This window comes from Corvus moneduloides, chromosome 12 (genome assembly GCF_009650955.1).
Source record: "Corvus moneduloides isolate bCorMon1 chromosome 12, bCorMon1.pri, whole genome shotgun sequence".
Lineage (NCBI taxonomy): Eukaryota > Metazoa > Chordata > Aves > Passeriformes > Corvidae > Corvus > Corvus moneduloides.
Window position 1 is genome coordinate 4914364 of NC_045487.1, and position 144179 is coordinate 5058542.

Here is a 144179-nt window from a genome sequence, read left to right on the forward strand (position 1 = left end):
TAAAACTGGTGCTGACAATATAATGTCATCACCAGTTCTCTGGAACTCACCACAATGTTGAGTGTTTCTTAAAGTACTGCATTCTAGAAGGCATAAAATTACTAGTGCAGGAAAGAGGCTGGATTCTGTGTGAAAATAAAAGCAAGATTGTATTAAAAGAACACGACATTTACAACAGCAGAGGCTTCTCAGCATTCACCGCTGTAGCCTTTGTTGCCTCTTAGAGAAGTGGATATTTCACACCTGGAAAGTCTGTATCATCCTTCAAGGTTTTTATGATTTTTTTACTGCCAGTGGTTAGCACACATCGATACCTAAAACTGTTCTGAAAATACCCTTTCTTGTTAAAACTGTTCAATCAGGAGAATAACTGCTGATTTAGGTACTTTACATGGGTTTTGGGATACAGGAGCTGCTTTTGTGACAAAGCAGTTTCAGGAAAGTGCCATGCTGTGCCCTGAATTGTGGCTCCAGAACCGCTTGCTTTGTACCTGTGTGAAGTACAGGTAGAATGTCACTAAATTCAAAAGGCTGCTTCCATAGGGACAGATTGAGGTGGGATGAAGGGTCCAGAGCATTGTTTCTTACCTCCACCTCTACTTTGCATTGCCTCTTGGTATGCTCTCCATGGTCACATAAGCAGCTGTGTAATTCCTAGATCCACACTGCAGCTGTTCCTGCCTTTATATCATTTCATCTACTTCAGAGGTTCTTGGGCCATAAAACGAAGCTCATTTTTCTGAGCTACAGGGACAGTTTGCTGACACCAGAAACTTATCTTTGCCAGAGGTTCTGTATTGCAGCAGAAGCCGTGTGAACAATCGCTATGGAATTCTCCCTAGCGGTGTTAATCCACCTTTTCTGGAGGACACAGTCCTGGTGGATATTGATGAAAAGGTAGAGATGGGTGTAGACTTCAGCTGAATCTCGCAAAGATGTCTGTCTGTGGTTTCCAATAGTTTGTGGACAGGTGGCCATCTTCCAGCCCTGCAACCTATTTCTGTCAAATTAGAGACTTCTTCTACAGCTTTTTCTTGTACCTTGTCAGAGTTAGTTGAAACATTTGGGGCAGTGCTTACTAAGCATGTCTGAGGAGATGGTGGCACTGGCATGGTGTTGAAGGATGCAAATTCCTTCTAGACATTTGTGTGTTTACAAGGTTTGTGATGTCAGCCCTGCATATGCAGATGTAGCCTGTGTTGGTTCACACCAACAAAAAATGTAGCCCATAATCCTGGTGAAGCAGGAAAAGCAGATCGCAATGAGGATACAGGCGCTCTCAGTGGTTTTTCTCCTTTGCACCATTTAGGTCAGGCTCTTTCTTCTCTGCTGGTATCTATTGTTGCTGTTCTTTGGGACAGTAATGCAGAGAGTTTTGGTGTTAAAATATAAGGTCAGGACCATCCAGGATATGAAAAAAGATGATGTTATATTCCAGCAATAATAAGGGGGCTGGAAGAGCTAAAGAAATGAAATGCTGTGCCACCTTACCATCTCTCATCTTCCCTCCTCTCAGCTTGAACCGACACTCACAGACATGGTATAAAGGCTCCTGGCCAGGGTTATCCACTGGTAAATGTAAGAAACTGGCTCAGGAGTAAAGAGAAATGTTGTGCAGGGGGTCTCAGTTATGAGGCTTCAATGTTTTGTTTGCCCCAAGACCTAAACTGGCTTGTGGTGGGAGAGCTGAGGTTGAGCTGGAGTTCTGTGCTTTGGGGGGATACAGATCAATACATGAATGTTGGTAACAAAGGAAGAGCTGACTCTTGGCTGTCACTTCCATCTGGCAGCTGAAGGTTAGGGAGGGGTTTCTTGCAGTGGGGGAAGGGACTGGTTCGTTCTGTAGAACCACAGCACAAGGTGCTGCTGGCAGGGGCGTGCGCCTGGGAGCACTGGTGCTGATTTGAACCACTGAACTGTTATCTCTTCACAGCCACTCTGAGTCAGCTTGTCTTCCTTGTTTCCCTTACTGCCTCTGTGTGTTGGTTGGGAGCACTGTAATTGCTTTGAAGAACTCTGGAGTGGAGGAGGAAATGTGCACACGCACATGTAAGCATGCACACACATGAGGAAATTAGGAGGAATCTGCAAAACAAGGAATAGTTAGCAGCCAAAAGTCATAGCAGTGAGGAAAGAGTAGCATCTTGAGGAAGTCTTATTAGGAGTCTTCTTTGAGTCAAATACATGTTTTAGTGATGAACCCAGTGAAAGGTTTACTAATTTTACAACAAAGAAACAGAAAAGGAGAATATTCTAGATGCCACTTTTTTTTTGCCAAACAAACAATATTTGGATGAAGTAGACCTTTATTGTTTTGACAATAAAGTAGTGCTCAAAGCCATATTTGGTTTAGTACTCTTCACTGCAGCATTAAAACACCCCTAGCTTCTGCCCTGAAGAGCTTACAATTAAATAGACTAGGCAGAGGAAGAAGGAAGTGAAACGATGAGAATTTATTGGCATTTCTCAAACACATGGAGTAGGATCAGTAATTTTCAAGACTGTCTATGGTAGCGATTTTTTGGGGGTGAGAGTGTTGTTTAAAGGGGTTACTTCCATCAGGGCCAAAGAGTATGTTGTTCCAGGGCACTATATTTGTGAAGTGCCTCAACTGCCAGAGATACCTGTTGTATCCAGTCTTTGTTGATTGTCAGTGAGCTCAAGCAGTCTGACCCTCAAGCGTCCGTTCTGCTCCTGTCCTCTGGATGTTATTGATCATGCTGCAGTGCTACTTGTACTTGTTCTTTCGAGGTATTGTTTGACTGGCTGAATAATGCATTTCTGGCTTAATACTAATATTTTGGCACTTAAAATATTTTAGCTAGCCAGCTTTCAGGGAAGGAGAATGAGCTGATGTTTCTGGAATGGAATACAAGGAGTTAGGATATATAGTTAAGCTGTTCTGGATATATGTCTCAGGAGGAAAGATTAATGTTGGTGGTGGAATGAGAAGAGCTTGGACTTCAGGTATGGAGGGAGGGAAGGGACTGTCTTGCACTTTAGGTAACCCCCACTGCACGACAGACCTCACACAATGCTTTATTTGCTACTCTAAATCACCTCAGCTGTACCTCAGCTGTATGAGGGGTGACAGGGATGGGCTGTATGGGGGGGTTCACCTCCACCTGCCATTTCAGTGTGGAATGGAGCAGACATCTCTTCTTGGTTCCTATCAGTATTATGTCCAGCCTGGTGGTTTTGCCATCTGTTACAAACATGATTGCTCAGGCTTTACCTTCTGCAAGAAAAGCTCATACTGGAGTGTTCTGTGCAGGGCAGTTTAGTGAATGGGTTAAATTTGTCACTACAAGATTTACCCAGAATGCATTAAAACATGTTAGTTATGTGAAAAAAGACCAACACCACTTGGTGAGGGTTATCTATGCAATGGGCAGGAGAACTGAAAAGTTCAGAAAGTTTTGGTCTCAGCTTGTTACTGTTGTGTTGCAGAAATGCACTTGCTATAGATAAGGTTAGATAGATAATTAGGTAATTAGCTTTTAGGTTAATACTATAAGGCTTTTGAATTACCTTCCCTAAAATACACAGCAGTTCTTCCTTTTTTTTTCCCCCCACAAATTAGACACCGCACATCAAAAAAATGCACTTACATGCAGAACACACATGCACTGTTTTTTCTCTCCTTTTTTTTCCTTTTAACCAAGAAAACACTTGAACACAGACATAAAATTAAATGCAGGACAAATGCTGTAGTTATTATATGCATAAGCAATAAGTATAATTTTGAATATGACAGCATTATCTGTTGTACTCCAAAGCAGAGAAACTACATCTTTTCTGCTCTGACAGAAGCAACAGTAAAAGTTAAAACATCATTTCTCAGGTTCTATAAACCAAACTGACTGATGTGCTGTCTGCTGAAATACACATTGCTTCAAAATTGATGCTGCTGTTATTTTTTATATGTCTAAACTTTTAGTGATTTGTCTTTCTCAAAGACAGAAAAAAGAGGTGGAGGGAAGAGATTCCTAGCATCTGCTCATAATGAAGGATTCTTTTTATTCTGTATTTCAAATCTTTCTTGATCAAACCCATGCAATTCTCTGAACTGCTTCTCAAGAAGGAAATATAGTGTTTAGCCTTAAAGGCAAGAATTAAACAGCTTGCCCTAGAGGGCCCTAAACTAATAGAAAGGGTGAACACACGTAATTATTCATTCTGGTGTTTCAGGTTTGAAAAATGTAAAGTAAACCAATCAGAATAGTCTTTCTAAATGGTTTTTTCTTGTCATGAGAAGGATAGAAGATCTTGATCCTAAAGGAGAGGAAGACTTAGAATAGTTTAGACCTGTCTTGCAGTATACTTAGTTTACTCTTTTCTGGCCCATTCTGTGTTTTATCTGCTAAAGAGGAAACATTATATTTCTCATTAAGTGAAATAAATTAACCTTCCTTCTCCCATTTTGTACTGAAGAAAAAGCCATGGCTTGCTGGTTACTTTAATTCAGGAGACATGAATTCAGGAGACAGGCAATTGAAGAAGGCTTTCCTACTTTCCCCCTTCTTCTGTTTTTTCTCCTGTTCAATAAAAAAATCATTATTTGTCTATTTAGCATCCTGTGATGCCTGAAGGGGTCAGTTAAGTGCTGTTGTTTGCATGAGGGAGAGGATGAGTGCATTGGAGGAGGAAGGGCAGGGGATGTATTGCCAGCTTTCATCAGCTTATTTCTAACAATATTAGGAGGCAGGTCTGTGCTAAACTATTTTGTTTTGGCTAAAGTGGTTTTGGTACTGGTGCAAGTGAACAGCTGGGAGCTGCTCTGAAGTGGCAGAAACCTCTGCAGCTGATGGTGAGGAACTTCTGGGGATAAACCTTTTCCACCGACACAGTCTTCACAAGCTGGGAGTTTGTCCATACCCCGAATTCTTCTCTGCAGAGCTGAAGGAAGAGTCTGGTGAAAGAGATGGCTGCCTGCAAACCCCTTGGGTACTCATTTGGTGTGGAAAGCTCTCCATGTTAATTTCCCATTCTCTCTTATCCTTTCCTGTACAGTATATTAGTTTATTGGAATGCAGTATATTAGTTGGTTGGAATACAGAGCCCAAGGAAGTTTTTCTATGATATGTCTCAGGAAAATACACTTGAATGTACTGTCAGTTAAAGGATTGGCAGAGATCTTACTTCATGGTTGCAAGAAAATGCAACAATATTCTTTTTTTCCCATTAGTTGAATGACATTTCTTCAGGAATTAATAGCCCCATCTTCTCTTCCCATCTCTGGATCAAGGCCACTGGGGATTTATAGTAAGATAAAGCAGGGAAGAGCTGATGGCAGAAGTTGTGGTTTATGGTATTGCCAATCTGGTGACCTTAAGCCTTAACGAGGCATTGATTAAGGACCTGTGGCATTGCTTTAACAGAAAAAAAGAAGTTTTAACAAAGTGTGAACTCTTATTTCTTTTCTCCAGCTCTGTCACCAAAGTTTTGGAGGAAACCTGGCTATGAGTGAGCGTTTGGTCTCACATAGTGTTGAACCTTCCCATCAGAAGCTCAGTGAAGCTACTGCTCGCCTCTGCTCTGGAGCAGCAGTTGTTGGACAGCTTTCAGCTGTCCCCATCAGCACTGGGACACTTTCATGTGTGTCTGCAGAGCAAACCTTTCCGTTCTGTTCTTAAAGATTGGGAGCAATGTCCTTAAACGCCAATAAATGAAACACGTTCCTTTATGTGGCATCTCCTGTGGGTGTATAGTGTGTACTCTTGAACTTTGAGTTCTTGATCCTGTCAGAAGACAAACCAGCAGCCAGTCTGTTATGACTATTCTTATTAAGAAAATAATAAGTAACTAATATGAACTCCTGTCATTGCGGAAGTTCAGTACACACAATATAAAACACATGGCAGGTAAAACAAATAGAAAGATTTTCTTAGGTCATCTTCACCATCGTCTTTGTTGTCCTATTTTTGTTCTTGATTTTCATTTTCGAAAATACTGTAACATGTCAGCAGCACAGAGCTTAGAAATTAAAACTTGGATAAATGATTATCTAGTACACCAGAAACGGATGTATTAAAAATTATGGAAGCAAATACCTTTTACTAAAGCAGAGTCTTTGTGCAGATCATAGCAGCTGAAATTGGTTATTTAGCCTTTCATAGATCTGATTTATATTTTATGATGGGAGATTAGAAGCATTATTGAAGTGTGATAAAAATCAGCTGCATGTTTTGAAATTAGTGACACTATATCATCTGGATGCTTTGTTTTTTGTACGGTTCAATGCCTTTCGTAGTGTTCACTAGAGGACCTTCAAAATGAAAGCATCCTAAATTTGATGTTTGTATCATGACCAAGGGACAAAATATTTTAGTAGATGTGTGAAATGAACAAGATTCTCCATGGATTTAAATTATGATAGCTCTATAGATTTTACTAGATCATGGTATATAATTTACGACTTGGGGATCTTGTTCTGAGGAATTTTCCTTACAATATTTGCTGCCATGAATATTTATGTCTATCTTTCTTGCAGCCATGATAATCTAAATGATTTGCAAATATCTGCATTAAAAAAAATACAAGCAGAAAATGTATTATTTGAGAAGTTTGAGAGAAGGAATAGCCAATCCAAGAACTGCCTTTGAGCTTCATGCTTCATTCAGGCTGTGAAAATGACAAAAGTCTTAGCTGTGATCATGTGTTGGTTTTAAAGCTGAGAAACCAAATTTGAGAAATTGATGTGATTTCAGCTTCCTGCTGTGTTCACTTATACCTATAAAAGGATATTGAGTGTTGGTGTGCTTGAATAGATTAGTGTTGTTTTTGGCAGCTGATACAAACTAGTAAAAATCTGGTATTGTTTCCTACAGATCAATAAGAAACAAGAAATGGGGTTAGAATTTTTTTAATATGATATGCTTTGGCTTTGGCTTTCCTTGTATAAAAATATTATGACAAAGTACTGTGGTTACTCCCAAATCAACCAGCTTCTGCAATGTAATTCTCATTTACCCCACCCCTCAAATTCTGAATTAAAACATAAAGAATGAAATAACTGAAATATGTACAATGAGCTGCATTTGTGATCTTGTAAATGCTGCAGACAGCTCAGAGTCTCCCCAATAGGTCTGTTTGAGTATTGGTGCTTCCCGGTAGATCTGATGAAGTGCAACTGACTGGAACAAGAGGCTTTGGGTTCATTCTAAGCACTGCCAAAGACCACAGGATCAGAAGGCAGGAAGCTTTAGGGCATGTCAGAAAGGGAAAGTAAAAATCTTATATTACATGAGGACTATGGAGGCTGAAAAAAAATCAGTTTAATTTTATCTGTGGTTGTAGGCTTTGCTGCAGTAATCCTTGCACATGAATGCATGCATTCACAGCTGTTTTTTAGCATAATAAGCTGTGCACATACTTTTTCTGTTCCACATTGTGCTTCTTCCTCTTCTTTTCAGCAGTGGTGGAAACTGTTCTTGCAGATGCTGATAATATCCATATACAAAAGACTGTGGTAAGGAAGCTGGGGATTCCAGTAATAAACACATGGTTCTCCAGGAGTGTGTGTGTTTTCTGAAGTACTTACAGTCAGAGTTCAAAAGGAGCAAGTTATTTTTGGAGGTTTTAGTGTTGCCTCATGGTTTTCTTCTCTGTAACAGCAAGAATTCGTCTGTACTTCTTGCTCTGCGTGGAGCAGAGTGAGTGCAATAGTAAAATAGGCTCTGTTAAGAAAAGTGGTGATGTTGAGGAAGATGTGCAGTGCAAGATACTCTGCAGCCTCCTTTGCCATGCTCAGAAAATCAGGGAATTTCAGTATATGTATGCCCCCATCAAAAAACTGAAGCTTTGATTGCTGCTTTCCAGCTCATTGTAGGTTTATATGTCAGCTGAGTTTAATGATGAGTGGTATCCCTTCTGTAAATGTTTTATTCAAAATGGTAAAAGCACTTTCTCAGATTTGCTGGAAAGGTTGTCATTTCAAGAGTGAAATTTGTGAATGAATTCCCTGTACATTAAAATGGACAGCAACTTGGTATTTTGTTCTTTTCTGATTTTTTCAGTTGACCTATGCACAATATTCACACTCAACCATATAGACAAGTAGATTAATTCCTTCAGAGGCTTTCTTGCATGTTTGTTCTTGGATTATCCTTTTATTTCAAAACAGCCTGAGAGATGTGTGTACCACCCCCATTTTACAGGTAATAAACTGTAGCAAAGGAAATGAATAACTGTTTATACTAATTCTGATGGCCTAAATTGTGACACCTAGGACTCAAATTACGTGTTTTCTACTCCCTTGTGGCCCATACACTCCATGATCAGGGAACAGCTTCCAGTGCAGCTGGTCAGTATTCAGAACCATTGTACCCAGTCAGAAGCTCTGAAATTGTGGGACAAGTTTGATTCAAAAGATTTTCCAATGATGAGAAAGTAAATCAGAGATGGGGATGAAATCCCATTCCACTCTGCGATATGCAGGTGTCCAACCATGAGACTTGTTTCTTTTTGCTTGCCTTTCTCTGCCCACTCCCTGCCATTTCAAATATGCTCGTGACCTTCAACAATAACATGGGAGCCTTTTTCTCTGAACAAGCCAAGCTGCATATGTTTCTGTCCTGAGCAATAGGGAGTGTGGAAAAGAATATTATGGAATTACATAATCTAGGGCCATGTGGTACTACATAATGTATGGGATGTTTCTCCAAATACTAGTTCTGCTGGCACCTTGCATAGCACCTCCCAAGTTCTCTCCTTTCCCTTCCCACTGAAAAGCCTTATCCTGCCAAATGTGGTTTAGTTCTCTTCCGTATTTATCTGCTGTTCTCCTCCATCTAGACAGATGACTGGCATGGATGTGTAAAGTCTAGCAAAGGCATTGTGAACTGAAAGAAGAGCTGCTGTGCTGGGCTTTCCCTTGCTGGGGCTGCCAGGCCAGAGTGTTCCTGTAGCTCAGCTGTGGCTTACTGAGTTGCTGCTGTGCAATTCCCAGGCATGGGATTGTGCAAGAGGCTTTATTATTCAGGTCTAATGATTTGTTTACTTAAAGTATAAAGCAAATAATCAGGTTGAGTATCATTCCTAAATGCACTCACAGTCACTTTGTGTAACCTCTTACTACTTTTTGCAATGAAACCTCTTTAATAGACAGGCTTGCTCTGGGAGATGATACCTTGTACCTGGAGCAAGAACATTTAACTGCTTCAGTAAAGGTGCTCTTAGCTTAGAGTGTGAAAGACAAGTTTGATTTTTGTTTCAAGATGTGAAAATTCAGTTTTCCCTGCCTAGTAGGTGTGGTTATGTGTTGTTATGTTATGTTATGTAAAACGTGCTACCATGTTGACCCTGTATTTGTGTATAAATTAAGACAGTTTGGTTTAACCTTTGACTGTATTCATATCCCTCTACTTCCCTCAGTGCATAAGAATAAAAAGGCATCCTAGAATGTTAGTGTTTATCAGCGAGTTCTCTACTGATTTAGAGGTTTTACTGTGGTTATGACTGTAGAAAAAAATACAGTGTATCTGTGGGTATTGTATTGCATTGATTGAGGAGCTGTATTGGAGCCTTAATCAGTGACACAGAAGAGTGAATTTTTCTATACAAATATCCTTTGGCAATTTTTTCTCACAGAGGTAACAATAGAAAATAATTGTATTTTAACAGAAGTTAATATTTCAAATGTATTGAGTATATTTTGGGACTTGTGACTTTCTGCAGTTGTCCACAGAGCATCCCAAAGGCATGTTTAAAGTACTTTAAGCAATTAATTTAGTGTTTATTTTAAAACACTTACGAGAGATACAGCACAATAGAAGAGAACATTGGCCATGATCTGTGGTTTCATTTCCAGTATATTCAATGGAGAGTGTAGTTTGTATTATCCTTTTCTAGAACAAATTGCCTTTACTTGTGCTAAATGTGCAAGTATGTACAGTTGAGCATCTGTAGTCATTATGTTTTAATTTGTGGACATTTTTACTTGTGTGTATAAATTGGGAGCTGCAAACTAGAACTCAGAGATTCACGTGCCCAGTTTTGAGGACATGTATCTCCAGTTTTGGTGGTATGAGTACCTGAACATTTTAAAGATAACAGAGAGAAGAGGGATGATTGCAAGTTGTTGAAATATGTAAGTGGAAGGGTAGAAATGTTGAAGACTGTGAATAGCTTTACTTTCTTTCCCGTGAGTGAATTCTGTAGGTTGTAATAAAAGACCAAGTGTATGTTGGGATGAGTGAGTAATTCAGGGAACTGTCATGTCTCTCTCCCACTCAGCCTGTGGAATCCACACTCAGGGACAGTCAGCTGATCTTGGCTGCAGGGCAGGAGAGGGGAAGTTCCCAGCTAATCTGGTGCACACACAGTTAAAAATGTTTACTTATTGCTTCAAAGGCATCACAGTGAGCTCTCACACTGGGTTCCAGTAGACATCATAAAAAGTTAGTTTGTGAATGTGCAGACACAAAAGGAAAAAGGCTCAGTAAATAAAACACCAGTCTTGCAAGTAATTCTCAATATGGTGTTTGGTTTATGCACTTGATATTTTCAGGTATGTTCTACTCAAGTGTAACTTCCTTTATAGGTAATGCCAAAGCCCCTGAAGCTCTTCAGTTCAAAAGTTAAAATAGCTTGATGCAGCAAGGAAGCAAAGTTTTGACATCTAGAATGACAGCCTGGGTGAAGTAAGTAACTGACCTTCTCTGGATGTGATGTTTTAAAGTGTGCTCGGTAATGACTGCTACAGTTAAATTTAGACTTGCACAGTAAGCCTGCTTTATAAACTAATTTATTTTCAAAGATTTTTTTTCATCCTAGAGAAGATTTTTTGTGATTTTAGATTTTGAGAAAGATTGCAAAATCTTTCTTTTCCTCTCTTATCTCCATGCCTCTTATCCACATTCAGACCAAATAATAATTTATGAATACTTTTAATATTCATCAGGTTCACAATCCAAACCACACTTCTGATTTTTTGGACATTTTGTTCCTCCAAACCTCACCCCCTTTCACTCTTGTGGCCTTTGTCCTTGTCCCTGCTTTCATTGCTCTTTCCCCAGGGAGGCCTCTCTCTGTCTTGGACACATTTCTTCTAAACTGGGAACTGCTATTACCCTTCTGGAAAAGAAAAACTGTGGAGAACTTAGAAATTCCTTAGCTATGTAAAAATTTAAGCCACGGAATAGAATGCCTCCAATGATGTAACTGATGACATCTGAGTCTCTGAAGTCTTCTGACAGGGACAGGGAAATGGAGATTTAGTATGCCAGTAATAAAATAAAATGTTTTAGGAAATTTCAGCTTTCCTGCATGGCTTCTCCCTGCCCCTTCTACTTTTAGAGGCACGTCCAATATTTCTGAGAAATACCAAAGAGCAAAAAGAAACTTATTATTTATGATTCATCCTGAAAAATTATATATCATATTTATAATTCATAATCCCTGAAAGTAGAAATTGCACTCTGTTCATGGAATCAGATTTAATAAGAAGGAAATATGTAGCTTTGTATATCTCAAATGAGCACATAGCTCATATGTTTAGGGTAGCATTTTCAATGTACATGTGTCTATACACTGAAAAAACAAAAAAATAAATTTATTCACTAACATGAGCAATATTTCATGAAGAGAAGTTTGATTAATTTCATACTAATATTTTCTAATTTCCTGCTCTTCTGAGAATACTTTTAAACGGGATATTGATTCTGTTTACAAAAAAGAGCCAGGTTATTATTATAAAATTGGAGCTGAGCCCAGATGGAAATATGTACTCCCTTGCAGCTCTCTGCATTGTATTGGAGCTAAATGCTGAGGTTCACCTATCCACAGTGTCTGTCTTTATAGTAAAGGACTTTTGGGACTTCATTTTCTTTTGAATGTTTCCTTATATCCTTGGTAGATTTCCTGTAGAGAGTACCTGCTTGCTGTCTGCTGAGGGGCTGATCCAGCGCAGGTTAAATGCCTAGGATGTCAGTAGGGGGTCCAAGACTGTCATCCTGACCTATGGAAATTAGCCTGGGCTGTATCACTGATTTCAGTCCTTAGAGAGTTATGCCCTTTCCAAAAGAGATTTGTAGACACCATTAATGTAATACACATAATTTATTTACAAATATACTTGTTCAGTGACTAATTTCTTAGTCACTTTATTTTGCATTTGCTTAACTGTGGAGCTGGAAATTTGAGTTTATCTCATGGATGGATGGATGGTTAATCTGTGTGATGTTTATTTTTCAGAGGAACATTAGTATCTCAGAAAGAGATATTTAACTCAAGTGTAGAGTGGTGTGCATGTGTAGAGCAAAAATATGTCTCCATTCCCCTCTGATATCTGAGCTTTTTTAGAAAGCTTATGGTTTTGCTGTCTCTCTCTTGACTTAAACAGCTGATCACAGTTTTGGAGTTACAATTTGTGATAATTTGAATACAAGGGGAAACAGCACAAGAAAGACGTGGATCTGTAAGAGGTGTCCAGAGGAGGGCATGAAGATACTCAGAGGGGTGGAGCACATCTGCCATGGGGACAGGCTGAGAGCTGGGGCTGTTCATCCTGGAGAAGAGAAGGCTCCAGGGAGACCTCCTTTGTTGCCTTACAGTGCTTTAAAGGGGGCTTATAAAAAGGAGAGGGAGGGACTTCTTATGTGGGCAGATAGTGACAGGACAAGGGGCAATGGTTTTAAACTGAAAGGGCAGGTTTAGACTGAATGATAGGATGAAATTCTTTACTCAGAAATTCTTTACTCAGAAATTCTTTACTGTGCCTGCACTGGCACAGGTTTTCCAGAGAAGCTATGTCTGCCCTATCCCTGGAAATGTTGGATAGGGCCTGGAGCAACCAGGTGTACTGGAAGGTGTCTCTGCCCATGGCAGGGGGTCTGAATGAGATGATCTTTAAGGACCCTTCCAACTGAAATCATTCGATGGCTCTGTGAAACTGATGATGGACTAGAGTCCTTCATTGCTTCAGTCTGGTTTAGGGGGTTTCAGTGAAAAGTGCCTAAATATTTTGCAGACTGATACCAAAAGCAATTCACATGTCACACCACATGTGTGGAGCACCTCATGCTGGAGCAGAGGGTTGAACCTGGGTTTCATAAAGCTAAGCCCACCACCTTAACCTGCTTACTTGTTTTGTCTCTCTAAGCTGGCTGATTCATTTGAATTTATTTTAACTTCATTTGAAGTATTAACTTATTCACTGGAATTATTTGAATGCACTGATTTATTCAAAAATATGACCATGAGAAAAGTAAATAGCAGATTGCAACAAATTTACATTGCAAAGAAAGGGAGAGCAAATTTGATCTGCTGTGGTGAGTCTAACTGTATTGGCTGGAGTTTAATTTGGGGAAAAAAATTATCATAAATATGATAATAGAGCGTCTGATATTTTTCTGGTAAATAACTGGTCATGTAGGAAAACCTCTCAGTCTCCACCCTCACAAATCATTTAAATTCCATCATTCCTTGGGGTTTTAAAATTACTTCCAGTGTGTTTAAAAGGGGCTGTTGACTAGAGATGAGTAAGCAACCCTTCTCTTGAGATAAAATACATTCTTTGGCTGGCAGCCCCCAATTCATTTGTCTTGATATCAGTGGAAGTATCTTTATGTTTTTTGAATCAAATGTTCATAGCAATGAACCCAAAAATCAATCATGTGATACCCAGTAACAGCTCGTTTACTTATTAATGTAATTGTGTACTCTGAGAATGCTCAATATTTAAACTTCTGTGGTTGTTTTAACAATTGTTGCTTCAGACTTCAAAATACAGTGTAAATCAGTAAATGTAAATGCATTACTCTGTCCTTCATGTTCAGGCGAGTCGCTACTTCCCTTCAAATCACTGAAAGCCCTCTTACCCAGTGCCTTTCACTGTGCAGGCTGACAACAAATCCATTGAGTTCCATGCCCTGATTTTGAGAGAAACATTTTATTTCTCCTAAATCTCTTTATAACAGAATGCACTCAACCATCCTCTTTTCTTGGAATAAAGCCCCTTTTTCAACCTCTTCATTCCTTGTGCTTTACCCTGTTAGTTTCCAAGCCCTGTATTCATGAAGATGTTTCACAGTTCTCCTGGAGTTGTAATGATTTGTATCACCTGCTAACCTGTGCTTTTTCCTACTTGTCTTTTGTCTTACTGTCTTTTGAGCCCCAGCTGCAAACCCCATTTTTACATCTCATACAAACCTACTGTGTCTCTTTCTCCTTTGTATTGATCTTAAAGACCTCCCTCTAATGTGATGATTGTAATAAATGAGACTGTGCAAAGGCTAGGTAGAGGCTGATGAGCAAAGCTGGCTCCCATCTCTGAGCTTGATCCATTCAAGTTGGTGAAAAATCTCTTATTGATTTTAGTACAGCAATGTCAATATTAAATTTCCATGTATCTGTATTTATAACCGCATTTCTGATGGTGAATTTTCCTCCTCCTTGGACAGGAACCATCTTTGTCTATGTTACCACAGCATCTTGGCAATGGAGACAAATCTGAGTTTATTCATCTCTATTGTAATAGAATCATAAAATATTTTAGGTTGGAAAAGACCTTTAAGACTATCAAGTCCGACCGTAACACCAAACCTAACATTGCCAAGTCCACCACATAAGTGTGTCCCTTACCACCATGTGTGCCATCATCAAAGACTGGGAAAGAAAAGGGGAAAAGGATTTGGGTGTTACTGATCACCTTGCTGCCACATGTAAGAACCAGTGAATTTTCCCACTGTCTGTTCAGTTTTATAATTCTTAATTCTAGAAGATTGGTAAGAGAGAGCAAACGCAGCATTGGGATTTATGGGTCAGGACACTTACCTGGGAGGGTGGGAATGAAGTTCCTGTTCTGCTTTGTCAGTGTCACTTTGTGGATTATCATATCTGGAAACCAAACTGCTGTACAAGGGGAGTTCTGAAGAGATTGAAGTGGCTGTGTACAAATGGGTTTGAGCAAAAAAAAGGTGCAGAATCGAGCAGCAGTAGATGAAACCTGATCTTTATTTCTTGGCTGGTGCTGCGCAGCAGTTTCCTTGATGACTCAGTTACATGGTGAAATCAGCTTTCTGAATCCAAAGAACAGAAATGCCTTTTATAACAAGGGAAGGTTCTTTCTTGGTAATCTGTTCACAAAGTAGAACATTAACCTGCTGAAAATCTTACTCCCTTAATATAAATGTCATCTTTCTTAATGTTCAAAGCACAGATTTTACACAGGGAAAATTGGGAGGTCTTTCAGAATAGAAATGAGAACATTTTAGAGCATTAGTTGACTTACAGGGTGAGAACCTCACCCCAAGCATGTGGGTTTAGCTTTTTGTACTTGCTTGGTTATAATTCTTTTTATATCAGTTGAAGATGACCTATTTTTCTAGTTGTAAGATTTGAATCTCTAGAAAATGAATCATTCTTGTCAAATGAACAAGACCTTCCTCCTGTTTTAAAGAGATAGTTATTTTCATGCATATAACCTGTGGTCAGTTGCTTTAATTAAAAAAAAAAAAACAGACCAATGATTTAGTGTTTTTGTAGATTGTCTGCAAGTAATACAGAGGCAAAAATAATCCAAATCTCTGCAAATCCAGTATCTCAGCCTACCTCTGTTTTTTGAAAGGTGATATGAAGGTTTGTGATCAAGAAAGAATGATTTTAAGCATATGAACATGTTAAGAATTTGACTGTCTGAAAGGTTCATTACTGAGCACATTCTCACTGGCCATCCTGGAGTCAGGCAGTGCTCACAACAGCAGGCACTTTGGTATTTTAAAAGGGATTATTGGCACAGTTCTAGGTGAACAAAGGCTTTGCCAAAACACTGAAATCTTGCCAGGGCAGACACAAAGAGTGGTTTTTAAAGCAGCATTGTAGATTTGGTGCCTAATTTCCACTGATGCAAATTTTGAAAAAATCATGTAAGGAGATGCCTGGTCTTTGATGTGGAAGGAGCCCCATTGCTGCCATGATGTCAGTCTATGGGTTACCTTAAACACAAGTGCAACTCTGGCCTTGGGAAGTCAGAGGGGTTCAGTGGTGTAGAGATGTACTGTGTTAGTTTGAAAATCATAAAATAATTTAAATTGGAAGGGCCTGCCAAGCTTTAGCTTCTCAGACAGTAAAATTGAAATTTTCAAAATTATTATGTATATTTATAAACTATTTGTCACCATAGTAATTATAAGAATGCTACTTAGATTTGATTGAAGAACAAACAGGACCTTTTCTGGAATAGGGGCCCATGTTTGTGGCAGCCTGTCATTAATTAGTCTAAAATACACCAATGGCTATTATGGAGGAATAGAAAGATTTATAAAGAATATAAAGGTTCTGTAAGCAATTTTGGGACCTACTAGACTGTCAGCTACTTACTGCATTTATACCACAACTTGAGAACTACTGTCATCACAAGAGGAGTTGTTAGAAAATCAGAATATCCCTGTACTTGGTGTTACTGGTTTTTATCTTCTAGAGATAATGGTATAAATTATATCTAAAATATAAACTTTTGTCTCTACAGTATTTTTATGTAGTTTCTGCTATGGTGGCAGTTTTGTGCATCTCAGCTTTACCCACATGCGTTTTTTCCACTGAGCCTTTATCTTCATTGACATATTTTTAAGTTCTAAATATTTGCATTTTCTTTTGGTTGAAGTTCATCCTGGCTGTGCCAAGTTCCTTTTGCCTACTGCACTTTTTGCTTACCCATGAAGAATTATACTTATCTCCCCATACCTTGCTGCAGCAGAACATTTTGGTACATTTTCCACCAAGTTTACTTTTGAGTTGGATGCCGCACCCTTAGATACATCCTGCACAGACAGGTTCCTGCTATGTCCCCCGTGGTGAGGTCTGTGAGTATTATCCTTCCTCACAGGCTCTTGCTTGTTTTCCTGGTGGTTTTTCATCATGACCCTGCAAAAGAGCTGCTGGCCTCACTGCTACTGCATGTTTATTTGTTCCTGTATGTGTTTAGAATATTTTCTTTTAATTTCTGTAGCTTCTGTGAGAGAATCTTAGAGTGTGATTTTAAGTAAGAGGTTCTCCTCTGTGACTGAGAGCGGAAGTTTCAGACCTTGCCTGTGCCCTGGCCACTGTACAGTGGACATTGGAATCCTTTCTGTTTTCAAATGGATTTGCACAGTACATGAAAACTGAATGTGGTCTGTTGCAGAATGATTTTGGCACTCCTTTTTAGTAATTACGTATCATTATACTGCTATTTAAATGCAACCTGCCTAAACATTTTATTAGTACTTTACTACTTAATTAACAACTATTGCTGAAAACAGTCCCCATACTGAGACTTATTCCACTTAAGCATCCATGCTAGTGAAATGTAACTTGCCTTTTGAAGGAATATATGACATTCTGTGGAATGTTTTTTCTTGGTTGGTTCTTGAAAGTGAGCCACTTACTTAGTGCTGAGTATCTGAAATTATTTAAAACAGTATCTGCTAATGCTTTCTACATAAAAATGATAATTATACAAATAAAATTCTCAACAATAATTCACATTCTTGTCTGGGTGAAGAGCCTTCATACAACAAGCCACCAAGCTCTGCTGCTAAATCAACAATTGTGTTAGCCTTGTAGTGTCACTACATGTGTCATTTCCTTTGGTCTCTGACTCTCCTGGTGTGTTCCATACGTTCCAAGCAGTGTAGAATGGAATGACCTGGAGATGTTGTCATTTCCCAGGGATGTACACGCAGAAAACCAAAAAGGTGTTTGGGTTTGGGAGAAAAGATAAAGAATTTCCTATTTTTAAATGAATTTGGTTTTTTAAAGATCATTTTTGATGGAGGGGTGCTGGGTATATAAAATAGTGCTCTAGGGAGTTCTGGAGCTCTGCAGGATTTCTGGGAATTAGTATTGCTATAATGATGGAAGATTACTTAGAGCCTTCTGCATACAAGAAAGATATGTCATGATTTTCTTCCATAAACTGCAAGCTTAATACTGCACACTGCCAATCTTTTACATTCCTCTTTCTTTAGGAATCTCAGATGGAGAAGATGCATGCAGGGGGAATTTGCTTTCAAAACTGGACTTCTGCAGGACTTGGTTCTCTTCTCACAGTTGTGTAGGCCAAGTGCAACCCATGACAGAATCCTTCACAGTGAGTGACATCAGTTCCTCATAAAGTTATTATTTAGTCATAGTTCTGTATTTCCAGTTGGTAAGATCATGGAGGGGAATGTGGTGTTTGAAGAGAAAATCTTCCTGCTGCTGTGTTCTTCTGTGGGACACTGCCATGTTTCAGTTGTCCTAGATTTTAGTCAACCATTTGAGCTCACAGTCAGCTCAAATTTATCTCCTTTGGCTCAGATGTGTCTGTGTAATCTGCAGCCCTTGCTGCAGTTGTTAACAACTGGCAGAAAGACAGGGCTGAAGGACGGGGGGGAAAGTCTTTCTGACCACTCCGGTAGAGTTTGTCAGGCCTTGTCTCTTAATGCCATAGGTGTTGGTTTTGTCTAAACTTTGGGATTAAGGCTTTATTAGGGCCATTAGATGGGAGAAAAGACCTTCATAGATCTGTGAAGGGATGCTTACTGTATTTCCACCCTGGACATATTAGATGTCTGTACAAACTAATTCTTATCTCTGCCATTTCACAGCCCAGGCCTAATCAGGGCAGGACAGACTAACAGTAAATAGATGATACTGGCTGTGAGTTGAGTTTCTGGAGGAGATGGCTCAGGCCATGGAGGTCAGTGGGGCCAGATGTGTAAAAAAACTCCTTTTTGTAGGCTCAAGCAGCATGATGACAGCAAAGCTGGCTGTCCTCAGCCTTTAACTGGAAACGGTATCTGTTCCCTAATGGAGGCAAGTTGTAAATTCACAGATGGTCTATAATTACCCTTAACTAACACTCTGAAGGTAGTAAGTGGAGCCTCACCCCCCTCCCGCTTTCCCCTCCTCCACAGGTGTCCAATGTGGTTATTTACACCTGTGAAGAGTGAGTAAGAAAGTAGGTATAAAATCCTGTCATTCAGGTTTGGCAGTGTTTAACAACCTTGTAAATGAGTATTCAAATCTTCAGGTGGAAGATTGAGTACTCTTTCCAATTTTTTTTTTTTAATCCTCACTTTTTATGCTCTTTTTCCATCCTGAATAGAGTACCTAGAGTGATCATGCACGGTGATGCTTCAGTGGGGAACTTTTTACGAGGGGTTAATTTAAAAATTATTTAGGACATCTTTTGATTTCATCAACCACTCACAAGAACACTGTGTAGCAAAGTAGTGTGCATAGATACTCCTCAGGGAATAGGACAGATGAGTTGAACTGTATTTTCATTAGGAAAACGTACTCCTTTTTATATCTATGCAAGTATTAAATATTATCAATTCTAATGCTCTCGTGAAACCCTTTGGCACTCAGCCTTGCCAGGGTTATCATTGGGATTTTGGTCAAGAGTAAGGATTTTAGGACTGCACTGATATGCGTTCATGAACCTCATTCTTGTCAGTTTACTGTTTGCTATTTTCTTAAGTGTTTGTCCTAATTTAAAATTTGAGAAATTCTGTAAAGTTGGAAGAAAATTGAGAGTTGCCTGTATTAGTGGTTAAAAAATTCCAGTAATTTTTTGCATTTTTATGGTGTGCTTTCATTTTCTTGGTAAGAAAAATGTTCTCTGAGTGAGGGTTAAATGCATTCTTGACACTTGATTCCCTCCCCTGCCTGCTGACTCACCATTTCATTGGCACACAGCCATGGTACAGTTGTGGAGTGTGTTTACCAAGTGCTTGAATCACAAATGGAGAGTTGTTGGATTTTCTCATACTTGAAATGGTTGGGAAAAGTTTTAGCCTTTCAAATCAGCCATATTGCAGACTGTTCCTTTAAAGCTCAGTTTTAATATTTGAATATCTTTTTGGATGAAAAGCATTTATTTAAAAAGCGCCATTTAGAAGGAGACAGTGTCTTTGTGTTCTAACTAGAGACAGCCATGTATGGAAGATGAGTCCTACCAGGTCTAATGTGCTTTGGGTTGTTCCTTTCCAACTGGCATCACATTAGCATCCAGGAAAATAAGTGCTTCATCCTGCTACATGTAAATACATGAAGAATAAAACGTGCTGTTTTTCTGGTCTGATGAAGGCAGGCGCATCCCAGTGCTGGGGATGGGGTGGGTGTTACCAGCACCATGTCTGGGGCTTGCTCTCAGAAATGAAGGGAGGATTCGAGTCAAGCAGTCACCAGCTCTGCACCCCACAGTCCAACCAGAAGGATGCTGCTAATCTGACCTTTGCCCTTGGAGCAAGAGCATCCATTGGCAGTGCAGCCAGCAGGAGTTTGGAGTTGGTGCTCATTTTGAGTCTAATGGGCAAAAAGTAGATTTGAAGGGAATTGTTTGCCAGAGTCTGAGCCCCTGACAAAGTTGCCGCAGATGCATACAAAATAAACAAGTAAGAGGCTAAAATAATGCAGATCTTGAATAATTAGGCATGGGAAGAGTTTAATGTGAATTCCTGTATTCATTTAATGAAAGTGAATACCCCAGAGCCTAGTGGGCATCATAAGGAGAAACCAGGCGTCTGGAAGGACAGCAGTAGGAAATTGCTGATCTTTTTGGAGTAATAGATAGTGTAGTACTTATTTACAGACACATCAGAAACACATTTCTGGATGACTGTGAATAACTTATTTCTAGATGATAGTAATTAACTCAATTCTAACAAGTCAAGATTGCTGCTTAGTGTTTAAATCATTTTTCATTCTAGAAACTCCAATGTTAGATGGCAGCTTTTTATCTCACATCTTAGGAGGCAGCAGCAGTTCAACAGCCCTCGTTTCAAACATGACTCCTGGTTGCAAAGAGCATTTTCACTTTTCTCTTTACAGTTGTTCACCAATATATTTCTGTGTATGACCAATGTATAAAATCAGTTTCACAGATGTGTTATACAGTCATCCAGAATTCAAATTGATAAATGTGACTGAAGGGTTGAGGAACATTAAAACACAGCACGGCATGACTTTCTACTAACAGGAGTCAGCAATAACACTGTAAATGTTGAAATTTATACAAGACTTCATAGACACTGCTGTTAAATTTTGAACTAATGGAACCCTTCCTCCAATGCTAATTATGTGTTTCTCATCAGAGCACTTTATCTTTTGAAGAGATGGCTACAAGATATTCTTGTACTATTACTGTGAAGGAGTTTGCTGTGGTATCTGTCAGCCACTGGGTTTATCTAGAAGCAGGCGAAGTCAAGAGGAGGATCTCCACTGATGCTGGTGGCTCTTGACTTAGAATCATGGGGTTTGTTCAAGTGACACCAGTGTCAGGAAGTGATAAGGAAAGGTGATAGAGTTTAACATAGAATTTTTAAAGTTACTAAAGGTTTCATTTTCTCAAAATGAAAATTGCCTTCTTTCTCCCATAGTACTCTTAACTGTTCCAGATGAAAATTACTGAGTAACACCAGATGGACTTAATAATTGGAATTTAACAAAGTTTTTAACAGTTCTATTTTTATTATATATCTGTAATGAGCAAATTTGTGAAACCAAGGAAAGAGTATAAATTAAAGCAAAGTGGTGCTAACACAGTTCAAATGGTTTGAATTCTACAGGGGGTTTTTAGTCTGGCTTTCTTAGTAATCTGAAACTCGCCATGCTATGACTGGAGATTGGTTTTGAGGTGAAGTCAGAGTTGTGAAGAGATGCATTATGTTTGATTAAATTTTTCTTCTGAGGTGGTTTCATGACAAATAAGACACCCAAGGAGAGGTGAATTCCTGAAGTCAGTATGTCCAGAATCAAACCTGACTTTTTCCTTTGCAAGCAAACTGTCCCCTAGTCCAACTTCTGACAATTGTTTTGCTTTGAAATCCCCCAGTGTTTAAAATTGTCTGCTTTTTTTCCACATGCTTTCATTTGCTTTCAGAACCTCTCCTTGTTCTTGCCATATGCAATATTATTTCTGTTATTCAAAATGAGAAGTGGTACATCTTAGTGTATGTAGAGCTTTGACCTGTTTTTATATCTTAATTGGGATTAATACCTTCCTGCTCTTTTAAAACGTGCAATTAATTCTTTATATCTACTTAACATGTTCCTTTTCCATTTAATTTGTATATTAATGTGCTGTAAAAAGGACTGACATTTGAAAAAGCTTGAACCCTCCCCAAACACTTGGATGAAGTTTTTAATTTTAAAGAATTTTTGCTTTCCTTTAAAAATGAGTTATTTAAAATAAAATTCCCATGTTGACAATCTGTGTCAAAACTAAACCAAACTTATCAATAAAACTGTTAGACAGGAAAGCTATGACACCCTGTTCATCATGTGCACATTGCTCACAGTCCAGTGGAAGCTACAATAAGTTAATTCCTGACAAGAGTCACTGTAATAAATAATTGGATTTGTTGATAGTGAAGTAAGACTAAATTTCTCAGTCCTCTGCTCCAAATAGCTGACCACAGTTTTTACTAACAGTGTCTGTCAGTTTAAAGCCAACCAATATAATTGCTAGAACATAATTGCTTCCTTTGAATGAAGTGTAGGTAATTTTTTCAGACCTTGTTGTATAGCTGGGTTGGCTAACCCTGGCTCTCTGTAAAAATATCCTTCCTTTTCTGCCCCAGGCAGAAGTAATTTACAATTACTCTTCTAACCATGGGAGATATGTGATTGGAAACAGCATTCATGGACGCTACGGGCAAAGGATCCCCTGGTACACAAGAGCCCCTGGCAGAAATGTTGTCTGGAGCCATGGGGGGGGACCACAGGCTGATCCACCTTCTCCTGCACCAGGCTGGGGCTGGGCTGAATCTTGGCCTTCCTGAAAAACACCACTTCAAAATCCAGTTCCCTCATGTGGAGCCAAAATCCTGCATGCAACAGCTGGCTCTGGGCAGGAATATTTTAGGTGATGTGCAATAGCAAATAGTGGAAGCGATAACAGTGGAGAAGGTGTCCTAGAAGTGTGTTTGTGAGACAGTTCTTGGTGGTTTTCTATGATTTGATCAAGAAATGGTAATTGAAATGGATCATAATTGATTTCAGAGAGTTCTTATTGCAGTGTGTCTTAGTGCCCTGGGTTTTGCCATTTAAAAAAAAAATCTCTTTTGAAAAGCCCACTGTATGCCTGGTCTCTTTGGAAAGGCAGGAGCCCATGAATAGCATTATCATATATAATGGCTACCACTTATCACGTTCATTCTGATTATGTAAAACTGAAAATCACTGCATTGAAATGAAGTTTCAATGTTTTTATTCAAAGCAGCTTCTCACAATGTATAAATACTGCATATTAACACACATGAAAAATACAACTTCTAAGGCACCCAGAAATGTGTCCATACACTAGTTACAGGACCATCAACAAATAAATTGTGTACAATTTGATCTAGACAGTCAATATTTGATATATCAGAAGATACAAGTCCCTCAGTACTGTACCAGTTTCAGAAAATATTTACAACACTGTGATATAGGGGTGCCTGTACCCTTATAATATTATAATATGTACTCATCATTACAAATATTAGAAACTGTTTTAGTCTGTTCCATGGCATTCTGACAAAATAACTTAAGGGCCTAATTTGCAAAGTTCTACAATTAATTATTTGTGCAAGTTCTGAAAATAAATTTACATTGACATAACTTGTGAATTTTTGGTTCTTTGCTTCATCTCAGAGGTTTGGTAATAAGCCTTACCAATAGACATGCCATCCCAGCTGAACATCACTCCTTTCCCAATAGCTCAGTGGATACATCTTTTCCCCCTTACACCTGACATGGATGAGAACGCAGTGTTTGAAGCAGAAAGAGACTATTTGATCTTCGGTACAAATGTCAAACTAGTTCACTGGCAAAGGAACTAATGCTTTGTTAGAATAATGCAATTCTTTGGTCTTTTGTTTTTATGGAAGGCATAATATTTTTATTCACTAAAATTCGAAATCCTGTCTGTGAGCAAGCAAGCTAGTGAATGACTTTCAGTGTAGTATTTAAAATAGCAGTAAAGAGATTTAATATGGCTTAAAACATACGGTTAATTGGGCAGACACAGATAACACATCGAGGATACCAAGTACCCAAATGTACTATGATAAGATTGTCTATAAGTCTCTTATGTAAACTTCTTTAGTGTCTCCTAAAGAGTGCTGGCTTTAGCCAGATTTGACTTTTATAGACCCAGCCACACAAAGCCTGAGATTAAACTACCATGGTTGGGAGCACAAATGCACAGTTTATATATAACAAAGCCCATGCTGACAAGTCTACCTATGTTGTTCAAAAGAAACAACCCGTATTATCCTTTTCACAAGAAAAACTTAAGGCCCTGTACTCTGATTTGCTAACTTTCTTACAGCAATTATTTGGGGAAGTCCTTAGTGCTACATAAGCAATTATGCAGCTTTAAAGATTTCTTGTACCTAATGGTAAGGCTTATTCACAAATGCAATACATTTATAAATTATATTTAAAACTGTAAAGGCTGGCAAAATAATTAAAAAACCCAAAACCAAAAATAAAAGAAACCCCAACCAAAATTGTCTGTTCATCCCTAGCATTAAAAGAGCATTTCATTCTAATGAAAAACTATTGGCACAAAACCATTATATTATAGATTAAAAGAACAGTTCATAGTAGTGAAAAAGATTGCCTAAAACGCATACCCTAACCTACCACAGAAATATAAAAGTTTATATTTTGAAAATATATACTGTATTAAAGTTCGTAAGCTTATTTATTTAAACAGAAATGTACTGAAATAGTAAACTAAGCAACACTTATCTACAGCAAAAATATACATGCAGGACAACACAAAATAAATTGCTTACCTTTAATATCTACAAATGCAAAACTGTAGATTTTTAAAGATTGTACAAAACAATTTACACAAGAATAAAATAACATACTCAAACAACAAATTGCATTTTTAATCTTAAATACTGTGAATATTAGTAAAGGTACCCAGACTAATATGTACAGTACATCTAGATATCTGAATACCTAGTAAGGATAGAAACACAAGAGAAAATTCAGATTCTGATATTTAAATACTGGAAAAGAAGCTTTCAACATTGTTATTATTCTTTTTTGAAGGGAAAATAGATTCCATGAAAACTAGATTGTAACTGTATAGATATGAATAATTAAAAATGTTAACTATGGTTAGCGCTTGCTTTAATGGAAAAATAATTATAGAAAATGTATTTCAACCATTCCTTTGTCATAAAAAATGCTAAGATACAGATATCTGAAAATTCAGATGAAATGGTGCAGTTTAAAAGATCCAACAACGTAAGATTCTTCTCTGTTTGCAAATCTCATTCGGAACGCATTCCTTCACATTGCTGAGCAATCTTGCTATATTTATCTACAAAAACTAAGCATAGTATTGAAATAAACTTCTAATATCTTATTAACACATGACTAGGACTTATGGCTCTCTGGACGGGAATAAAGGAAATAAAGGAAATTGAGGAATCGTGGTACTTTCCATTGCCTTTTTTCTCTTTTTCTGAAGGTATATGCTGGAGGCCTGATTGTGCAAACGTGTGTGTGTGTGAGAGTGGTTTTCACTTGGGTGATCCCTCTTTTTCCAGGTGACTCCGTGTGCACCTGCCATGCCGGGGCCCGAGGCCTTGATCCAACGCACCCTGCGGCACTGCTGGCAGGTTGTAGACAAAAGCAAGTGTTGGTATAAAACAAGTGGTGCATCCATCACTTCAAATAGTTATTGAAAGAGCTCTCTTTCAGTCATTTTCAAATAAGCTAATGGTTTTGATAAGTTTTTTTTAAAAAACATTTTAAACCGGCTACTTAGAAGCCAGATTCTGTCTTTTTAATGAAGAATTTCCATGAGAACTTCTGCATTTAGGGTAATGATTTCCTTAAAATTCAGTGGTACAATTAGGGCATAAAAACAGCACTTCTAATTATTTGTGGAAAATGAAATGTTACGTGAATGTGTTGAAGGCTACTGTTTACTGTAATCACCTGTTCGTTAACTTTACAAAGGCTTTGTTGAAACTCTTTATGGAAATACTAAGAGGGAGAAAGCTGAGCAGCCTCATTTGCAGAGGTTTAAACCATAATAAGTCACTGAGCTCAAGGATGAAGAGCAAGTGCACAAATTACAAAGCAAACAAATGTGCAAAGCTTCTGCTTCAAGAGGTTTCAATTTGGGCGTACTATAATGGCAGGTGAAGTCTCAGAGCATGCTCCTTTCCTTTCCACATGAACTGCCCATAGCAGGAAAGAACTGAGAGAGATCCAGTGTTCAGAAGTCAGTCAGTGTCACTGAACAGTACTAGGATCACATTCGAAAAGAGCAGATTGGATTTTTCTTGTTTATTGTGGACTGCTTTTATGGATAGCCATAAGTTCTTGTAACAGGTGGTGGGGTGGCCAGATGTGGAGAGCTGGGAAAAGCAAAACAAAACCTCTGCCCCCACTTAGTTCAAATGCCTAGCACCTTGTATAAACTGCTGGCCCACACCCAAAGGCCTCCAGAGCAGAAATTATCTCACACCTGAGGAATCAGGCAACTAGACTAAGGCTCATAAGGATTTGCTTTTAGACTTCAGACCAAAAGGGGTGTTTAAACCTGAAAAACAGTACGATGCCACGGAACGGCACCACTCACCCTGTTACTGATATCCGGCTAACAGGAATATAGTAAACTTAAATAAAGCATCTGGTTGGCGAGCCCTTCAGTGCTCCTCAAGAAGGCAGAAAGTGAAGAGAGACTTAAGGGGGACTCACTGTGTCAGAATCCACTTTTTTTCTCTTAACCCTGGCAAATGAATCTGTTTCATACATCTTTTGGACAATTTCACACATAGAGGAGCATGCACGTGGCTGTTTCGTTTGCTGCCCACAACATTCTGTGGGTTTTCTGTATATTCTTTATTTTTCTACTCAGTTTGCTGCTAAAATTGTGTTTGCATTCTCATGTGATGCTACTAATTCATTCAAGGGAAATATGAAAATAAGATCTGTGATCAATAAACAGCTGAATATGAACACAAAATAAATAAGTTAAATAAATTCAACAAAGAAAAAAATTCTAGTTGTTTTTGTAAACTAACTTTACATATTATACATATAAATTATCAGATTTTTCCATTAAACTATTAGAACTTAGAAAAAATAATTAACATATTTCTAATGTATGGTTTTTGGGTCTACAAAAGGTCGTGCTGACCCGGATTTTAGACTGAGCCCTCTGTGTCAGCCCAGATGTGCTGCAACAGCAAGAATAAGTTAAGAAGGACAGAAAAAATAAACCCTTACAGGTGGGTGAGCCTTGCTGGGCCTCAGTGGTGCTTCTCAGCACATGGAATGTAGAGTTGGATGTGGATGAGCAATGTGAAAGATGCAGCCTCTGCACAGGTTATGTGCACTGAATGCCTGCCCACGTCTTGGTTACACAAAATCAAACCGGCTGCAAGCAGCTGTGTAGCTCACAAGGAAATCCACACAGCCACAGGCATTGGGATCACTGTCACAAATTCCTCACTGATGCATTGCCTCTGCTTCTCAAACACAGTCATGTCTGACTCTGGTCACAACTGGAGCAATCTCTCTTTAAGTTAGGCCAAGACATCAGACTTCATAAATTTTGTCTTGCAAGTAGCTGAATAATGAATCCAGTCCTTTGGAAGAACTCCACAGCTGTTTTAACATCTGACACTCTTTCTCGTTCACATCTTCAAGTCCAGATTTCAGGAAGCTCCGCACGAGACATTTGGACTCTTCCAATACCTAAAGTCAAAATACGACTCAGTATTTTATTTTGAATCTGAGAAAATTGCTATGGATAATGGCGTGAACAGCATTTTTAGACTACTGACTCTGTTTTACAATCTAAATAACTTCTTTGGGCCCAGAAATTACAATTGATTTATAGCCACAACTCCACTTGCTGATAGTCAGCATCTTTAAGAATTGAGGTTGATGGGTTAGTGCCAGGTTTTTAAAGAATGAGGGATTCTGAAGTACTTTAGATTAATTGAAGGTCTGCCATGAAGCACAAGAAGGAGCTGACCTCCCTCACATTGAAATGAAAATGTGTGAGGCACAATATACTGGCTACCTGTTTTCTGGAAGGGGGCCTTTAAGGTTAGACATGTTGGAAACCCAAATGTGGATGTCCATCATCTTTAACAATTTTCCCTCATGTATTATTTCCTTATCAAAACAGAAAATAAGAAAGGGCCTTTACTGCAAAACCCTGTTAAAGCCTATTTACTTACATTTTTATGAAAGTGAAATATTTTATAAAAGAATGGTGCTGAGCAAAAGAAGCACCCTCTGACTGTGTTCTGGAGTTAGATTTACTTGGCAGATACAACAAATCACCAGAGATCTTTGCAAGAGAATGTGCAATCTCAAGCCCTTAGTAATTGTAGCAAGTTCTACAAGGCATGAACTGCAGGTCCATGGTTGCTCCCATAGTGCAGCTCATTTTTCCGAGACCCATGTTTAAACACATTGAGGTTGATTCCTTTAAAATTAATTTTGAAATATACAACACCAGTATGTATCTCACAAGGAACTCAACTAGTCAGACAAACCCATTAATAATTCCTACATTACTGATTTTCTGAGGACAGAAGATTTAATATAACTAATACAGTGCTCTGTGGGAAGGGAGGTGCAGTCTTTTCACTCAGCTTTCTCAACATCTTCATGTTAAGCCCAGTTCCTCCCTGTTGCAGGTTTCAACACTGCTATTGCAAAGTAGTATTTGTCTTTAACTCAAGTAAATGGCGTTCATTGCAAATCAAGGGGCCTGTGTATTTTTTGTGGTTTGTTTGTGAACAAGTCTTTGGAGGTTTATCTTTGTCCACAAGTCAGCACCAGTTTTCCTAAAGGGTCTTGAGAAAATTTCATGGGCAGCCAATAGCAGTGAGGGAAGGAAGATTTCACAGTAAGGCCCAGAGGTTTTCCCAACTCAAATAATACATGTTATATCAGCATCATCAAATAAAATTCTGCTACATTTCCAGAGAGTTTCATTCTCAATGTCTTCTCTGAGATCTAATCTACACTTCGTTTAATTAAAAATCTCTTGTGTCTCTACCTCCTTTTACAGCAGATCTTTTAAATGAAACTGAGGGATGCCGAGACAGTTTCAGGCATAGGAAATATAGCAAGAAACGATAACAATTTTCACTTTAATTACTGCAGTTTTATTGCAGCCAGTATCACTTTCTTCACTGCATGTTTTTTAAACAAGGATATGCCCAGAATAGGAGTATATCTGCCTGAGGGGAAAAACCCCTAGGAAGTAAAGATAGGAAAGGATTTTCTTTCAACTGTTGTGTACACAAAAGGAAAGTTATAATACACTGTGACCAGACTGTGTTCAAATCCCTCTTGTCTGGATCTCACCTCTCCTTCACAGCAGAGCTTAGCTGGCACTATCCTACCCTTCTGGGGTGCTGTGTAGAACATTCTGCAGCAGCAGGAACTGTGCAGGTGCAGAAAAGAAGGCAGACTCAGCTGAAACATGGTAGGCCAGGACAAACTGAAAGGCAAATCTGTTTTCTTACGGGCCCTACAGAGGTTTCCCAGTACAGTTGTATAGTTCCAGACTGTTACACCTTCATGAAGGAAACCTGTCCCAAAAGCCCCTTTCAAAATCTAGGGCAAGGAGGTGCCACTCACATTGAATAAATGTAAAGATGGGAAAAGGAAATAACCCACCCTGCACCTGAAAAATGAGGAACCACACAACCTCACCGATCCCTATCCAGGTTTCCTGATGTCAGCCTTCTTTCACAGGTGTGGTTGTGGAAACTAAGGGCCCACATGTGACGAGCCTTGGGAGTGCACCTTACCTCTGTGAAATGCCATTTAATGAAGGAGTTTGATTTCTTACCACTGCACTGCAGGATGCCATCTCTTTCACTCGTAGCATCACTTCTTGGCTAAATGTTGTTGGCCAAAATACTTGTGACACCAGTCCTCTGCTGCAGGCTTCCTGTGCTGTCAGCTTTCTCCCACAGAACAACATTTCATTTGCCTGTGGAACCAAAAGATTCTGGTAATCTTGGGTTGTAATTCCCTTAAAATTTTTCTCATACTTGCCTGCTGTTTTTATGATTAAATTACAAATGTTCTTCTGTATCTTTCCATACTGCAAAATACTTTAAAAGGAGTTTCAGTAGCTATTTAAGGATTGTGCAGGTGGCCAGAGCACAGCATGGGTTTCATTTAAAAGAAATGTGCTGGCATGCATGGTGAATCTCTATTGCTGATCTTACAGGAGTAACTGTCAGTGATACTGTGTCGAGAGCCATGGAATCCAGTAGGAAATATTTGTGGGGCAAATTCTGATTTATTATACTGGTAAAAGCTAAACAGTCTTACTGGAATCATTGTGGATTATCTTTAAAGAGCAGAGAGCTGCATCTGGCTGTATTTCTGCCCACCCCTAACACAATGCAGACAACTACTCTGCAAGGTTATTCTGCTAATGTATTTCTTCACTTTTCTACCATGATGTTGACGATCTTTGCTTTTTTAACCTGTGTCCAATCTTTCTTGTGTACAGCAGGTGTCGTACATTGAATTCTGAGGTTATTTTGTGATAAGAAGTTGGTAGTGATTAGATGAACTTTCCACAGATTTCCATTAAAGACAATTAAGAAAATTGTTTACTTTTTAAAGCGAGAAAGAAGAACAGGAATTTATTAAAGGTTCTTCAGCAGTTTGAGGTAGGAAACCTTACCAGTGCAACACCCAGAATTTGTGGGAATGTGTATGATGAGCAGCCAGCTGGAGTGAGTCGGATTGTTGCATATGGTGTCTGAAACCAAGCCTTCTCACTTGCCCAAACGATATCACAGAGTGGTAAAATAGAAGCTCCTAACCCCAGAGCAGGGCCGTTGATAGCAACCACAATTGGCTTCTTAAACTGAATAAAAGCTTTTACAAAATCCCTAAAATAAAAAATAAAAGAAAGGTCTTGAATACAGAAGTAACACATAAATACCCAAGTTTAAAGTACTTAATCTGAAAACAAATTAGAACCACAGAAGAACACAACAAATGCCCAGTTTTATGAGGTCAGAACTGCAAGATACTTCCTAGTTTGCACATGGAAAAGTTTGCTTATTTTTAGTTATTTAATCTTTCTGAGTACCTGGGCTATTGTATAGTTTTGTGTATGTTGTATATGACCTGATTAAGTGGATTGCACTGAGTGTTGTACTTTTTGCAGAAAGGTTTGATTGGGTTTAGTTTTACTTCTGGACCAGTAGCTCCTGAGTTTGTACACATGACACTTCTTGGTTTGCTCCACAGTTGGCTGGGATGGACCCAGTTTGGCTACTGATGAAATATTACAGTGTGAAAGACAGGACACTCATAGGTGGATCACTGAATATTTATTTTTTTCAAAAAGTTCTCTTAAGATTCTGTGTCAAAGGTTACTGCAAGTCCCATCAGAGGACTGGGAGATTGTCAATGTTTATGGCACACCAGCAGAAAGAACAAGATGTGCAAAGGGGAGTCACAGAGAGAAATGTCTGAACAGGGCAAGTGATCTGTTGGGTCTTCATTGCAAAAATCTTCAGCAAAGCCATTACAAAGCAGATGCCCTTGCCTGACTACCCCAGTAAATGTGATGAGAAATAACAGGGAAGTTAAATGCCATCAGATTTATCTGGATGAACGAACTGGAATATGTTAAATTCTGTGCAATGAGGAGATCTTTTAAATAAGTTACCTACCAGCAACTGTGGAAAGACATCTGTTGAATGGAACAGCCTTTACTCCAATTAGAAAAAAAGCAAGAGTGTAATTGTGGGCAAATTATGGGCTCCAGCAGCTCAGTGCACAGCAGGTATATGGAGGAAAATGAGATGCTCAGTTACTTTAGAAAAAATACATGGATAAATCAAATTCCAAGCAAAAGAGGAGATTCTGTCCCTGCACTGGGTATTTATTAGATCCAGAGTGCATCTTTGCTGACAGATTTTAGGAAAGAAAATTTTGTCAAATGTGGCCTTTGATGAGTTGCTGCTCTTCCACTGAGGCCAAAAGGATCCACGCCTCTGTACCTGAGCACAGGTGGGCCCTGCAGGTTAGAGAGCCCATGTGGCAGGTGGGCAGAAGTGCAGGGGCACTGGCTGTATTTTAAATGAGGACAAAGAGTCTGAGATGACCCAGCATTAAATTTTCAATTAATACAGTCTGGTTTTCAAGTCCTCTAGTAAGGAGTTAATTTTTGACCATGGGAAAATAGAGAATTGATGCAGCTCTGTTCACAGTAATAAACCAGGAGATCACTGTCAAGACAAAGGGAGTGAAATAAGGAACATTGTTTTTGTCTGTTCAGGCCTATTTCTGTCTAGAGGAGAGCAGAGTTAAGGAGAGTTGTGGTTTATTTTCATTGCAGAAACAATGCTGTTCCCTTATCTCATTATTTCTTTGGTAGTTTATGACTGAGTTGTGACTGGATCATTGCACCTCACTAATTCCAGAATTTTGAGAACCTCAGTAGTTACGTAAGCCTTCCAGGTAGGACCACAGTTAGGAACAGGGATGTGATGAATGATAGGTAAAAAGAAAGCAAACGAAGGATAAATGGTGGCAGTAAATCTGAGGACTATGTGGAGGCAGATAAAAACAGTGTTGTGGAGAAAAGCAGGAATCATGGTGATAAACAGGACTGGAAGTGAATATGGAAAAGCAATTAGGGATGTGGAGAGGAAACAGATAATGTGGAGGAAGAACAAAGCAGAACACGTTAATGGAGGGGAAAGGTTGAAAGAAGTCTTATATGAGTGAGCAAGGAAGGGAGGACCTGGAGATGGGGAGAGAGTGGAAGATAACATTGAGAGGGTACAGCAAGCCTCTGTCATGAGGGAAGAATGGGGAGCACAGATGATGGTAAAACAGATGGGTGTGCAACATGCTACGTATAGGATGGAGTGGAAGGCTACAATATTGGGAGATTATGAGGGGAGCAAATGCCTGCCTTTGGTCTCCAGAAGCCGCAGTGACCAGCACTACATTTATCTTTGTTTCCTCTTTGGTGCGTTGTTTCAGTGGGTCACCTCTCTACCCTGAACCTGGCACGTTTCCAGGTCTCCAAACTGTAAGTTCACACATGGAGTTTCTGGGCTACAAGATAATTGTTTCAATTCAAAGCAGTCTTTGAAAAGGATTTCAGATTGCAGCTGTTGTTGCACAGTAGATCCAGATGCTTAAAGATAGGAAAATGTGTCTGCAGAAGGCTGCTGGTTTGGCTAGAGGATATCTGGGAAGCTGACCATCGAATACACACTGGGATGCTCAGACACCTCTGTACCGTTTCAGGCTCTTGCTGCTGGTCAGTGCTTTTAAGTACATCCAGGGCTGTAAAGAAGCTGAACAAGTAAATTTGTCCTTGTCTGTTTTCTTCTGAGCACACCCAGAGTGGTGAGGCTCGGGTGCCACAACGCTGCCCAGATGATGGTGTGAGCTCGGTGCTGGGAATGCCTTCCAGGGAGTGTGCTGATCCCAGGGCTCTGCAGGCCACACTGTGCAGCCTGTCTGCCTTTTCCCTGCTCTGGGAGGGAGTGTGGATGGTGGCAGCTCAGGCTGGTGGGTCTGTCATGGATCGGTGATGGATCTGTGATGGATCTGTGACCAGTGCCTGCAGAGGAGCTGCAGTGCCACACATCTGTTTATTGCAAACCCCGCTGGCAGTGGCCGAGGACACAGCACCACCAATGAATAAACCCTGCATGGGAGAGGAGACTTGATGGGGATTGAAACTCCAGCTGTAACTTGTGACCGGTATAGGAGAGCCACGCTTTGGCAAGTGGAAACACATGGTAACCAAGAGTTCCATTTCGTTTTGATACACGTCTACCTTGATGTAAAGCAGTGGAGGCAGAGATCCGTGGATGTGTTTTAGGACATCTAAACCACTGAAAAAGCAATGCACACTTTTTCTTCTCTTATTACAGTGTATTTTCCATGAGTTGAGTCCTTTGTTCACAGAAAGCACAGAGAGTGCTAAATGGAAAACATAGGGTATTGTTTCCAGAAGTACAATAAAAATCTATTTTCAGTGGGCCTGAAGCCGACATTCTTGACAAGGAGCAGTACATTGTACCAGTATTTCAAGAGTGTTCTGTAAGTCCAAGGGTGGAAAAACTGACTATCACAGTCTGGCTTGTATTAATTTAAATGTTGAATTGGTAAGTATACCTGTATATTAGATGTGTGCAAATAAATGTAAGCATATATAATAATACCTAACTGCACAATTTTTACAAGAATAATATTAAATTTGTATCTTTAGTGGACTGTGAGTGTGCCTGTGTTTTCAAACAAGAACAGTGATTTTCTTCCCTCACTTTTTTTTTGGTTCCACATCGTTAAAAACCCCCTCACATTTAAAAAATAAAATGAGGATGTGTCCTTCAAAAGGTTTCACTTTTAAAAAATATCACTCATGATATTCAAGCACAGCTAGGATCTTATAAACAGATTGTAACTTATTACATTTAAGAAGTATCTTTTAAATTCTTTCAAAATAATTGCTACCTTGAGAATTTCAAAAGTTTTAAACCAAGAATCCAAACTGATCTGCAGTGGTTGTAACCAAGATAATTGGTGGTTAATGTATGTTGTGTAATAACTAAACCTGATCTTATGTTATACGAATAAATCCAAAGTAGAGATATCTTGTAAAAAAAAATCTTTACTATTCCTTCATAGAATTGTTGCATAAAGTTTTAAAGCTCTCAGAAGAATAATAATTATTTGTAGGAAATGGGGGACAAAAAAAAGGGACCAAATCCTCTCCTGATACAGACTGGTGAAATACCACTGGCTTTAGTGGAATAATGTTGATTTATACTGGAAAAATCTACCTTGTGGATAAGGGAATATTTGGTGATGTGTTATGCAGATTGATTTGCAGACTGCATGGCATAAACCCTGGAATTCTATTCAGGTGATGTGATATATATATAAGGAAAGTCACATTTTAGTTACAAAAATAAAACTACATTTACATATATATTAAGTAATTTAAATTTAAGAAGAAGAGTGGAGACCCTTCGAGTAAGGCTCTGAAATACAGAGGCAGAGTGCTATTTCAACAGAATATGAGTAAGCCATGGATTCCCATTTGGGCTGAAATTCATGAAAATGATGAGCATTAAAACAAGTAAAAGATCTGCCTTTCAGGAACCACTTTAGAACATGAAGCAATACTGAATTTGAAAAAACAACAACGAAGCTGTATTTGAATTTGAGGAACGCTTTGAAATATTAAATACCGAGAATTGGAATAAAAGAAATCCCTGTGGATATTAGCACTGGAATAAATGTGCTTTCTTATCTAATATGGAAAGGTCCAAGTTTCTTTTTACTAAACAAATTTGCAGGACTATAATTAGAATGCAATCAACATTTAAATATACAACACTTTTGGACCTGAAAAATATCTTCATAATCACACACTGCATTTCATAATTTAGAGATCATAGGTAAGCTTGGGTCACCTTATAGCTTCTGCAATCCTAGTGCTTTCCTTTCTTCTGTCATTGGATAACCTGCCAATTAAATATGAGTAATCTAGGCCACTACAGAATACACTTCCCACTGCGCTGAGAAGTAAGAGTTTACTGTCATCAGCTGATGCATTGCACAATGCTCTCCGAACTTCCTTCATGATCTGTGGATAAAGAAAAGTAAACAATTCGACAAGCATGCCGTGGCAATATCATTTCCCTATTTTTACAAACCTTATTGATTTTGAGAGACTTAAATTTTGGGCACTATTAATACTTACATCAATTATATATAATTTTAATATAGAATGATATTAGAATCATTAGAATGGTAACACTGAGAGTTTGCAAAATGTTTTATATTTGGCAGTGCTTTGTTGATGCTTTATTAACTCAAGGACGTTTTAGGACTTGGCTGTTCTTTTTTGTATGGGAAATTCTACCCAGTTTATGCTACTTGATTGCAATTTAATAATTCCAAATATCACTTTTTTGTTTTCACTGTGTACATTCAGTGTTCACCACTGTATCATCGGGAACATGTTTATCACAGCAAAAGCCTATTATTAACCTCAATAGCTTGTAAGCAAAATCAGTTTTCAGTTCTTTAACTACTTTGGTTTTTATGACTTCAACCAGAGCAAAGCAGGACAAGAGGACATCATATACATCAACATGACAAATATATTATTCATTTTTCTGTGGTCAGTGACATTTTTACAGTTTACAAAAGTTAAAGCAAAAAAGTCTCTTGAAAAAGAGACATTTTGACTCTGTTTTACAAATGGATCAAGCTATTAATTGCACCATAAGTCAAACCTTATAAAAATCTGTATAGAACTGAGCTGCTGGTATTGTACAAAAATGGCCTTTCACCTGAGCAGAGAATTGTTTTATAATGATTTTTAAAAGGAAATATTATTTCATAAACTTCTGATGGGTAACTTCTTGTTTGGTCACAATTGGGTGTGGTTTGTGAGCTGTAACTCATTTCAGCCCCCTTTTCTCTGTAACGATTTTCTCCTCACTGCAGGGGCCATGACTCCATCTAGTGTGACACCCCCTATCCTTAATCATACCCATATGTCAAAGTATTTCCTATAGACAGGGTCCTGCTGACTCAAATTTTTCTCCTTTGCACCAAAAGATTTGCTGCTGGTGTAAATTTAGGTAAGAGAGAGCTAAATGTGGCTGGGGATTTAAATAGAGTTTCCATGTGAGAGAAACCCAAGAATTTTAGCCTGTGATTATTTCTGTTCACTACTTTCTGTTTCCAAAACTTCTTTAGATCTCTAAAGTGCCTTGTTTAAGAAATGTCCCTAAACACTGAAGTTTTCTTGATGCCACCCTAGGTAGCCTTTTAATAGAAATCCTGTGGATTGTGCTGCTTTCCCTAGGGGTTTGTGTAAAGATGATTATTACTGGCTGCTGGGACTGGGCATGAGAGAGCAGGTGGTGAACTTTTAGATGCTTCACTTCTGCAAGAGCACTTCAGAATGCCTGTAATACTGAGTGTGTGACAGTGGGTGGAAGTGAAGTAATTAAAAGCTGCAGAATTTGGAAGTGTATTTGAAATTCTTATGCAGGTACAAAAATGTCATCAGCAATTTTAGGAGCACTGTTCATTCTGAGAGTCTCAGAGGCTGTCTCAGCCCTCAGCTGGAAGAAACACAACAATACTCCACATATAATGGGGAAACAAAGGGGATAAACCCCTAAAACCTCTGTTCAATGTTAAAAGAGAAACTTTAGAATGTGGTAGATAGTCAAATAAAAAAAGATATGTATTTTGGTTTTCCTAGTTCCATGTGAATGCAATGTTGTCCTCTTAATTCACTTTAGAAGATCTCAGAATCTGCTCTTTCTTAGGGTGAATGTATAAATAACATTAGGGAATACCAGTCAAACATTTTCTATCCAGTGAGGAATGTTGCATTAAATATGATGCCATGATACTCCATTCAGCAAGTTTATTATTCCCCTTCCTCCAGTGGTATTTGCCTATGTGCCACCTCCTTGCTGTTAGCAGTGCTCTCCTTCATACACATCATTACTGTTACAAACTTGCCTCTTTTTTATCTCACCCCTCACTGATCTGGATGACTAAAGCCATCTAAAAGCCATCCAAATTTTTGAGCAGAGGTTACACTTATTATGGGAAAAAACCAAATATTCTGCCATCACTGTTTTTCAGTGTTCTGGAGAGGATGACATTGAAAGTCTGTTATTGAGTCAATTTCTGATATGGTTGAAAGTGGGAAGGCTTTGGTTACTATTTTTGAGCAGGAGGGGAAATTTAGTTCAACTGCTCCACTTGTTTCTATCAAAAGAAACCAGGAAACCATTATGTATCAGCATTTTCAGACTCCCAAATGTATGTTTTCTTCTAAGCAGCTCAAAGTTTTTCATTAACTTTATCATCCAAAGGCGCTTGGAGGCTCATTGGAATCCAGCAATGACAGCCAAGTCAATTCTCACTCCCTTGGTCTATGCCATGGTTCCTTTGCTGGTGCAGTGCAAAATTCCCCGGCTCCCCTTGTCACTCAGCCTGGTTACAGCAACTGCTGTTCACTGCTGCTTCTGGGAGCCTTGGCTTTCCCCATGGGTTATGGGTTATGTGGGGATGGGTACTTCTCTCTGCTATTTCTAGGATTACAGGGAAGCTACAAACAGGAAAATAATGATAAAAGAGCTGGTTTGTCTGCCGGGTTGCCAAAGTGTGTTTTAAATTGAAGTACTGTAAAGTAATTATAATTTTAGTTCAGAACTGCTCTGTTTTTAAGGACAAATTTCTATTTACTGTGGTGACGAATTCAGTTCTCAAATACAGAGATACAACCTGTCTTTAGTTACATTCCTTTGTCAGTTCCATATTCTTTTTCTTTCTTCCATAGTCCTTAAACCTTTCCCCATTTTGCTATAACTATGGCATTTGTCCAATTAAATTTTATTTTCTCTAGTGGACCAGATCTAATACTACTATTTCCAGAGCTCCTTAGCAATATTCTCCAGGTCCATGCTTTTATTAATTAGCTTTTTTATGGCCTTTTAGGTAATTTTCAGTTGTGGGGACAGTATTTCTATTTGAATGCATTTGATGAAAATTTCTGAGGAAGTATTTACAGAACAGTATGGGCCAGTTATTTAGATTATGATAGTTGATTGGACTGTAAATTTAGAACAGGCCTACTGCTTCACTTACTGTTTTATTGAAACATAAATATATAATAAAATTATCACGTTCTCAGAAGTTGCTTATATTTTTAATCCTCTCAAGAAAATAATCTGGTTCATTTTTGAACAGGACATCTTGTTTTGCAAAATAAACATGAATCAGTTAAAAACTTCATTAAACTTCTAAGAGCTTATTTTAGGGCCCTTTGCTGGACGAAGGAAATTTCCAAAGGCATTTGGTGCCCTTTGCTTTCCATCTTGTTACATTCTGGGAAAATCAAAGAGCTGGGAATTTATACATAAATAATTACACAAAGTATCCTGAACAGAAGTCTCTTATTCACACAAATAGAAGCACTAGTTAAAAAATTTAACTTCTCTGAGTCTCTGAGGACTCACCTTCTTAAAGGTAATTATTCTGTAAATATTACCATAAATCCAAATTTTAAAGCCATTCCATTGTTCTTAGAACCTCTTCCCCACTTGTGCCTTTTTACATAAATAAACTGTGTTACTGCCTGTGCAAACAGATTCCAAGTCCATTCTGTCCAGCACCTAAAGGACTTGGGAACCTCTAGAGCTGAAGGCACAAGCACTGGCCCAAACCCACAATTTACTGTTGTATGACAGCAGAACCAGAGAGAACAGTAAACTTGTACCTGCCTCTTTTTTATTATTTCTAAGTTAGGAAAAGTGAAGCAAACCACTGCTCCAAAATGCACCTGGCAGAACTTTAAACCCTGTAATTCACATGGCCAGAAATTTGAAACCTGATTCTTGTGTATGAGAAAGTACTTGAGGTACTTTTGTCACTCCTCGATGGAAACTCTGGCTTTTTAGGGAATGTTTTGCTTTTAATTCAGGGGAATATTAACTCCTAGCTCTGTTAGTACTGTTAAATAAAAACAGCAGATGGGTCCATTTAGTTTGAAACAGAATTTGGATCCTTGAGATGTGCTGAGTTAAAACAGCAGCAGCATCACTGGAGAAAGAGCTTCAGAAGCAGCAAAAGTCCCGCAAGAAGAAATGCCTTAATGGATTTTATAATGGTGAAATATTTCACAAATATATTTAAAAAACAAATTTTAAAAGTAGCAAGCCTAAGATACTGAAATAAGTATAAGCTGTACTGTTTCATGACACTGTCTTGGAAGTTTTATAAGCTCTTGTAAAAAATAAGAAAGAATTTCTATAGTGCCCTGAACATTTTTGTAGAAAAAACTCAATTACTGAAGAGGCACTGAGCCAACTTCAATAAGTTCAAAGGCTGCTGGAAAGAGCATTGGCACATTTCATGCTAAAATCACCTGCAAAAATGGGGTTACCAACAACACAGGATGAAGAGTCAGGTAGACTTCTCTAGACTTTCATATTTTTTTTGGCATAAATAAGTTCTTTGTCATTTTAATCAAATTGGCATAAATATCAGAGGCCAATGGTTGAACACAACTAATAAATTTCATCTGAAGAGTCTGATAAAGCACAAAGGGAAACAGAGCTGTTGAGGGGTGAGAGGAATTTTGTATAAGCTTAAGTTTAAAAGTTTAAAATGATTGTTTGCAGTGCACACCTTTTCTTTTCTTAATGTAGATGGCTGGGTATAACCAGGCCACTATTTAGCCACTTCAAGTAGACCTGCTCTGAATAAATGATTCATTTGCTATTTGGCAAACATAATTTACTGAATGTTTAATAAAGCTTGAAGTTAGCATTTCTTTACACAAAATGAAACACACTTTCTTCATTTTGTAGGAATTGTGTGTTTCTATTCACTGGGAATAAAAGGCATCAAAACTGAAAATGTTCTAAACCTCCCTAAAACACTTTATCAGTTTGTCTCACCTATGGCTAGGGGTGACAAACTGCAGGGACAAGTCATTCAACACATTCCTCCTTTCAGTTCCTGGGGTTTTTGCTGTAATTGCCAGCAAGAATGTGAAATTGCCAATCCTGGAGGTGCTGGATTTTGTGGTGTGAATGATCATGGGCAGCAGCCTGGACTGAGGCCAAAGAAGCCGTTTCACGTTTGCAGCCATGAATCTTCCAAGGGCAAGAGCCTGTGATTGCTCTTGGCCTGGATGAGGTTTAAACAGACAATCTCCATGAGGAGAACTCATTACCTGATTAATTCCTGACCATCCTGGTCAGTAAAGTGGTTTTCTAAAATGTATTTCCTGGTTTTCAAGTGAGCTTCAATAAAGGTTCTAGAAATAGTCTACACTGGTGATGCAGGGAGAGGACTATTACATGCTTATCACTTATTCTTCCACAGAGGTGGGTTCCTGACATATTGAAAACTTTCAAAGGATGAAATTGATTGGTTTGGCAGATCCAAAGAGCCTGAATTAATCCCCTGGTTAGAGCACCTGAACACCACTGATGTGGAACAGTACAGCCAGAAATGCAAATGTATGTCTGTTCTGACTGAACACAGTAAGTCCATGATTTCACATTTTTTCAGGCCCTTGAGCTCCTTCACTTAAATTACCTGCAGTGTCAATTAGTGGTAATTAAGACAGAGATGGAATGATGGATTTGATGCAATCTAATGCATTTTAAGGAATTAGTGTTAAAAGTGAGTGTTTGGTGTTCTGTGGTAATTACCAAGATAGTCCTTCTAAATATTCGGTAGTTTAAAAACCAGGAGTGATAAATGTTATGTACCATCAGTGTTAGCCATTTAATATCGCTCAGTGTATTACTGCCCACGTGTACGTGTGCATTTGGGAAGGGGACTCATCATACCTGCCAGTTGTAAGTAATTAACTTCAAAGTTACTCATTTTCTTATTGAATAAAATGATTCCTCAAAGCTACAATCTACTCTTCCCTCAGGTGGTGCTCAAACTGGTATTTCACACAGTCTTGAAGTTACTGTGTAGGACGGAGCTGTGCTGGAGTGTCTGGGGGCAGAAAAGGCCAAGATCTCCTCAGTGAGGGCAGCCCTTGGAGGAACTCTGCCTGCAGGCTGCTCAGACAGGCCAGACTGGTGCTGGGAGGCAGCTCCTGCTGTTCCCTCTGTGATCTGAGGCAGCCCTGTCCATCAGGCCATTACTGCCCACGTGGAACGGGGCTCAGGCATGCTTTCTTCTCTCCAGGACATCCACCCTGATGCAAGCACTTATGGACACCCCTTTTCTTCTAACATGGGAATGGTATAAGAAGGCATTGCAGCCCCAGGGAATGGAAGGAAAAGCTCCTCAACCCTTCCAGTGATCCATGTATGTACTGGGGAAGTACAAGCTGCAAGTCTGAGTCTGCCTTTATGTTTGGAACAAGGGAATTCATTAATATCTTTTATATGTGGTATGATTTTATGCAATTCAGCTGAGGATAGAGCCCCTAATTGATTAGGATTTCAAAAATAAGGACTCATACAGTGATTCAGAGAAAAAGTAATTAGAGATCAAGATAGAATTTAGAATGGCTGTCTCAGGACATAAACTGAAATTCTCTGTATACAACTGGAGCACTATTTAAATTAGTAAAAGCAGAAAGACCAGATTTCTCCTAAGGATAGTAAATATCAGTAACTTCAACATGTGAAAAGCTGCTTCACACAACTCCATGCTGGAAATACTGATTCTGCCATTTCTTTCGTTAATTTTTTTTTTTCAGATGTGAATTAAAATTTAATTTCCATTGCATTCTTTTGGATAGGAATTCCAAGTGTAAAAAAGTTAGATATGTCTGTACTCTAGATTTATTTTCTAAAATCATAAATTAGGAAAAAAAATACATAAAATTGAATTCAAGTGCAGTGTTTGCAAGATTACCCACACATTAGGATGGCTTTCTTTGGCTTTTAGGGCTAAATACTTACCTCTGGGGTCAGTGCATTGTTCTCTGAAGTCTGACTTGACAGCAAAATATGTGTGAAACCATCTTCTTTCCGGACTACAATGTCCCTGAAGCGGCAGTTACTTTCGTTTTGTCGCACACTGTATCTCAGTCTCTTATCGAAGACATAATCTTTCTCTCCATCAAGTTTCCTTTTCACAGTGCTGTGTAGATTCAAGCTTCCATTGGCCAGAGAAGAACCTTGCAGATGGAAAGAATCGAAGCATAATTACCTCTATACCATCAAAGAAGTGGAGCGATACTCTCTATTAGTTTCAACAACAACAACAATAAAATACAGTGAGATAAATAAAAAATGTGTCTGGCTAGTCAAATGTGGCCTCAAGCCATTGTTCTTATTCTGTACTCCAACGTGCAGAACTTTTTGTTCTCTGATCAGACAACCTCTAGACCCAAGGAACTGATGCCATTTTGGAGAGTATCCAGCAGTAGGGAAAGAGAAGAACTATGAGAAAGATGTAATTCCTCCTTAAAAACAAGTGAGAGTAATAGTAAGTCAGTTTTAAAAGACAGTTTATTCTGACTTATACTGTGTATGAACTGCAAACCATTCCTTTGCTGATGGTTACAGTGTTTCTGTAATAGGCAATAGGGGATGATTGGTAACAGTGCTGAGCAGGGGAGTTGAAGGAGCTTTACAAGATTTGTATGCAATAATCCTTTTCTAATTACAGATGTTTCACACCATCGCCATTAAAAATAAAGCAGAGACAGGTTGTTGAGGGACAGAGATTAAAGTCACTGGTTTGTGTTTAAATAGACACCAGCCCACAATGCACCATTTTTAAGAAAGGCCAAGAGAGAGCTGAATGAAAACACCTTTGTTTGTTCTGTTCTTTACTCCTGCCAAAGCTGACCTGTTCCAGCTCCTGGTTTCAAATAGCCAGGAATTTTTAAAGGGCAGATGACATGAATATTAGAACACAGATTTAAATTTTATAGTTTAAGTGCCCACCATTCAATTAGAAATGCTCTGTTGGAATAGAATTGAACAGTGAATTCATGACAGATGACTCTAAACCAAAATCACTTACCCTCATTTTGGATTAGCTATGTTTCAGCTCGATGCTTACGTAGGTAACTGATCTGTCTGACACCTCACAGTTGGCAGTGGCCTGTGGAATTGTTCACAGTGTGTGAAATCCTGTATGTGCACTGCAGTTAGGAGATGGGATGTGAAAATACAGCCAGCGCTCAGCAGTGTGTGACTGGGTCTCATGTGGTGTGTGCATGTGGGTACTCACACATCTACACACAGGGATCCACCTTTGCCCAGGAGTCTGTTCAGTCAATCAGAAAACTCTTTTTTGTTGTTGAATTAAGAGATACCATCTAAAGCATTGCCTGGGTTATACTGAACAGAGGATTTACCTGGTGCAATGCAAACATCGGCAAATTCCATTAGATCATCACTTTAAAAAAAGTAATTTGAAACCAGGAGAGTTGGAAATTTGTTTTCTTGACAAAAAGTGTCTACAAGGGTAGAAGTTACCATGTGCCTGAAATTTAAATGTTATGAATAATTTCCTATGGCATGTTTCTTCTTTTTCCTAAGATTTTGCTACTGCGTCTATTTTGACATGTATACTTACAAACAGAAATCAACTTGTGAAATTACTAATGGAACACCAGTGTCATTAGGAATAATGTGCTGAAACAAATTAACTATTTGACTGAGGCAGGCTATTAAATATTGCATTTTTATCTATTCAGTGCTTAACCAGCAATAAGCTACTGAATTGTGGTGATTTCAAACTCCCAAAAAAGTGTGAAGAACTTATAAAATCAGAGGCACAAATGCCCATTGAGTGCAAGGTGTGTCAGACTAACTGTACTGATTATCTACCTAGAGTGGAAGATTATGCCACATCTATTTTAAATACAGATGGTATAGAGAATAGTAGAAGATTAATTCACTCATATAATCCAGCTCAACAAAAAGCCTCACAGTAATTTTTTTGGTTTGTTTTATTCTTCTTTATGTATTCAGTTTGTAAATGAATATATGATCTTAAAATCTATAGAGTTTATCACAGTATTTTAAGTATCTAGAAGCCAGCTGAAAGAAATTTAACCAGAGGAAAGATCTAAATTAAATATGAGAGAAACATAAATGAAAAAGTGCCATTTCCAAAAGTGGATCATTAACAGAACAATATATAGTGAATAGCTTGTTGTTTCCGTGTCTCCAGTGCATCCCTGTAATCTTGTTTAATCCGATAAACTGGAGAAAATGATCAGCACACTCCAAAGACAACACTGATGTGGAACCAGGCCAATTCTGATGCATGGAGGTGGTGGAGCTTCTGAAGGTTTGCTCTGGAGCCACTGGAGCCACTGGGATTGTCCCTGCATGAGGGTCAATAGTCAGCACCTGCTCAATGCACACAAGGGGAGCAGCACCTGAGTATGTCAAGGTGAAAAATAACTGTGACAGGCAAAAAGAGACATTCGAAGACTCAAAGCAATTTATACTCCACATGAAACAAATTAAAGATGCCACAAATTAACTAAGGAAGCTTTAGCTACATCTAAGTGTGGTTTACTGTCTTAATAGTAAGTAAGTGTTTGATGCTTAGTCTAAGTACAAAAAGAAAACAGAATGGGAGAAAATACTCTTTCCTTTACTGGGAATTTAATTATTACTTTGTGTTTAATCAGCAGTAGAACTTGTGGAATACCTAAACTAACATTTATATTTATAAGAAGCTTCAATTTTTTTTAAGGGGATCTAAGATACTCCCAGGCCACTGCTGCATGCAGTAATCCTTCTCCAAGAATGGCAGTAAAGGATGCTATTTAAGGAGAAAATGTGAGCTTGGTTGCTTTCTGCAGGCCTTTCCCACAGTATCACCCCTAAGTGTTGTATAGAAATACGAGAGGGCTCATCCCTCCTGTTTCCTTCGGTGTTTGCTTGTGGACCTTTTCATGGATTTCTCTAATCCCCTTCTGAGCCTGTTGATACTGTCTGTCTCCACAGCTTCCTGTGGTATAAGTTTGAGAAGTTGGGTAGCCACTACACAGAGAAGAATTTTCTTTCATCTGTGCTTTTATCTGATGTTCCACCAGTTTCAGTGAGTGGTCCCTAGTTCTGCTATCAAGGGATTTCAGGAGCAACAGTTCTGCATTTAGTATAGCTGAGGCCTTGATGATTTTGTAAACTTTGATCATGCTCCCCCCTCAGCCACCCCCTCTCCTAACTGAAGCCTCTTTTATTCCTCTTCATTTTAGCTGCCCACCCCTGCATCTTCTACATTACTCCACCAGTGCCAAAGGGTCTGAGACTGGGGCTCCATTCTACCAAGCATTGCAGAAAACTCATAGAAAATTGTATTCTAAAATCTGAGGCAGACAAATAGCGGGAAAGGAAAGAGAGGAAAGATGGGACTGACCCTCAGTGCTTTGGGGGACTCGGAGCTCCACATCTCCTTCCACTGCTTCTGCCCACTGGTAGAGGACACCTCAAGCTACTGTTATTTCCAGATACATCTTTTCTGAGTGTTCCAACAGAACCAGTTTAATGGTGCAGTCCCTTTGCCACCACCCTCCACAGCAAACCCAGTACTGGTATGAGCAGCCACACCATGAATTGGCCTGGTGATCTGCTCTGGCTGAAAACTCACCCTGCAAAACTGGTTAATTTTCAAACAGATCAGGTTCACCTTGTAGCCTCGAGTACTAAAACTGGTGCAGAGGGAGGGATGGGAATACCGATTAGGGTGTCATGGGAAGGAGAGCTGGACTGCTGCTTTTATTAGCAGTATGCATTTATGCTGAATGGAAAGGATGATGGAGCTGAGGCTTTAATTTTTCTAGGTGAAATAAGCCATGCTCCCTCACTCTCCCTGGTAAAGCAGCTTGGCATTCCTCAGTCTTCCCCATAGCCTTTAACTGCCTCTTTTCTGTCTTTCTTGTGGGTAGTGGTTAATACTGTACATACTTAAAAGCTGTGTTCTGTTGATAATTTACTAATAATTTCAGACTTCTCCAACTAAGGGAGCATCTGTAAGATATCTAAAAGCAATGAGTTTTTATCCAAACTGAGAGAGCAAGCATGTTTGCTTGTCTTTTACTGCCAGTATTCTTTCAGAATAAATAAAACAGAATAAGCTAAAAAACCAAGAGGAAGCAGTGACTAAGTCACAGAGAGTATTTAAATCAAGGACACCATGAGACTACAAAGATTTTCATAATGGAGAAAAACAGTGGTTAGTGATACATGACAGGCAGAAGTTCTTCAGCAGATGGTACAGAAATAGAGCGATGTAGAAAAAGGAAAGAGAAGATTAAAAGGGGATGTTTTTTGATTCTGTCAAGAAACTTGACAAAACAATCACTCTCAATTACAGTATCTGGAGAGAAACAGAAATGTAATAACAGAAGACAACAAATATAATCAGAAAGAACAGTATTGTTAGCTTCTGGGAGCATCAATGGATGTTCTTCACAGAGTTTTTCAATATTTTCCAATTTGCAGACCCCTAAATAACTGTCAGTAAAGATGATTCTGATCTCCTTATGGCAGGACATATAGAAGGTAGAAGACAGTTTTTGGTATTAAAGATCTGTCCCAACTTTCACAAGGTCCCAGGCCTCCAGTGGGGTGCACTGATCATTTTGTGCACACACCTGTAGGTACACACTCATCCTTCTGGCGTAAAGAGCTTCCTGGTGGGATTTTTGTCTAGAGGTTGAAGAAACACTTGTACCCAAGTGGATTTATATACAAAACCAAACAGACTGGTGGAAATTCATTCAAGGAGTCATCAAAAGCTGGTTTTCAAATAGCTGTTATTTGTTTGAACAGAACTGCCATGGACAGACAAACAAAATAACTATTATTTGATTACTTCTAGTTTAAACATTACTATCTATATTGCTTGGTTCAATGCACTGGTGGTTAAACATTATTATAATATGAAACAATACTGGTTCAGGTTGGTGGGTTTTGGAGACCTTCAAGCATAGGCCCACACTGGTAGCAGAGCTGGGCCTACAGCTGGGTTTTCAAATGGTATGGAATTTGTGACTTTTCCAAATCTAGGCTTCATCTCAAGACAAACCTAAAATTTCTATATTTTCTGTGCAGTCTTACACTTAGCTGTGAAATGAGTCTGACATTCATTTGGGTTCCATACAGGCAATCTCAAAGCTGACATAAATGTCTGCTTCCTCAGATTCTGAACAGGGCCGCTCAGGAGCCACAGCTTCTGGGAGCCAAACCAGGTCCTCCAAGCTCCCTCTTTGTTCCACATCTAGTGCCTGCGAGCCCTGCAAGTGCTGATGGGGCATGCCAGACTTTCAACTTCCAGACTCAGTGGCAGACTGCCTGAAACCTCTGGCATAGCTAGCTGCCTCCAAGCTAAACGTGGGAGTCCTGCCAAGCAGACTGCCACACTGCTCCCAGTCCCCAGGGACACAGCCTTAGGACCTTGGCTCAGATTTGGAGAAAGTTTTGAAACCCAAAATGTTTGGAACAAAATTTCTGTTATTCAACAAATTGGACATTTTTCTCTGAAACTTTCTTCATTTGTAATTTGTAAAATTTCAGCCTGGTTTTAGTGTGGCATTGATCCCAATTAGAGTGGGTTTCTGTGATAATAATGGGACACAGGGCAGAATCACACTGGCATCCTCTATGCGAGTGTGAATACTGAGCGAGTTAAGGAAATTGTTGGACTTGGTGAAGAGTAGTGCAAGTTTCTTCCACTTGACATTTCAGACCCCTGTATCAGAAATGTGGCTTCTCTCAAGCTTTCAGGGCAATATTAAGAAAAAACCTAGTCATTTCATTTTGACCCTTCTTCACCAGTTTGTTTTCTCTTACTCTGGCAGTCTCATCTCTCCTCTTTGTAGTTTTCTCCACTCTGCATGTGCTGGGTATCACACAGCAGGACTCGAGGGATTTCTGACCTTGGCAGTGCTGCTGAGTATGGGCTTTTCAGAAAAGAACCAGGCAGAGATTTAAAGATCTCTTACTTTTGCCCACAGAATGCAAGGGGAGCAAAATACAGAACACAAGTGATGGATTTGGAGAATGCCAAAGCCATCATAAAGAACTGTTTGAAAGGAGCTGCAGAGATCAGCTCTTGGGCCAGGAGAGAACACCTGGCTGCTCAGGCAAAGAAGCTTTCCACGGAACTAGAGCTCTCTGACAGGGATTATTTAATCAGGAGTGCTGGAGGCCATTCCTTAGCTCTTGTGGGGACAAAGGAAAGGCTCATTTGACCTTACAGTTCTTTGTGACCCTTTAGCTCTTCATTAAACAAAATATTCTAGAATATGGGAATTGATGCATTTCAAAGATACATTTTGTATCAGAACTTCCCTACAAATAATGTAGAATTAATAATTTTAAAAACTTCATTAGAAACAGTAAAAAAGACCCCAAAACTTTATACACATCTGTAATTAGATATGTAAGTTGTCTTAAAGAAGCAGGTAACTTTTTAGGCATTCTTACATGAACTCAAACTCCACAAAATTCAAAAGCCAAAATACACTTTTAAGTGCTTTCACTTTAAATATCATTGACATCATCAGGAGTACTAATGCATTTAAATCTGACCATGTATTTTGCTGGTTTGGGAGTTTTTAATAGTATATTTGATGCCTGGTTTGAAAGATCCCAGTAGCTATCACATATAGCCAGTAAGACTGGGCAAGGTCAGTTCTCCTTCCCAAATCAAGGAGCATTTGCCAGGTTGCCAGTAGGGTGGAAAATGGAAAGCGGGGTGATATAATTTATGTTGACTTCTGAAAAGTTTTTGGCAGGGCAATTCACCAGAAGCTGTTAAGGAAATGAGTACTATCATGGGCTATAGAAAGTAGCTAATAAAAATAAATAATTGGAACAAATGGTTACTTTTCATCATGTCAAGTTGGCTGTCCCAAGGACCTGCAGAAGGATTAGTTTATTTAATGTATGTATTAATGAACTGGGAAGAGAAATATGAGAGGAAAATTTGAAAGCAATACAAAATAAGTAGAGTGAAAACTAGGAAAGATTTTGAAGAGCTTCACTGAATCAAAAGGTGAATTGGCAACTGTAAAGCAGATTAAATGCATAGTGAAAGGGATCATACATAAAGCTGTGTTCTAAATTAACTGGAACAAGGAAGGAAAAAAAACCCAAGAGCAACTGTGGATCAGTCAATGAAAACCTTTATGCAGTGTGTAAGAGCAGAAAAAGTAATTCTCCAAAGTTCTATCGTCACTGTATCAGTAAGCAGTCGGAAATCATTTGGAACAGCTCCTGCCGTTTTTAAAAGGTATTAAAACCACCCCCCCACAGCAATGGCACAAGAGGATACTCAAAACTCTCAGGAACCAGTAAAGTCTTCCATGTGGTAGGAAATCTGAAAAGGGTGGGACTGCCTACTGAGTGACACGGCATCCTCCACTTCATCCCTTCATAGAGGGATGGGAGGCTATTCAGTGACAGTAAAGGTCAACTCCCCCCCAACAAAATCCCAAAACCTGATCAAATAAAATGTGCATCTTATTGTTAACTCCTGGAAATTACTGTCACAAAACACCATTGAGGCTGTTTCTTATGGATGGTTTATTATCCCCTACCATTTTTGGGAGTTTTGATCTGTTTTGTTTTGTTTGTGCCTGGAGTGGCTGCTGTTCCTGCCCCACCCGCCATCCTCCCTGGCTCTAGGGCTATCTCGATGAATGGGAGCCAGGCCGGGGTTTCCAGAGGGAGCTGGCGGCAGGGTGAGAGGTGGCCCCTTTCTTTTTGGTGCAGGCTGTTCGACTGTGTCTGGTATCTCTGACCAGGGATCCTGCTGTTTCTGCGCATTTTGCTTTCTTCTTTTTTATTTTTTTTTGCTTTGACACTGTGACTGAGCTTCTTGGCTTGGCTTCTTTTGCTGCTCTGCTGTCAGGAAGCTCAAAGCCAGTGCATGCCCGCCAGGACCCAGGAACACCCCTGTTTTCTCACCAGGGGGCTGCCCCCCCACCCTCCACACAGCCTGCCCCTGTGAGAAATCCCAGGGAGCCTCTTCCCTACTGTGTTCGGGAGCCAGGCTGCTGCTGCCCAACCCCTGACATACCACTGCCATCGCTTTGGGTTTGTGCTAGACTCTAGCTTTCACCCCCTGCCTGCCAGGAGGTCCTGCTGCTCCAGCTTGCTTCTCCTGAGGTCCCTGCTACAGCTCCTGTTGCTGTCCAGAGGGGGCACCAGGATCGGCTGCCCCTGGGGGCTCATAAAGGAAGCCTTTTCTCCATCCCATCTGCCAGCTGTGCCACGTGGAGAGAGACGGCCGCACTCACGCCACATCGCCCCCTGCAGCCGAGGGGGAGTCATCGCACCCGCCCTGCCCAGCCGGGAGCCACCAGCGCCCCTGCCGGCTGCGACTGTAACTACACAAAGGGGAAAGTACCTGCAGGCAAGAGAAGACTGTTACTGGGTTTCTGGGGGGGGGGGAGGGGGGAAGGGGGAAGGTTCCTCAATTTCAATATCTAGCATTTATTCAATTTTTTTAGTTAATAAACAGGTTTTTTTTTTTCATGTTCACCCCCCGGTATCCATTTCTCTCATTGGCAGTAGAAAAGGGAGTTATTTAAGCCCTTTCTCCGTAGTGGAAATGCTCATTCCAGGGCGTTTTCTCCTGAAATTTGTCTTGAAACCGAGACAGGCTATAAATTTGGTAGGATTAAAAACAAACAAACCAAAAAGATTGGACATATATAGATAATGAGAAGCTATTTAATTTCCATTAAGCTGAATAGTTTTTATAGAGAATATAAACCTTATTCTTTGAGAACTAAGCCAGTGAGTAACTATGAGGATTAGAGAGAAATTTCTCCTATATCTTCTTGTTCACTTCAAGACTGTTTGTACCTTCCTCTAAAGGTCTTACGACTTTTGATGTGTCCAGTCACTGTCAGAGACAAGGAACTGGCTGTTCTGAGTGTTCCTGACTATGACAAGCATTGATACTGAGAACTTGAATCTTATTCAGCCATACTTACCGGGGCACTTTAGCAAGAGTGGTATTAATTCTAAAATAATTCTGGTTTCTCTAGACCACTGCGTTTGAGCACACCTAACCGAGTAGTGATTTGTTATGTGGTGATACACAAACCCAGAGCTGCAGCCTTATACATACCTACTGTATGTATAAGTTGTCATTCCTACTCCCTGCCCTATCCTCATTTCCCATAGGGATGTACACTGCAAAGGCACGTGACAGACCCCACACTGCTTCGTGTCACTCTATGGGAAAAGGAAAGAGAGAAGCCAAATGATAAAAAAAGTCTATAATATATGGAGAAAGTGTGGAATTTGTTTGTGTGCTTCTCACCATATCACTTGTGTGACAACAATTTTTCCAAATTTTCCATTTTGGGCCATACTTGCAGTTGCTGCAATTAACACCCCCCTCCCGCAAAGAAGAGTTGTTTAAATCACATACCAATTCCATTCACAACAGGGGAATCGCTACTGACTTCCAACACACTGGGCAAGTTTTGTTCTCCTTCGTGATCATTTAAATCCATGTTTTGCTGCTGTGAGCCATTCCCAAAATGTCTAGAATCTTTTTCATGGCTGCCATCTCCATTCTGCAGACCATTATGTGGCTTTTTCAGTGGCATGATCTGTAAACCGCTGGGAGTAGTTCGGTAAGTAACAGTTTTAGCAGCCCTGTCATTTGCAGATCCTGGCTTTGCTGCATATCCTCGTTTCTGTTTTTGATGAGATGGATTAATTCTCTTCCTTTTGTGTGTTGATCCTTTAGACTTCCCAGATTCAGAAGGTCTATGTGATATTTTCTCAACAGATGACCCTCGGCTTTCCCGCAATAATTTTGGTGCACTGGCCTGTTTCCCATGCCTGGATCGCTTTTCTCTGGTAACATGTAGTCTATTGAACTCATCAATAAATTCCTCACAATGGAGTAGGTGATGTTCAGGTTCCCAGGTGTCTTCATTGCTCCCGTAGCCTTTCCACCTGATAAGATACTCCCATTTGCCCTTCTTGTTCTTCCTTTTGTCTACAATCCTCTCTACCTAAAAGGAAAAACCAAAACTGTATTAGAAAGAATGCCCATGAACAGACCTGGCAGTACAGGAGCGAAATGCAGAGCCCCAGTAGTATTTTGACAGCAAGGCCACTGCCCCTTCTGAAAACATTAAAAGAGATGTAAACACATCCTCAAATCTGATCTGGACACTTGCAGTAGCTCCAATGTGAAGAAACAAGAGAGAGTCTGAGATCATCAATAAAAGCACAATTTCTTTGAAAATCTGGTTGCAAAATGAGACTATTACTGTTATATTCCTTAGCTATGTCTTGTTTCAAAGAGCCAAAGAAAGGTTTTTTTGCTGCTTTGTTAGTTACTGATCATTCTCCTGAATCCACACGTATTATGTCCCTATAAGCTTCCCCAGTCCTCTTTGTATCTTGAAACTACCTTGAACAGAGAACTGATGACGACAAATTGCAGTATTTTACAGCAAAGATCTTGTTTGCAGTAGTGTACATCCACTTTGCTGTTTCCAACTTATAAAAATTTGTATTTTTAGGAACACAGTATTTGAGTAAATACACAAAATTTTTGAATGCACCAATTAAAAAATAAAAAAGCAAACAAAGGGTATAAAGGCAGGGTTCTTACATGGAAGGAATGAATTTTATCAGCCTGTTCTGGAGAATGCCAGTGTAAGGAACATTTCTACAGCAAAAGCTAAGGGACTGTATTGGGACTGCACCCTGAATGTGAATTAACAGCATCATGATGCTGTGGAACCTGGATGCTGGTCAAGTCTGAGGTAGAGGGAGAATGCAGAGGAAAATCCAAACACAACTAGTGGACAGCAAGTCGGGGTTAAACTGCACCAAGTGAAATTCAGATCAAGTCATTAGGAAAAATGTTGTAATGGCAGTAGGAATTAAGTATTAGAATAGTATTTGGTAATGTGTGGAAGGTAGGGAGGGTTTTTAGAACAAACAGTTTTTGTTACATATGTCTGCCATGAAAAGTCAATGCTGGAAGATCAGTTATGATAAGGAAACCTTCAAAGACTCTCCCAGGTTTTATTTTTTCATTCTTTAATTTTTATATTTTGTTTTTAATATGTGGTTTATGAAGGATAAAGATGCCACTAATGAAAAAAAAGTCATTATCATTAACCCAAAGCAGTATTGTTAATTTAGAAGAATAAATAAGTGGAGAGATCATGTAATAGCTTTCACTGCTCTTCAAAGAAAAATCATCTCATGTGAAGAGCAATAGTGGAATCTTTATGGAGAATTTAACCTTGAAGAAGGGCAATCGCAGCAGTGTAAGTAATTGTTCATTTTAGGTCCCTTGTTAGAGCAAACCAATGGATTAATTCTGTCTGTTCACTGGCTGGAACTGTACATTCATAGAAATCTTGGTGGGTTCCCCAAAGGAGTCTAAATGTAATTAGCAACTAAACATTATACTTCTATCTCAGTTCATTTACATGGGAACTGTGCTAAGATGTCTCTGAGTTGTAGTGGACACCTTCCTCCATCTCCAGGGCTCCCACTGCAGCATCCCAAACAGCTCTGGTGCTCTGGTTTATCAAATATCTACACAGAACCACCTCAGAGGCAAAGCAAGGCATCCTCTTTACTCTAAATTTAGCACAGTCCCCTTCAGGATTGCTCAGAGAGGCAAAACAATTAACTGAAGCTCAGCCTGGGCAAGTTTGAGATCATTTGTCTGAAAAGAGGGAAAAGGCTTCACAAAATAAATGAACTGGCTTTTTTTTTTGTCCTCATGTGGGATGTGTGGCTTTCAGTTGTCAAACTAATAGTATACTTATTATGATCTTGTTGACTTTATAGAGAGCAGCTGTCCAAATTATCCTTGGCTTTAAAATACTTTCATGTTCCTATCACAGACTAGCCAGAAAAACTGTACATTGAACCGTGGAACTCTGTGTGGGCTGCCTGTGGATTTGTTACCTTAATTACTGCAGCTTGCTATACCAAGGAGCAAAACACATATATGTATGTCCTGGGGAAAAAATTAAATTGCTTCTAAACTCGGTAGACCACAGCTATCAGTACTGGAGAGTCTGGGTTACTGCTTTTCTGTCTGTACCAGATAAACAACACATGCATTCCCCTCCCTTTTAATTCAGGACTTTGGACTTGGAACACAAACTCCATGGCAGGTTGGTGCTACTTGGGAGATACTTGTCTTTGTTTTGCGAGATTGCACCAGCTTGGTTCCCCAACTTGCTCACTGGAGGAAGAGCCTCAGAGAAGATGGACAAATACCTCACCTTTTCTTGGATCACATACAAAAACCATCTCTTCACCCTCACCTTTTTTTCACCTTTTTTTAACTACACAGATTTCTTATTTTCACGTTGTTGCTCCATGTGAAGAGGTTTTGTGGAGGGCGTTTTTTAATATGGAAAACACTCAAGTATTTTGGTGATGAGGCAGCCTGCATTTCGATTAAGAGGATAAAAAGAGAAAATATGAGTAGTCTTTGTTCCTGGGAAACAAAATAATGGCAATGGAGAATGTGATTAACCAGTTAAACACATCATGAAGGGAGAATAAAAGTATTTATGAAATTGGGTCAAATTTAATGAATAGTTGCTGAAAAAACATTCAGAAAACAAATATATTTGGGAAAGACTAACCATTTCATTACAGCATTTTCAGAACAAAACTATCAATGTTCAAATTTAACTAACTGAAATAAAGAAGGACTAAATAAACTGAAGACAAAATATTTTGTTTCTGTTTAACCCTCTTTTCAGTTTATTGTTTTGTTGGGCAGAAAATGAAAATAATCTAGTTTAATCCAAAATTAGTTTGTTTTCCTTGATTTTTTTAGTTCAACCATAATACCCACTGGCTTGACTAATGATGCATAAAAAGTCTGAGTAGATATTTTCCTGTCCTCATTACTGCCTCGTTGTTCACTGAATGCATCTGAGGGTAGCATCAAACATACTTGACCTCTCAACATGGTCCCTTTTCTAGTGCAGGGCTTTAAGTTCTTCAGTAATATTTATCCCCTTTAGAGTGCCACTGGGAAGCGCTTCAGTGGAGGCATAAATATCAGGGTTTTAGCCACACCTGCTACTGTCTGTCCCATTTTCCTTCTATCCACAATCCACAGAAACAACAAACATCACTACTTTGTTTTTATAATGATGTGTATTTGTTTTAACAGGTACTATGTAAAATAATACTCTTTCTGTATTTACTTAAGGTTGCACAAATCATATCAGTTCTCTTAATGAGAAATAACTCTGTGACAGCTAGTGATTAATAGAAACAATACTTTAAATCCTCCCCTAGAATAAGCAATACATGGTTCTGAGAATATGCAGAAAATATCTAGGGCTTCAGTGTCTGATTTTCCATTTTCCCCCTCAGTTCCATCTTTAATCAGAACTGAGTAACGTTCCCAAAAGTGACCTTGGTAGTTACAGTTTCCAAATCCACGATTTCACTTTATTTGGTTTGGAAAATGAAGGAGTTAAATTTAATAAAAGTGCTATGACTACAAACAAACTTTGTAGAGGTATCACAATTAAAAGATTGCTAGAAATCGGTACCATCACTTCCCTGGATTCTCTCTCTCTCTGCCCCTGCTGGCTAATTCTGGATGAACTGAGGTTCTGATATGTTACCATATAAATACATTTAAAGAGAACAAATAGAGTGAGAACATGGCATCTGTGCAAATGCATTTGCAACACAATTTTAAGCTTCCAAGTAGCCTTAAACCGAGCTCTATACACAGCCGCACAAACTAAGATGAAAATCATAAATAAAAAGCCTTTAAAAATATATCTGCATTCTAAAGTTCATGTGAAATAAAAAATATACATCAGTGAATTACAGCACAAATATCTATAGCTTCATAAATTTAAGTGTTGTGCTTACATATGCAGAATACAACAACCCCCTCACTCTTCCTTCAAAGAAAATTCTGGGTCAAAATCATTTAACTGCACAATGTTTTTGTTTGGTTATCAAAAAAATTACATCTAGGCTAAGTTAAAAAAGGGTAATTCCTATGCAATTATTTCTACAGCTGTAACTATAACGTCAAAGCACAGCATACTCATCTCAGTTCACAGCTCTGAAGGGTAGAGATAAAAATCCTTGTGCTCCCAGAAAACACCTTCTGGGAGATGAGTAAACTTCTAGAAAGGTTTGGAAGGTTGCATATCTACTTAGTGATTTCCAAAATAAATACATGTCATCTTCTCTTCTTGCCATGCACATCCATATAAAAAATTTAAACTGTAATCGGTGGTGTTCAGATGGTCTCTGTTAGTGAACTCTTCAGAGCATCAGAGCGACTGCATGACAGACACCCGAAAAACTGCCTTTCATTGCTATGATTACAGGACTTGTACTGGTTTATGTGGGTTTTTTCATTGGAGGTCTTTGTCCCATGTTGTGCCTCAGGGTGTTGGAAGGGTATTTGAAGAAAGTGCCAAGGAAGGAAAGGCAGTAAGATTTCTGAGAGAGATAAAGGCCATCTGATTCTACATGTGTCTCTTTTAAAAATTCGGTATTGCCCTAACCTCCCCCCTTTTTGTTACCTTTGCTTTGAGAAATACTGTATCTCATTAGCGGTAAATCTCGTCTTCTTGTCTTTGTAACTTATTTTTATTTCTCTTGTATTTGATTTCACAAAATCTGGTAATTGGAGAATTTGTTCCAGATGTACAAAATTATGGCAATATATCTTCTGAAGCAGCCAGTATTCATGTTAGGAAAATAACAGTGGAATAGCTGCTGGGATTCTCTTCAGAATCTGACCCACACATTAGGTCCAGCTATGAAACCCCCTCAGTACTAAATTTGTGTTGTTAGCTGGAAGATCAAAATGAAAGTGAAAGGGCTAGATAGTCTTAAAAATGAAAGGGAAGCCATTCCTCATCTGAATTACTCACAGGCAAAACATCAAATGACATCTTCCCAGGAAAACCAGTGAACAGCCCATTAACATCAAAAGACACTGCTTTTTATTCAGCTCCTTTTTTCTCTTTTTAATTTTCTATTTTCCAAGTTTCTTAGAATTAGAAGAGGTGTTAAACTTTCTAGGGAAATCCTGGAACTTCTACATTTTCACTGGGAAAAGCCTATCAGCCTGGTATTACAACTCCATTAGTTGTATGTGTCCTTCAACACAGACCTAGGAAGACTTAAAACAAATAAATGCTGTAAGATCTCCTGTTGCTCCCTGTCCTGCACCTTTGATCTTCCCCTCCTGAGAGATGAAGCCCCTGCCGAGGCTTCCTGCTATGAGATTCCATGGTTGGGGTTTAGATGGAAAACCATCAGTGGCATTTACAGAAGTGGTGCAGCCATTAGAAGTTACTGCTCAAAGTGGTGTTTTCGCATTCCTAACTTTTCTGGCCCAACATTTTGTCTGCGTAAGTACACTTTGTTAGTTACCTTCCCCAAGCAACATTTGTGTAAGGGGCCTTCTGGCAGAGGGAGTTTCCCTTCATTAGCAGTGGAGATCCAATGAAACCCTGGCTGAGGGCCTGAACCAACCACAGCTTCCATGAACACTCATATCTTCAGTGACCTTATGCCAGTTTTCTCAGAAGTCCCACCTTTCTGTGAAATTCAGTCTCTTAGAAACTGAAATTCTGGTCAGGTCTCTCAGTTGTTCCTTTCTGACTCTCCAAACCTGTCCTGGTGCTGCATCTCCAGTCCCACACTGGGGCCCTGGTTCCCCCTTGGTCCCATCTGTCCCTGCTGCTGACTCTACTAACAGGACCTATTTTCATAACCCTGTCCTCTCTTGTTTTGTTTCCAAAAGCTTTTTCCTGGTCAGAACTTAAGAGTGCTCAAATCTGTTATGCTGTTAAATGCTTAAGTCTGTTAAAGCCATTTCCCTCTCCCGCTATACATTTAAGGATGTAATGTACATCACTTTCTTTTCATAGGATTGAAGTGTACGTGTATCAACTATACCTGTGGTGGAAGTGCCACATTCATTGTGGGTTTTGGAGCAAACAGGAGTAAGACTATACACATTAATCTTGCACCGGAGGGAGGGTGTTTTTGTACAAGCTGATAGTGTCCCCTAGAACAGGAAACTTGACAGATGAGACAGGGATCAGGAAAAGACTTTTTGGTCAACCTGTGTAGTCCCTGTCATTGTAGGCAATTACATCATACAAACCCTTTCATATTGGACATGTTCATGATACAGAACGTATTTCTGTCCAGGGTTATTGCTCATAGGTTGCACAGCAAACAGCTGTTCCTTCCTAAATGCATTAATTTTGTTAAAAATGTTTTAGGCTTTCATTTGGAAAGTGAGAGTTTTCAAAGTTGCAAGAAAAGTGCATGAAAAAGTCCTTTATAGCAGCAGGTTACGGTAATCTTGAGAATATTCTTTATATGGAGGAAGAGCAGGAATTTTTCCTTTGCCATCCAAGAGTGCATCCATGTCATAAAAAACTGTTATGCAATGTGGGAGAGACTTCTTTAGATCTCTTCCTCCATAAATGGTTTAAATCCCTTTGACTTACAGACATTAATCATCACCTACAACATACTTGGAAATCCAAAGAACATGAGGGTTTCTGTTTATTTTAAAGCACAGTGACACATTTTATTTATCAAATCCCTGTTTTCTTTTGTACAATAAATCAGTTCATTATTGTATTTCAGTGTTAATAGTTGAAAAGAAAGCAAGAAGCAGGACATTCAAAATTCTTGGTGTCCTTTATGCTAAAAAGTGGTCGGTTCTGAACACAGCCACAACAATGAGTTGCTGGCACAACTCATTTCTGCAAAATTCAATGGGATTTTACAGTTTTCTACCATCCGAGAGTCTGTGTGTGGGAAATGTGTGTGTTTATAAGCAAAGAAGGGTTCAGCACAACCTAGTATGGTTCTGATTCTCCCTATACTTCCTTTACAATACTACAAGTCAGCACAGTTATTCCTTATTAACTTACATGCAAGTAAAATCTAAGTAGGAATCCCTGGGATTTAAACCATGAACTTTTTGGCTTTTAGTTTAAAAGCAGTTTATAGGAATAGGAGAACAACTTGAAGAGATTTCTAAGCAAAGCAGTGTTTATATGAACAAGTCACAGTTCTCTCAATAGAACTGTCTGGAATTTGTTAAAAATACTCATGTTTCCAAACAGATTTTGAAATGTATAAGTAATAGTTAAAAAATAAAAACATGACTATCACTAAAGGTGCTCTTCAACATTAAAGCAACTCCAGAAATGCAGGAAGCAATAATTAATTTGCATAAAAACTTAACTTGAAATCATTAGAAAAAAAATTAATGCTGTTTTTTTATATTCATTGGCAGATTTTTCTCCTCTACCTTGTTCAGTTATGGCTTTTTTTGGTGCTTTTTTGTACAGTTTACCCAGTATTTTTCTTCACTATATGGGCTTCGTTCAGATTCAGCTCAAGGCCAGGACTTCAGTTCAACACTTCTACATCCATCCCAAAGCTTAGTCAGAAGTGAAGATTTCACATTAAAAAAATACAAAGGTTTAGCTATAATACAGCATAAACAAATATTTGAACTATTTGCTGTACTACCACTCAGTGAGTCATTGCTTTACAAATGCTACTGGTACGACTGTCATAAAACAAACCACATGTTCTTGTGGGATAGGTAGAAAAATATTTTCTTAGACCTTTTACAGCAAAGTGGTAAACTTGAGCACAGGGATGTGAAAGCCTTGGTTTTGGGGAGCCCTTCATCACTAGATGTGTCCATAGGTGCTGAGGATTTGGGATTTCAGATGTTCAGAGAGGCTTTACCAGCTGAGGAGGGAAGCTTGCTGGCTCTGCAAAGGTGATATGGCAAGGAGGAGATGAGGGACAAGAGGGGGCTACAAGGGGACACTGGTCAGTCCAAGTGGCCATTGTATTAAAGGGCTTGAAGTGGATTTTACAGCAATGTCTAAGGCAGGATAAGGCAACAGTTTTGCAGAGATTTTGAAGGATTGAAATGACAGCTTGGTACAAATGAAGGCTCTGGGTTGGAAAACAAGACAAATGGACGAATAGATGTAGTTACTCCAAGATCTGGGATATGAAACAGCCGTTTTTGTGTAAAGAATCTCCCGTGGCGGTATGCGTTTTGTAGCTCTAGCACACAGGGAGATACAACTATTTTTTAAATGATTGTCATGGCTTAGAAATTATATTCTCCAATTTAGTACTCACACTAAAACCACCCTCTGCTCCCCCTCCCCCTCCAATTGGAGGCACAAGAGGCAAAGACCATGGGTTGAGATACGAACAATTTACTGGAAACAGCAATGAGATGAGAAAAATTAATAGTAACAGCAACAAGAGGTATAAGAAAATAAATAATTCACACAGAAAAACTCCCTGTAAATAAACAATACTAGACAGCTCCCTCTGCCACATTTTCTTGACTGGAAGAAGTCCCTTCCTCCTGGAAGAGAGTCCCCTTCCCTGCCCCTAGCAATGATGATGTGAGGTGGCATAGAACAACATCAGGGTCCTGGCCATGCCTCTCCTGGCTACTGCAAAAAATTCATCCTGTCCTGGCCACAACCAGGACAACAATAATACATATCTGACAAAGAAGCAAATCAAAAATAATCCCCAGATGACGGGCCTGAATGTGAAGGAGTACAGTAATCTCTCCCCATCACTAACACAGAAGGGAGAAGAAAATGCAGAACCTTGTCCACGTTATATGAGTGACTGGACAGGGATAAGGTGATATGAGAAGGCTAAATCATATATCCCCTTCATACTTTCTATCCAGACTAGAAAAGAGGGCAATTGGTTTGGAACATCCATATAGCAAAAGTAGTAAGTCAAATTTGTGAATAATGCCATGCAGGGATAGATTTTAAAGGGAAGGGGCTAAAAATAGATGACTTTGTACAATACAGAAGGTGGAGGGGTGATCCTTTGAGTGAAAAGCTGAAGTAGCAGTTTGTAAAGTGTACAATAATAAGAGAAGAAAACTCATGAAACACAAAGCTTTCTTTCAGAATTCAGTAGAATTCTTCATTTTCTTGGTTACACAAATGAAGTTAATGTGGTGGCAGAATACAGGAAGGTGCCAAAAAGAAAGGTAGAGCAGAAAAGGGAATAAAGAAACATGCTTTAGGCAACTATAATGGCATGACAGGAGCAAAGAATATTACAACTAAGTATCCAGGATACCAGAGCAACATCACAGAAAAATGGCACAGAAAATTTCAAAAATTATCTGTGAAGGAGTAATTGTCAAAAAGGAAGAAGAATACATCATTATACCCTCAGAAATAGCATTCAGATGAGCAGGGTCAGTAGGCCAAGTTTTGGCCTCAATTATTGCATTGGTTTTCACTGCAGATTTAATTTGTGTTTGAGATTTGAATTCTGCCCAGTGCAAAACCAACTTCCTACTGGTGCTTGGAAGGAACAAACTATCTTATGGACAGCAGTAAAGGCAGTTATGAAAGCTGTCAATGTTCATCAGACAGCTGCATCTTAAATTATCTTAGAGTGCAGCTAATGAGAAACCTGCATTTAAAACATGGGGACAGTGCTTTAAACACAGAGATGCAGGGTGTGAAAGCATATCCATTGATTTAACATAAGTGTGCTTTGGAGCAATTAGCTGGGCTCTGAGGCGGCCATTTGCTGCCAGGGTGGGTGAAAGGCACTGACACATCTGTGCTTGTCCCAGGGTCTGCAGTGAGTCAGGCTGATCACACCACACTGTGTGGCATGCTCTGGCCACATGCTGCCCTGAAACTCCTCTGGCATTGCAGAGTCCCTGGGAGCTGCCATCACTGATGGTGCTGCCGAGGAGACAACCACAGGTTACCCTCCTGCTGTCCTCAGACCCCACATCTCTTGAAAGCTGCCTTTGGTAACAGATGAGCACCCTTCCTTGATCTCAGCAAGTCCTGTGTCAGCTCTGGTAATTCACTCAAGCCAAGGACTTGTTAACTGATGAGTGCTGAGTTCTTTAAAATGATCATGATTCCTGGTGATAAGGTTTCAGCCAAGTGTTGGCAGCACTTCCAGCCATAGGCGTTGCTATAAACTGGAATCCATTACTCCTTTCAGGAAGGTCCTCAGGAACAACACTGGGGTTTCTCTGGTGGAGAGGTACAGACCTTGCCATCCTGCTCCAAACATGTGCCAGATGACTCCAAGTGTTCCTGTGGAGGCATGTGCACATCTCCATGCTGCAGCTACCTTCTGTCTCTGTTCAGAGATGGTGCAGACCCATCAAGCATCAGGGTGAGACTGGAACTCCGATGAAGCTGAGGAACCATTTAGAAATGTCTGTGCTCGAAGCAGTATTGAATATGTAAGTAGTGAATATATTACTGAGGAAATTTTCCACGTATTTGTTAGTCAGATTCCTAACTTGGCGGTTGTGTGAATACCTCAGCTGCTCCTGGATGCATTTGCAGCAATGATGTGGCAAAGGGCTTTGTTCCATGTCCCTCCATAGAATAGGGCAATTACAGAATTATATTTTTATAAATGTAGGTTTTTCTGAGATTTATTCCCTACATTTGTCTCACTGGGACTGGGCTAGTGTATGTTCTTTCCGTGGCACTATGCCAGTCACAAACTGGAGCTGGGGAAGGCTGCAGCTGTCTGCTTGTTATTAATTGAGGGTTAGTGCAGAGACCAATGCACATTGGTGCTCCAACACCCAAACTGTTTTCCAGATACTTCATGAATGGAAGCTTAAATTCCCACTTTAGTACAGCAAACATTTAATACTAAGATCCCACTTGCAAATGGTTTATGAGCTTACAAAAGGGAGTTTTAACTTTTAGGACTCTTATGAATTGCACAGCTAATTAATCTGATTCTAATGAGTCAATAATAATCTTCTGCTGTCCTCACTGTCATGCCCAGCACAAACCATGTAAGTGGTCAAATACTGGGACAGATGTCCAGAGAGGCTGTGGAATATCCACCCTTAGAGATACTCAGAACCTGACTGAGCATGACCCTGAGTAACCTAATTAAGTTGGTGCTGCCTTAAGCAAGAAGTTGGATCAGATGATCTCCAAAAGTCCCTTCCAACCTAAATTCCTATGGTTCTATAATACATTTTGCCTAAAATATTTGCTAATAATTTAATAATTCTTCATTTATTCTTTTCCACTTGGAAAAGCATCTCCATTTGGAAAACTGAGTTCTGTGCAATCTGTGGAAGTGTGTATGTGTGAATTGACTCAATTAATCTGGGTTTAGATTCACCAGGCAACTGGAAGGGAGCTTCACACAAGCAGCTCTGAACTTCCAACTTTCTTTGACCTGGTACCATCAGGGTTGTTGGCCTTCAGTCATACAGCAAGAGCCATCTACTCTTTGAGATGTACAAAGGAAAGATGGGTTGGAAGACAAAGGTCAGCTGCTCACAAGGTTAAAAAGATTTTCTTAGTCATTAAGTGGATGTTTTTTAATACTGAGATACATTGTGAAGTCATTCCTCAGTGCCTTTTCAGTGTTTGAATGAACATTCAGTATTCATGGTATAAGCAGAACAAGGAATGTGCTAAGCTGGGGTGTGAACATACAACATGCTCCATGGCAACAGCTGTATATTTGCTTTTCATCCAATATGATGGAATTAAAGACAGGGATAAGAGGGATAAGTTGCCAAACCTTTACCACAAAGGTAAGAGGAAATATGCAAATCGAAATATTTTTGTGTTTCCTGTACCTGTCCTGGAGGTTTGTGCTGAGGTAGTAACAGAGTGTTGTGCACGATAGGACGCTTAGATGGGGCTTCAAGGTCAGAGTTTGTGTTTCTACTCCTTGTCACCATCTCAACTATTCTCTTTGTTTTTATGTGCCTCATCCAAAAAGAACACCCACTCTATGAAGTGATTTCAGACCTGGTGTTGAAAATGGGAAAGGTGCACTGAAATAATTTGTATGTAGAGCAATGTACAAAATGAAAATTTTAGTGAAGCAGATCTGTTTTGAAGCCTAGTGAGAAATAAAAAATGGTAAAAAATACCAAGATTAACTTGTGCTGTATATGTGCATTTTGTACTGGTGCCCTTTGCATCTCACATTTGGGAGCAGATTATGCAGTATAATGGCCTGACAAAACCAAAAGGTTCCTGGCATATTTGGGAGGGGTAAGAAATTCACAAGATAAATACATGGGAAAAGGACTACATGTGGATTATACGGCTCTGGAATAACATATGGAATTTCTGATCACACTTCAACCATTGTTTCTCTCCAAAGAAAGTTGTGTACAAAGGCATACATAGAAAGACTATCACAGAAATAAACAATAACACCCACAATGGAGAGGTGCGATACTCTTAGTACTTCAGCAGAAATATTGATAAATACTGGGAAAAGTTTTACTTTTATTATGCTTATCAGCTGTAGTCCAATGAGGGAACATAAACCTCCTCCTTTTGGAATATTTTTAGGGCTAATAACTAATATAAGGTATCTAGAATAACTAAACTTTCCTTCTAGATAATAAGAAAGTATTTTATGTTTCGAAGATTTCAAGATGATGTGCACGTTTAAATTTTTTATTTTAATTCCAAGGAAACAAGAAACTTTTGTGGTCATGCAAGAAGGATTTATACAAACCAAGTTTGTCTTTAGATAATCAGAGGATTTCCCTAGAGAGTGTGTATTTTCCCAATTACCACTCTGAAATGTTATTTTCATTGTTACAAAGCACCATGTAAACCTATCCTACTACAGGGATACTAATGATCATTGCTAGTATTTAGCAGCATTAGAGATGGAGCTTAGAGCAGTGAGCATTTTAATACATAGTGTGCCGTAACGTTTGACTTGTTCTTGAAATTAAATGGTCAGAATATGTTAATCACAAAATCTAGTACAGAGTGTCTGTCAGAAAAGTGCTAATGATTGCCTAGTGCCCCAAAGTCAGAGATGTTAGTTTTGCTGTGCAGAAATTCAGTGTTATTCTGGAAAAGACCTTGCCCTTGGCTGCTGAATGTCACATGGACTGTGCAGTACAGGGCAAAGGCAGCACAGGCAGCACCATATGCTCCAGGATCTTTACAGTTCTTGCCTTGCTGATTCCATTAATGCAACAATCATAAATAGTGCAGGTTTTAAAAGGCAAGTTTGCACCTGTGAATTACTTCTAGAGGTAACCAGAGATATTTTACGACACAAGTAAGGATAAATACTGGTTAGATGACTCTGGGGAAAAATGGATGGAATAGTCTCCAGTTTCTCTCTAAATGGCTGGAAAGAGTCTTCCAAAGGTGGCAGTAAGGGAGGAAAAAGTGTCTGAATCACCTGTACATCTCCTATATTTTGTTGGAAACGTTCCTTACTCAAGTGAGCACTCTGGGATGTTTAATAAATTCCTCTGATGGCTATAGAATATCAAATAATTTTTATTCAAGATAATCAGAATGTCTGAAATCTTTCTACGTTCAGTTTTTTGGTGATGTACTAGCTCATTTTTTATACTCTTCATAATACCATACATATCAAAATGGACAGTCCTGTCCAAGTTAATCAATAAGCCACTTCAATTTTTTGTAAGGGTCAGAAGTACAATTTATCTTCAACAAAAAAAATCTATTTGGCCTCAAATTTTTTTAATGGCATTTTAAAAAATATGATTAAAAAATGAGATATTTAAGGAGTAAAGATATTTTTCAAGCTCTCTTTACCCCAGAATCTGCATTTTATGATTTTGGTTCTTTCTCTTTTCTAGTGCCCATCCAGTCACAGACTCATAAGTCAGCGACATTAAATCTAATTATGTAAGTAATTGTGGGCATTGTTCAATGAAGGGCATCCATTCATAATCTAACTATGCTGTGTGTACAGTGAAAAAAAAAGTATAATTCTAAAAAATTAGAGTCTGAAATCACTTGTTATTTGAAACAGCATGAAGTGCTGGAAGTTTCTGCTCCATTAGAGCGATCTGCACTTTATTCACACACTAGAACTCATTCTCCAACAGCTGGTCACCATGCCTTTCTTAAAACTATAGATTTTTAACCACTGTTTAACATAAAAGCTAATAATATCCTGTTCATTAAATGATCTAAAAATAATGGTGAGACAGACTCTGCATATTTGAGCTTGAGATTTCTAGCATTTTAGGTGTTTAGTGTATAGTATAATCTAAAATGAAAACCACAAAACTATTAAAATAATAGTGACCTTCTGGAGTAGATGACAAATGATATCACAAAATTTTTTTCAATGTCACCAAAGTTTTCCTTTTTTGACAAATGTTTATTCTGTGGCTATAAACCTTTGGGGATGTAGTGTCTTGATAACACTAAAAACCCAAGTAAACATAGATTAAAACTCAAATACAGATCTAGAATAAGTTTGCATACCTGGGCACCAAAGAAGTCCCAGAGCCACTCTGTTAAGAGGAACCCATGGTCCTTTTCAGTATGAGGGCCCAGATTTGCTTATTTGTGTGCCATGACATTATTTACAGGCTCACAGTCACAGATTTGAAGGCCAAAAGGGACAATTGTACCCACTGAACCCATCTTGGGTTGCACAGGAACATTCTTCATCCATGTTCTGCATGAGGTCCCAAATTCTGGTTTACTTAAACCATGATATTACAACATCATCATGTCTTAATTTGAAGTGATTCACAGAAAGTACACCATTGCTGGTAGTGAATCAAAGTCCCATAAATAAATGCTATCACTTTAATGTTAAAAGGTGTGTCTCAACTCTAATTTTGAAGGGCAAACTTCCAGCCACTGGCACTTTTTATATCTCTTAGTTAATTTAATTTTCCAAACATTAAATCCTGCAAAGTGGTTTGCAACTTACTGACCAGATGGTCTACGTGTTTCTTTACATTTTGTAAAATTTGGGAGCGAATGTGATGGCTCTGTCTAAAATTTTGTAGCTGCTTTAGAGTCATATTCTAAAACTTCATCCTAAAGGTTAGGGTTCATCACTTGTGTTTAAAGTTCAAATTCATGTTATTTTGTGTAATATTGGGGGAGAGCACTTTTATGAAGTGTGGGACTATAATAACTGCATTCACCAGATCAATATAAGTAACTTCTTTTCTTTGTTTTATTGCTTAGAAAAACAATGCACCTCCTCTTAAAACAGCACAATTTTGACTAACAAAAATGGACAAATTAAATGCAAGGAAAACATGCTGAGTTCTGTGCTCCAGTTTTACTTCTGCTATGCAAAAAATTTATTACTTATTGTCTTAAATCTGTACCCATGTGCTCAGTCACATGGCCAAAGAGATGTTTTCACTGTGCTATATGGGATCACTGGAAACAACTATATAATTGCCCACATCTGTCTACAAACTGCTTTACATCTGCATAGATCTGCACTCTGTTGAAAACAGGACAACAACAGCCTTGCTCATTTGCAAAAAGTTCAAGTGCTAAATATGTATTCCAATTTATTTAGTTATAATACTACCTAAGTGAGAAAGCTTAAAAAGAAGTCATCTATGAAAGATGCAGATCTATAAAAATTAAAATGTTTACCTTAAAAAATTTTTTTTCAGTGTTTGGGTTTTTAAAACCCTATGCCATGAATTCAAAAATCCCGATTAAACAAATTGAAACACAACACTCTAAGAGTGTTCTGAAAGCAGACAGACGAAACATTAATAGAGTGTAAGGAGTTAAATAATTTGAGTTAGTGTCTCATATATGTGTTTTACCATAGTAAAGTACACTCACATTTTTTATCCAAAGAATAAGTGTCTTTTGGATATATGTGCCCAAAAATAAGAAAGGGGTTGGTTTTGCTGACCTGACAGACCATTCACTAGGCACAAGTGATTCACCATCAGCTGCATTTGGGAAATGAAGATGTAACAGCGTTTTCTTCTCAATCTCAAACTGACTAAATAGTTTGCTGAGCCTGTTGGGGTATGTAAAAGAACTGCTGTCACTTTAGAGCAGACAGTGAACCAAAAATTACATGATTTTCTCAAATGAAATTCATGACTAGTGAATCAATTTCCACAAATAACCCAGTTCTGCATCATCAGGGAACTCCACGGGGTAAATTCAGTGAGTGTTTGCATTAGTGGCACATGAACTCCCTGGTCCAGGGCAGCCAAGTGTGAGGGAGACTGAGGGAGATACGTAAGTGACACTTCCCTGTCCCTGCAGCACTTTTGTAGCCTACATGACGTTCAAAAATACTAAACTGAGTTTAGTTTTGAGGCCAAGTTCTCTGTGGAGTCAGCTGTGGACAGCCTGTCTTATTCTCCAGGCTTTCCTGTGCATGGAAGCAGTAGAGAGAGGCAGTGAGATTCCAGAGAGCTGGACATGGGCAGGGCTGCCAGGTGACTTCCCAAAGACAAGGCCAGCAACATCCAGGGAAATGCCACTGGCAGCACAAAGGGAAGGGATGGGAAGAGCAGGGGGCAGGGATGAATAAAGAAGAAGTTCCTTGTAGAGCTTTCAGAATAGAACAAGTGGTTTGGGATTAGGAATGCTCTTGAAATGGCTGTGTGTATTGCCCAAATTGTACATCCCTGCTGGTGAAGCGACTGCCGTATCCATATACCACATGGGAGAGTTACTGCTTCTTTGAGCTACACTCACACAAAAATGAGCAGCACACATCTACCAAAAGGAAGGATGCAGCAATCCTGTTCTGTTCTAGGATGCCATCCTTTTCCTGGAAGAGAGACACAACCTTTTGCACCAGGAGCATTCTGGAAAATTGAGAATATTTTCACTTAAGGGCCAAACCCTCAGGTATCTTTTGGTTTTAGATACCTGAAAAACTTTTCACTGGCATGTTGGACATTTCCCTAATCATCTGAATCAAAAGCTGTAGATTTAGTGTTAGTAGAAGTCACAACCTTACACCACTGGCAGATTCTGATAAGTTATTCAAACAGTGCTATACTCGTAGCTTTGCACAACCAAAGCTCTCCAGCACTGTAACAACCAAGGTCAACTTGGTTGGTTGAAGTCCTGTTTTTAAAGTTACTTTTATAAAAATACTTAGCCCTAGGGCTTTTAATTTTCTTAGTATATCTACCATATTTCTCAGCATTTGGTATTAAAGCACACTGAAATAATTTTATAAAAGCAATTTTTTAGTTTGACTGTTCCAGAGTAGACTGTCCAAGGATAGATAACTTACAATACACATCCATTAATAAAATTGTAACATAGCCAGAAAACAGCTGTGATAGTACTTTTAAAAAAAATTGTACCAGTTCATCACCCTGCTTTGCCAAAAGTGAGATAAATGCTGCTGCAATGAATTTTTCCCTTTGAAGGTCAGTGTCCATACTGTAGATGGAATGAATCTTTGCCATTCATGCTTTACAAGAACAGTATTAACATTCATGAACGTTTCAGCTTTAATCATGCGATGAGTTTGGTTAACAAAATTCCAACTCCGTGTCTTCTGTGGGTACCTCTTTCACAAAGCAAATAATTTTTTTTCTACATGAGTGTGGACCTCCTGGACTTCAGTGTCTGTGACCACGGTGAGCCGTGCCAGTGGAAACCCTTTGCAGTACAATGTCTGATCAACTCGATGCTGAGAACAGCTGCTGAAGCGGGTGAGCTACTTACACTGGGGTTGCTGATGTTGCTGAAATTGGTGCAGCATAGAACTGGTGCAGTTTTTCAGAGCTCTGCAGTGTACAAGGCTCAAAGGTCAGACTGAGAACGCTGGTTTGCAGGACTGAGAACTCCAAAGAAACTTTCAGTCCCGTATAGGATTTATTAAGCTCATTAAAATAACACCCAGTCCTAAATGAGCCACAGCTTTACTTACTCTCTGTTGTGGCTCTTGAAACTCAGAGTGTGATTCCCTCACACAATAGCAGTGAGAAGCCACAGATCGAAAGCAGCTGCCACCATGTTTGCAGAGGGGAACGTGCTCTGAACAGTCGGCAGTTTCTGTCCCAGAAGTGCTGCAGCTACCGGCTTACCCCGTACAGAGATGTCTCTGTTTGAGTCACAGGTTCAAGTAACCTTCTCAGAAATGGAGCTACAGACTAGTCACTTCAAAAGAAAAAAAAGAGCCTCAAAACTGACTGTAAACCAGCCTTGGTTCATCCTCTGTCTCCCTCAGTTAGGCTGTATCTGTCTCTGCAAAGCCGTATTGCACTACCATATAATCAGAGGAGGAATGAAAAGGTAGGTCTTGCTATCAGTTCTTCTGTGAGATCTAAGGCTTATCACACAGCTCCTCTGCTAACCCTGAGGCTTACTTCTCAAGTACTTTCCAAATCTTGAATAAGTGATGTATCAACTACTAAATACCTGTAGGCAATCCCCAGATATCCCCTCAATGCCTGTGAAAGTGTACGTATTTAAATGCACATCCAAAACATACCTGGGTGATTTCTCACTACTAAACAACATCCCTGGTGTCTAACCCAGAACTTGGAAAGACCAATTGCCATTACACTGCAACTTTTAAGATGCTTATTATCGTGGAATGGCTGCTTTTTGGTGGTAGCAGGAGCAACAGCAGCTGCACATGAAGTAAGAAAGATGTTTAGGAAAAGTTCTGTTAAATCTGTTCTGAGCTCCACAAATTCCTAGAATTAATAAGGGAATCCGGACATCTTACAGAAGTGTTACATTAAAGCAGAATTTATTTCAGTTAAGTAAAGGAATTCTGCCTTGTGGCTTGGGGATTAAAAAAAACCATTAAAAAATATTGTCCTTGGTTTATCAACTGTCCTTTGGACACGTATCTTCAAATGGACTGTAGAAAATCAAGGGTTGTGTAACCTAAGATATACCAGCAATGCAAACTGCATAGCCAAAATAAAAACTATAAGTAAACTACATATCTTATTGATCAATAAGCAAGACCTTCTTTTCCCTGTAAACTAAATAGGCTACAAGATCAGCAGTTAATAGCAGGGGAGGAAATTGCATCATTCATGGTACAAATAGAAGGTTCAGTTCATGTTAAAAGGAGACTTGCCTTTCTCCTAAACAGAGCAGGTTGTCAGTGGTGTTTGACATGAGTGGATGAAGCACAAAAACTAACAGCAGCACAGTTGCAGAACAATTCAAATCACAGCCCACAGCAGCTTGTCAGTAAGTGGTCACCCTGTGCCACTGCAATATCTGATACCGCTTCTGAGAGGCACTCACTAGAAATACTGAAAGTGATGTCATGTCAGAAAGCCAAAGCACAGGAGGGTCAAACAATGCAGGAAAAAGATCTGTCATCCTTTGTGGTGCCCAGGACAAAGCTGGGGAGATGCTATTCAGCTGGGAGAAAGAACAGTCTTCCATCAATTCTGGCAATTTCTTAATGCTTCCTGAGGCAGCAAGAGGCAGCTCATACGAGGTTATGGACTACAACTGCTAGTCCACATGTTGAGCCATGCTGCTCTTCAATGAAAGCACATTCTCAGTTTAACAAAAGACTGATGAGAATAATAATGCAAAGCTTGTGATGTGTACAAAAAAAAAAGGGTGTCTTCCTTGGAGCTTGTAATTTTTATTATCTTGATCCATTTGATAAATGCCATACAACAGACTGTTCGCATAGACCTTAGTCAGCAGGAAGAGATGACAAGGCCACCTTGGCACTCCTGCTTTAACCCATCACCTGATGCAAGTGCATGGGAAGGGCACTGGAAGTCATTTGCTGCTGGTGAAAAGGCAGTGGATGAGTCTCCTTCCAATGGCCTCCAAATGCTGAGTGAGGACATGGGAGGAGCAGAGCTCCCCGATGCTCCTTTGTTCCTTTAGGCCACACAGGCAGCCTGCTTGGTCTGTGACCAAATGGATATAACACTGTCAAGTTCTTCCTCATTTCTACCATCTCCTTTTCTGACTGCTGTAGTACATTGGTTCTGACTTGTCAGCACAGTAGAAAAGGATGAACCAGTGCTAATATTTACTGAACACAATAGTGGAAGTTTTTTTCTCAACTTTCCAAATTTTCAGGTTGTGAAAAGCTTGAGTTTATGTGCCTGGACTCTATTACAGACTCTTACTGCCAGTTACTGTAGACAAATCATACAGTTCTACTTGCCCCTCCTCAGCCAGTATTTATCATTCCTTTAAGCACTTCCAGGTTATTTCCACTGGAATCATGTGAAATCATTTTGGTACATAAATGTAGTTTTCCCTCTAATTCCTAGTACTTAATTTGGGACCCAAAGCTTCCCTCCTCCTCCCTGTATAGATTTTGATATGTGAGTCATATTCCTATTTAATTTCAAATAGGAATTTGAAATATTTCATTTGAAATTTCATAGCTTTACTGCTGTGTTGCACCATTGCTGAACCTAGAAGTTTGCTACCTCCTCTGCATATGTAGAGATAAATTCAGTCACTTCACATCAATGAAGGCCTTCCCATGCTGTGCCATCCTAAATTCATGCATTCCCATTTGCACTGCAGTCTGCTACTCCTCCCTTACATTAATCACCAAAACACTTTGTGATCAACATCTTTGCAGTTTCTCTCAGAACCCATTTACAAGCCCTGTAAGCATTACTGTGGCTTTTCCTTCCATGTGAGCCCTACTTCTCAACATTTTTCCAGCACCTTTCCTGTCAGATTTCCTGTGCTAAAACACCTGAAACCTATCACAAAAGATTTCTGGAAGACAAATTCATTAGGTGTATTAATGTCATTTCATATTTTGCAAAACTGTCCCTTCCCCAAAAACCAAAAAAATATGAGAGCAAATTTCAACTGCATAACATTTAAAGGCAAGTTCATTAGCAGAGTAAAACAAATTTTACAAAGTAGTCTTTTAAAAAACTGTGCAATGTCACACTTTAAGATCTCTCGTACTACTAAGAATAATAAGATACATGAGCAAGGCTCTCTCCTTTGTTGCAGTAACTGCCAAGTGATGTCACAAAAAAGTTCATTGTGTATGTGTGAAAGAATTTGACAGGTCAGGCTGGTCAGTTAGAAATTAGACTGTTTATATATCAGTATATTAGTAATCACCATTTCTGGAAAAAAACCCCAAACAACAAAATAACCACTTGATGGGCTTGTTAAAAGTTAGTGGCTTTTTGATGTATATTCAGGTAAGGCAGATACTGTATAGACAATTCTGTACAGTATTAAGGAAGCCTATGAATACTATCCAAAATCATAAATGTGGGAAAGCTGTGGATAAACCCTTTTAGATGCTGAAATGCTTTTCTCGTAGGAGAAACCTGGTTTTGTTCATCAGAAACGTATTATTCCATTAATGTAACTTTCCAGTAACATTGACTCAATCATTTGCCTCATGCCATGCATTTACTGGAATGTTTTCTAGTTTATCTTTAACCCTTTATCCCCAGTTATTAAGTAGAGCTACAACAAGGAGATAAAACTTCATTTTTATTACATATGTTTGATTCAGTGTTCAGTTCACCTCCTCTCTTCTACTCTTTTGTTTGCTTCTACCACACACTGCAACTTGTTAGAAGTCTGGAATAGGCTGTCCTGGGCAGTGGTGGAATCACCATCCTTGAAGTCTTCAAAAGGCATGTGGATATGGCACCTGGGGACGTGGTTAACAGTGAACACGGTGGTGCTGGGTTAATGGTTGGACTCAATGGTCTTAGAAGACTTTTCCAACCTTAATGATTCTTTGATTCTAAATCTAGACTGTGAGGGCTCTAAACCAGAAACTGAACTCACTATTCTGATTTGTCCTTTGCTTTGAAAAGATATTAATTGACAAGGGTTAGGAATTAGAATACTAGGATACAGCTTGTAAGGCAAGTGTGTTTGTGATCTCTGCAGACTGTATCAACACCTTAGTCAATAACCATGTTTGTTTAATGACTGTAGTAAGTACAAAACTAAGAACTGCCATACGAGGTCAGACTAAAGGTCCACTTAGCTCAACGTGTTGTATATTCAAATAGAAATTAGTACTGGATGCTTAGGAAACAGCATCTATAGAGTAAGTGCTGCCCTTGCTCTGCCCTCACAGCTACTCATGATTAGCAGTTTAAAGATTGGTTTGTGCTGAAAAGCATAAAGGGATCAATCCGCCAAGAACCTGTTTTACCATTCTTTGAAACCATTTACAATTCTGATTTCCGCAACATCCCATGGCAAAGACTTCCAAGATTTAAATACTGTGAAGTACTTCCCTTGTCTCCACCACTTGCCTAATTATTTCCTTTGCTGCATATCTTTTCTTGTGCAATGAGAAATAGCATTCATCTCTGACTTAACTAAACATCCCCATCTGTCTTTTCCATACCATTCAATCACTTCTTTACCCAGCCAGAAAGTTGTCATAAGGTGTCATTTCCCTGACAGCCACTCCATCCCCTGCAACACCCTGATGGCCCTTCTCTGCATTACTTCTAGTTCTGCGTCTCCTGGCAGCGGGTGCAGTACTGCAGAGGTGGAAGCACCATGTTTCCCAGGGACACAAGGACGATAAGCTTCTCTTTCATTCTCAATTGCTTTTTTAGTCATGCAAACTTCTGTTCATGAGAAGTCTGGTCCCATGGACTGGACACCCATTAGGAGCTGAAACACATTTTCTGGTTTGGTTTCTTCGGAAGGGAGTGTGGTCACTGCTCTCCAAGACAATGCCGTGATGCAAACAGAGGTGTGGCAACTGGGGCTCACGGGGAGATTCACTTCAAAAGCATGCACCTGATCCAAATTAAAATATTAACATGGACACACCCAGAAAACTTCCACAATGATTCCAAGATTTCTCCAGAATAGTAACAGCTTCTTCAGGGCTCATTTTTATGCATGTATAGTGAGGATTATTTTTCCTTTGATCATAAGCTTGCATTTGTAAACACTGAATTTCAGTTGCTGTCATTCTGCTCTTCACTGTCAACCTTTGTCTTGACAATTATAATAATAATAATCTAGAAATTACCAAGAGTAAATGTGATTATTTTCAAGTAGTTGATGACTCTGTTGTACAACACAGGTCCCAATACCAGTGTTTGAAACCTCTGTTCATAGACACCTCTCTGTAAACGAGATAGTCTAAGAGATGACCAATCCTTCCGGACCATAGCTTGGTTTTGTTATGTTATCAGCTGCTCTTGTGGGGTCTTACAAAAAGGTTTTTTGAAAAACCATTTACACCAGCCAGAGTCATTCTTCTGTACATATTGACTAAGAGATCTGTGAGATGTCCTATAAAAATGTTAACTGTTGTCCAAACCAAGACATGTTCACATGTATCTGCTAATTCTATTTATTTTGACAGGTGCTACTAATCTGCATGCAATGGAACTCAGACTTAGCGCTGCATAGTCCCTCATATTCCTTCTTAATCCATTGGGTATGAGGCACACAGAAGTAATTAATATAAGATGATTTCATGAAACACCAACAAAATCTAAATAAATGCAGTGAAGAGCCTGAAGGAAGAAAATATCCTCATCATTTCTGGTTTGCTGCTCTGAAGGAATGGGGTGCAAATTTTGGGGGTATTCTGTGAGACATCTAGGAAAGCCCAAGTAGGGGAACTGCTATTTTCAGACAGAAGTGTCTTTCTGACAGACGTTTTAAATGCTGGTTTTGTTTTAGTGTTTTGTTGTAGTCTTCTGCTCATACTGCTACCCTTTACCATTTTGTAAGAGTCAATCTAATTCCTCTTTTTGGTGAGGCATGAGAAGAATCATTCTTGTCTACACAGGTCAATCATATCAATTTCTTTTGAAAGCCTTTAGAGACCTAATAGATTTGCAGCAATGTTTTATATCAGGACTCATAATGAGATAGTATTGAAATAGTACTGTGATCTACATTTGCTCTGTGTAATAGAAGAAAACAGACTGAAGTGTATTTCCTTTTAGTATTGCAATACTACCAATGTAAAGTTTTAATAATAAACGAAGAGTGGGATATTGTAATTCAACAGGCAGAAAGGATGAATTTCCTTTTGTCAAAACCAAAATATTTGTATTTGCATGAATGTATGTTACAAACATTTGACTTTAATTATATTGTTCTAATAGTTTGAATGCAAGGAACAGCAAACTATTTATTAATATTTTTTTACCAGTGTCAAGATGCCAGTGCCATAAATGTGCTGCAAAAACTATCTGAAAATTATATGGATAAGAAGGAACAACAAAAAGGGATTGCACTGATGAAAATGTACAGAGCCAAGAAACTGTACTAATGCTAAAAGTCAAAAGAATGGACAAAGAAATGCTATTTACAACATAGCTGGCCAGTACAATCACTCCATTGATAAAAAAAAAAATAACTAGCCCATTTCTTTCAATATTAAACCACATTTAAATTTTGCCATTATTTGAGCTATCTCTCTCTAAATATTTTAACTTTCAGAAGCAATTACTAAACCATGAGTTTATTGCTGGATTTTAATATTCAATCAAAGACCAGCCCAAAATAAAGCACTGTATTTTTCATTAAGGAAGTATTAGAAAAAATGACGCAATTTTAATCTTTTGATCGTTATGGGCAGTGAACCTGGACACTGAAGGGAAGGAAGCCTGTTCAGTTCAGTAGCTTTGGTGGTATCTTCACTTCAAATGTTCTGGCTTTTAAGAGTGACAAGGGTGTATTTCAGTGTCCCTCCCAAGCAGGAGCACACTTAAGACTTGTACCTTGAAGCAAGCTACACTTGAGCCAGATAAAACACTTTATCAAGATTGTAACAAAGAATCAATTGGTTTTTGGTGTCCCAAAATACGCTCAGCAGTTTACAAGGTAAAGGAAGTTAGGCTTGTGGTAACAGTGACGCTGTAGGTAAACAAGACAGTCATTATGGGCATTGAAATGTTCCATATGCAGATCTACACTGGAATTTCTTAGTAAGACAATGAATACTGCCAGAGTTATCCAGGTCCACTTTTGAACCTCACTCAGTAACTTTAATTTAGAGAAGTCCCAAGACCTGGCCAGAAGGGACCTCTGGTTAATTCTTTGTTACTGTCTTTATACCCAAATTTGTACTTCAGATAATTGCCCAGTTTAGGATTGAAGAATACAGTCTGCACTGCAAATCACACCACGTTTGGAACAGAGTCCTGAGAATTTTCATCAGGCAACAAAATTTCTGGATTTCTACAGACTAAAGGTAATACTGCTTGGAAGTTACTTGATTTTGAGGACAGTTGTCTTCTAAACACTGATTTTGAGAATAGATCAATGATAATGTATTGATAAATAGCTGATTCTTCAAAATAGTTGTTAGTAAAGCTTTTCCACTAAAAAAAATGGAAAGGCGTTACTTACAGATGACCAAATCTCAGAGCTTGTGAGTGCCAGCTCAGTATTACTGAAATCAATGTTGCATACACAGTTTGCCAGTGTACAGAAGGAGTAGGTGCTTAAATGTTCTATATTCCCCAAATCCTACTTCAAGCCACTGTTTTCTGCTTGTGAAGTCAGTGCTACTCCTTCACCACAGATCAGTTGTATCAATACAGAGGCTGATTTGACAAATAATAACCTTTACTAAAACACACCATCTTCTTCCAAGTCACCTCTGTCTTAGAAAATACACATGAAATAATTAAAAAATAGATTTCTGCTTTTCAGTTCAATAAGCAGATTTTAAGTATGTATCTCTGCTAAAAAGTGACTCCATTGAAAGAGATGCAAGATGGAAAGCACAACGCTCAAAAACTTGCATTTCCTTGTAAAGCAAAGATGATTTTCTAAACCCTACATCTCAAGCCAAACCTTGCACTCAGAAGTTCAACCCTGTTCTCTCCCATCTGCATGTCTCCACATGTCATAGAGATTCAGCAGCCCAAACAGTGCCATTATTATCTTCAAGTTTTGACTTTGCTGGTACCTGAGTGCAGGTATAAATGGGAAATACTGCAATTATCTGGAAGTACATTATCTTTCTGGTGGATCACGTGAGCTGAAATAAACTGCAGCTCGTTCTTACACTGCAGCATAAACAGACTAAGATTGAATTGAAACGTGTCATTGTGGTGGACATGCTCCTGTCCATGGGCATTGCATCATTTCAGTAAGAAGATGCCATTTTAAAAAATATCACTTTTCCCCTTTAATGCAATAACTATTGAGCTTTAAAGACCTGTTTTATTTTTGTGATCCAGAAATGCATACATGTTAAGACCCCTTCAGAGATTTGGCTGTAATCTTTAGATCATTTACCAAAGGTGTTGTAATACAATCTGACACAATGGTAAAATACCACTTTAGATTTCAACGTCATCACCCCTGAAGGTCTAATAGTGTTCATTGCATACAACCCCCCAAAATGTTAAAAAAAAAAAAGCATCGAGATGAGCTTAAAAAGCATCTCTGTGATACTGATAACCACATATTCATCAATAAAGGGGTTTTTATTGCAGTAAACAGGATGCTCTGGGCTAGGAAAAAAGTTAGGAGCACTGTTCATATGGAATTTTTCCCCTCTAAAGCCATTTCAGACTTAAAATACCAGAGTCTGTGAGATAACTGTCTGGATTCAGATAATGTAACCAATTGTACATGGAAAATGAAAAACGTTACTTCAAGTTACTGACAACTTTAATGTGAATCAACAAACTTGGTATTTAAGAGTAAGTACATTTCCCTTTCTGTCTGTTCCCCAAAAGAACGACCATTTCCTGTCAGTGCATCCAACAGTGTATGATGAAACACAAGGCAAACCAGTGCTGCCTTACTTGAAGGCTACTCTGAAGACCCTTTTTTGTCAGTCCTTTATTTTCAGATTATTATTTCTAAGGAAACATGCACCATAGGTCTTTAATATTTAACAGGTCTCCTCTTAGGAGGAAAAGCAAGATAAAAAAAAAGGAATATTCCATGACACTTTCACCCACTCACAAAAGCTTGAAATCATAAGCACGTGGAACTCAAGCAAAGCCAAACCATTATTTCATATAGCCTGAGAATTACACTAAAACACACACAACACTCTTAACTGGTAAAGGAAAAAAAAATGCACTTAAAAACTTCAAAACTAACACCTACATTTTACCATATAATGGAATAATTAGCTGTAAAATGTCTTGGTTCTAACACACAGGTCTAGAACTGACTACCAGTAAACACAGAACTCCTAATGGGTGTTCTTTTGCTTCTAGAATAAATTAGTACCTGTTTTACAGTCCTAACCCAAATGTTATAGGTGGTATTTCAGATGATTAAAAGCCATTTCTAACTAGAAAAAGGCACCTACCTAGCCAAACACGGAGGTTATTTTGTCTGTGATCTTATTTTGCTTCAATATAAAGACAGTAATTGAATTTATCTTTAAGTTTAAAAGGTTGAAAAGCCTTTTAAAATAACACGACAGTAGAAAATGAATGAACTGACAGGAAAAATATGCACACCTATTTCCAAAACTTCAAAATTTCTAGAAGTTTCTTGGGTGTCACCAAAGTATGATGAGTTCATATAGGCAATATATACACTGTACTTTTTCCATGTGCTCTATCAGGACTTCTATATTGTGATTGGCTTTATAAATAATTTTGCAGCCAGTACTAAATTCTCCAAATTGCAGAGTTAGTTATTGGTCTTATTTGATGAAGTTCAGTAAGAATCCTTAAAGGATTTGGATATTACTAAGGAGTCAAAGAGGAATCAGGAGTGCACCATACCTTTGGAATGTCACCATAAGACCCAAGTTGTTTATTTACACCCACAGCCTCAAATTATTTCAAGGTAAAGTCCTGAAACTGTTTAATGGTCATCCTGTGATCCACCCAGTGTTTTACTAGTTCAAGACCTTGGACTGCTCTGAGGGCACAAAGCACTTCATCTCATGTGCAAACTGGTGTGGGACATCCCAGAGCTAAGAGCTTCTTTTTAATAAATTCCCTTGATGCAGTTGGTTTTTTGGGAAGGGGGAAAAGCAGGGAAGCAAAACTGATTCATTTTTTAAATGAGGCCAGTACCATCTACACAATTGCTACCTATTAGACATACAAACTCTTCAGCTTTCTAGACATTTCTTCTGACCTCTGTCAAGTAGAACTTCCCAGTGAAGATGCAAAATGCAGATAGATTGATAACTGAAGCCCTGCATGTACTTTTTGCCTCATGTCCAACATGAAGATGAAGATTTTACACCATGACCAGTTAAGGTCATTTTCCAAACACCTCACACAACGAGAAAGGAACAGCCACACCTCTTCCACCTACCTGATCTGGTGGAGACAATTCTTCCATATTGTACAATGATAAGCAAAAGTATTTCAAATGGAGTAACAAAGAAAGGAAGTGATTCAGAGGCTTTGAACCACAGTACCAAAAATTCACATTCATCCTGTGTGCAAATGCCTGCAAAGAGACTGGGCCTAACTGTACCTGCAAACTGGGCTGTGATTCTGCTCTCTCGCAGAACACACCAGGTGACTACTCGAGCAACCTCACTTGGATGTCACACAGTGACACAGCCCACATCCAACTACCAAACGTCATCGTTTTACAACACAAAGATCATAAAACAGCAGAATTTTTTAACGATGAGTCAGAGCTAAACCAGCATGGCTACCATTAGCCTAAGACATACTAGCTTTATTTCTTTCTATAACTAATCCAAACATCCAAATATAATTCAGACTACATGAGGCAAAGATCTTCTATGCAACCCAGAAACTACTAATACTAAAATTGTATTGCTAACATTTTGGGTCAAAGTTGGTCTTCACAGAACTCCCATTGGCTATTCTAGAGTCACAACAGCAATACAGCTGACATACAATATCCTTAAAATTACAAAGTTAAATGACAGATACTGCAAAATGGGGGGGAAAGGTCAATGACACTATTCAGATCATCATGTACTTCCGATAATTTAACACCACGTAGGAGAGTTTAAGTACTTCAGAGGAGGTCTGTGTCACACACAGTAAAATACCATCCTAATAGAGCAGTGTCATCCCTTAGCGATGACCTCGCTAAAGACTTTGAAAGACAATGACAAAGTGAAAACTGTCTACGTGAAACCTGTCAGATACTGCACTTCTTGCACTTGAGACCCTACAGCTGATCATCAAGATCATCAAATGGAGAATAAATCCAACCATGTCCAACCAACCACAGAAGCAGTTCCACACCCAAGCACACCCTGATGGTTGGCACACAGCTCCAGCTGGAAGGTGATGGTTTCTGTGCTAGCCCTTACACTATGCACTCCAGAGAGCCTCAATACAAATGGCCATTTCACCAGGAAACGTGGAGCCTGAGGAGGTGCTCCAGACCAAGAAGTGTAGGACATCCAGTCATGTTTGGTGTTTTTACCCCTTCCACCCTGGTTCCACTTACTGGCACTGAATATTTCAAACACCCATGTCCAGTCTGTCTTATTTTTCATTTCAGCTTTCTCCCTTCTTCTTCTCTGGCGTGGCAAGAGTGGCTACACTCGTTCTCGGTTGGGGCATTACAACTGGGTGCCGGAGGTCAAAATTCGGCTGGGTCTCGCCCACTGCCCGCCGGCTCCTTTTTCCCTGCCTGCCCCCGACCCGACGGCCGTCGCCCGATGCTGCCCCGCCGCTGTCGCCGCCGCCGCGGCCGGGGGGCAGCGCACGCCGGGCTGCGGGGCCGGGGGCCGCCGCCCGCCCCACCTCGCACCCCGGGCCGCCCGGAGCGGGGCCCCCGCCAAACTTTGCGGCCCGCGGGGAGCCGGGGCCCGGCCCGGCCGCCGCCCCCGCCACCCCCGCAGCACCCCGGGCAGGAGGTGAAGCAACCTGGCGCCGGCTCCTGCACTTTGCACAGCGGGCGCAGAGCCGCCTCCATCCCTGCGCCTCCCGGCAGCGCTAAGGCGCATTTTTTCGCACTAATCTGCACATTCAGCACGTCCAGAGCGCCTATGACTTTACCTGGACTTTCTCCACTCTCCGGGCTCATCACACCGCGATCGCCTCCCCATCCTACCGCTAACTCTCGCTCTCCTTCACTCCTTCCTCCTTCCCTCTTGCAAGGCCTGCTAAGATCAAGCCCGATGGAAAGTAGAGAGAGAAAGAGAAAGAGAGAGGCAGCGGGAAGGGAGGGGAGCCGCTCCATCCCTCCCTGCCCCCCCCCGGGCACACACGCCAGCCCTTTTCCCCCCACCCCAGCCCTTCCCTCGGCGATTTCCTCCGCTCTTCGGCAACTACGAGGGCTCGGCGGAGCGGCTCCGAATGCGCCCCCGCTGCCCTCGGCGGCGCCCCGGCCGGCGCCCCCCCCGCCGCCCGCCCGCCCCGCGGCCCCCGGTACCTCGTAAAGGTCCCCCGAAGCCATGCTGGGGTGCGGGACTGGGATCCTCCGCGCCGTCTCCCTCTCTCCACCTCTCCCGCTCCCCCACTCGCTCTCTCTGTTGAGTAAACTGTGTTTTGCAGAATGACAGGCTTTGGGGCTGGCTGTGCGCAGAATCAGAGGCGAGGAGAGCGGAGAGGCAGGCGGCGGGGCTGGCGTAACCAGCAGCAGCAGCAGCTCGGGCGCACAGCGCCGGGAGCCGCGTCTCCCCCGCGGCGGCGGGGCCGGCGCCCCCCGCCCTCCGCTCACACCCCGCCCGCCGCCGCCGCCTCCCTCCCCGGGCGGGGACCGGGACCGGGACCGGGACGGGTCTCCCCCGCGCCCTCCCTCCGGGAAAGTCCCCGGGCCGCTCTGACGGCGGCCTCCTCTCCCTCCTCCTCCTCCTCCCTCCGCCCCCCCCCCCCGCCTCAAACTCTTTCCGCGGCCAAAATAAATAAATAAATAAAAAAAAAATTAAAAAAAAAATAAAAATAGAGGGGCGGGTGGGAGGGGTGGGTGCCGGAGCGGGCGCTCGGCGGGAGGGCCGCGCCGCCCGCCCAAGGTCACCACGGGGAAAGGCGGGCGCGGGGCCTCGGGCGGCCCTGCCGGCACCTTCCCGTCCCCCCGGCGCCGCGTGGCCGCCCCGCCGCCCATGGCCATCGCCGAGGGAACCGCGGTGGCCGGAGCGCCCGAGGAGCGGCGGCCCGGGCAGCGCGGCGGAGCTCAGGGACACCTCTCGCCCCCGCTCCCCGCCGGGCACGGCGATGTCTCTCCCGCTGCCCCTCAGCCATTTTTCAGGTTCGCCAGCCCGCTCGGGGATATGAAAACCAGCGGCCTCCCGCCACCTGCCCTTCACGTGGAGGCGGTGGCCGGAATTTTGGAGCGGCTGGGGGACGCGCGGCGACACGAAGCCATCGGCCATCGCCACTTTAGAGCTGTCCGTGTCGTTTCTCGGGAGGAAAAATGCCGCCCCATGGCCGCTGGCGTCCCCGCGGTGCTTACCTGAGAGACGGGGAACGTACGAAGGTGATGCCGAGTGAACCGGGCTGCACCTTTACCGACCACCGGCCTTCGCCGGCCATCACTGCAGAGCTCCTCCTGCGCGCAGAGCCCCAGGCTGAGGAGCTTCTCTCACAGCAACCCGGCCGTGAGCGACCTGAGCCCGGACATATTCAAGAACGGTCTGGGCGCAATCCCGTGCCATGTGCTCTAGGATGACCTTAGAGCAGAGTGGTCGGACCAGATGACCCACTAGCATGACTGATGCTGTGAATTGCTGTGAAGAGGAATGAGCTCATGGTGACAGGAAGCCCCACTTTGCACCAGTGACGGACTCTAGAGGAGGCAGGAGCCGGGGTGTGGCAAAGAACCCGGAGTAGGATGCCGTGGCCACCGTAAAGGTAAGGGCTGCTCCCTGTGGACGCTGATGAGCCCCGCGTTGTGTTCCTGAAGCTTCACGCTGTGGAGGATGTGCTTCTACAGGTAAGGTGTTGAACGTTCTCTAGGTATTTTATTTATTGATAGGGAAGAGCACCGTGGGAGTGTTCTCTGACCAGCTCTCCACACCTTGGCTCCGTAGTCAGCCACCTCTAGTTGTTACTGGATTTCAGACTCACTGTTCTCACCTCACAGCAGACCTGTGGCAGCCATTCCCTGTAACCTGGGATCAGTGGTGGATGTTGCATGGTCTGGCTTTGCCATGGTTGTGGCTTTTGTTTGTCTTCTTGTGTTTGTTATTTTTCCCCTCTTGATTTTCCATGTGAATGTGAGAATTGGCACTGCCCAGACTGTTACCTGAGCGCAGGTTGGAGAGGTTTATTGAATGTGATAATGGTTAATAAATGTCGCTAGTATTGAGTGCTGAATTATTTCCAAAATTTCATTAATGACCAAAAATCTTGGTGCAGTTCAAGTAGTGTGAAGCCAAAGACTTTTCTGGCTGAGAGGATTCCTTTTTAAAATATCAATATTGGGTGTTTTGAACATTGTCACTTTTTATCATGAAAGTAGAAAATCACACATGCACATCCAGCTCTTGCTTGACCCCTTCTCCTGAACTGTGAATATTACCTCTGGTGATTATGAACTTGCCAGCTAACCAGTTTAGTATTGACTTAGAATTCAATAAAAACTATCTAATGGTAGTTTGGAGCTCAAAGACATTTATGGTTTGTGTGGTCTACAGGGGCGTGTGATGATGTCGGACTCCTAAGGACAAGACACTGCTTACATAAAACGTAACTATTTTTTTGTCTTGACTGTAGAAGAGTTGTCCTCTGCTTTCCAATTTGCCAGCAATATTTCGATTGTTGGGATTTGATATTTAAAATGTAAAATGTTGAAAAGATTAGGAAATATTGTAAACTACCCATGCCTAGTAATTTCAATAATTAATGCAGCAAATACTTCTTAATTGCCAAACAACGCATTAATTAATAATCACACCCCATGGTTTCTTCTTAAATCAATTATTTTGTCTTATTGAAAGTGATATTTATTGTTTACAGTAACAAGTCAGCTCATTGAGCCGAATATAAGAATATATCTATCGATAAGTAGGTGTTTAAATACATCTCTTCAATGTCTGCTTTATTACAACTACATTTTGCAGCTTTCCACAGCAGTAAACAAAATGGCAGTCAGACCCAGTGAGTCATTTTTCAGATGCATACTAAAATATTAGTTCTCTGAAAGTGTTGGCTTCCTTCATAGTATCAACTCTTTCCAAAGGTGTCTTTGGAATTAATTAAAAAAAGTCCCTTCCCAAGCTGTAGAAGAGTATAAGTCTTTCATTTTGAGACAGGTCTAATAATCAAACTATTCTTTCTGGGCTTTGCTGTTCCTGTGTTCCCGACAGTTGAAATGAGACCACCTCACCCTGTGCCATATCAGAAGAAATCTCCATGACCTGGTCTATATTTTAGACAATTTCATTGACATTGTACAGTGTTTACGGTGACATTGTCAATATTGTTGCTGCAAGATTTACAACCCAAACAAATAGTAGTTTGGAAGTTTTGAAAGGATGAATGCTTTAGTGAATACTTTGAAGAGGGGAAACATCTTTTTCCTGATTACTCACTCCTGGTTTCAGAGTGCACAGTCCCTTGGGATGTGGTGGTTTGTGAGTCAAGAATGAGGAGTATAAAGAGGACTTTTGCAATTGTCAAACCCAGGAAAAGTTGATTATGGTTTTGGTGTATTTCCCTGTGATTTAGCAGAAGACAATGTTTTAAGTTTTAAAAAATTCAAGTGACCTTCATTTGCCCAGCAGGTCTTTATTGTAACTAGACAGGGCAGGCGGTGTTCCTCTGAGTCTTGTGTAAAAGCTAGAAATGCTTAAATTTATGATAATTTTTTTAGGGTTTCTGATAATAGATTTTCTGGGAATACGTCTTTTCCAATTTTATTTGCCTTTCAGTGGTAATATCTATGAAATGAAATTGCAGCAAAATCCAGACTGTTGTACAAATTTCAAACTCTAAACTTAATGGTTTTGCTAAGTATGTGATTATTCATTACTCTTATTGTTTCGCTGCCTTCTCCTATTTCCCATCACAAGAGAGTAATGCAGGCAAGGGAGGCATTCCAAGCACAATACGTCACATTTGAACACTTCTTTGGATTTGATGGATGCTCTGGTTTCCACTACTTTATTTGAAGGAATTACCTCTCAGTCTGAATAAACTTAAAAGCAAAACTATTCTATTCCAGAAAGAAAAAATACTGCTGTCATATCTGGGCCATTGATTTGTTATTGACTGTTTAGTCAATCAGTCCAAGGCTATACAAATACGTGGGGACTGTACAGTCACTGACACAGTTCCCCCAAGGAGTGCAGATGAGTACTTGAAAACAGCTTGCGTGAAAAATTGCTATGAGGGGCTGGTTTGGCTCTTGACGAGGAACCAGAATGATGGACAATAATAATTAATAAACAGAGAAATTGAGAGAATTCCTGTGCTAAGGTATGAAAATTATATGAGAGAAGGGGGGAAAACAAGGCATGAGTGAAGAACAAGGAACCAAAGGCAAACGAAAGGAGAAGGCTGTGCAAAGCCTTGGTTGTGTGAAAAAATGGGGGAGGCAAAGGAATATTTTAGCAGCAGCAACTGAAGCAAAAGCAGGAAACAAGGTAGCGAATGTCTATCGCCAACCTAAGAAGGGAGGATTATCAGAACATGGAAAATGTCAGTGAGTGAAAATGAAAAAAAAATGTTTTAGTGGGTTATTCATAGAGTAGCAGAGGACAGGAAATGGTCAGTAGCTACAGCAGGGAAAGGAGAATCTCTTATGGCACCATTGCTCTGGCTGGGTGATTGGCAGGATCAGGGATTTCCCAGGGCTTGGGACTGTGATGGCTCCATTGTCGCAGTGACCGCTGCTGCCCACTGCCCAGGCTGGCTCCGGCGGTGTGCGGCAGGAGTGGGGAGCAGCCGGAGGCACGGAGCTTTAACGCTGCTCCTCTGAAACCTCTGCTCTACCCAGGGGAGCGAAGGCTCCAGGCACTGTGGCAGTCAGCAGCCCTCGAGGAACGGAAAGATAAAAAAAAAAAGTAACAGGGAGGCTTGCCACTGGGAGACAATCCAAGTTTATTGAAGGGGCTCCACGGCGAACAAACAGTAGTTCCACTGTCGCTCCACCTTATAAAGGGGTGTTGAACGGGGGCGTAACCCAACTAGGGACCAATAGGCGGATGAGGAGGGAGGGACGCTGGACGGAAGGACTCACATCTGGTCCAATGGTCTTGGTGGGTGGAGGGAGAGGGGTCACATGCCCCAATGGAGCATCGAGGTTCAGGGGATTTCCAAGAGGGGAGGTATCCGAGGGGGCAGGGTCTCGAGGGACTGACGGGGACCATATAAGGGTAATTAGGGTGGGCTTGGGTGACAGACACAGAACAGTCCAGAACTCCGGGAGGGGTTTGGGTGATTGATAGGGAAGGTGCCAGAACAAGGGGAGGGGATAACCATTTTGGGAGTACCAGGGCTTGGGTCTGGGACAGACCAACTGGGAATAGAAGTGGGGAAGGTAGGGAGGAACCATTAGGGTACAAAGAACATACAAAAATACAATAAAAACATCGCACCACTACACTCCATGCTCACCTGTTAGGTCTGAGGAAGCGCTAGGATATGCCAGGAAGCTTATCACAAAAATTATCCAAGACATGAAATCAAAAAGGGACTGCAAAACAAGAGGAGAGTGTCCTTTACATGCATAGATCATCTAAAAATTAGAAATTAGAGGAACGTGAGAAAAATTAGGAAAGCAGCATGTTTTTTAAATAATTGATTTATATTATTTTGTGACAAGAAGTAGGCTTGGGAAAAGCCTGATGTACTTCGCCCTGTACCATGCTGTCTCTGGAAGCAAACAAGTAGTTGTGATCGTTTGATTCTGATGCTAAATTGATGTCTTCCTCCAGACCCTTCTTTGGATCTTATAACATGCAATAACTTATCATCAAGAGGAAGCATTTGAAATAGAAGCTGCAATACCACAGTATAATGAAACAAATAGTAATATATGGAAAATAAAGTAATGTTTGTTGCAGTACATCATACGCTGTGGAACAGAACTTTTCTGTGGTCGACAGTACATTTTAATGGCTGCAGTTCTGAAAAGTGACTTTACTTCTTACAACTTTATGAGTCTATTCTGTTCTATTTAGCATGGCCAATACCATTTTGCCTTAATTGGGGAAAAGGAAAAAAGAAACTTTGACCAAGGATAAAATTTTGTCTTTCCCTGAACATATTGAGTACCTCGCAATATAGCACCAAAAATAGCATCTTTCCACATTCTACTCCCTCTTGTTTGCAAATGCCTTTTTTCCCACTTGACATGTTTTCAGAGATAATAGGAAGGTGCCAAAACATTCCTGTTGGGCAATTTGCTGACTTTTCAACTAAGGCAAAAAAAAAGACAAAGTGTAGATCATGTATGTAGAAGTCAGTCTCATTTGGGAACTCCTGTGTGCACAGAGCCTTCAAAATTGCTGGCTCAGCAGTTGAATTTCAACTGATTTAGGAAATCATGATGTGCATCAAGCAGGAGCAAATGGCACACATTGTTTTCCCTATATTCCTATACATCCTGAACATCAGGAAAGAGTCCAGTATTAGAGATTTTGGGTTATGGCCTTATTTTTTATGTGGGTTGAAACTGAAGTGTGAAGTGGAGCTCCAGTGGTTTCTTCTGTTAAGCAACAAATAACGATGTGTGAACACCTAAGAATGTTTTAAGTGTTAGTAGAATATGGGATTTGAAACTTGCCCACTTAAGTGTGCCAGTTAAAGGTTGGGATATGGTTTATTAGTACTATCTGGGCAAGATGTATTAGAACCATTATAAAGAACCCATAAATAGCAAGACTATAAGGAACACAGATTAATCTGAGTGATTCTTTTAAGGGAAGACATCTGACATGTTCAGTTTGGTTTACACATAGAGTGCATGTGATATTCAGAGTGATCACAGTGTATTGCAGCACATTAGGAAGCTAATTTTTTTTAAGCTGATTTTTCTCCCTGAATCTTTGCTTTATAAAAATTGCACTGAACTAACAATATCCAGCATAAAAATATGCAGGGTTTTAAGATCTAGGTGTATAAATTGTATATGTTAAGCAATACTGTGTTTTGTGACTTTTAATCATGGACTCACCTTGTACCTCTCACAAACCTTCGGTGTATAGTAGGCTGCTCGTGACGGTTGCCCAAGAAAAGGAAAATCACTGCATGATTTTAATAATAACTCTGAAAGTATGCAAGGACACCTAACATCTCAGAAAACAAAAAGAATTATTCCTTACTAATGAGAAAAAGTGTGGAGCTGGACTCATCCATGAAAAGGATTACATAATGTCATTGTGAGGATGGAGAGCCTGAAGCCACAAGGTGCCTTCAAGTCTGTTTTTCTGGGTTTACAAGCAAAAACTCCATGATACACTGAAAGTGTTTAAAAATACATACTATTATAAGAAAATATAGAATAGTGGTGGCTGGAGACAATCTCTGTTGTTTGTCTTCTCCAACCCTGCAGCTCAGTCCTGAGTCATCTAGAGCACATTCGCTCATGACTGTCTCCAGTTGGGTTTTGAGTATAGTTGCATAGTCAGGGAAGAAATCCATATCCTGACTCTGAGGCCCTTTCTTCATCAATTAATTGGCATATCTGTGGCATTGTTTCTGATGACATTCTTTAAGGAGAGACTTCTTTTTTCGTACTTTCAGAATTCTTGGGCCTTTGTACATTACGTTAGATTTCACTCAGGAAAATGAATATATGTTGTATTCGAATATCATAGCACAGCCTAAAATATTATTATGAGCTACTCATAAGTATTAGATACTCTTTGCCTGGAAAGTTAAAATAAGAGCTTTTTGATCTCTGCAAAATGGGAGAAACTGAATGTAGTCCAGGGAGAAGCAGCATTCATTTTGTCTGCTGGTCATTCAGAAATTCTTTCTGTGCCAAGTTAGCTAGAGTTCCTTATGGCACACTTTTTTGAAAGATGTATGTATTCACAGGAGGTTTTTTTTAGGAGGATGTAAGCTAAATTTTAAAGGAATATTTTTCTTTTTTGTTTATTTTGCTAAGATGTTTTATGTTTCAAAATAATATATGTTTAATGGTGCCTTATCATACAATGTGCACTTTAAAAATGTGTAAATATATCGCACATGTTAATTATTTTTTATTATAGATGCCTTTAAATATAAGCTAGTGGTAGTCTCCATTTACATACAAGGGCTGCAGCTGGTTTGGTAGTGTCTCTAAGAAGAGAATTATACCCACTGTGAATGAATATGCAACAGGCTCTGCATTACACTACATACTTAGCTATGCTAATCATTAGCACTGCTTTTTAGGGTAAAGGCTATAAACTTGGTCTTATGGGACTCAGTATTTGCATTACATTTATTTGCAGGAAAAGTACCCTTCCAAAGTGTTACTCACACAATTTTTCATAAAGAACTTGGAAACCAGTAATATTTTGTCCTTATACTTTATTCTAAGTTTTTATATTCTCTTTTTTATTTTTAGACATTAAATAGTCTCAACTTCAGAATTGTCAAGAATTTAACTCTTTTTAGTTGTTGCATTAGAGTGATTTTTAAAAATTGTAAATCCATTTGCAATACTGATTTCCAAATAATGAACCATTTAACTTTTCTTTAGTGCCTCTACCAGAGTGTATCAGTACAGATGAGATGGCAGCCCTCCCACTTGTGGGAGGCATGAACTGGTCCACAGCCTCCATAATAGGCTTTCTTAAAGAAAGATGGACTGTCTTAAAGTGAGAGGTAAAAGAGCTCAATGAAAAAAGCCTAGTTTTAATTTGAAATACTAATTAATTTATCAGTGTGAATAGAGAGTAATTCTTGGAAAATCAGGGAACATAAAACCTGAGGAGAGATGAGGGTCAGGTCTGTACCTCTGCACTCAACCCCAAATTTCCTAAACAGTCTGGTTGGATCAAAGCAGGTTGGAGAGTATTAAAAACCAAAACCTGAAAGCTGAACTTTCAGTGAATGTAAAGTAATGATGTCAACATAGCAACAGCAATTCACCTTCCCTGAAATTCTGACCTGGACTCTTTAACTGGAGATGCATCCCATGTTGGTAGGAGCCGAGGATTACTCCCAACCTACCCCTCACCACTTAGTCTTACTCGGTGTTCTTCTAGTTCCATAATGCGTTAATTTTGCTTCTTCTTCTGCTCTCTTGGCAACTTGTTACTTCTTACTTCTGGTTCAGAGTTCCCTGAAAGCAGAAGTTGTGACTATGTTTCAGCCTGGCATTCTGGTCACTTGCAGTTGTACTTCTCACTGACTTGTATTCCTGTGTCCTCCCTCTGTTAACCAGTTACACCAAATCAAATCAGCCTGTCTAAACTTACTGTGTGGAAATGGCAGCTGAGTTTTGTTTATTTGTGAGTTCATGCAACTTATTGTATATGATACAGATAATTTTTCATTCAAGACAGCGCAGAATATTGGTGCTGATATCATCAGATGACAGCCTTGGTTTGTTTTTTGTTGTCTTGAACATCCTCTCAGTTACACTCTTTTTGTGCACAAACCAGTCCATTCTCATTCTAATTCTGGGTAATGAAACATATAATTTTCTGTTCTAGTTTTAATAACACAATTTCAGAGCATGTGTCAACTAAGTATCCCTGTGAAAATGGCTACTCAATTCCTCACTGCTGTTTTTGATTGGTTTTGCTCTTTAATGCAGAAATCTTTGACACATGTTCTCCACCCTGTTCATCCCCTGAACTGAGTTTGATTTCTGATGTGGCAGTAAATGCAGAGGTCTCAGGTGAGCACCTGGCTTCACTTGAAATTTTAAATTGATGTGGAGGCTGGGACCACACACCTGGTGTCACTGTCCTGGATAGGGACAGTTTTCAACCCTCCCAGCCTTGTTGGTGCAGAGCAGGGAGGGCTGTGCTGAGGGCTGCAGTGTGGGAGCAGTCAGGTCATTAAAGTGGCTGGGGGGGTCTAAGAAACTCATAGAAGAAGGGGCTGAGGGGCAAAGGTTTGTTTAGTCCAGAGAAGAGAAGCTAAGGTGGATCTAATAGTGGTCCTAAGGGGTGGTAATAGGGAGGATGTACCAGATTTTCTGAGTGATGCATAGCAAAAGGACATGGGGCAATGGTCACAAGTTGCAAGAGGGAAAAATATGACTGGACAGAAGGAAAAAAATTATAATGAGGGAGATTAAGTGCTGGAACAGATGTCCAGAGAGTTTGTGGGTTCTCCATCGTCAGAGACTTTCAAGACTCAACTGGCCAAGCCCTAAGATTGCCTTATCTAGCTTTGAAATTAACGCTTTGAAAAAAGAAGGTGGACTGGATGACCTCCAGAGGTCCTTTCCATGCTCAGCTATTTTGTAATTTTATGAACCCAGAGGGAGAGATCTGAGATTTTTCTCCTTGATCTGTAACTGCAGTTCTAAGGATTTTACTCCTTGAAATTGCAACTGTTAACATCGTGTCAGTACATAGTTAGACGAAATAAAAGTGTTCAAATTACCTTGTGTGGGTGGAGGTAATCTGTGCAGCCTTGAACTGCAAATACTAATTAAACAGGGTGGTAGCAGAATGTATCCTGTGCTAGAGCTCCTACTCTCTGCATTGCTGTGTGCTCTTTCTTCACTGCCTTGTGTGTGAGTACCAGAGTGGCTTCAGCCAAAGGAAGGCAGGAAGCAAGAGAACTCGTGAGAGGATCGTGGTCTGCTGATGATTGTTGTGATGCTGATGCTCTATTCAAATGTGTAGTCAAACAAACAAACAAAGGTTAGTAAAACACCCCTGAAGTCTGGCACTTGGTATTGCTGAGAGGACAGTGTTTTCTACGTCTTTGTGCCATAGATCACATCACATGCCTTTATGTTTAGGTTTCAGGCTATTTCAGAGTCTGATCCTTGAACTTTTCCAGCATGTCAGCAGCACAGGACACTGCAACCCAGGGACATGGTTGTTGATGGCTGCTTGATGATTCCGCCAACATTTGACATTCAGAAAGGGGTAGAGTTGGCCAATGTGCCTGGTCACTCCCTCTGCCTTGGCAGTCTGGTGCTGTTTGGTGAGCAGGAGCTGCAGCCTGAACCAGAGTTTCTTGGAGGGTCCAGTACTGTTACAGGAGATGTTCCCTTGGTTGCCCAGAATAGCAGAGACAGTGCTTGAGCTGAGAGCTGTGCCTACAGTCCCACTGGCACCACCCTGTGTGCCACCTTCCCATGCCCAGAAACACCTCCTCTCCTGTCCACAGGTCTCATTCCCTCCCTGCCTGTGACTCCTGCCTGACCCACCCATGATGTCTCACCATGGCCACGTGTGCTGGCTCTCTGCATTGCTGGCTTCTCAGAGGTCATGGACAAGCTGGGCCATGGATTCTGCTTAACTCATGAGATTGCTTCACTGGCTCTGCTGTCACATGGTGGTGACAGCAGCAGAGGCAGGAACTGCCTTTGGCTCCTTCTGATGCTGCCAATCGTGCTCAGTAGCTGCCTCCTTGCTGACTCTGTCGGTGCAATTGAAACACTGAAAAAGCAGCTGAAGTGGAGGAGGGCTCATAAAACAGTAGTCTGCTCCCAACTAGAAAAGGAAAATATGTCTGTGAAATATGTTTGGAGTCTTGAGTTTCAAGTGTAGATGAACTGTTATTCATGTCACAAAACCAGCCACTTTTTCTGTTGGTCTCAAAAGACTGATGCTGGTGGGTATAAACCCAGAATGTCCCTGTCACCTTCAGATGTGGCCTGCTTAGCCCGAAGGTTATGTCTATCAGCTGTCTCCTCCCAGGAAATCCATGAGTACACTTCAGACTTTATGGCTGTTAGCTGTCACCTTTCTTTGGTAGTAAAATTCCTTACAAAGCAATCCTTGCCTCTACTTTCACATGATTAATAGGATAGAAGTAACTCGGTTCATGAGCAGGCTTTAACAAAACACTGAGAGCACACTACTGGGTTGCAAGGTGGCACCCTAAAAAGCAGTATTTCCTCTTGACAGTTAGAAAGCTTATTTCTGCAGATGTGTAATGAGGAAGATTAATTTCAAAAGTAGAGAATTAATTTCAAATTGAGCTATTTCTCTTCAGATCGAATAATATTTCTTTCTCTCAATGGTATCTCATGAGTGAAAGTAGACATGGAGGAAATTTCATACATATATGGACAAAGAATATATAAAGTTACAAAAAGAAACTGTATTTCTTGTTAGAGGACAGAGCCTACAGAGTCAGGAGCTACTGAGTAGTTGCTGTTGGGATCTACAGCAAAATTGAGCAATAACAGCTAAAACTGACTCAGGAGGACTTTTAAATCAAATGAATAATCAGTTATGATAGCAACTGCTCCTTTGGCCTGTGGTTGGTCTTGAAAACTATGCAAGGCCTGATGGCCTTAAAGACTCTTGTTATATATTCTCACCTCTCTTGTCAGTACAAATAACTCTTTTTCTATTTTTTTAACAGATTAATCTGCATTGCTGCAGACTTCAGAGCTACCCAGGGAGGGAAGAAAAGTGGAGATATGTTGAAGAGATGTACCAACCTTATCCTTTAGCTAGGTTAGACTTTGGAATGTAGTATTGAAGCACCAATCTCCTGCTTGGTAAAATGTATTGCTGTTGTCCCGCTGTGGCGTCTTCAGAATGTATTTTGTTAAGTCAGGCTGAACTGAGCCACAGCAGTGCCACATTGTGCTGGCTAAAACTACATATTAAGGATTAATTTTCTGGTTTATGTGTCTTTCTTTGTGTGTGTCCGTGATGGATGCACAAGAGTGTCCCAAGTGCACCACTGAATACTAAGTCATTCATAAACACTGTTGATGAGTGCTCATCTTTTAGGCTGGCAAATGCATGGATTCCCTTGCTCTCAGTGCCTTTCTCCAGTGCTTCTCATCTATGGACTCACACAAAAGGAATGGTGGAACAGTGTTGAGGCTCCTCTCCCTGCTCCAGGGCATCAGAAGTGTTCACTACGTGAGAAAGAGATATGGTGCCTTTCTGATCCGTCACCCTGAAATTCCTATACAGAGAGAAATTCAGGGTGGAATTTACAAGGAAATTTATTGTGTAGAACACAAAAAAGGCTAAAAAACCCCAACTGACAATCGCCATTTCAATCCCTGAGAAATAGAAGACAGAAAATATAGAGCATTAAAATGCTTTCTGTCATATCAACACTGCTTTGTTCATCCAGTGATTTTTGCTACAAACTTTAAGGCTTTCACTGTTTCGCAGTTTCCAGGCTCTAGGAAATCATGAGCTTTTTCTAATACTCAAGCTAATTTTCCATGTGTTTTTTTGTTTTTCTTTATCAAAATCAACATTGACTCATCAAATGTGATTATATAATCTCTGTTTTTTTCTTTCCTATTGTTGATGTTGTATTTTCCCACTTCTTTTCCCAGAACTATGTTTATTGTATCCACCAAGAAGTACACAGGCAACATAATTACACCAATCTTTGTATACTGTGTTGTTGCAAGGACTATGTCCCCTTACTTCTGTTGTCTAGGCAGTCACTAAATGTTTAAAACCTACCCCCCATTGGTTAAAAACCTTTTGAGAGCTTCTAGAAAATTCAGACTATTTCAGTGGCTTTTTATAGGACATTTAAAAACCCTTCTTGATATTTTCTGGTTTTGTCCTTAGGGCAAATACTTCCAGAGTTATCAGTTCCAAAAGAACCTGAGAAATAAGAAATCTAAGCTTTCACCAGTGCTGTCTTCCTTTTGTTCCCTGGTGGTGCTGAGCTCTGAACATGGGCACATTGCAGGAGTTTTGCTTAATCCATTTCTTAACTGGAATTATTGATGAATAGTCAATGATTTGGTTTGGGGAAGAGTGGTGTGGCAGCTCTAGGTTAGTCCTGCAAACCCAGCTCTTTAGGATGCCCACAGACAGTTAATTCTTGCTGTGCTCCTGAAGCTCATTAGGAGAGTGAAAGGCTTATTTTAGGATAAGGAACTAAAAAAGACTTGGCTTGTTCAGCATAGGAGGGGAAAACCAGAGACACTATGAATACCTGAGGGAATAAATACAAGAAAAGGAGAAGAACTATTGAGCTAAAGGCCAGTCTTTGCTTATGAAAAAAAAAATGGGTCTAAACTGCCTGGAAATCAGAGGAAGGATTTTTTTATTTTTATGAGGTTCTGGAACAGCCTGCAAATGAAGTAGTGGGTTCAGAAAAAGAACAGCAGCTTTTAAGGTGGAGCTCAATACTTTCATGAGAAGAATTATATAACATGGTGCCTACAGACTGCCTGTGATGACTCAGGAGGTCCCTTCCAGTCCTATGTTCCTAAATTTTCCTGAGCAATTCAAGTATAAGAAGAAAATGTCAATTTTAAACAATTTGTAACTTGGCTCAGCTTGAGTACAGTTCAGCGGGATGAAGAAAAGGCACTTTTTTAGCTTAAGGCCGTTCTGCCGTCTGCATTTCAAAGGCCTGTGGCAACCATGCTAGCTTGTCAAAATGGCTGTAAGAATCTTTTAAAATACAAGCTTTTAGACATTGTAATTCTTGGACTGGCCAATAACAATGAAGTTTAGTGTCTTTTTTTAAACTTTCTAAATCCTCCCCCTTAACCTATAGGAGGAGGAAGAAGAAGCTCCATTTTCATCATGGGTAGAGGGAAGGATCAGTATAATCCTTTCAAGGGAAAATTATTGTGCTACTGTGGATTAGTTGTGGTCCAAAACTGGTCTGTAGCAATCACAGGTCCAGTACACAAGTGTTGTGGAGACTGGACAAGAATTTTTAAGAAATGTTCTTCTTCATTAATTTGTTGGTAAAGCACTTCATGTATTTTCCAGAGAAATTTTGCTATGTTTACCACATCTGGAGCACTGGTTCAGTAACTAAATTCTCCACGCACATTACTCAGACTTCCTTTATCGACACTGTTATCTTGTTCTTGATTGGAAATGCTGTAGAACTCTAGAATAGGACCAAAAATCTGGGAGGTGGTAAGATGTGTATCAAGCCATGTTCTTGTTTGTAAGCTTTTCCTTCAGCATTTGGGATTTTCTTGTGCATTAAGCTCACTAGAAACTCTTGCTTTGGCCTAGATTAATTCCTAAAAGCAGAACACAAATTACTTTATACTTGGGGATTAAGAGTCAGTTAATGAGAACAGTTGGTATTGCCTCTCCGGTTTGGCTGAGTTTCTTACGAGCCAAAAAGCCTCTCCAAAATTGCAGCTCTCACCTGCAAAACACCTATCTGGGAAATAACTAATCAGTGCATTTTCTTCCTGGCCTGATTGCATTTCTCCTGAATCAGCTAAACCCATGGTGGGGACTTCAGCAGCTATTTCTGGGTCCTTGAAGGGAGGTGGGGATTGCAGGAAGTTTGCAGCATTTCTGTGCTACTGCAAGCAAATTCATCAGTGTCAATGGTTTCCAGACTCTTAGGCTGAACATTAAAACCAGTGGTTGCAAGTAGGACATTTTTCAGCAAAACATTTTCTTTTTTTTTTTGCTGGAAAGAGAGTGGCTTTTCAATTAAATACCAGTTTGGGGATGGAAGAAGAACTTTTGTTGAAACATCTATTTTTTTACTTAAAATCTGAAAACATGCTAATGCTCACAGTTCTGATAATCAAGAACATGTTTTATACAGACCCCTTTACCAAACCAAAGAAATATTTTTGTCGCTGATTAAAACTTTCCATGAAATAAAAAATATGGCTTCCCAGCTGCCTTTGCTCTATATTGTTTGGGTTTTCACAGGTAGAGTTTGTTTGTGGGAATTTTGTATCCCTTACATCTGCAATAAATAGGGTAAAAAGCACTTGTAATATTTGCTGAGTGTCTCTCCCTGCTCACCATTAGTCAACTCTTACATGGTCGCATTTCAAAAAAACCTCAATAGAAATGTAATGCTTCTGTTGTTCTGTAGTGTAGCACTGACATTTCCTACTGTGAAAAGGTTACCGTTTTTTCTGGTATGTTTCTATGTGAAGAATATTCCCTTTTTCAGCTAAAACATGCTGAAAAAGCTCCAGGTTGTCTTTTAACATCCATTACTAAGCATTCAAATTCTCCAAAGTGCAGGAGGATACTTTATGCTGGTAATGACTGACTGACCTTTCTATTAACACCACTTCGAAGGCAGTTTAGTGGCTTACCTCTTTAGCAAAATTAATAAATTCAGGGGTTCCATTAATGAGTATTTTGATTCATAGTTCTGCTTTAAAACATAATTATATGTTACCCATAATGTTGCTCATACTCCTCTATATTCTGTCTCTTCATTCAAAAGCTGGTCTGTGATGTAGCTGCATTTCCATTCTTTCTTTTATCCCTAAAGCCACATCTTGAAATCAGTGGGGCCACATCATTGCAACAGAGAAGTATTTGGCGCTGCCTCATCTGAGAGTCTCGTCTCTCGACACATTGTTCTTGTTGTAGCTGGAAAACATATGTCCCATTACTTCTGTTGTGGAAATATCAAGTAAGATGTAGAACGTCAACTACAGTTGTTCATGGAGGGCATAAAGGCGGGGGAAGCCTCTGGAATAAATGCTGGAACCTCAGGAAGAGCTCTCTAGATGGCTTACTCCAGCATTCCAAGTGATGGGAAATTCCGAGACCAAAGACATGGTAGACATTGGTTGTTTACTGGTATAGAACTTTACACTTTCTAAAATGGTGAGATTTCTGTCACCTTTTCTGTTTGGAAGTGTCTTGTTTGAGAACATAATTAATATCTTTCCTTTTTTTGCTGTCAGCAAGTAAAGCTCTCACTGAGGTTCCAGGTAGGCAAGAGGGTAGTTATGCACTTAAATATAATAATTATTTTTATGTGAGTGGAACCATAGGAAATTTTATTTCTGCTGCAGCTCCTTAACTAAAACAATTTCTTCAGGCTTTTCTTTCATACAACTAAACTGAAGCAGCCATGAGTCAGCGCTGCACCCTGAATGACTCAGCAGTTTATCTGATTAGGGGTATTTGAGTATGACTGGTGCAAAAAAAAAAAAAAAAAAGAAAAGAAAAGGCAACAGAAATTAAAGTATTTGACTCCATCATTAGTACTTCTTTTGTCAGTGCGGGCAGAATGTTGTCTGTAAGTTCTGTGCATTCACTAAAATCGGAAAGGACCCAAGATCTGGGTGTGTTTTAATCACTTGTTGTGTGGAGGTTCCAGCACTTCTAGCTTGAGATGTATGCATGGTAGAAGGTATTTTGTGTCTTCAGTCTGGGTATGGCCTAGTTGGAAGCTGAAAACTAATTTCATTACTAATTTCATGTATTTTAATCACTGTTTCCAGCAAAGACATGCTTTATTTCAGATGTACCCAAGTACTTTCTATGTAAGGTTACTTCTCATTACCAGGCTAAACCAATGATGCTGATCCGTGGGGCCTCTCTTTCCTATTGCTCTGTCCATGAGTATGACATTTGGCATCCAGCATTGCAAACACTTGCCCTGGAAGCTGTAACAATGTCACAACAAAGGCCAACTGCATTAATCTGGTATAGAAAAGAGGTTTTGTTTAAGTCCATGCATTTTCATTTTTAAGGTCGTATGATGACATCAAAGATCAATAAATCGTTAATGTGTTGTATTTCTGTGGTGAGGAAAGAGCAGATTAAGAACTGCTATAAAAGGCAATTGTACTTTTTCAATGGTTACAGCTTTGCATTTTGACTTTTATTTATGCAATTGCCATATTCCCATGACTCCGTCATAAACGAGTTGGGAAATTCAATAGTGTGTCCTGGCCAGGTAAATAAATGGGGACAAAACATGGTAATGGCTTTCACATTTTGTATCCTATGTGTTTTATCTCAGATAAATAGACTCAATAAATGTTACAGTATATGCACTTGTGCTACAAATATTGCATTTGTTTCCTAATGGGTCATAAAGTGCCTTTTGCAAACCTTCAAAAAAAATGTCAGCCTGGTCTATGGAAAATATATTTCAGTACTAAATTTACTTTATACTATTTGCCCTACTGAACTTTTTCCTGTCTCATGTTTCTAAACTATGTAGATAGTAAAATTTATGTTTTGGGGTTGATCTGCCTCTTGGTTACAAAGATCTTAATTCCACTGAAGTGGTGCAAGCTGGAGTCTTTACATCCTGTTGCGGTTTAATGTGTTCAGTGTTATAGTAACATAAGAATAATACTATCAAAACCTATTATAAGCTACATGAATTTTATTATTTGAACATATAAACCAAAAGTAATTTGCAATATTGCATCAGAGTAAGTCTAAATTATGTTACAGAGATCTGCATTATATAGAATGGATCCTCTGTTGTATTTAACATTTTTGACCTTGTGGGATATGACTCATGGTATAAACTGAAATGATGATGGTGAAATAGAGGATAGATGCAGCATCAGCTATAGTGTTGTGACTTTTGATCACTTGAAGGAAAACTCAATGAAAACTTTGTGTTAATGTGGTAATCTCTAGCTAAATTGTGTTATATGAATTATCTGACCATCATCACAGTTAAAGCATTAATGCTTGAGTCGACTTGGGGAGTTACAGAAAAGCTGAAAATCTAAATTTGTAAAGTAATATTCCATAACTGGTAACTTTGGAATAAGCTTGTTTCATCTAAGACCAGAATTTTACAAACGTCGTTCTTGAAAATTGAAGAGCTATTTATTCTGAGTAGAATATGGCACATATTGATAGAGCCAAATGTAGCTACATCTAGATGGTGGTATTTGTTCCACATTTATTTTAGTATTTAGGATGATGCAGTCCCAGATGATTCCATTTATGTATAATAAGTTACTGTAAGTTACAGAGACAAGGCTAATATATAATTTCTCTTAGTAGTTCCATACAGGCAAGTACCAGAATAACCAGTGAATGGCTGCAAGATGTCAGTAAATCTGGGCCACAGAATATGAAAATTGTAGAATCTGAGTTAATTAAGAATCGTCATATTCATATTATTACATGTGGGTTACTGAGGATTCCATGTGCATTATATCTGTGGTCTTTGAACCATTTCTGGTCATCATAAATCTTTGAGTTAAAGAAAATGGATGGCTCAAGTGGCAGCTGGCCACTTGTAGTGAAGCTGGAGCTAAAGCCTTCAGCTCTACTCTCTTCAGAGTTCCAGGAAACGCCAAGGAAGTTTTCTTTAACTTTTATTAGTTTGTAGAAAGTTATTTAGTGTTCAGGGTTTGTTGACCCTAAGGAAGAATATAAAATGTATACTGGCACTTAGATAAATATTTGTGAAAAAAGTGCAGTGGCGGCCAGTCAGCTGCCCCTTAGACCTGCTGTTCCTTCAGGGAGCCATTAGGAACCCATCCACTTCCAGCCAAGTCTTTCAAAGGCTTCCCATCAAATGAGATGGGATTGAGCCAGACCTTTTGGCTGAAATACTTAAGTGTGTTCTTCAAGCAGTAAATTTCAATAAATGACAGGACAATTAAGTAGAGAAAAAGGAATATACTTGAGCAAATAAATGTATTCACATTCAAATTAAATTTTTGTTCAGAGTACCAAAGTCTAAATGAGTTAATTATACTGTTAAATCAGCTCAGGTGTCCAAAAGACTCTGAAACAAAATCTGGTTAGCAGTCAAATTAAAACATTAAAAAAGATCCAGAAGAAAACACTGACAGCTGAGCCCACCTTGAACCTGTTCACCCCTGCTCTACTCCCCAGGAGCTCTCCAAAGAAGGTTTACAAGGCAACTGCCATCACTATTGCTCCACAGAAGGATGGTGATTGACTGGACTGGCTGTTCCTAGATGTGATCTGTTCCACCACACGGGAGTAATTTATTTAAAACCTGTCAGAAGTTCACCATTTTAATAAGAGGGAGATTCCTATAATCTGCAATAATAGTAATTAAAGTTTTAAATGTTGTGCACTTTTATATGTCTTACATGCATATTCAGAAATAATTTATGTACAAAACAGTGTCTCAAACTGACTCCCCTGAGGCCGATGATGTATGTGCCATTCCCTTAGTGAGGTCAAGACTTGGTAAGAGAGAGTGATTAAAATGAGAATTAAAATGTGAATTGTAGGGAGACTTGAGTCCTCTCCAGAGATAATGTGGTAACGCTGCTCTGTCAAAGGAGGAGTAAAATGATCCTCAGAGATGCTGATATTTGTCTAAAAACTGGAACAACACTTTTTTTTTCCTGTTTAAAATGAAAGAGTTAGAAAAGTTCTGTTGATTTTTTGTTCAGAAAGCAAGCAGATCTCTCACCTGAGTTTATCTGTCCCAGCATGTCCAAAACATGATGCACATGTGTGTCCTGGTGGGAGGATGAGGGGGTCTCACCCAAGCTGTTTTTGAGTAGGCACAAATCCTCTGCATGGTGTGTCAGACCTTTCCTCATAGCAGCAGTGCACTGGACATGCTTTATGTACTTAACTCGTCCTGAAAAAGTCAGTGACTCAAAGCCTTTTGTGTAGAATGCTCTGACTAAAAGAGTTTATGAGGTGTATAATGTCTCATGCTCTGCACTTCCTAACTACTGGATTGACTTTTGCAGCTCAAATAAAATCTGGCATGCTGGGTCTTCTGACACAGCAGCAGCTGAACAGCTCTCGTGGGCTGAGGCCAATGGGTTCCCAAACTTTGTCCCACTTTTGTGTAGCTTAAATGCTTCATGCACAGGGAGGTCAGGGAACACGAGCTTTTAAAAAGCATGCGTAGAAGCGTGTTCAGTTTGATTAATTTGATTGTACTTTTCTTCTGGTTTAATAGGCAGAATACAGGCTGTTGTCTTGAATTTTCTGATCTAATGTTCAAGGAATTTGTTGTTGTTTCCAGTCATTAATAAGGGCCTTTATTTGAGCTAATAGAATAATTGCTGCTTACCTCTGTAAACATTTGTCACATCTCCTTAGAAAGAGTTAGCAACTGTAATTTCTAAGTCATTAATCACCCTTTCCAAGAGTTGTATTTCTCTGGGCTGCTCCTTCTTTTTTCAATATAGGCAGTTCTGAGACTTTTGAAGTTTTTCCTCATTATATTGTTAAGAATTTCATCCAGAATTTGTGGAAAGCCTCTCTCTGACTTGTTGCTATAGCTCATAGATTCAAGCTGCATATATTGCACTTGAGATAGATGTAGATAGAGAAATTTCAAGTGTCATATTCCATTACAGTCTGAAATTCCATGAAAGCTAAAGCACATTGTAAAATTGGATTGTCTCTCCCATCATTTAGCTTCAAGAAAGAAAGAGCTCACAAAAATGTCAAAATTTAGTAAATTCCATATTAAATATAATGAGCTTTTGACTTTGGTACTTCCAGAGATACTGGCAGATGAAAATGTTGTTTAAAAGCTTCATAGAATATTTCTCCTATTTTCTAGCTTGAGTTTTATTCAAGAATGGTTCATACACCTGGACAATTTGTTGTTAATTCAATGCTATCATATAGCTAAAATAGACATTCAATGTATTTAGCTCTCTAATGTACTTCAGACATCAATCATAAACCTTTTCAGGCTTCAGTCTGCTAGGCTGAGCCTAGGTTCATTTAGTTTTCTTGTGGAAGATAAGCTCTGCCTTTCCCATTCATCTTAGTAATGATTTTCTGTGCTTGATCCAGTTTGTGTTCATTTTTCTCGAACAGGGGTTGCTGAGGCTGTGCATAACCCTGGGACAGGAGTGATTCTAGCGTCTTGGACAGTGGCAAAACAGAAATCTTTCATCTGCTGTCCCCTAAGCTTGCATCACAGACTCACTGGGTTGTTGAAATTGGAAGAGACATTTAGAGAAATTATGCTCTGACCCCCCTGCTCAAAGGAGGGTCAGAGTATCACTCAATTGAGTGTTACTCAGTTCAGTGTGTCAGTTTAATACTCAGGAGTGATCAAAAAAGTGGATATTGAGAAAAATCAGGAAAAATATAAACAAACCAGAAAGCATTATAATGTTGCTGTGTGTTGTGCACTTTAATCCATAACACTGTCTACAAAGTTTTGGTTCTGTGCCGCCAAGGAAATGCAGTAGAATTCCAGAAGAGGGAAAATCATGGAAACAGCATTCCAAATGGAAGGAATGATGCTGCATCCTGTTGGAGAATGAATGAAGAGTGGGACATTTTAGCCTGTAAATGAAGGAAATGGTAGATGTCCATGATAGCAAAGTGGCATGGAAAAAGTCTTCCAACAAAATGTGGGGCATGAAATGAAAGTAGCATCAGGCAGGTTCAGAACAGCAAAAGAAGGTGCTCCTTTAGAGCCATGGGATTCAGGTGTGGAACTCTGCCACAGGATGCTGAGGAAAGCAAAAGTTTTCATAAATTTAAAACCAACTGGACAACTTTATGAAAGAAAAATCAATCAACAGCTATTAATTAAGAGACACAATCTTTGGTTTAGTAATCTGAAAGAGTATTCTGGGGGAAATACCACTCCCTGCTAGCCTTGTTCTTTGTAGTCTTTGTGTGATAGTGTGCACAAAAGCTTTGGTTTTTAATTTAGAATGAAGTTAAATTGTAAAATCTTGAAGTCCTGTGTAAATATTTTTTCTCCTTAGTGGTCTAATTTCTAGAGACCAGTCACAGTGAAAAGTTCTGTTGAAGAATACCAGTTTTATGCAATGTAAGGGTAAAATGGGCCTGATACTTGTTCTCTTTCACCACTATTATTTTATTGAGTTAATAAGGGTACCTTTAATTTACATCAGGGAAAAGAAAGAGACAGCTATTATGTCTTAAGAGGGTGAAATTACAAAGACATTAGTAGGCACAAGAAATGTGTATTTCCTCCAAAAGATAAATGTTTTCTGAGATGTTTCAATTGTCTCACATCTGTGTCCTTCATAAGAACTAGGAAAATTGTACATGCATTTAGTGTTCTGAGTTGGCCTGAAAAAACAGAATAAGAGCTAATTATGTTAATGGCCAAGGGCTAAAATCTCCTCACTTTAGTGTGTCTTCATGGCTGTTACAAAGGCCAAATAGTGTAATATTTAATGACCACCAAGAAGTCAGACTTGCCAAGAGTGAGGACTGAATATTTTTATTAATTGCATAGTGGTCAGATGCAGCACTGGCCACCCAGTCTCTTCACAGCAAGATTTCACTCAGATCATGATCTGAGACGGGGCAGGAGGCACAGCCTCATTCACATTGCAGTAGCTCCTCCTCAGCACCCTCCTGCTGGTAACTTGGCATCTGACCTCACAGGAGGGAGGTTTTAGCAAATGTTTATGCCTGGTACTTTGATAAATAAAGTGCAGCAATGTCTTCAGCTTCTTAATAATCTTGTGTGAGAGAAGAACATTTTTTTTTCCTAAACCCTGTTAGTGCAATCTGATCCTTCTGCTCTTTCTCAAAGACTTCTCCTACTCAACTGTACTTGCAATTATCAAGCTAAGTAAATATCTACTGTTTGGAGATAACTATTCTATAAGTTTGCCTTTAAAACTAAGGGGAGTACTTTTTGATTTTGTTTTGTAAAAAAAAGAAAAAGTAAACAGTGAAAATACAAAAATGTTTGGTCCAAAGATTTTGGTTTAAAATCTCATGTTTTGAATTTGGAAATGCTTCTAGGGTATCTTATTTTTGCTATTGTCTTCTTAGAGTTATGTTTCAATTTTTCTCTCATGGAAGTACAAGACACAAATGACATCTCTTTTCTAGAGCCTTATTACAGTTTAAAGACCTCTGTGTATTTTTCAATGATTTTTTTTTTCTATTTTAATGAATCAGCATTTTACCAAGAAAAGCCAACATTTTATGGAAAACTTTTTTTTTTAAGTAGGAAAAAATAAGTACTCCTTTTAAAACCAGATGTAGCCATCCACTTTTTGGAAGGATAGGGGAAAGAAATCCTTTGCTTCCATTTTAGATATTTTAATGTCACCTTTTGGCTTAGGCAGATTAATTCTTACCAAGTTAATTTGTGATTCTTAGGGTCAATGTTTCCTGTAGCTTGTCAGGTCAGATCATTGTAGTATTACATCTCACATGAGCAGGGGTCTGTTCCTTAATTCCTGTTTTCTGTTTTCTGTTAACCTGCATCATCAGTGGGATTGTCCGGAGCCAGCCCAGCAGCTTCTCCCAAGCCATCTTGCTTGTTTCCTGCTGAGGGTCTTGTAATGGCTTTTCACTGTTTGCCTGTTCCAGCAATTATTTCCTGGTTTCTAGCCAAACAGTGATTCACACAGCATATAAAGGTTTCATTCCACTTCTGTTTTCAGTTTCCAGCTTTCTGGTGTTTTCCTGCAATTTCAGTTCCAGAAGACATACTACCTTTTTTCTTCCCTTTTAACCTCCTACTTCATGCAATTTACCATCATTTGTCTACTCCACCTCTTCCTTTCATGCTGTTAGAACTGAGCTGTGCTGCAGAGTTCAGAGGCTGCAGCAGCTTGCACTTAATTCTTCTTCGCTCGTGGAGACTTTTCACATTCATCATGGAGTTTTAAGTTTCTCATATTCTCTTCTGTATGGAAAAGACATTCCAGCAGAAGACATTCTTTTGATGTGTGGTCTTAGCTGTGCAGAAGAACACAAAGAACAGCTCAGCTTTGCAAGATCTCTTTTATGAGACCTCATACCCAGCAGTGAAGGCTGGAGCTGGTGACCATAAGAAACAATATTACACACTTTTTTTCCTTCTCTCCTTTGTTTTAAGAAGCAGGACTCCACTCACATGCAAATAGCAGCCGTTTGCAAGTGAAAAGCAATGAATAATGATACTGTTCTGTTCAGGAAAAAAAGTTGTGTTCTAGAATTGATAATGAATTGCAGAAGATATCTTAATAAACACATCTGCTTTAGTGTAAGGCCAGAGCTTTTAAACGCATGACCTTGTAGTCAGAAGTAGCATGGAGAAGTATCAAATCCCTATGATTTCATAGACACAAGGAGCAATTTCTTTGCCTCATTTCAGAGTTCTGGTACTGAAGGTGGCTTTCAGTGGGCCCCACTTCATCCCTGCCCAAGTAACTTTTGAGGGGAGGAAGAAACATGATTAAAAAGTGGGTCCAGATGAGCATTACCTCTTCTGAGCGAGAGAGTCTTAACTTTGAGTGTTCTTACCAAAGCACACAGGATTGAGGGCTATTCTGGCGCTCCAGCATTAACTTAAAAACTGACACCCCCTTGCTGTTGCATCAGTGCCCATGTGTGTCTCATCTCACAGTAGTGACTCACCTCTTTTCTCACCTTTCTGGTCAGATTGCATCACTGGATGTGCTGGAACCAGATATTGTGGTGTGTGGGCTGATCCATAACAGAAATCAGCCTTATTTTGCCTGCAGCAGGTGGATAGTCAGTAACAAAGGTTGTTGGTGCTTCTCAAAAGCAGGCTCAGATCTCAAGGGGCTCAATATCATCTGTACCTTTCATGCAATTCCTGCTTTTTTGCAGTAAATATTTTTACTTTCAGCTGAGTTAGAACCTAATGCCACAACTGCTGGAAGATGTTTTTTAGGGCCTTGGTAAGCAGAAGCAGTTTATCAACCAGAGCAAGCGCTACTATGGATTCAGTCCCTCATGGAGTGGTGGCAAACCAAACACGGGCAAGAGTCCCTCCAGTGCAGAAGCAATCCTTCCCTTCCTGTGAATCCCCTTTCTTTGGGGCACAGGAGTCTGGACTGAGAATACAGTGCCTAATGAATTGTTAAACTATGTTTTCCTTTTAGGATTGAAAAGCAAAAGTAACTTGCATATGACGAAAACCATTGGAATTATTTCCTTCCAAGGGGGATAAAAGCAACACACAAGTACAGCCTGTGAGTTTACTGGCATTAATTATATGGTAGTGATATTTTGTGTGTAACAGAAGAAAGAAGTCATGCTTTTATCAGTGGCATTGATATTAGTGTTCTTTTTAATGGGAGATACATGGGTGACAAAATGTTGGTGTTGCTTAAGCTATTATTGTTTTATTATGCCACTGATTTTATTAATATACTGTTTTTATTCTAATGAGTTATCAGGGTTTGTGTCTTGGAGGTTTGTTCACAAAATATACCCCGAGTGGAGAATGTGCATGGAGAACAAAATTGTCATATATGCATGTCTGTATCATTAATGTGAGAAGTTGGTTTTATGATATATATGTAAAAAAATTAAGAAAAGTACTGTGTGAAGTGCTTACTCAGCCAGTGAACTTGCCTACTGAAATGTATTTTTCAGTTACAGAACCTCCTCATCTGCCCTTGCTTGTTATTTTGCAGTAAAGATGTTTAATTTCAGCTGTGTTACAAGTTAGTGATGGAAACCAAGGGTCACTGAAAGACTTTCTGTTGATTTCAATGCGAAGTTTCTTGAAGTCTTTTTAAATTTTGTGTTGTACAGGGTGAGACTTTGCAGGGAAGTTTCTATTGCAGCATCTCCTACAAAACACTGCAGTTCCATGTTCTGGTAGAATTCTGCACAGGATCTTATTTGTAGCTGGAGATACGGGATGTGGCCTGCCCTGAGCAGTACATTGCAGACCCCTTCTTGTTTTGATTTCTTACCACCTTTGGAAACTCTGATCCTGATATTTGAAGAACAGGACTATAAATCAGCAGTCACTTTAATCTTATTTTCCTTTAAATGTTTATTGGAAATCTTGAAAATAGATATATATTCAGCATCAAACCCCTGTAATTTATACTGCCTCTGAGGGCATTCTTGGATTATTGTGCTGAAGGTGGCTGCCTTCTGTGATCACTGCAAAGCAGATTATGTATAATGCCTATGAGTTGGGCTTTATCTCCCTGCTTTGCTGTTATTATCAATAATAATGAATGTATATGAATTTTTCCTTGACTTGAAGTAGTGAATTAGTTCAAAATGTGAATCCTGAGTTCACTTTCATAACTTCTTGCTGCTTGTCACAGTATTTTCACAGTATCTTCCCAACTGCCATTTGAAACTTGTTGGGTCCGTCCCCTTACGATGCTCATATGCCAGTAAAGAGAATCCTATAAATTCCCTGCTCTTGAGGCAGGGATGGAGCCAATTAAACAAAATTAACAACATGATCAAAGGGTCTGGAGAAGGTTTTAAATGCTCTCATCAAATATACAGCTTTCTGCATGAAAGGGAGCAAGCACAGAGGAAATACTACTTTTCTCATCTGCTACATATTTTTTAGAAGTCTCCCAGTCCAAGATAAGCCCAGTGAATTCTGACCAGCAGGCACACTTCTCTCAGTCTTTGAGATGTTCCTTGTGAAGTTGCCAGAAATGCTAAGCAAGGATGATAGAATAATGCTGTAACGGAAGATCAAACTCATTCTTTCTGCTACATTACTCTAATTTTTGTAATGCCCTCCCAAGAGCATAAAAGATCCTTGATGCATGGAGCAATGCTGGTATAAATGATTAGCTCTCTACTGCAATTTGTTCATCCTGGATAGTCATAAAATGTGTTTGTTTCAAACTAAAACCTCTGCTTTCCAATTAAATAACAGTAAACCATTTTCTGTTCGCTTGTTTTCATTTTCTATAAGAATATTTGAAGGCAGAAGCTAAGTTATTTTGACTTTTAAATTTATATTTTCAAGGATAAGGGTTTGGGATCCAGCTGTCTACATCAGCATGAAATTATTGAGATTGTTTGTTTGTGGTAGTAAACCAGTTTGTAAAAGACTTGGAGCATAAGTTTTGTGATAGATATTTCCAAAACTATGGTGATAGTATTTACTGTTAAGTCTGGCAATGTGTTGCAAATTAATGATGACTCAATTTTTCCCTTTAAATTCATTCATCAGAATGTCCAAATTAGATTATACTGACTCCAGGTTTTTGCTTTAACAGGCTGTGCAAACCCCTGTGGAAAAAGAATGGGGAATTTAAAGGGAGCAAGAATAGTAGGATTATACAAGAATTTAATAAAGTCCCACCAAAACTTTTAAGACTACCTCTGGAACTAAACAGTAAGTGATACCTCAGATAGACTTTTGCAATAGCTGGTAAAATTGGATAGCAGTGACACAGCTTCCTGGAAAATTACGTAGGATTTTTGAGGAAAAAAATCTCTCAAAAAATCTGAAGACTATGATTTTTTAATTTCCAAAAGAATGTTTCCATGCAGGACTATTCAAGTCCAACCTATCATTAAGATATCACATCTGTAATGGAAAAACCCCAGGTAGAGCAGAGTCTGTGTCAGTTATTCTTACATTCCAGGCATTGCCACCTCTTTTAGAATGGGGCCACACCTTGTGGCCAGCTTGAAACGTGGAACTAACCTCTGCCTTCAGATGAGCCCTCAGAAAAGAATTTGATGCTTATCACTTCTGCTTGAGCTATTTCTCTGTTTTTGGGGAGATTCCATAACCCAGCCCATCCTTTACATGTGATTGGGACAATTAATTTAGGAATTATTCAAGGAGTAAGAAGGTTTCAATAGAAAAAAGAAAAGGAGCTGCACTGTGAGAGAGGTACTTCCATAGAAAGGGTTGGCTCCAAAAAAAGGTGAAAGAACATTTGTATGTGGCAATGCAGGTGGCACCAGAGCACTGGAGTTTGGTCCTGAAGACACAGCATTCCACTCCTCCGTGGAAATCCTCCTCCTTCTGGTGCAGTGAAAAATCCCTTCTCCCTGGCTGAGCGTGTATTTTTCATTGTGATACGAGCAGCACTGAAGACATGAGTAAGAAAGCAAAGCAAAAATCTTCCTATTGCCTGGAATGAAACACCCATCTGGGTGTGGAAAACTTCCTCCGGCCTCAGAAAAAGAGGCAAAATCTCAATTTTTAGTTAAGTTCAATTACTGGGAATTTAGGGGTAATTCCTACAAAATTTGATAAATGAAAGGTAAGAAATTGCATATTTCCTTATAGTGCCTGAACTTGTATAGTTTTTAGATATATTTTCCAGTCATATTCTGTACTGGTGTAAAGAAAAAGTTATTAATGAGCTGTGTCATGCTTTCAGAGATACAACATACCATGGAACTCAGTGGGTAACTGATTCCAGTCCCCAGCTACCCTGAGCAGTTCTTTTCCAGGACATGCTGCTTGAACATTCACAAAAACAACAATTATGTTCATTCTAGACACATGAGAAGAATAGATCCTCCCCTGGAGCAGCAAAGACTTCAAGATATTAAAAAATGTAATGGCAGAGAGGTGTGAGGGGAGCTTAGGTATGGGATCAGTGATGAGAGGGGAGGGAAGAACTCTGTCCATAAGAAACTATTGGAGCAAACTTCCATCCTCAGAACAAGATCCAAATTTGGATACTGCCTTCACTGCATAGTCATCACCCAAACTCAAAAATTGCTGCTCTACCATTTCAACATTAGCAACGGGGGAAAAAAATCTACCGAAGTCAATTTTCTTTTCCCATTCCAATGCCCTAGGAAGAATCCAGTCAGATGCCAAGAAAATCAAAATGACACAAAACGAATGGGCATAAGTCATCACTGAAACATACCAACATGCTTTGTCAGCTTCACCTGGATAGGCTTAGAGGGCCAGCAAAGCCTCTGCTAAAATCATGTGGGTATTTTGCTCTGAAAACACCTTCATAACTGTAAAAAAAAAAAGCTGTCACCATTGTCTAAGGAAGTGGGACACTCTCATTGATACAAGCCAGTCACTCAAGTCTGCCTTGCAGAGAATCTTTGCACACACAGCCCACTATGCTTGTCCAAAAGCTGGCACTGCTCCTTGGTTTCATAGCTGGAGGTTCAACTCAGCTGAAAATTCATGAGGTAGAAAACATAAGTCCAAAGTTCCTTGTTTATTAGCACAGTTCCTGATGAACTGTCTCTATAAGGGAATTAAAGAGTTTGATCACACAAGACATTTTCAAAACATGAAGAGTCATTTTGAAGTTGACTTCTAAAATCTTCCCTTCAGTGTTTGATGGGAATGGTTGTTGATGTGTTTTGGGTCTGATTTCTGGTGTCCTTTATGTATTACAGGAGTCATAAATACCAGGATTTTTTTAGCTTCATCACTGCTCATATAAGATGAATTTTGCCATCATGTTTTTAGTTTGGAAGATGATTATGTTGTGTTCTAGGACATGAATTTTATTTCCCATTTAGTTCCACGTTCCTACTTTGAAAGGTCTTTGAACAACTGTTCCTGAACTTCTTTTTGTATATCCCTAATCACCTTTTTCTTTTCCTTGCTATGATTTTTGGATTTTTCCACTCTTTCCTGTAAGCAGTTTGAATTCTGAGGAGGTGTTAGAGCATTTTATGCTCATGTTATTTTTATATTGGAATACTTCAGTAGGGCTGTGGTTTTTTGGTTTTTAAATTACAGCCATTTCTATTGTTAATATTCAGAGAAGATGGTTTGACCTATAAGTTTGACTTTTGTGATTGTTTCTGGAAACTTGTGAGCCATCTGTTAGGTGCTTTAAAGGAAAGTAGATGTCCATAAAACTTATGGAGGCATCACTGATGTGTGCAAATCTGTTTCTTTACTTCTGTATCTTAAAGTTCAAATGATTCAATATTCTGTATTTCCTAAAAGAGAAGCTACACCTGAATTAAAAATTTAACATGTAGCAAGTTCAGCAAAAATTGAAGTCCGTTATGAAAACAGATGTTTTTATAAAATCACTGTGCTGCTGACTGGAATGTGATTGAGTTACCTTAGCAGAGGTCAGCCTTGGGTACAGCTGATTTAAAGGGTGGCTCTTCCTTTGCAGGCTCTGGTATCAGTAAAAGTCATTCTCATGTGTTTTGCCTGATCCTGTTATGCTGTGGAGGACGTTATGCTGTAACTGGTATGCTGTACTGGTTTACTCAGTAATTGCCTTCCTTGGGATAGTCCCTGTGTATGAAGCACATTGCTCACAAATAAGGGTTTTCACGTGCTGAGAGGAAATTGGCAAGTACTTTGAATACATAATAGGACCTATACTGAGGTTTCCATTAACTACTCCAGTAGAAAAATGTTGCAGTGGTCAAGTGTTTTACTATTAAAGCGCTGACTAACAAGAAGGAATGTGATCCTGTTAGATACGACATCTATTTATAACTGATTAAAAAAAGGAGGTGCCAGCTCTAAACCAAGTGTAGGGGATGATATTTGCCAATTATATTATTTTTAGTTTAATTTACCCATTAAGTCAGTAGAATACAGAGTACTTTAATGTTAGTAGAATGCATCCAAAGATGGAATTCCTTTAAAAAGTTACTAAGAAAAAATGTTCACTCCCTCAAAAGATGCAGCTGGTCTGAAACTACTTTTAATATTAGACTAACTTGGTGCGGAAAAATATGCAGCATAAGAAAAATAAGATCTTATATAGATAACCTATTAATTATAAAAGGTGAAAATAAATTTGAATTATTGAAAATATCATGAACAGGTTATTGTAAGTAAAACATTTGAGAAAAGCGCTGAACCACTCAAGTTCTCACACATACTGAGAATAATATTGGCATTTCTAAAAACGTGGTAGAAATTAATATTTAATTATGCATGACCTACTCTTTTATCTTGACTCTGCTGCAGTCCTGCTGCTTGGAAAACTAGAGAAGTAACCTCAGTGGAGGAAGTAAAGTAGACTCTTTCATACTTATTCTCCAGCAAAGCCCAAAGCCTTCACATAAAAGCCATCAGCTTTAATAAAATATGTAAAGATGAGTATCCTTGTTAACTGTTATCTGGCAAGATTCTTGGAATGGATTCTGACATCCTGGTCTGTGTGTTCCATTATACAAAGGACATGAGGTTTGGCCACAGCTGGCTGGGAGAGAAATCCTTTGCTGTAGGAGCATTCCCTGCTGGGGCTGCAAAGCTGGACCTCAGCCCAGGAGCTCTGTCCTGAGTAATATGTGCTCTGCCTCCTGCACCAAGTCGAGCTCTGATGAGGAGAGGAGCTGTTTCTGACCAATAGTTTCCTTACTGTGTTCTTAGTCTCCAATACAATTGGAAAACTATAAAAAACGAAAGCGAGGTTCAGAGCAGTATGTCTCCTATGACCTTTTTCTTTGTCCAGTTGTGCGTATTGAATATCTTATCCAGAATTCTCATGCCAAGGTTAAAATAATTTCTTCTTGAGCTAGTCTGCAATGATGAAGTAGAATTTTTCAGGAGACGGATTGCTCTGAGAGCGGAAGATTATTACATGCAATTCACTCTGTTAAACTGAGCAATAAGCATTGCTAAATTGAGCTTTCTCAGTGCTGGGTGGTCATTCTTCTAGTTCTCTGGTGAAAAGAGGGGATTGGAACCAAGTTCCCTGCTTGGATCTGATCATCATACCAATCCCTGCCATCTGAGCTCCTAATTATGATTTACTAAAACTTGGCATGAAGCCCAGATCTGCTAAGGAACTAGAATTGAGTGTCCCTGCTGGAATCAATTCACATGTCAGACCATGTAGCAGTCGTGGATCCCAGGGTGTCACCCTGCTGGGTTGTGTGACAGCAGTGCTTTAATCCCATCATCACCATCCCAGGCCCTGCTGGGTGCTGCAGGCAAGGCCTGCACCAACATCCTCTGCTGGGACGTGGGTTGCCCTGCTTGGGTGCACTGCCATGGGCACCCTCCTGCCCCACAACCCCACATCCCCAGTGCAGCTCAGGGCTGGAAGAGGATCCAGCTGTTTGTGGCTGAATTATGAGATCAGGGAGCAGGGAAGGAGCAGGGATATTGACCTGAAAGTGTGCATAGATAGCATCAGCAAGGAAGCATGAGACAAAGCCCCGAAGGTGAACTTTATATTCAGTACACGAAAATTGATGTCTAAAAGTACTGTAACAGGACTACTTTCTGCTGTTTGTGTTAGTGATGGAGATGTTTTTCTAAATATTTCACTTCAGCAGCTTTCTGGAAAAATGAGAGTGAATGCTAAATTGTGTTATCTGGTAACAATATTGATGTTCAGTCAACTTTGAGTCATAGAATTATGGGGTATCCTGAGTTGGAAGTTGGGACCCACAAAGATCGAGTCCAACTCCTGGCCCCACACAGGGCAACCCCAACAATCCCACTATTGTCCAAGTGCCCTCAGCCCCTTCTCACACGGCTTCTGCTCCAGACTCTTCACCATCCTCATGTCCCTCCTTTGGACACTCTCTAATAGCTTTATATCTTTCTTTTTTGTGGTTTCCCAAGCTGCACACAGGGCTCGAGGTGAGGCTGCACCAGAGCAGAGCAGGACAATCACCTCAATCACCAGTTAAATGAAGCAACATGATATTTTTGGAGAATCTTTTGGTTTGTAGTTAATTGTAAACAGCAAAGTTGGATGGTTTTCAAAATACTCCTCAGTCAGACACCTAGCAGCTCACAGAGCTAAAGAGTCATTATCCTCAATAGTTATTACATTCTTGGTTACAGTGTTTTAAAAATTCCTTCCTTCACTGGTGTGATGATGTTCACATAAGTTCTCTGGAACTTATTTTGGGGACTGCACCATTAATGTGAACCTTCTAACCTGTGTCAAGCTATCAGTTTCTCCAGTTAAACAGCATGCTTTATAATTTCTGACTGCATTATTAACATGTATTTGGAGAGGGATGGGCACAAAGCTCACTGTAATATCCTTTATGAGAGAGAAATATCAGAGTTCCTTTTGGCCTAGTATCAACAGAAGGAGATGACTCCATCTGAAGGAGTGGCTGTTCACTGATCTAAATATTAACCTACAAGACTTGGCAGTACAATGAGACTTCAGCTGACTGATGCAGGACTGGTATCTTGCACTGAACATATAGAGAATCATTGTGTATTTGAGGTAATTTATGGCTTTTGTCATCCTTTTACTTCATCAGCCTTTAAAATAATGAAATAACTTTACTTGCCAGAAAATGTCTTGATGGGCAAAGCTTGCTAAGATTTCTAAATGCCTGTCTTCTTTTATGGTTGTAGGTTAGTTCTGGAAGACTCTTCAAAGACTGGGCTCCTCAGATTTACAAATTTATAGAATAACTTAATAACTTAAGAATAACTTAAGTATAATCATGTGGTAAGTATCCAAAAGCTGATGAAAAATCGCATTAGAGGTATTTTTTTCTCCTACCACAGCGCCAGTTCTGCCCTTTATATGAAATGCAGGTGACCTCTATGCAGCTGCAGTGGAATTTGACCTTCAAGCAATGTTTTCCCAGAAATGATCAGGCACCTTCTTTTGTTTTTAATACAGTCATATAAAATTATCACCTTAATTAAAAGGAAAACTGTAAGCACTCAGCCTTCTGCCTAAATTTCAGAACGCTCTTGTTCCTTGCTTTGTTGAATGAACATACTGTGTTCCCTTTCATACTGCAATATCCTCTATGTTTTGTAACCCTTCCTGTTCCTTCAGACTGGAGTTATTCAGCACAGTCAGAATTAGGGCTCACTCATCAGTAAACATGGATTTTATAAATTCATTACTTTTCCTTCCCAGATATGATTGCATACTTCTGTCTTAAAAAAAAAAAAAATTCAATCTGTAGAAAGAGTTTTAATTGTAATTTGTAACTGTACAAAAAGCAACATTTAACATCACTGTAAAAGTCCCTGGATGCAAAAAGTCAGGAACAAATAGTTTTCGGAAATGTTGGTGATGCCTACAAAAAGATCCCCAAACTGTACAGTGCTTCTTTTATCAATAATTACCAGCCTTTTTGTAGAAAGTTCATTTAACCAGACCTTTCTCTCTGTTGCTCTGTGAGATTAAAATGCGGTAAATGGACAGAAGTTAAAAGATTATCTAGCTGGAGAAGACTAAGTTTTTGAAGCATAGCCAATAATGAACAGGAGGTGGATTGTATTGACACTATTAACAAAAGCATTTTGGGCACTGGTGCCTAGATAAGCTACAATTTAATATTTCAGTTTCAGCACGAGAAACTTAAGGAATTTCCTGCATTCTTAAGTGCAGGTTTCATTATTAATTTTCAGAGCTATCCACCTCTTTTACAAAATGCTGTCCTCCTCCTACACAATTTAGTTGTTTCACAATTGTATTGTGCAGCAGACAAATTTCCTGTAAGTTTACAAATAATTCAGGTCTTTGGTGGTTTTGGAAAGCAGCCTTGAAGTCTGAACTTTTAGCCCCTCTGACGATTTCATTTTTTGTGGATGAAAATTGTTTGTGGACTTTTCCCTAATTTGTCAATGAGATGATCAAGTAAATGGTGTTAAAAACCCAGCAACCCTAGAAATAGTTCATTTCACACATTTAATTGCATTTCTTGAAACCTATTTGTTGGCAAAGTCTGCATTTGGGGCTTTGAATGGGTGAAGATTAAAGTAATGCAGAATGATCATTGCACTCTCGTACTTCCTTTTTTCCTTTGGAGCATTTTTTGTGTTAGAAATGTCAACACTTGAAATCAGATGTGACGGTGCCTCCCTTTCTGAGCAGGTGCCAGGTGGAGAAGAGCCTGTCCCAGTGGGAGCCTCCTCTCCCCAGCTCTCCCGGGGCCAGTGCTCCTGAGGAAGGGCAGAGCCAGTGCCTGACCGAGCCACCTAAAATTAGATCCTGATGTCAACCCCGGAGTTAAGCCCTAACTACTCAACTTTCATAAAACTGCTTTTGTCATTGCTTGATGCCTGCTGGTCCACTGAGCAAGCAGGTATCAGGGCTAATCCTAAAAATGCATGGTTATTTTTACAGTGACCTTTTGAAACAACCTGGAAGTGGTGTCATTGGGATCAAATCAGAGCTGCTGGTAGTTTATTAGGCTCATGTCACTCTGCATTTGCCTCCAAAACATTTCATTATGTATTCCAAGTACTTGGTTAATGCACTTAATTTAACCCAAGATGACCTTCTTTTCCATTTGAAATAAAATCATCATACGTTTTGGCTTTAAAAAAAAAAAGGTAATGTTTAGCTTTTTAGCTATTTTGATTTTTTAAGGGTTGAAATGACAAGGTCTGTCTTCATCAGAATGGAAAAATCACTGTTTAGTTGTCACTTAAACTTTACCCTTTAAACATCCCAGCATTACTTTTTCTGATGCTGTAGTTATTTTCAAATTACTTTTGTGGGAGTAGAAATGCATGTAAGAAAAACGTATTATTTACAGAAATAACTTAAAACTAGTAGTATTCTGAAAAAAACCCCAGACAAGCTACCCTGTACTTGAAAGCAGTTTGATAATTAAACAGAACAATTTAAAAACTAAAAAAAACGTGCAAAGCAATTTGGAAAGGAAGTAATTTGTATAACTAGCAAATATTTAAATAGAACAGGACTATTTCCTGCAGCGTAGGATCCTTTGCAGAGTGTTTCAAACAGTTGAACTCACAACAGGAAGTAATTTGCTGTTGAAAATAAGATCACATGAAACTCACTGCCTATAGTGATAAAAGGGAAGTACTTCACTTGGTGGAACCACTGGTTAATGTGAAGCATCAGAGCAGGTCAGTGGCACTGTGTGTTTTAAATTAGGTTGGGATATCTGAAACAGGAGCACAGAAGATATGACAATCCCATGGAACAAGCATTAAATGAACAAAGATCCCATTGGGCATCAGATTATGTGAAATGGCTGTTTGAAAACATCAAAATCTTTATCGTAGGTGCTGGGAGTGTGAAACCAATCAAACAAGGATGTTATAGATCTCTGCACATACACAGGGAAATAATTGATGACAGTGAATGAAATTCTTTCTAAGTTCCTGAGCAGGCCAAGGTGTAGGTGTGGACCTGTAAGTAGAAAAATTAAACAACCTGAACACCCATTTGCATATTTCCTCTAAAGTGGCCACTGTCAGGATGATGTTTGAGGATACCCAATCATGCACTTGGAGACAGTAAACCAGGATACTTTTAATTCTGATGTACTGCCCTTTTAGCTGGCAATGGGTGGTAATACTGCCCAGTGGCGGCAACTTTTTCAGAGTTTGAGGAAAACAGTCAATTCTTAGTATTAAACAATGCAGAAGGAATAAAATTTTTTTGGAGCTGGTGCACCAAGTCACTCCTGTCAGCTTTATCAGCTGCTCCTTGTGTCCAGTCTACAAAATTGCTTTGTTAAAACAGTGTATTTTTATAAAGCTCTATATATTTGATGTTGTGCCTGTTTCATGGGGTTTTTTTACTGTGTTGTCACTCTTGAAGGACCTCTGAGACTTTCAAGACTGAAGCTGCTGCTTAACCCACTATCCTTACATTCCTAGAGAGTTTAAGGCAGGGCTACTGCTTTTCCAAAGCAACTTCTTTTCTTAGGGCCTAATGCCAAAATCAGTAGGAATTGTTGGGTTGACTTTGGTAGTGTATGTCTGAGACACATTTGATCTGTTGGTCCATCTCTGTAAGGAATCATTCTTAGGAAATATTTATCCTTATTTATTCTTTCTCTGGTACTGCCAGGAATCTTTGACTTGATGATGTACTTGAGCATTCAGCAGCAGATACAAGAATGTGGTCATCTGCTCCAATCTGCACCTAATTCCCCAGTGTGATAGTGTGGTGTGCTCCTGACACATCTGTCTGTGATAATGAACCCTTTTGAATTTAGCAAAAGAAATTTAGCTCTATGCTTCAGTGTTAAATTATTATTATAATCTGAATCTTAATTAAATCTTTGCTATATAAACATGGCATTTTAATGGTCTCAGTAATATAGTATTTTATTTTAAGTAAGTCACTAGAAAGATGTTATAATAGTTGAGATCAAATGTATTTCACTCATTCTAGGGGGAGAAATGATATAATGCAGTGGTATGATTTATCATTTTTTTTTTGAACTATGTCCGAGTATGCCCATACATATGTAACATAGTTGCATTCCTACATTAGTCACAAGTGTTTTATCAGTGGAAGTGGTGTTGCTTTGGGTCATGTGGTTCATTGTGCCAGGAGGGATACAGTCTTCCTTCCTCTCCCTGAGATCAGCTGGACTCTGGCAGTGAAGTCACTTGGAGTTACTTGACTCTTAATTAGTTGCTCCCTGAATTTGTCCAGGATCTTAAGCCTGGAGGGAGTTTCCCCTGCTTCCCTGGGACACTGCACTGTAAATGTGCTGTACAACCAGTGCAGTGTAGGATTGCTCTGCTGGGAGCTGTGGCTGCTCTAGAAGATGAGGAGTCTGCAGGGGAAGTGGACTCCAGGCCAGGCATGAATAGTTTGTGCAGTTTAAGAAATTTGTCTCTTTCTGTTGCTTTGCCCAGAATCCCAAAACAACAGGCTTGGATTTGGCGACTGGAATCAGCTCAAAATACTCATGATGTAATGGTTTAATTCCCAAAGTCCTGCCCACTTGGGACTCTCATTAAAGTGGAGATTACCAGTAGAGTGAAACTAGTTGAAGTTTTGCTTCCCACAACACTTGTTAATTTTGCAGTTTCTATTCAAAATCATCATTGTCCAAATACTTTCCTTTAATCACAACATGCCATGCTGACACAGTTATTTACTTAGTAATCATGCCATACCTCAACATTTATGCATATTCATGGCACCACAGAAAAAATTATGATATAATAGTTGCTTCAGACCAATGCAATCACATACAGTGATAATTTAAATGGGTATTACACAATTATTTATTCAGCCTTTAAAAGGGGAAAAATCAGTTACCAAAGCAACTGCTATATTGTGTGCAACTAATGCTATTTTTAAGATAAAGGACATTGGTAAGGCACACATATCAGTATCTCTTAGAAACATGGACACACTTTGCAAAGGGGGAAGACACCAGGACTATTATAACCACTGAATTTGTGAAAAGAAGTTAGGACCTCTTTGCTAAGTATTTCCTTGTAACTGAGTTTTATCACCATTCTTACAGCATTGTAAAATCTTCTGACAAGACTTTTAAGTAATATTCAGGAAAAAAACCCCAAAGAGAAATAATAATATGCAACAGCAAGGGAAATATGTTTGTGTTCAGGGTAGGTCTGGTAGATCAAACAGCATTTGCAATCCAAAGTGTGCAGCCAAACACACAACATTTATACCATTGCAGAAGACTCTACATAAATACAGGCTATGGAGAATCATTTGCTTCCTTTCTTTTCTGTTCATCCAGTAGAATATTGGCCTATCCTTGCTCTGAGAGTTGGGAACATAATGTGCTCTGTATTCCTTGTCACAGAGCAAATGCTTGAGCCTGAAGATGTTTGCATATCACTGTTATGGGCTGAACAACCATGATTCTGTGTCAGAGTGGAAAATAATAGCACATGACGTAAGCTTCAGTAAAACATTTTTGTCCTGAGTGCACTCATAACCAACTTACAGACTTTTAAAATGCCTGGTTTTACTTTTTGTTCTGCCAGTCCAAAGGGCACAGAAGAATATTGAAGAAGAGCTAGGCTTTATTAATCATATTTCAGATTTTTCTGTTAGCATCCTGTTCATGAATAGACTGACATTTCCTTTCACTTTAGAATTGTTTACAAAGTAAGTTTCAAAAAAAATCCTGGTCCCTGGTTCACTATAGCTGCTACATTGTGAATGCCTAATGTAGATCAAAGTCCTTCAGGTGGGATAAGTGAAGTGATGCTGTGCTGAATATTATGGCTTGTTTCAAATGCTTTTTGTGAACCTGTAGGGTTATGAATATGAATACATCTTTCTGTTAGTGTTGCACAAAAATCTGTATTCAGAAGCCCTGGAAAACGTCTTGAAGAAGGTCTGCAACTTGACCCCTGCAAAACCTTCTGTCTTTGAACAGCCAAGATACAGCAATAGTGAAACTGAAGTGAGTGGAGGTACTCTGATGGTCTACATTAAAGTTATGATGTTTGGGAACAAGTAATTTTCTTATGGGGAAAAAAATTATTTATGAACAATTTGCCCAAAGTCTGTCCTTCTGCCTACTTGCAGAAGACACTGATGCACCTCTTTGAGAGATCAGACCATTCAGATGCTGGGTGATTCAAACAGTTGCTGCTGTGTTTCTGTAGCTGAAGAGCAGGGCCCAAATTGAGCAGCCAAGAAATGCTGAACTGATGCAAAGTAGGGACCCACCTCTCCCAAAGGAAGTTTTCTGGATTTTATTGCAAAGGAGCAGTTACCCAGCTCTGGCTGAGATTTTCAGAGCTGTGTAAATAAGACAGCTTGCAATGAAAGAAGTGTACCTGGGTTTTCACAACTCACCGTGATCCAGTCTGTTCAGTTAGAGGTGATTTAGATGATATTATTAATCTACCCAGTAAGTTCTCCAGTCATTTCTGTTGCTGGCTGAATAAGGCTTCAAATCATCTGCTGTCCAATTTGATGAATAACAGCAATGTCTGAGCCCTTGGCTAATCCAGCATTAGTCATTTCTCCGCTCAGGTGTGGTATCAGTTTCTCAGTTCAGGGATAGTCTTCTATGGAGAGGTATTTTGGGAGAAGCGCGAGCCATGGATCAGTGCATGCATCATTTTGTGGCTCAGCTCTGCAGAATACTGCAGGAGAACTGTTGTCTCTGATATCAGGATCAGAGTGCACAGCAGGCAAATCATCCAAGTCCGTGCAGAACTCTCTGTTTTCTCTATAAATTGGATAAATCCTGTTGGTCTCTGATAGAAAGTGAGTTGAAATATTTGAAGATACTTCATTGCATTTAATATGCCTTCACAGTAGTGCAAATGGATAATCTGGATTAGGCAGCCAGGAGTGTGACACCAGAGAGAGGAAGATGGGAGAAATAGTGGTAGAAAAGATACATCTGTTTTAATTTGTCTTTAGTCCCTAACTGTGGATACGAAGGGCTTTTCCTGGCTCCCTCTGCTGGCTATGAAGCTGGTTCAGCTTTTTTTTTTTTTTTTTTTTTTTTTTCCATGACAATATTATTTTTGCTGATTAAAATAGCTATGGCAGCTTTGTGTCTATCTCAGCCTCCCTTCCTCCCCCCCATCCTGTTCTACACATTCTTCTCTGCTTAAATACACAATTGTTTTTATGACTAATTCCTCTTTTCCCTTGTAAGATTACTGTGTGATTCATGTTTAAAAATGAATCGATCCTTTTAAAAAGCATCAATTACTCCAAGTACATAAACAAAGGTGGAAAAAGAAAGAGAAAAACATGTGAAAGTCATAAAATATTAAGCAGTAGTTTTCGGTATGACCTAAGTTTTTGTTAATGATGAATTTAAATAATGAAAGAAAGTAATAACAGCAACATAGCAGCAGCTTCCCCAAACATGAAATGTTTGTATTATGCTTTATGCAGTGCCTGTTTTCAAATCACCTGAGATTTGAAATGCTGCACCGGCTCTGTAGTACTTAAGCAATAGCAGTACTTTGGCCTGACATTGAATTTATATCTCTTGAAACTTTAGGTATAAACTGATTAAATCTGACAATTCTCCTGTAGAGCAGGTAGTAACTCCCATCCCAGATGGATCCCAGAGCATCCCCAACCCACCGAAGGGGACGCTAATCTGTTAAGGTTTAGCAAAATATCAAGTCAAAGCAAAACCCTACACTTGCTCAGACATTCATTTTTCACTGTGAATTCCACTATCCAGCTGTAGTTTTCTACTTCATCAGTGACTGCTCACAGTTATTATTGTCTGGCTGGTCTTTAGCACACCCAGAGTTGTGGGGTGTGTGCTTGGGTTTGGAGTTTGCTCCAACAAAGTCACAGCCCTGTTCCAAGGCTCTGCTGAAGGAGCACCAACAGGGGCTGATCTTTCATGGAAAAACCTCGAGCACTGGGGCCACTACAGCAAGAACTGCAGTAGCCAAGCAGCTGCATGCCCCAACTGCCTCTGCTCCGACCTGGAGTGGGGCTCCAGGAAAAAGTAACTTCCAGTTAATGTAAGCCCTTCCTTTCTGAGAGTCACCTCCCCAGAGATGGGCTCCTGTCTGTCTCTGTCTTTGTTGAAGACCTTTGTGTGGGAAACAAGCTCATGGGCTAAAGTTTTTTTGTTTGCCATTTTTAACACTCCCTGGTGACTCAGCCCAAGTCCTGTGGGAATTCCTAAACCACTTTGGGGGTTTTGAAAATGTTGCCTTGTACCTGTGAGGCTCCCTGTGTTCCCAGAGTTAATGGGCAAACCTGTTAGCAGTAGGCAGATTCTTGTATTAGTCTGGCTGTTATAATATATGGATGCTGCAGGATCTTGAATGTTTCTATCCTTACAGCTTCCTGCTGAGATGATATTACTGCTTGGGTTAAAAGCTAAGTGGCTTTGTGTATGTACACACTCCAGTCAAATATATGATTGCTAGTAATCCGTGTAGCATAAATGGAAAAGAGTTTCATATGTGATAATGTAGAGCATCACTTCAGTGAGAAACTCACATTGGGTTTGGGTTGCAATCTGGTTGAAGATTTCACCTTTTTCTTAAATTTAGGCCATTCTTCTGGCACTTTTTGGTTGTTTTTATCCTCATTAACAACGGAATATAAACTTAACCTTGAAAGTGCCTCTTGAAAATTTTATATACAACATTTTTCTAGATGTAAAATAGAATTTTTTACTAAGTGAAAATTTTAAGTTTTTAATAAAGTAAGAGAGCAGCAATGGAAATTATCAAAATATAGAAAATTAATGAAAAAACTTGCAAGTTTTAATTTTTTTGACAAAACGTCTACATTTTTAGAGACTGGGGTAGAGAGAGAGAAGACAGGAATTCTGAGATGTTTCAGCTTCTCCTCCACCAGATATGGAAACTGATTTTGGGTGTTGCTCTTTTTTATGGCTTGTGTCCAGGCATAAAATCTGAGATCCTGACCTGATGCTGCAGCCCTGGTCTGAGAGCTGTGGCAGTGTCAGCTGGGCATTGCAGCCCAAGCTCACCCAGGAGAGTTTTAGAAAAGTGCTTGGTAATATTGAGACAGGCTTTTCTTTCTAAACAAGAACTTGATTTCTAGGTTTTCACCAAGAGGACAGTGCCATCAGACCATAATAATCACTGTCCTTTCTAACTGACTGTCCACTTCCCTTATCTGACCTTTCACAAGAACAGATCACGTACTAGAGGTGAGTTTATACAGTAAGGTCCCCCAAGCATAGAATAAATATCCCAAATTCACTTCTGCTTGCATACAAGGAATGATTTTAACATCTCATTTGGAATTTGATAATAATCTAAATATATCACGCCATAAATCAGTTTTAAAATATCAAAACAAAATTAAATCAGTGACGTTACATAGCTGAGTTGTTACCACAGTACAGATGCTCATGTTTTGGTCAGGTGTCCACCACCCCAACCTGGTTGCCTTTCCCCCTTTCTATCAGGCATTTGCTGCAATGACTTTTGCTGGAAGAGCTCCTGTGTTTCCAGAGCCCAGGGTAAGAGTATCCTGTCTGCTTAGGTAATGAAAAGCTGGAGCTTGATGACAATTTACGTATAAACAATTCACATCAGTCTGTTTGGATAAAACATCATAAATGGTGAGAATTTCATACAATATATTTCCTACAAAGCTCATTAAAGAGACATTTAACCTGCTCATATTTTAACAAGTGTTTCCAGTGCATCTTTCCCCTGACTCTGCTTACAGACTTTCAAACCCTTATGATTCCATTTTCTGTTCCAGCCGATGTGAGGAGCACAGCCTGTCACTTGGTTGAGGATTTGCGTCTGATTCCTCGCATTTTTTAAACTTCTTATCATATTAAGAGCATTTCTGATGGAAACAAGATGGCTGATCAGGAGCAAAGGCAAGAATAGGCCACCTCTCAGAAAAGTGACTGTGTCTATAGGTGTGTGTGTGATTTTGTCAGAATTTTTATTCAGAAGGGGAATCTTTGAAATATTAAAATACAGTTCCTCCAGCTGCTGGGCTTTTTCAGCTTTTCATGGGTGCTGTGTGTGATAGAGCTGTCTTTTCACCAAGGCTTCTCGTGTGACAGATGATATCTGTGTATTACCCTGCTGTTTAATGTGAAGCAAATGGGATGGCTTATCTAATGTGACAGGTACAGTCGTCTGTTGTCAAAGCTGTGACAGGACTGACCAGGATTATCTGGATGAGCGGTCATCGTGGTGCTGCAGCCTGGAAGGTGTGGGCCTCATGGATAAACTGCAGCAGTACAATGAGATCTATGGCCACTGGAGTAGAAAAGATGAGGCAGGCTAGATGCTAATGTGATATATAAAGACATCAGACACTGACGAGTGAAATTAGGATAAAGGTTTTGGGGGTGGAGGTAAGTGGTGGAGGATGCATGAAATACATACCTCTTGGAAAATCTAGTAGGCATTATTTGCAGTAAAATAGGATGCAAGTTCATTTTTCTGCAGTTAGGCAGATGTCTGTGCAGACTGCTCCTCTGCATTTTTTGGGACTCATTGGAGGATTCTCCCAGTGCTCAGGCTAATAAGGTGCAGAGGCAAATGACTGAGCAGCCAGCAGTGTGAAATATTTTCACTAAGTATAATTGCGAGCAAATGAACCAAGCATGTCTGTAGTTTAAAAGTTGGTTTATTATGTGGCTGCACTGTGCAGTGTGAAATGAGAATGACATTACTGTAGCATTGATAGCACATACACTTCTGCTGTTACAGCTGTGATTTTCACAGGGGCCTCCATTGGGGAATGGTTTTTTCAAATTGTGGTCTACGTTTCAGCAATAGAAATGAGCAGAAAGAAAGAGCTGAACATGCTGCTGGACCTCCTGCAGCGCAGCAGAAAACACTCAAGAGCATTTGAGTGTGGCACCCCAGCAGGCTGCCAGGCTTTAACTGGTGCTTCACAGTGTTTTCTTGAACTGCATCTTCCAAAGCCATACAGGTATACAAACCCCAAAGCTTTCAACTGCAGAAAGGCTCACAAGGTTCTTCTGCAGGAAAACTTCCAGTGTTCAACCCATCAGGTGTTTGTCACGAGACTGAAGCTGAATTGGCAGCCTGTCTCATACCTTTTCCAGTGGGTGGGACTGGCAGCCAGTAATGGTGTGGTTGGAAGGGTACAGTTTAGTTTCTTTCCAAGGAGCATCTCTGTATCACCATGTACAGAATTTTCATGGTTTTTAAACATGGAAAAAGTGTGTTGGGCATTCAGAGAAATGGTGTTTCTGCCTACCCTCACTGTCCTGAGGAGAATTTATCTACATCACATCCCTTTCCTTCGGAAATGAAGACCTGAAGAGTAGACTCAGTGGCTGCATCCTAGCACTTCTCTCTCACTCTGAATTATACAGCCTTCTCTTTAGTAGCTGCTGTTTCTGTGTTTCAAGGTCCTGGGCACTAGGAAGCTGTGGGTTGCAGTCAGTACCAGCTTGCTGTTCTGCTACTTAGTTAATTTTCAAAAAAAACCAGTGTGATTATTAAATACAACTTCCTTATACCTTAGTGACCAGAATGATTTCAATGAGCTGTGATTATACACAGGAGCATCTGTGGGGTCTGGGAAAAAGGGATGAGATGCCTCGCTGCTATTTTTGGCACTGATGCTTGGTATTTCTTCCATTTGCAGACCCTCTGTACCATTTTCTGATGACAAAACTGATCCCTGAGGGCACAATTGATATTAATGAGATGTAAATGACAGATGAGGTGACAGATGACAGTGTCATCAACCAAAGAAATAAAGAACAGTATCATGAATAAGCACAAAACAGTCAGAAGACATAAATGAACTGTATATAATATTGTTGAACAGGTTATTTTTTTAAAAGGTAATGCATTGGAAAAAGAGATAATCAGAGCATGAAATATTAGCATGAAATGACTCTGACTATTGTAGCTCTTAGCAAACATTTTTTGGGGTATTTGTTGTAGGAGACTGAGTAAGAGAAAGATTATTCATTTATTTATTTAAGAGTGACAGTGACAGAAGACATGTGACAATGGAAAGCAGGTATTATGCACTTGCTGTTTAGGAAAGAAAGGTTTGATGTTTTCATGGGTCACCACATGAATAAAAGAGGAGAATGAAAGATGATATTTAGCAAAGGTCATAAAAGCTTTAATCTGGAAGCCTAAGACATATGTCTTGGCATGTTAAGTAATATTGAAGCCTTGTAGAAGATGAGATTTTCACAAGGACTGTGTCTTGATGTTTACAGACTGATTCATTCCTGTCCAGCCATGGACAATCTATCTAATTTTTTGATCACTAAAACATGTAAAAGCTGCTGTCTAACTCACTGGTGCCCTTAGGAGCCCAGACTTGAAGAATGGGCTGAGCTTATGAGGATTCCATATGGATAATTCATTTTCCCCCTCATTCTGGCCTAGATACTCCAGACATTTTGTCATAGTGTTTTTCCGTCTTTTTTTTTTTTTTTGTCACTGATACCCACTGGGTTTCAACAGATTTCTGACTTCAACTCTGCCTGGCTAGAGCAGTTAATCCTCCCATCTGCCCTTGCCACTGTGCTCTTGTCTGCAGAGAGTTATTTTGAAAGCACAGCTGCAAAAAGTGAACAGAAATTTACCTTTGCCCCACACTTTATTAGAAATGTGCAGTTCTGCCTCACTGGGGCACAGGAATCACTTCTTTAGGGTGACATGGAGTCTTTCCAGCTCAGCAGAACCTCTGCAAGAACATCTCTGTGTATTTTTTTCTTTCTCTGTCTTCTCCTCCTGTTCTTTTTTCTCTCAGCTTGGCTTTGGAGAGAGCACTTCCAATGAGCCATACAGGAAGTTGATGCTCTTGGCTGTACATGACAAAATAATGCTGTTATTATTAACAGGTAGCAAGCTTATAAGATGTTCTTGTATCAATTAGACAATGTATGGGATTATCATTAAGTTCTGTGCACATGTTCTCTTAATTATTTCCTTATTTAATAATGACTGTCTTCAGGGCATCATTGATGCTTTTGTAATAGTTCCCAAAATTTAGATGCTTAGCACACTCGATTGAATTCTTTTTCAGCTGAAACTTCTGTGTGGTGTAACCTAAAATGTGGATTTTTTTGGTTAATATATATATTTTTTGTTGTGTATGATACCCAATATTTTATGTTGCAAAAGTATCTTGCAAAGTTCCAAATGGGGAAAGATTGATACCCTTGCTGTCATGTAGGTTTATGACTCAGCTTCATTAAGGTCTAGTGAAGTTTGGACATCATTTGTGGCTCAATAGAAGGAAAAAATTCCCCGTTACTGGTTTTCTCCAGGGAGTTGCAATTCTGTTATTTCTCCAGGAATGCTATCAGTTGGATTCCCCTCCTCTTAAGTCACTCGTTTGAATCAGCTGGATCAACTTCTTTTGGTGTAAGTGGGAGTTAGAGTGGGTTGGAGTTGCATAAATTACTACATGTGGCTGACAGTAGACGACAGAATTTGAAATTTTTTTGTATTATTTTTCTGCTAAAAACTAAAAAGAAAAAGATTAAAAAATACTATTCCATTAAAATTCAAATCTGTTAGTGTCAGGAAAAATACAAACCATGTCTTATTAATTCTTGGTCTGCTGCTTGTCAGGATTCATTGCTCTTATTTGGCATTTGAAATTAAAACTGTGTTACTTGCACTCACAGGTCACACCAAGTGTCTGTCCGATTGGAAGACCCAAAACTTTTAGAGGCTTGTTTCTGATGTGAATGCTTAAATTAAAAATTCATAGTTCACTTTCCTCAGCTACTGTGCAACATTCCTTTAAAATTCAGTGTTCCAGTGAGCAATCTTCATTTGATACAATATTCATGGGTGGCAATCACAGAAGGTTGCAATGCAGTCAGAGCAGATTTGTTTGGAAGTTCAGTGGCATTTGTTTGGAAGCCTTTGCTGAGTGCTTGTTCCTCACTCCCTGATGCTCTGTGGTAAATTCCCCAGTCCTATTCTTTGGCCTGGGGAGTTTCTCTTGGGCTGCTTATTCTGGCACTAATGTGTTACTCAGCATCCTGAGAATCCATCCCTTAAAACTGGGTAACTGGAGTAGTTTGGCTTTTCTTGTAGTGCCTGCAACAAAACCTGTTTGCTTTGGTTTGATAGCACAGCGTTGCACTGATAATCTGGTTCCTGATTCAGTCCATGTATCTGCCACTCTGTGGACAGCAAAATTCCTTAATTTAGTTGTCATGGGTTGGATTAATTCAACAGGCTTTGGCATTAGTGCTGGATTCAGGTGCAACTATTTATCTAACTTGTGTGCTCTGGAAATCTCTCCTGGCACAAATGGGAAGAGAAGAATACGGCAAAATACTGTGCTTTTTCCAAACAGCCCTTGATCTTATGATTTGACAAAATTTGTTTTGAGAGAGTTTTGTTGCAAGCTTACAGAATGAAATTGGCAACTCATCCTCAGTTCCCTTAGGGTGATATCTTCAGTGATTTATGTAAAAGTCTGTGTAGCTGAATATGTGGAGAGATTATTTTTGACATTCCTGGCTTGGATAAATGATGCATTTTGAATGGCTGGATACACTAGTTTTCAGGTGGCACAGATTTTTTCCCATGTAAAGAATAATGATAGTTAATACATGTTTGCACATTTAATTATTTTAAACCTATTTCTATTTGGTTTTCTAATCAGAAGTATCATTTTCTTGCTACTTTCAGTGATTGTGAGGAGTTTCAATCACAGGTGTTTAAAGAACTGCATAAAGTTGAAATAAATGAATAAAATGGAAAGATTTATTCTGTTCCCCCTTTTATTCTGTAGGAAGTCACCTGTTTCAATGCTGGAGTTGCAGAGAGATTCAGTTGGGAAATTCTGGCAGGACATTCAGGTACAGACCTGATAAGTATCTAGAAATCACAGTGTGCTTGCCTAAAACTTCCTAAACCAAGGCTGAACTCAAGGGCATTTTTATCTCTAGATATGCTCTCCCCTATAAAACTATTCATAGACATATTTATCTGCAGCCAATATTTACCCGTATTCTGGGTCTATTTTTAGAAATTGTTTGTTCCTTTTCTATTTCCTTTTGGAATACATGGCATGGACTCTCACCTCCCTCATCACAAGTGATTCAGCATTTCAAAGGACTCAGTGTTTTCACTGTCACCACTTCATGTTCCACACAGAGGCAACTAGAAACTCTCCCCACTCTGCCTGTTTTCTTTTGAATTTATTGTAGAGCCTTTTTTTGCTGCCTTGCTCACTAACTCAGCTCTGCCCCTGATTCCTCAGAGGCTCCTGCGCCCTAATAAGGTTGATTTCTTGATCCAATTCACCTAGTGGAATTGCCAATAATGTCATTTAATTTGGGGCACCAGTACCACGTTCCTTTCCCTCTGACACTCTCGCTTACTTTTCTTCTCACCACTGTGTCATGAGCGGGGTCTGAGGAGCAGCCAACCCCATGTCCTGCCCCTGTGTACAATCAAGAGAGCTCCTTGGTTTTCCTAGACACCCACCTACTACCCCATTCCTTCACAGTGCTTCCCTCATCATGGAAATGTCTGGTTGGATTCAATATGCAAGTATATTCCAGGAGCTCTGCTCTCAGGGAGGAAAATAGCCCTGGCAGGACTCTGAATAAAACAGGCTCTGTTGAACGGAGTGGCTGCTTTTAGGAAAAAGAAGCATTGCAGAGCAGCACAATATGGATGAGGTATAAATGAGTCATTTAAACCCATTCCTTGTCTCTTTTTTCTGTGAACCAAATGTGTCTCTGAGCTGAGAGAATAAATGTGACATAAATCTGGAAAGGAGACTCCGGATCATTGTGGCATTGCCTGGTTTCCCTAGCGTGGCAGACTGCTCATGGTATGGTTTCTTGACAGGAGTAAGTTCTTGGTTTGCCTACACACTTGAAACTGAACCAAGTGACTTTCCTGTTTTCTTAACACATGATCAGCAAACATAACTCTTGTTACACTACATACCTAATTCCCATAATATTGTCAGTTGTGCCCTGACATAATGTGTAAAGACACAGAGGATCATTTCTTCAGTAGATGTAAGCGGGTGAGGATGAGAGGTATTCTGACAGCCAGGCACTGGCATTCCAGAGCTCTCTTCTCCACCCTTGAAACAGAAGAAGCTGTGCTTGTATGAGTTCCTGGGTAGGTAATTTTTAGGAAGAGCAGAATTCTGGCTGAGAGAGAGAAAGCATGTGAGGACACAACAGAGAGATTTCCAAGGAAATGCTTCTGGTGGAGTTGCATAATACCTATTATTGGGAAAAACAGTCATAATGTTTCTTGCTCTTTCTCTTCAGTGGGAGTAGTTTTAGCTTTCCAGTATCAACTGCACTGACCAGATAGTAATGGATCAGCATTAGTGTGCCTGTCAGGGAAATGCAGGATACAAGCAGCATTTCCTGGATGGGCTAAACCAGTTTACACAGATAATAAGGTAAGGACAGGTCCTGGAGTCTCCAGCTGTGGCTGTGCCATGCACAAATGACCAAAGGAAAGCTAAATGTGCTGTTTCACACAGCATGCCAGGGACACAGCTGAAGAGACAAAGTACTCTGTTCACTCATGGACTTTTCTTCTCTCCTTTGGACCACTCTGCCTTTAAACAGGGGCTGCAGAAATAAATGTCTGGAAAATAGGTGCTTCCCGTGCTTGTGTCTGTAGAACTATTTGCAAAATGAGTCCAAGTAGAGAGACACACTCTTAATCTTAAGAAAGAAATAGTTAAGGCTCATTCTATTGGTAGATTATCTGAGGGGATTATCTCCCTGTGAGAATCCTGGTTGGCAGTGAGGGCTGCAGCAGTGCCTTTGAGCTGTGTCAGGATGTATGGATGTGCTAGCTGGGCAGCTTGGTTGGGATATGTTGGCTTTTTGTGAGGGTACAAAGTCCTAAACCACTTAGTATAATTAGTTTAAGGAGTGGCTAAAATAAATAGATCTTTAACACCACAGTGATTATTTACTGATTTTTTTAAATACTGAGGTCCTGATATTCCCTTGCTTTGAAAGTTCAAGAAGGCACAACGTGTATTTCTGACATTCTTTTCTAATTTTTAGAAAAGACTGATGAAAGTGAGTGATATCTGGCGAGAATAGAAATATTAATGTGTTGTTCAAGACAAGTTAAAACAGGGAAAGGCAAATGATAGCAGTGAGTCAGCCTTTCAGATAAAATAACTACTACAGACCTTTACTCTGGGTGACACTATCACAACTCACTCGACTAGAAAAGTTCTGTACCAGAGGCCTTTTCTGAAGATGTCAGGGAGATAAAAATGCAAAATGTAGTAGCCATATATGCTGAGAAGGATCAAGGGAAGATTTAGGAAAAACAAAAGAGGTACAAATCTAATTTCAGATGTGAGGAAAATGTTAGACCCATAAATAAATTATAGCTATGGAGCATTTAGAACTGTAGAATTAATTATAGTCTTAATAGAAGTCTGAGAGCAAGAGCCTGCTGTGAAGGCATTACAGGGCTAATTAAGGCCAGTCTTGGAAATACAGCACTTAACAAAAAAAAATTTTTGAATGATGTGAAAATGCTGCTACAGAAACCTCTCACGGAGTTATGCAACCACCTGTACAAAGGGAAGGTATGTGCCAGGGGCACACTCCAATTTTATTTTCTGTGTTAAACAACTATGCTAAAATTAAGGCCTATTTCTATGGAAATGTTAAGTTTAGATGTTTTTCTGACGTTTCCATATTTTTACTGTCTCCTTTAGTCAAAATTGTTGTCCACATTGGTCACTATGAAGCTAATGCGGATTTATGGCATATATGAGCAAACTGCATTTGGAATACAACACTGAATAGTTGGGGAATAAATTTAAAAGCTGCTCTGTTTCAATCTGTCTGAAGTAAGTAGTCATAATTTTTTGAGTTGATTATTTTCTGTTAGCAGGAGAAGAACTATTAAAATAGAAATTACACCAGGTTTTGTGAACTGGGTAGTAGGGACTGTTTCTCCAAAGTGTGAATTCAATTACAGGCTGTAGTGAGAAGTGTGATGTTACAAATCAAATTGATAGGCAATTTATTAAGGATATAGTACTCATAGGTTTGCTCAGTTCTTTCATCCTGCAAGTACAATATGTTCTTGTGTAATTTTACTCAAGTGATCAATTTAAATTATAAGATTAGAAACAGATAGATATCTGTGGGCAGTATCGATGTGTCATCATCCCAAACCTAACATCCAAGATAGGATGGTGGTAATGATGGTTGGTATGATTATGATTCAGTTCTGCTTGTTTATTTGCAAGAGGTTAAATGATCACAGACTGGCTGGAGTCTGGTGCAATGGGAGAGATGTGGTCAGAATCATCAGTAAATTTAAAAATAGGTTTTGGGTTTAGCTGAGCTTAGTGAAGACAGTGTTAAGGCTGATGTAACTCAGTTGCTCTCAGCTAAAGTTCATAAACATCCTGTGTTCCTGTGAAGCCATTGTTGTTGTGCTGTGGCAAACTGACGTGCAGAAAATGCTGTAGATTTCGTGTCTGCAGATAATTGGAACTGTGCCACAGTGCTTTTCCCTTTCATTTTATTTGAGAGTCTAGAATCCCCAAGTCAGGAATATTAGAATATCTGGACAGCAGTTGCTGGGATTAGGTGCTGTTGCTCACAGCAAAAGCTGAAAATCAGTATAAAACATTTTGGGTTCTAATTACAGGAGGACAATCAGTCTGAGAGTCGCACATGCTGCCCTGCTCTGCGGGTTTCCCATTTTCTCAGCTAACATCTGTAAATAACTTTCAGCTTGTCCCTATTGATTCCCCAGCTGCTCTATCTCCCTTGTTGCTCGTGTCAGAGACAGATGAGTCTCGAGGGGAGTGCGAGAAGGCTGGAACAGAGCTCCTGCAAACGCCCACAGAGCAGGCAGGATGTTCCAGTTGGTCACCACAAGGATCCTTCTGGTGCCTGGAGAGTCTGGAAGTTCATTGAGGTCATACAGGTTTTCTGAATATCCATCATGAACAATTACACTTGAAGAGAGGAAAAACTAAGAGTTTACTGTGTGTTCAATGGTAAATCGTCTTCCTTTTCCTTTTTTTATTGTGTTTTCTCTCTGGGTTTTTGCTTCCACTCATTGAATTCAGTAGCCAAACTCAAGTTGGCTTAAGTGGAACAAGATCAGTTCCTATGCCAGGGGGAATTATAAAGCAGTAATGATAATCTGACATTTACCTTTTTATGTAATGATAGCATGGTGTATTCAGGATTGTATTTACCTGTGATGTCTGTCTGATGTTATGAAGCTCCTGTCCGATAACATTTTCCCCTGTGGTTGTGTGATTATTCACAGGCTGTGCAGTTCACAGTGATATTGGATGGTCAGTAAACATTAGAACCTATTCTTATCTGAGCAACGGACAGCTGTTCATTAAATAAACAGAACTTCCAGGTTTGTCCTCAGATATTTGGAAGGTGGTAATTCCCCTGGAAACTGGATTACAAGACTGTGTGTTACGGCTTGGTCTTGTACCACAGACACCTGTGAGGTAGGAATGCAAATAATCTCTGAGAAAGTGAGCAGACACTGAGGGCTTAGCTGTGTTGATAGGAGGAATGTTTTTAGCTCCAAGATCAGCTGAAAAAAAAGAAAATGCTTGCCTAGAAAGGCCAAAGCAAAGGAAGGGGACAGTTTGTGAACCAGGGATCAAGGTGTATACAGGGGAGGAGAACCATGTACTTCAGAAAGGCTTAGGGAAAAGCAATGCTGGAGGCCCCTTGAGCCAAGCAGAGCTCAGTTGTACCTACCCACAATGGCAGGTCCAAAAGCATCATGTTCAGAGCTGGCTGCTGCACAGCTGATGGATCCATGCAGAGCGAATCCGACACATCCCAGCTGGGGCAGCCCTGCTGCACATTTGCACACAGCCTCGGGAGCGTATGGGCAATGGAGTTGATGCAGTGGTTTCTCTGCATATGTGATTCAGCATTCTTGTGGAATCGCCGTTTGTTCAGGATACCCACACATCCAGCATTTGGAAAAATGTATTCAGCCACTGCTCAGAGCAGCAGAGAGAGAACTTTCCTGCTGTAAGCAACAGACAAGTATCCACGCTGGGAGAGCTGGCAGGTCTGCGGAATGTGCCGGGATCCAATGCAGCTGGGACCCAGACACAGCTGTGTGTGAGATCTACCAGGAAGATACAACAATTGAACTACTCCCAAAGTTTTCAACCTGCACAGAATAACAAGATTGGGTTCACAAAGCCTAGTTCTGTTGGGAAGGGAAGACGAAAGGACTTTTGGATGAGGGTCAAATGGAATAATACACCATTTATTCTTACAGGTACATTTACTTGTTCACATTCAGTCCCTACATTGTCTCTCGAATTTGTCTATTCATCACTTCCAGCTTGCCGACTCCAGCTTTGCTCTTTCTCATTCCTTTCTTTCTGGTTTCCACTTCCTCTGTGTATATGTAGATCCCAGCTTCTCCTTTATATGCTTGTCCCGTGAGAAAGTATTTCTGCAAGCTGCATTCTTTGTTTAACACAGTTTTTCTCTTACCACACCACTAGAAAGGTGAGTCCCAGTGCAATTAGGGATACACATGTCAACAACTGGCTCTCATGAAAACTGCAGAACTGAAAAGAACAGTTTGCTGCATCTGTGTTTTATTTTATTTTAAGCACTTTAGTGTCTTGTACAAGTTCCTGTGAAAATTCAGGGTGTCAGTTCTTGTCTTTGAGTTTCTTGGACACCTGGAGTTATTTGTGTGGCCAAATTCTGTAATTGAAGTTCCTGGGTGAATGAATAATATGCAATTTATAAAAGGTGAAGCAACATGGATAGTAACCAAAAATAACAGCACAGAGCACTTTTCCTGGCCTCTGTCCAGTACAGAGTCAATGGGAATTTCTTCATTGGCTTCAGTGTAACTTTTATCAAGTCTGTTGTGAGAATACTGTGGAAGACATCCACGTCAGACAGCAAGGTTAATAATACCTGAAGTCACAATCATCAGGAAAAAATACTGGGCTGATACCAAGGGCCAGTGGAAATCAGCTGTCATGGAAGGCTCAAAGGTTGTTCAAGCATGGTGTAGCTGATAAAGTGACCTGGAGGTTATGCAGAAGACACGACCTGTTTAGCTGGGCTGGCTAAATTTCAGAGTACTTGTGGGATTGCAGTGTTTCCTCAGGAACAGCTGGGTGTGATGAGCTCTCCAAACGTGACCTCACGTGGAAGGTGCTTTAGGTGTCATAGCACTGCCAGTGACACTGGAAATGTGCTCCTGTTTTCTAGTTGCAGTGTTCACTAATGTCATTAATGGAGACAAACAAAAAAATCTGAGTCATTTGCAACAAATTGTTTTCCAAAGCATTTGCAGGATGTAAATGTCTTAAGATATTTGCAGAAGCAGAAGCAAACACCGAAAGCAAAATAATGAAAATTAAACGTTTCCTTGCTCATTCAAGATTAATAATGTCAGGGTTAATCACTGCCATATAAATACCCAAATAAATAAAATAGATTAGGCAAGTATTATCTGAGTGTTTGCCTGGCTATCTGGCTTTCTTAGGATCTTTAATTATTGATTTTTCAAAACTTGTTTCTAATTGATTTGAAATTCACACTATCAAGGTAGGTCCAGAATATTTTGAATCCCTTATCAAGTTTCTTTGCACCAAATGCATATGTAACACAGAATAATCACCTTCAGATCTGACATACAAGAAATCTGAAATAAAAATTGAGAAACTGTGATTAGACCAATTAGTTTAGAAACACTGCCTCTAAATTATTCCTCTATCTTAAGAAAAAGTGAGAGTTTAGTGCAGCACCTGTTCTCTAACCTCTTGAAAACCAGTTGGAAAACAGCATCACCAATGAAGAAAACAATTAGCCTGAAAAAGGGGTTAATTACTTAAAAAAACCCAAAAAAGAAATAGCCAGTGGTAACTGAATTCTCCCTCTCAATATCTTGCATAAAGTTTCTATTTATGCAAAGCTGAAAGACTAAATGTGGTGCTCTGTCTTCAGAGCGCCTGGAGATGCCTACATAGCATGATGTCATATTTAATAAAGATCTTACATCCATGATCAGTTGCATCTGAATATGCCTCACCTCCTAGTCACTTTTGTATTTAAACTAATGTTTGAATCACCTTTCTTTTGTCTTAGAACCTGATGATGCTTTTGAAGGCTTAGACCACTGCTATTGGGCAACTTATCAGTGTATGGAAATATGTGCCAAGAAGTTTAAAATATTGTGTTTGTTGTAAAATGCTGGCATTAGGACCTCAACATACAAAAGATGCTAAAAAGCCTTCTTTGAGTGGTAGGAGTGTATGCAGTGATTGGTGTACACATGTATATAAAGAAGTTTATTGCTCTTTTGCAATGGAGAAAACTGAAGAACAGACAAAACTAAATTAATTTCCCACAGTCAGACAATGAGTCAGTGACAGAGCTGATAAAAGAAACCACCAGACCTGATGAGGCGGAGGGAGCAAAAGCTGTGGCTGGGGCCTTTCACAGACACAACACCCAACTCGACACAGATGGAGATTACTTCAGTATGGAGGTGGTCACCACTTCTCCAGCATGTTCAGCTGGGACTCATTAGTGGGGCAGAAGCTGCTGCTCAGCCAAATCTGCTCACTGCTCCTGGCCCGGGGCCCTGTGGCGGCTCGGGATTGGTATCCACGAGTTGTTGAGTCACCTCCCTGCATAAACCCTGTCCTGTACTGCCCTTGTGTGTGCAGCAGGGTGGTGGGAGAAGGGAAGGGATGGGGGGGGAATGAGTGGCAAGGACAAGCCTGTTGCTGCCTGACGGGGGTTAGTGCCATGTGCAACACACTTAAAAACCCCTAAACTGCTCTGTAATTTCTTTTGGTCTTTCAATTATCCAAAACTGTGGTGGTTACTGATCATGACTCAAGTTTACATTGAGCCAGGAAATCTTATTTCAGACTACAGCACAGGTTTACTTGGCTTCTAGATAACACATGGAAACATCAGGTACAATTTTGTAAACAGAGCACTTCAGATTTTTACAATGAGGAGTAATTCACACAGCACATCTTTGTCCTGGGGAGATTTTGCTGTAATTCAGTGCACAAGCGCTGTAAAAAGTCAGTAATAAAACACCAGGATGGTGAATTGAAATTGGAGTTTTGAAGAATGAACTCAGTAACAATTACTACTACCACTGAATTAATTTGTATTAATATTTCATTAAAAGAAATTTTCTGCCTCTCTTCTAGCTCCAGGTAACTTTTTTCATGAGGTGCTAAGTGCAAATCACAGATCTTAATCAGCAGATGCAAGTGTTTCTTGTGGCATAAAATTCAACTGTTCAGATAATGTGGCTAGTGGTAATTTACTAAATTTTATTGTTCAGACAAGTGAAATGTATTTAATAAGAAGCTAAAAAATTTAAGAAGTATATATATATATATATATTTTTTTTTTTTAATGAAAAAGCAGTTTCTTTTGCCTCTTGGTAGGACCAGGCTCTAACTGTACAGTCTGTCCCAGTACAGTTGCTGCTCCAGGCACAGGCTGGAATCCAGATTCCATCCCCTCTCCCAGGGAAGAGGTAAAATACTTCATCCCTTCTCCATGAAGCAATGCCTTCTCCTCTGGGCAGATAGCTTACTTTGTGAATGGAAATGTTGTTTTCCACACTGCAGAGTGATATGCAGCAGGACACTTTTGGGTGCATGTCCTGAGCTCTCCCTCCACAGCTGTGGTTATTGGCTGAGGAGAGCTCATCAAAACTCGGGACCAGATTTGTCATTGCTTGGTGTTGTGTGGCAGCCATGTGAAAATCAGAGTGGATGCTCCTGTGGGAGGACACTGACTGGGCAGAGTCAGGATGGCCCAGAGTCAGTAAAAGATCTATCAAAGTACCTCTCCATGGATTGTGTCATTGCATTGATATGATGAAAAATTAATTGTTCAAAAGCTATTTTCTTTCTCTCACAAGCCAAACAAACATCCTGAAAATTAGTGCATAGTAATGTAGTGTTAGCCCTGTTGCCTCCTTTCATATGTGACCAACCCTTGCAGTAAGCAATGGTGTCATCCTCCCAGATGTCTTGTAGTGCCTTTCACCCATCTCTTTTCTTTATCTGCTCGATAACATCTCACCTGTCTTAAGCACTTTGGCTGCAGCCTTTCCTGCCTTCAGTAATTTCCGTCTGCACATAATTTCAGTCTGAACCTCTCCTGTCCTCCAGAAGAGCTGATGTTTTATACACACTATAACTCTCAAAAAAATCTATCCCTGATTGTCTTTCACACTTCCTCACCCAGTTCCATTGCCTGTTTAATGTTTTATTCCTGCCATATTTATTACAAGATGGCATACAGATGCTCAGGTCCTGCATATATTATGTTGCCCATTCTGCTGCTTTTTATTCCACTGGATTTAATCAAATATTGCTCCATTATTCACTCATATTTTTCTCTGGTAAAATATAACCTCCTAAAAGAAATTATCTAATTTTTAAAAAATGTCTTGTATTGTCCTGCTGAAAATTTACCTCTTACTTTATGGAGAACACTTCCTTGTTTTATGAACTTTTTGCAGTTCCTTTGAGTTTCCTAAAGAAAAATCCAATACACTTCAGTAAAATGAAACTTCCTTTATGGAAAACAATGAGCCTAATTCAGTAATGTTATTTTATGGTATCTTGTATAGAAATGTTTCACGTCAATTCAGTAAATAGATGTTGATTAATTGCACATTGCAAAACCATCCCTTTTCCCACAAAGTTTAAATTAGGAATGGCTGCTTAGATCAGCAAGTTTAGTCTCCTGCATAAGACAGGTCATGCAACTCTCTTCTATTTTGCTTCGTATTCACTAACTTTGCTTATTGTTGGAACAAGACCATATGCTTCAGAAAAATGATGCATGTTGGTTTTTAAATTACCCAGTGTTGGGAAATCCACCACAAAATGAGTAAGTTTCTCCCATGATTAATTAACCTTGCTACTAATAGCATGTGCCTTATTTCTAATCTGGCTTTGTGTGGCTTCAGCTTGAGCAATTGGTTCTTTCTTATACTCCTCTTTTTGCCAGAAAGCCCTTGACAAACGTCTTCCTCGGACAGCTGGAAATCTCTCTGTGCTTGTGTGTCAGCCTGAGCAGCCATTCCCAAGAACATTGTAGCATTTTCCACTTTGGTACCGTATCAAGGCTTTTTAGCAGCTCTCTCACTGTGCCAAGAGCTGATGTTCCTGGGGGGGTGGACCTGCAGCTCCTCCTCTCTGAGCGCTTGACCCTGGCCACTCTTGGTCAGTCATCCAAGTGCCACCAACTCCCTTGGCTTGGTTGCTTTCCAGACACAGATCAGCTCAGAATGGTGGAGAACGGTGACGCATCGATCAATCTCTCCTCATTTGGTTGGGGGCCAACATCCCACCAAAGTCAGCCCTCAAGAGAGCCATCCATGGGTGCTGCAGGCACAAACCCAGCTGGAGCTCATCCCTTGAGCCTTTCTGTAGCTGTTGTGTGTGACTCCTTTATGTGTCTGAATTATACACGAATACCAGCTCTTTTGCACACATATATGGCAAAATAGCCATTTATGGTAAGGGCAGATCAAAACCCAGTTTGATTTCTTGGAATAGGTCATACTTAAAACCTCCAAGCTGAGTTATTCAGGTATGCCATGTCCTACAGGATCACCATGGTGGGAGCTGTAAAAGCCTCATTTTTCTGCACTCTGAAGAGTAGAGAGCTGGCTAGTTGGAAAAGCTTTGGATGCTTATTTGACTTGCCTTTGACATCATGGGCATACAGTAATCACACTTGAAAAATGGAGAAACAAACAACACGCCTTTTCAAAAGCAAACACACACAGACACACATCCCTTATTTCCTAATGCAATTTTTAACATTTATTGTTATGCTTAACTACATGGCAATCAGGAGTGTATGTGAAAAACAGTAGTGTTAGTAGCAGTAGTATGTAAACATTCTACTACAAGTGCAGTTTCCCTAAATATAGGACAAGAAACTCCTGAAAACCACATTTACATTAAAAAATACCCTTAGAAATAGAGCTCTAAATCAACAAAAACCCTCATGAAAAGTCTCTTAGTCATAAACCAATAAACTTATTTAAAGGCAAGGACATTGAAGCTAGCAATTCAAAATGAATACCTGTGTAGAACTGCTGGAGTATTTAAAGCAGTGTTTTCTATTGAAAACCTCTCTGAACTCTCAACTTCATGCCTAAGATAATTGAAGGAAAATTAAATTTACCCCTAGGACTGTTTGTAGGAAACTCTTCTAATAAGGTTTATATTTAGCAGATAACAGTGTGTTTATGGTGGTCACAGCCTGCCTAATAGAGCTGTAATAGATACATTTTGTATTTAATCAATATCAATGAATAATAACTTCTCTTTATTAACTGTAATGCCCCTATGGTTAATTTTAGCTTGTACTGTAGGGATATCTGTACTTTGTTTTTCAAAGACTATGATTTTTTTCTTAAATAACCTAATAGAACTGTTTTTATCAAAGCTTTCTAAAATTTTGGTGATGGCCTATTACACACGAAGTGTTTACCTTGATTTTGCTTTCAGTGTAAAGCATATTTTCACACATAGCTAGAAATTAAAAGATTCTCAACTAAGTATAAATCCATGGGCAGATAAAATTTGGGAAAAGTCTTTGTTCTGTGAGCATTATAATTTATAGCTGTCCTTAAATACTTGCACAATTTTCTGAGATGGTTTAATTGAGCTTGTTTTCTACTGAAAATTCCGAGAAGGTACTGTGATATATTTTAGATAATCAAATTACTGTGTATGCACATTGGCTCTCAAGGACAAGCTTGAATTACCACTGGATCTGGTTACTTTCTGTATGTCAGGTTCCATCTTTCTGGTTGTGTTCCATCTGCTGCTACTGTCAGTGGGAGGCACTCAGCTGCCCTGGAGATGCTGGAGCAGCCCTTGAGGAGGGAGTATCCTGGAAATTCCAGAATTTTGCCTCCTGTGCTGTTGGAGATGGGCAGGAGGCTGGGCAGAGTTCAAAACCTCCTTGGTTGTCATCAGAGCTGTGTTGAATTTATGGCTGTGAAACTTTTCAAGGAGGGTGACCTGGCACAGTCCAACCAGACAGAGTTAGAGCAGCTCTGAGCAAACTTTTTAAGAACTACAGGAAAACTTAGTAAAACTTTAAATAGGGAGAACCCTATGCTAAAAAATCACAGCAAGACTTTGAACATGCACAGAAGCACACCCTAAAATACTGGCATATTTTTAATACTTTTAAATATAATAATTTAATTTAGTCTGCCAGTAAGTGAGACTTTTATCCACGGGATTTTTTTCCAAGAGTTCTTACTTCCACTGATGGTACTGTCTGCAAGAAGAAATCCTTTTTTGCATAAACCCTTCTCTGTGGGTATGAGGCATTCATGGGCTGGCCAGGAGTAGCTGCCTCAGCCTATTGTTGTTGAGTTCTATTCCCACGGTTAAATTAGAGAGAAACTTTTGTATTTATTGATTTACCGTTCTCTCTTTCTAGAGGGAGGTATCCCTGGTGAGGTATCCCTGTAAGATCCCTGTCCTGTGAGCATTCACTCCAGGGATGGAGTCAGTTGGCAGATCCAGAGATACCAGAGACTATAAGGCTGCTGGAAATGTGCCAGTGTTAGTGTCAGGCCCACTCCTCTGTCTGAGTCTCAGGTGATGATATGAGAATCAGGACAAATGGATTTATATTTGCAGTTGAAAGTACTGCAATTCCTGTGGTCTATCCCTTTGTCTCCAACTTATCTCTAATAATTTGTATACATTCTTCTTAACAGAAATTACGTTTATAATATAGTGGAAGATAAAGGAGGCCTTTAAAACAAACTGAGCAAGTCTTTGAGATTTCAGTTTCACAATCAATTTAAGTAATGCTGTTGCCAGCCTTGTAGCCCAGCCTCACCCAGTGTATGGAAGTGGAGCCTGTGATGTGCTGCTTTTGTGCTTCCTACATTCATGTTCAAGGCAGTCCTTTGTACGACTGAAATGGCAGTTATCTGACTCACCTCTGCAGCTGATATTATGTACCTTTCCTTGCCATCTCTGTTAGAAGCTCCCACATCAATGGAAGGAGCAGTATTATCTGGATGAAATGTGAATGTCACAAGAATGGGCTGTATCAGACCATCTTCTAGTTCTGCATTTTTAGTATTCAGACAACATCGTTGGCAACAGAAGGCAGGCGTCTTTCCTAACAGAGCTGTTGCAGTCGAAGCAGAAATGCTGACATGTGTTAGTGGCTTTCCAAGGATGTTTAAACTCACATCTCAGTTACATTTGTACTTGGTTTTCCTCTTTGGTTCAAAGGCAAATAAAAGCTGAAGTTTGTGGTTATGATATTGCTGAAACTCCTCATCATTTTCAGTGCTCAGTTTACTCTTGTAAAAGACATAGAATTCATGGCATTGGTAATTAATAATATTCCTCTTATTAGATTATTAGGGAACCAGAGAAGTCTGGTGTAATTTTATTAAAGCTCATAGGAAAT

The 144179-nt window shown here is 39.7% G+C and overlaps 1 protein-coding gene and 1 long non-coding RNA gene across 2 annotated transcripts; one reads left to right on the plus strand and one right to left on the minus strand.

Moving 5' to 3' along the window:
- Positions 1-1413: 1413 nt before the first annotated feature.
- LOC116449838 lies at positions 1414-24429 on the plus strand. Its single transcript, XR_004242564.1, has 2 exons — positions 1414-10643; positions 17949-24429. It is a non-coding gene; the product is annotated as an uncharacterized LOC116449838 (long non-coding RNA).
- On the minus strand, positions 23163-82882 carry CDYL2 (chromodomain Y like 2). Its single transcript, XM_032121740.1, has 7 exons — positions 82595-82882; positions 51907-52501; positions 42444-42661; positions 35439-35611; positions 30662-30872; positions 29810-29953; positions 23163-27687 (listed from the first exon to the last, which is right to left on the minus strand). Exons 1-7 carry the CDS (start codon positions 82616-82618, stop codon positions 27529-27531), a joined length of 1524 nt encoding a protein of 507 aa, XP_031977631.1. The 5' UTR covers positions 82619-82882; the 3' UTR covers positions 23163-27528.
- Between the last annotated feature and the right edge of the window lie 61297 nt (positions 82883-144179).

Bases quoted from the DNA above. Each gene is read 5' to 3' on its own strand.
- CDYL2 (XM_032121740.1), bottom strand. From the start codon at position 82,618: ATGGCTTCGGGGGACCTTTACGAG. The intron at 29,954-30,661 runs GTAAGGTTTCCT...TTGGTTCCACAG, and splicing joins AAATTCTGGGTGTTGCACTG to GCAAATGAAATGTTGTTCTG. The intron at 27,688-29,809 runs GTAAGAAATCAA...TTTTGACTTTAG, and splicing joins TGGCATCCTGCAGTGCAGTG to GTATTGGAAGAGTCCAAATG.